The 121,896-nt window shown below is 36.9% G+C and overlaps 18 protein-coding genes and 1 long non-coding RNA gene across 27 annotated transcripts; 12 read left to right on the forward strand and 7 right to left on the reverse strand.

Annotated features, from left to right (window-relative positions):
- Positions 1 to 10,251: 10,251 nt before the first annotated feature.
- Positions 10,252 to 13,970, reverse strand: LOC116306395 (PHD finger protein 13). 4 transcript variants are annotated; one of them, XM_031716445.2, is made up of 7 exons: positions 13,717 to 13,968; positions 13,206 to 13,310; positions 12,639 to 12,673; positions 12,383 to 12,469; positions 11,975 to 12,131; positions 11,749 to 11,799; positions 10,252 to 10,926 (listed from the first exon to the last, which is right to left on the reverse strand). In XM_031716445.2, exons 3-7 carry the CDS (start codon positions 12,642 to 12,644, stop codon positions 10,745 to 10,747), a joined length of 483 nt encoding a protein of 160 aa, XP_031572305.1. In that variant the 5' UTR covers positions 12,645 to 12,673; positions 13,206 to 13,310; positions 13,717 to 13,968; the 3' UTR covers positions 10,252 to 10,744. The 4 variants fall into 4 exon arrangements, with proteins under 4 accessions (XP_031572305.1, XP_031572303.1, XP_031572306.1 ...); XM_031716443.2 differs by lacking the exon at positions 13,206 to 13,310 and having other exon boundaries at positions 13,717 to 13,970; XM_031716446.2 differs by lacking the exon at positions 13,717 to 13,968 and having other exon boundaries at positions 13,206 to 13,366.
- Positions 13,971 to 14,928: 958 nt separating this feature from the next.
- Positions 14,929 to 20,447, reverse strand: LOC116306390 (nucleoporin NUP35). The gene is made up of 10 exons (XM_031716439.2): positions 20,292 to 20,447; positions 20,136 to 20,215; positions 19,281 to 19,429; positions 18,677 to 18,800; positions 18,412 to 18,554; positions 18,227 to 18,280; positions 17,621 to 17,690; positions 16,218 to 16,277; positions 15,920 to 16,138; positions 14,929 to 15,662 (listed from the first exon to the last, which is right to left on the reverse strand). Exons 1-10 carry the CDS (start codon positions 20,299 to 20,301, stop codon positions 15,582 to 15,584), a joined length of 990 nt encoding a protein of 329 aa, XP_031572299.2. The 5' UTR covers positions 20,302 to 20,447; the 3' UTR covers positions 14,929 to 15,581.
- Positions 20,448 to 20,482: 35 nt separating this feature from the next.
- On the forward strand, positions 20,483 to 21,177 carry LOC116306393 (large ribosomal subunit protein uL13m). The gene has a single exon (XM_031716442.2). The coding sequence runs from the start codon at positions 20,598 to 20,600 to the stop codon at positions 21,105 to 21,107; it is 510 nt and encodes a 169-aa protein (XP_031572302.1). The 5' UTR covers positions 20,483 to 20,597; the 3' UTR covers positions 21,108 to 21,177.
- Positions 21,178 to 21,410: 233 nt separating this feature from the next.
- Positions 21,411 to 22,798, reverse strand: LOC116306392 (glucose-induced degradation protein 8 homolog). The gene has a single exon (XM_031716441.1). The coding sequence runs from the start codon at positions 22,693 to 22,695 to the stop codon at positions 22,009 to 22,011; it is 687 nt and encodes a 228-aa protein (XP_031572301.1). The 5' UTR covers positions 22,696 to 22,798; the 3' UTR covers positions 21,411 to 22,008.
- A 37-nt stretch (positions 22,799 to 22,835) lies between these two features.
- LOC116306391 (large ribosomal subunit protein eL15) lies at positions 22,836 to 27,566 on the forward strand. The gene is made up of 3 exons (XM_031716440.2): positions 22,836 to 22,914; positions 23,574 to 23,884; positions 27,234 to 27,566. The coding sequence occupies exons 2-3, from the start codon at positions 23,576 to 23,578 to the stop codon at positions 27,537 to 27,539; spliced, it is 615 nt and encodes a 204-aa protein (XP_031572300.2). The 5' UTR covers positions 22,836 to 22,914; positions 23,574 to 23,575; the 3' UTR covers positions 27,540 to 27,566.
- Positions 27,567 to 27,876: 310 nt separating this feature from the next.
- On the reverse strand, positions 27,877 to 34,839 carry LOC116306388 (uncharacterized). 3 transcript variants are annotated; one of them, XM_031716434.2, is made up of 7 exons: positions 34,678 to 34,839; positions 34,329 to 34,525; positions 31,165 to 32,691; positions 30,431 to 30,580; positions 30,156 to 30,284; positions 29,789 to 30,064; positions 27,877 to 29,511 (listed from the first exon to the last, which is right to left on the reverse strand). In XM_031716434.2, the coding sequence occupies exons 1-7, from the start codon at positions 34,703 to 34,705 to the stop codon at positions 29,332 to 29,334; spliced, it is 2,487 nt and encodes an 828-aa protein (XP_031572294.1). In that variant the 5' UTR covers positions 34,706 to 34,839; the 3' UTR covers positions 27,877 to 29,331. The 3 variants fall into 3 exon arrangements, with proteins under 3 accessions (XP_031572294.1, XP_031572295.1, XP_031572297.1); XM_031716435.2 differs by lacking the exon at positions 30,431 to 30,580; XM_031716437.2 differs by lacking the exons at positions 34,329 to 34,525; positions 34,678 to 34,839 and adding an exon at positions 32,916 to 33,034.
- Positions 30,835 to 40,345, forward strand: LOC116306394 (uncharacterized). The gene is made up of 3 exons (XR_004198259.2): positions 30,835 to 30,895; positions 38,450 to 38,558; positions 39,558 to 40,345. It is a non-coding gene; the product is annotated as an uncharacterized LOC116306394 (long non-coding RNA).
- On the reverse strand, positions 36,557 to 41,610 carry LOC116306389 (2-amino-3-ketobutyrate coenzyme A ligase, mitochondrial). The gene is made up of 11 exons (XM_031716438.2): positions 41,493 to 41,610; positions 40,646 to 40,848; positions 39,848 to 39,937; positions 39,514 to 39,733; positions 38,854 to 38,950; positions 38,360 to 38,529; positions 38,169 to 38,278; positions 37,558 to 37,659; positions 37,319 to 37,400; positions 37,204 to 37,251; positions 36,557 to 37,050 (listed from the first exon to the last, which is right to left on the reverse strand). The coding sequence occupies exons 1-11, from the start codon at positions 41,533 to 41,535 to the stop codon at positions 36,941 to 36,943; spliced, it is 1,275 nt and encodes a 424-aa protein (XP_031572298.1). The 5' UTR covers positions 41,536 to 41,610; the 3' UTR covers positions 36,557 to 36,940.
- Positions 41,611 to 41,670: 60 nt separating this feature from the next.
- Positions 41,671 to 44,558, forward strand: LOC116306404 (BET1 homolog). The gene is made up of 4 exons (XM_031716454.1): positions 41,671 to 41,794; positions 41,882 to 41,991; positions 42,888 to 42,944; positions 44,171 to 44,558. The coding sequence occupies exons 1-4, from the start codon at positions 41,779 to 41,781 to the stop codon at positions 44,324 to 44,326; spliced, it is 339 nt and encodes a 112-aa protein (XP_031572314.1). The 5' UTR covers positions 41,671 to 41,778; the 3' UTR covers positions 44,327 to 44,558.
- Positions 44,559 to 44,715: 157 nt separating this feature from the next.
- LOC116306401 (uncharacterized) lies at positions 44,716 to 49,567 on the forward strand. Of its 2 annotated transcripts, XM_031716451.2 has the most exons (14): positions 44,716 to 45,130; positions 45,241 to 45,329; positions 45,416 to 45,481; positions 45,559 to 45,610; positions 45,679 to 45,707; positions 45,827 to 45,950; positions 46,398 to 46,428; positions 46,540 to 46,569; positions 46,726 to 46,795; positions 46,877 to 46,946; positions 47,416 to 47,464; positions 47,560 to 47,633; positions 47,970 to 48,160; positions 48,255 to 49,567. In XM_031716451.2, exons 2-14 carry the CDS (start codon positions 45,261 to 45,263, stop codon positions 48,714 to 48,716), a joined length of 1,317 nt encoding a protein of 438 aa, XP_031572311.1. In that variant the 5' UTR covers positions 44,716 to 45,130; positions 45,241 to 45,260; the 3' UTR covers positions 48,717 to 49,567. The 2 variants fall into 2 exon arrangements, with proteins under 2 accessions (XP_031572311.1, XP_031572312.1); XM_031716452.2 differs by lacking the exons at positions 44,716 to 45,130; positions 45,559 to 45,610 and having other exon boundaries at positions 45,316 to 45,329.
- On the reverse strand, positions 48,774 to 52,095 carry LOC116306402 (beta-1,4-glucuronyltransferase 1). The gene is made up of 7 exons (XM_031716453.2): positions 51,838 to 52,095; positions 51,510 to 51,720; positions 51,029 to 51,279; positions 50,758 to 50,914; positions 50,162 to 50,327; positions 49,839 to 49,956; positions 48,774 to 49,107 (listed from the first exon to the last, which is right to left on the reverse strand). Exons 1-7 carry the CDS (start codon positions 51,973 to 51,975, stop codon positions 48,898 to 48,900), a joined length of 1,251 nt encoding a protein of 416 aa, XP_031572313.2. The 5' UTR covers positions 51,976 to 52,095; the 3' UTR covers positions 48,774 to 48,897.
- A 237-nt stretch (positions 52,096 to 52,332) lies between these two features.
- Positions 52,333 to 65,219, forward strand: LOC116306399 (epidermal growth factor receptor kinase substrate 8). The gene is made up of 29 exons (XM_031716449.2): positions 52,333 to 52,708; positions 53,869 to 53,908; positions 54,263 to 54,304; positions 54,407 to 54,440; positions 54,981 to 55,042; positions 55,156 to 55,230; positions 55,304 to 55,393; positions 55,702 to 55,851; positions 56,089 to 56,136; positions 56,231 to 56,317; positions 56,619 to 56,804; positions 56,913 to 57,021; positions 57,089 to 57,177; positions 57,262 to 57,356; positions 57,572 to 57,700; positions 57,931 to 58,099; positions 58,241 to 58,435; positions 58,744 to 58,879; positions 59,738 to 59,808; positions 59,879 to 60,089; positions 60,261 to 60,377; positions 60,455 to 60,538; positions 60,732 to 60,816; positions 60,975 to 61,110; positions 61,340 to 61,366; positions 61,449 to 61,802; positions 61,889 to 61,960; positions 62,720 to 62,836; positions 63,984 to 65,219. Exons 3-29 carry the CDS (start codon positions 54,287 to 54,289, stop codon positions 64,299 to 64,301), a joined length of 3,264 nt encoding a protein of 1,087 aa, XP_031572309.2. The 5' UTR covers positions 52,333 to 52,708; positions 53,869 to 53,908; positions 54,263 to 54,286; the 3' UTR covers positions 64,302 to 65,219.
- Positions 65,220 to 65,360: 141 nt separating this feature from the next.
- Positions 65,361 to 71,380, forward strand: LOC116306400 (uncharacterized). Its single transcript, XM_031716450.2, has one exon. It carries the CDS (start codon positions 65,756 to 65,758, stop codon positions 68,132 to 68,134), a length of 2,379 nt encoding a protein of 792 aa, XP_031572310.1. The 5' UTR covers positions 65,361 to 65,755; the 3' UTR covers positions 68,135 to 71,380.
- Positions 71,272 to 78,761, forward strand: LOC116306387 (plastin-2). Its single transcript, XM_031716433.2, has 13 exons — positions 71,272 to 71,449; positions 71,711 to 71,854; positions 73,242 to 73,513; positions 74,720 to 74,927; positions 75,379 to 75,564; positions 75,657 to 75,737; positions 76,338 to 76,418; positions 76,510 to 76,660; positions 76,805 to 76,893; positions 77,001 to 77,196; positions 77,586 to 77,698; positions 77,790 to 77,933; positions 78,051 to 78,761. Exons 1-13 carry the CDS (start codon positions 71,273 to 71,275, stop codon positions 78,252 to 78,254), a joined length of 2,046 nt encoding a protein of 681 aa, XP_031572293.2. The 5' UTR covers position 71,272; the 3' UTR covers positions 78,255 to 78,761.
- Positions 78,762 to 81,367: 2,606 nt separating this feature from the next.
- On the forward strand, positions 81,368 to 83,662 carry LOC148914055 (uncharacterized). Its single transcript, XM_089039844.1, has one exon. It carries the CDS (start codon positions 81,368 to 81,370, stop codon positions 82,949 to 82,951), a length of 1,584 nt encoding a protein of 527 aa, XP_088895970.1. The 3' UTR covers positions 82,952 to 83,662.
- Positions 83,663 to 86,936: 3,274 nt separating this feature from the next.
- LOC116308673 (galanin receptor 2a-like) lies at positions 86,937 to 91,210 on the forward strand. Its single transcript, XM_031719147.2, has 2 exons — positions 86,937 to 87,219; positions 88,748 to 91,210. Exon 2 carries the CDS (start codon positions 88,758 to 88,760, stop codon positions 89,751 to 89,753), a length of 996 nt encoding a protein of 331 aa, XP_031575007.1. The 5' UTR covers positions 86,937 to 87,219; positions 88,748 to 88,757; the 3' UTR covers positions 89,754 to 91,210.
- LOC116308674 (uncharacterized) lies at positions 90,591 to 92,869 on the reverse strand. Its single transcript, XM_031719148.2, has 7 exons — positions 92,520 to 92,869; positions 92,099 to 92,220; positions 91,702 to 91,873; positions 91,307 to 91,479; positions 91,041 to 91,174; positions 90,814 to 90,922; positions 90,591 to 90,729 (listed from the first exon to the last, which is right to left on the reverse strand). The coding sequence occupies exons 1-7, from the start codon at positions 92,799 to 92,801 to the stop codon at positions 90,591 to 90,593; spliced, it is 1,131 nt and encodes a 376-aa protein (XP_031575008.1). The 5' UTR covers positions 92,802 to 92,869.
- A 2,299-nt stretch (positions 92,870 to 95,168) lies between these two features.
- Positions 95,169 to 110,499, forward strand: LOC116308675 (inactive phospholipase C-like protein 2). Of its 2 annotated transcripts, none has more exons than XM_031719150.2 (32): positions 95,169 to 95,767; positions 95,885 to 96,034; positions 99,580 to 99,783; positions 100,152 to 100,191; positions 101,708 to 101,837; positions 102,233 to 102,345; positions 102,477 to 102,543; positions 102,621 to 102,714; positions 103,065 to 103,182; positions 103,253 to 103,338; positions 103,517 to 103,637; positions 103,719 to 103,804; positions 103,881 to 103,963; positions 104,120 to 104,278; positions 104,665 to 104,779; positions 104,857 to 105,036; positions 105,302 to 105,409; positions 105,484 to 105,554; positions 105,648 to 105,701; positions 105,832 to 105,916; positions 106,038 to 106,184; positions 106,453 to 106,550; positions 106,785 to 106,832; positions 106,905 to 106,955; positions 107,073 to 107,144; positions 107,253 to 107,366; positions 108,028 to 108,096; positions 108,195 to 108,248; positions 108,328 to 108,363; positions 108,711 to 108,767; positions 108,847 to 108,942; positions 109,034 to 110,499. In XM_031719150.2, exons 1-32 carry the CDS (start codon positions 95,554 to 95,556, stop codon positions 109,088 to 109,090), a joined length of 3,177 nt encoding a protein of 1,058 aa, XP_031575010.1. In that variant the 5' UTR covers positions 95,169 to 95,553; the 3' UTR covers positions 109,091 to 110,499. The 2 variants fall into 2 exon arrangements, with proteins under 2 accessions (XP_031575010.1, XP_031575009.1); XM_031719149.2 differs by having other exon boundaries at positions 95,171 to 95,767; positions 108,025 to 108,096.
- A 1,536-nt stretch (positions 110,500 to 112,035) lies between these two features.
- LOC116308677 (APOBEC1 complementation factor) lies at positions 112,036 to 120,978 on the forward strand. Of its 2 annotated transcripts, none has more exons than XM_031719151.2 (9): positions 112,036 to 112,941; positions 113,340 to 113,508; positions 116,512 to 116,704; positions 116,993 to 117,194; positions 117,660 to 117,749; positions 117,921 to 118,019; positions 118,360 to 118,477; positions 118,646 to 118,720; positions 119,075 to 120,978. In XM_031719151.2, the coding sequence occupies exons 1-9, from the start codon at positions 112,189 to 112,191 to the stop codon at positions 119,299 to 119,301; spliced, it is 1,926 nt and encodes a 641-aa protein (XP_031575011.2). In that variant the 5' UTR covers positions 112,036 to 112,188; the 3' UTR covers positions 119,302 to 120,978. The 2 variants fall into 2 exon arrangements, with proteins under 2 accessions (XP_031575011.2, XP_031575012.2); XM_031719152.2 differs by having other exon boundaries at positions 112,046 to 112,941; positions 118,360 to 118,487; positions 119,075 to 119,238.
- Positions 120,979 to 121,896: the final 918 nt, after the last annotated feature.

Raw genomic sequence — 121,896 nt, forward strand, 5'->3', positions numbered from 1 at the left:
TTTACTTCAAAGCGAAGGAGGTGGCGGCGGCGTTGGGTTACGTAAATTCCAGAAAAGCGGCGTCTGATCACGTATCAGAGGAAAACAGGGTAACTTTGAAGTCTTTAAAGGGTGTAACTCAGCGTGACACCCTTAACGCACAACCCAATGCCGTGTATTTGACGGAGGAAGGTCTTTACGAATTGATATTCGGATCTGAAAAGGCTGAAGCAAAAAAGTTCAGGAAATGGGTGTTGGGTGACGTTCTACCCACGCTAAGGAAGACAGGTAAATACGATATGGAGAAGCGATTCAATGGTTCAAATCCAATGGCATTTAAGATAGAAACGGAGGCAGACATACACGATAGAACCGTACACAGGGTGCGTAGGTTCTACTCGCACGTAATCATAGTTCCAGGTCTTGGAGAACTGCAGGACACCGCAAGTAAGCGCATTAAAAGCTGGCGGAAAGGCTACCAGGCAGGTCAACCTGATCTGCTGATCCTTAACAACCATAATAAATACAATGGATTATGCATAGAATTGAAGACACCCAAAGGCACCGGCGTATTGTCCGAGAAACAAAAGGTAATGTTGGAACGATATGAAGAAAATGGATATTTAACCATCGTAAGCAATGATTATGATCTACTTTGCAGGGAAATAGACGAATATGTTGCCGGTATTCGCATTCCTTGCCCTTGGTGCATTAAGGCATTCAAAGGTCAAGACACTTTAAGCACGCACCTTAAAATATTTCATAGGTATAATGATTCTTGAACAAACACACTGGCGAGATCTGTCGCAAGGCGTTTCATATCGAATAAAAAACTACGTCGCATTCGAAGACATCGACCGTTTGAGGTTGGTCTTAGAACGCGACGGTCAGGAATACAGCCTTTGGGCGCCTGACTGTGTGAGATACATACTGCAGGGTGAAGAATATACACACCTACGCAGTCATGGTAAGGTAAACGGCCGATGGAAGTTTGACATCGAACGTCGAGCGGAGGATAATCCGTTGTGCGACTAATCCTCTTCATGGGCGGATAAGTAGTCATCTGCTGTGTCTGCCCTCATTTTTTCCGCCATTTCATACGCTGATAAGGTAATAGTCACACCTCCTAGGAACGCTGCGATGTAAGGTAACATTATACCTTAAGTAGATTCCACTCTTTTCTTACCAACAGATAATGATCTAAGGGCTTAGGGCCATCGTAAAGGCAGCACCAAATATGTTGGCCGCTGCGTTGACAGCCACATCGGTCGCAGATGCCATCCCAGTGTTCTCGGTTCTCCCATTTTACTCCTTCGTAGTCGTCAAAGCATACGAAGTCTTCGTCGATCTCCTTCTTACGTCGCGTGAGCACCCGGCCGGTTTCAAGGGGGCAACATCGCTCTGCTAAATCGCCGTGGGTCTCGCAGACCACATCTGTGAGGTCATAGCGACGGCAGCGGTACTTATGCCAGTTTTCTTCGAAGAGGGGTTCATCGCATCGGCGGCAATGACCTTTAAGGCAGACTCTATGCTCGCGGTGATATCGTAGGGCCTGTACTGTGGACAGTTCCTTACCGCAGCCACCGCAAACAGTGCTGATGGTCTTCTGACAGACTTTCTTGGAAAGATGGTATTGCAGTCGCTGCTTGCTACTAAAAGCTCTATCACATTGCACGCACTTCATTATATATACCTTATTTTTTATTGTTAAATTGTTAAACCCTGTAAGGGGGTTTTAGGATAGGATCTACCTTTTATTGTTATTTTGTTAAGCCCCCATTAAAAGATGAGGTATCATTCTTTCTCATCGTTGAAACCAGCAAAAAGATAATCATGTTAACCATTCTTCGATTACGATGATTTAACAAAATAACAATAAAAAATAGGTCCTTACTTGAGACCTCTTTGCAGCATTTAACAAAATAACGATAAAAAATAGGTCCTTGCTTGAGACCTCTTTGCAGCATTTAACAAAATAACAATAAAAAAGAAAGACCTATGCTAATTCCCCTTGCCGGGGGCTTAGTAAGATCTTCTTTGCGACCTCTTACTCTTCTCGAACGTCGTCTAAAGTCCTTTGTGCTTTAGTATCCGCGGGACACCAATGTCCAACGAAGTCTTCTTCAGAGAATACCTTATTACAGTGACGGCAGGTGTATTTTTTACACGGTTTGGGTATCGGTGTTTTGGGAGGGATTATGCAGTCAGCAGGTAGTTCGCACGTAATGCAGTCCATATATCTATGGGGGATATCGAATGAAGTCCTTAATGGACTCCTTAGCCCAGCCCGCCATTGTCAAAAGCGCGCCAAACCGTTCTGCACGCTTCAGACCACACATTTCATCGTACAATTCCTGTACGCGCTCTTTTAACCGGTCTATCTCTTCCCTTTGCATTTCTATGGTGTCTCTTTTATCTTTTGCGTCGGCGGTAATCCTTCTTACTGCGTCCACTGGGTCCATTGTATATATAATGGATCCGAATCATATTCCCTGCAATGCTCTGATAGTAGGACCCACCGGCTGCGGAAAGACCCAGTTCATCGTGGAGCAGCTATTAGGACCCTTTAGATACCGCTTTGACTACATAGTGCTGCTTTGTCCCACCTACGTGAACAACCGCACCTGGACGGGTATAGGAGTGAAAGATGACGACTTCTTCGTAGATATTTTAGACCCTAACGAGTTATCCAGCCATTTGAAGTTCTGGCACAAGCAATTCCCTAAAGATACACAGACGCTCCTCATATTGGATGACATTGCCTGTGGGGACGACGTAAAAAGGCGCACCTCCGAATTAGTGAAGCTCGCCTTTAGCGGCAGACATGACAACATTAGCGTTTGGTTGCTTTCCCAGCAGCTTACCAGCGTCTCTAAGCCCTTTAGGGAAAACATAGGCTCTCTCGTAGTATTTTATACTCCGAGCAAGTCTGACCTGGAAACCATCTTAAGCGACTACGGCGGTGAGATAAGCAAGGAACAGTTGCATGAATACATGCGGCATTTAAAAACGCATCAACATTCCAAGATGATCTTCTCTTTGAGGTTTCCGTATGACGTTAACATATATGGACATTGAGCAGCTCATAGATGAAGTCCCCACACAGTTAGATGAAAGTAACCTCAAGGAACAACTTAACATTCTTGTGTCTTCTGGGAAGTGCAAGGAAATGATAGGTAAGGAACTCACCCATGAGCAGGTTAATAAGCTGTCAGAAGAGGAGGTTAAGAAGTTCCATAAGAGGTACGAGGTTGCCCTCGCAAGTAAGACCACGGACGCCGTAGCAGACTCCGCTATCCGACTTGCCACTAAATTGCTTGGACTTGCACTGCCCATAGACGACGTGGAGCAACTACAGAAGGACATAAGAGATGACTATGTCATCGCCCAAGAACTTAAGATAACCTGTGGGTGGTTGTCTTTGAAGTGCGGTAAGTTAATGGCAGTCGCCTCTGCGGCTTTGCACGTAGCTCAGCACGTCGACTTGAAGGAGGTACTAGGTTCCTTCGGAACATCTTGGAAGGACTTCAAAAAGGACAGAGAAGTTGAAAAGGTATTCAAGGTGGCACTTGCTGAGGTACCTGATCAAGTCGCCTCAAGTACTTAGTCAAGTCGTCCTTAAGTACTTAGTCAAGTCGTCCTCAAGTACTTAGTCAAGTCGTCCTTAAGTACTTGCTCAGGTCCTATTAAGTTACTTATCAAGTCCTTCAAGTCCTTAGATATAAATGGAACCAGAGTCGAAGGTAGAGCAGCCCCAAGAGGAGCAAAAGATTACCAAGGCTAAATCTCCAGGCAGAGTTGCCGCGGGGAAGAAGCTCGCGGAGATGAATAGGAAGAACAAAGCCAAAAAAGAAGAAAAGGTGGAGGAAAGAGAAGAGGAATCCTTCATTAATCCTGGGTACGTCATTGGCGCGTTAGGAGTCGCTATAGCAGCAGGCAGCCTTTACTTACAATGGCGGGCTACGAAGCCAAAAGTAGAACCACCAACATATCACGCGCCCGTGCACGCACCTGTGGAGGTTAGAAAAAGTAAGATCCCTGAAATGGAGTAGATTTATCACCACGTACCGTGGCGACCTAGATTTTCCTTCTTGCTTTGTAATATAATGTCGACCGCGTTGTTGAAAACTGTTGAAGAGGCAGCTATCATTACTTCCATCGTTGCGGGTATTGGTTGGGTAGGTAAGAAAGTGCTCAAAGAAGACTTTACTGAAGACCCAAGCAAGAGCTTCGCTAACTTTGCTAAGATGACCGCTGCCGTAGGCGGGGCTATCATGGTAAAGGATTACCTACGGAAGGAAAAGTACCTACCTAATGTATAATGGTTAGCTTAGTCGCAGGTGGAGTCATTGCAGCTTTAGCATTTACAGGGGCTAATTATGGTGGTCAATATTTGGATAGATTAGTTAGAGGCGACAAAAGTGGTGCCGCCGAAAGAAAGAGACACGACTTAGCGCTGGAGAAATATCAAAGGGACGTTGCAGCTTGGAATGAAAAAAGACAAGCTTACAGGGATTGGTTGGACAAGAACTACCAAGACAAAATGCAGGCAGACAAGAACTTCGAAAACACAGACTACGCCTTCAAACTTTATGCGCAAGCACACCCCGACTTTAGAATGAAAAAGCCTCAGTTCAAGAATTACTACCAGCCTTCTAAGAAACGAAAAGACAATGAGTTGGTCTTCGTAGGAGTTGCAGGGCTGGCCGGAGGCGTGGCTTTGGCGTATCTAATATAATGATCGTCTTTTTGGAAAGCGACAAGAATAACTTTACCACTTATTTGAATCCTCCCATCCGCGCGGAAAGGGTTAGGCTGGTTAGTTGCTCTTTGTACAATTCTTGGTATAATTTGATTGGCGGCTTTGTCGTTGTGAATTCCCAAAAGCCAAAAATACCAGATTCCCATTACACCCCCATAACACTGGCTAAGGAGCTAGCAAAGCATGGATATACTCTTACCACAGGATTACCCCATGAAATGACATTTAAGAAAAATAATGGGAGCGCTAATTTAAAGGACAGTTCATTGGTAGAACTCCTGGGCCTTACTAGTACCACAATAAATAGCGGCAATACATATGATGTGAAATGGAAAGTCGCATCCTCTTATGAAGTCTATTGCGACTTGGTCCATAGTTACAACAATGGAGAAAAGTCTTCTCTTATGTCCAAGTTTCTACCCAAAGGTAATCCATTTGACCCAGTAGAATACACTCCCATTTCTTTGAGCTATGACTTATCTAATTTGGTAGAAAGCATAAACATCACCATTAAAGTGGACGGAAAGACGGTGGATTTTAACGGACGTAAGATCAATCTTGTTTTGGAATTCATATAATGGGCCGCGTAGAGGACAAACTTAAAAGGATTTACTATGGGCCGGAAGGCTATTGGAGAGGAGCGTCAGCTATCAAGAAACTCGCGACCGCGGCCAGGGTATCAGACGAAACGGCTAAGAACTGGTTGAAAAAACAAACCCTCTGGCAGGTTTATCTTCCCGTGCCTAAGTACATTCCCAGGCCCAGCTTCACCGTAAATACCCCCAATGAAGTTCATCAGGCGGATTTGCTTTTCTTGCCGCACGATAGGGTGAGAAAGAAGACCTATAGGTACGCTTTGACCGTAGTCGATATCGCAAGCAGATACAAGGACGCCGAACCTATAACCAGCAAGGATTCTGGGGAAGTCGCAGAAGCCCTAGGTAGGGTTTATAAGCGCGTCTTGAAATGGCCTAAGCTGCTGCAAGTGGATGCGGGGACGGAGTTCATGGGCGTGGTTACTAAGACCCTGAAAGACCACGACACTAAGATTAGGAGAGCTGAAGCTGAGTACCACAGGGGTCAGAGCATCGTCGAAAGATTCAACAAGACCCTGGCCGAGCGCCTCTTTGGATACCAATATTGGAAAGAGCTGGAAGATCCCTCCAAACGCAACAGGGAATGGACTCAGAGGCTCCCCCAGGTCGTCGCGGCTTTGAACAACGAGGCGGCCATGGCTACGGGAATGAAACCCAAGGATGTCATAAAAAAGAAACACGTGGAACACAAGTCCTACGTCAGAAGTTCAAGGGCGGTCTTCCCCCAGGAAAAGAGATTAGGCGATGTCACGGTTCGATATCTCTATGAGCCGGGCGAATTAGAAGGAGGATCCAAAAGAGCTACGGATCCTAATTGGTCTTTGGAAACTTACCAGATCCGAAGCGTAATAGCTAAGAAGGGTCAGCCCATCTTGTATTATCTTCACGATGGCCCCACGCGTGGGTTCGTCATGGAAGAACTGCTTATCGTGTGATGTCCGAATGCTATCGTATGCACTCCGTCATCACACATCCATCGCTTACCGTCAAATGCAGACAGTGACACCTTCTCCTGCGTGACGTTATGTATCTGATGACCATAGCTGCGCAGGCTGTTCATCTTATGCCGCTGTTCCTTGCGTGTTCGTAATACGTTGAGGTAGGACTCGTGCGTAATGTCCTTCTTAACCACATACTTTTTTACGCCTTTAGCTTTCTTTTCTACGCCGTCTAACTTTAGCACGCTGTACATCTTTGGTTTCAGACCCACGTACTCTACTATGGGTTTTCCTAACATTTCGTCTTTCATCTTCCCAATTACCTTCTTATTCTTCGCAGAGTAAAGGAAGTGCTCCTTCGGGTAACCGCTGGTGTCGTACTCGTCTATGTCGGGGAGGCAGTCTTTGTAAACGTCTTCCGTTTGCACTTCTAGAATTAGGGAGTCGGTGTCTGTGTACAGGAGGCGACAGCGGTCTCCGTACTTTGGCTTAAGCTTATCGTAGTAGAACTCGTACATAAGCAGCTTCGATAGATCCAGCACCGTAAAGCCTGTGTAAACGGGCTTGTTTAGTAAGAGGTTTGCCCTTTTCATGTGAATCACGTAGAAGTTCAGCATTTCTACGTATCTAACGAAGCCTGGCTGTGACACGTATGCTTCTGCTTCCTCTTTGGTGCTGACTATTTTTACGCTTACGCGCTTGCGGATGTTCTCCATTGTCTTTCCGAACACGCTGTTGTTCATCAGTTTGAACAGGTTTTTCTCGAAGTCATTTTTCGCTGCGGTACGCTTTTGCGTGTTAAAGTCAATGTAGGGGCGCATCCAGGGTTCCTGCGTGAATTTTAGGACTCTGTGGATCTTCTCTACGCGCATTCCGTGTCGCACGTAGAACTGCAGGTTGCGGTAATGTACCACATACTTCTTCTTATCCATCAGGTTCATAGTTAGTTTCCTGTACGGTTTGTAACCAGGGCACATTTGCTTTTGCAGCGGACTTAGCTGCTTAAATGGTATCTCTATCGCTTCTGGTGCTAAGGGGAACTCATTGTGTTCGTCGTGCAGACGCTCTGGGTACTCCAGATCCACTTCTAAGACGTAACCCTTGTCTTCCTCCTTTCCTACCTGCATGTAGAAGTCTATCGGCTTCACTGGATCCCATTCGAAGTCTCTTACAGGTAGGTACTGTGACATTGCCCAACCATAAAGGTTATTCGCATCCAGGTAGTAAATGTATGTGGTTGGTTTCTCTGGGTCGTGCTCTACTAAGGGGTTGTTTGCGCGGGCGTAACGTCGGCTGGGCCCGCATACGCCGCCACGAATACCGTCTTCCATAAAGCGGTACATGTCGTATTCCGTTAGGAGATCCAGTTGCGCGTTTGTCTTCTTTAGAAGCGCACTCCAACTAAGCCCAGGAGCTGTGTAGAAGTTCGCTGGATCCAACCCGTAGTATTCCATTGCCATCTTTCGAAAGCTTTGGAAAACATCTGCGAGCAGCACTACGTCTGAACGTAGGTAGATGTCGTGGTATTCTCCCATATTCTCACAGGAGTACTTTTCCCACACATCTAACGCATGCTGGTACTCCTCATCCTTTATACCGGACTCGTTTAGGGTGCTGTAGAATCTCTCTTTGGGTGGTAGGGACTCTTTGAATCGATCCCAGGAATCCATGTATTCGTATGGGTAGACTCCTTTCCTTTCCGCGCCATATTGACTGGAAATGGGAAAGTTGGTGTTATACTTTACGAGGTTTGCTAAGGAGTCCGCCATAAACTGCTGCGAATCTAAGAACTTTAGCTTACCCACAGTTACGGACATGTAGCGCTCTTTGTTGTTGGGTATGCATTTGACGTCGTAGCCGTCTGTTCCTTGTAGTAGCAAATGGGAGTCGTAACCGCGGAGGTTGTGAAAGAACACCGGAATCTCCATGTCTGGATTTACTTTGAAGTTTATATTGCATTTCCAATGAGCCGCACCTCTGTATTTACCTGTGATGTGGCAGTGATCCCTAACCTTATCCACATAGAAATCCTCAACAAATGCTTTGTGGCAGTGAATGCAGTGCGTGGAGGGCTTTCCCGGCTTCTCACCTTTCTTAGCATACTTCCCGCATTTAAAATGAGCTTCTCCTAGATACTTTCCATCTTCATCCCACGCTTTCTTGGCTCGTCTTCCAAACTGAAGAAGCGTATGTTGACAAATGTGGCATTTTTTTGCCTTGTTAAAAGCCTCCTGGTTCTCTTTGGTAAATTCCATCTTCTTTGGACGTCTTAATTGTTCTCTAATCTCCCCCTCCTCTTCTCGCAATGCTTCTAGAAACTCATTAGCTGCGTTCTTACCTCGGTAAATCACAGGAGGGTTTGCTTTACCGTCTGATCTGACTACTATGTAACCAAAGGAGCAGATCTCGTGTAATCCTACCTTATTCGTGGCACCACGTTTCTGCTCTTCCTTAGTTATCAACGCTTCGAAGTCTGCATATATCACGTAAGGCACTTGCATCTGCTTTTGATGGTCTGCGTATGAAAGCTCTTTGTTGGTGGGTATCTGGATCCGTTGCGCCACTTCTTCGACTCCGCGGCAGATCTCATCGTGTTTCTTTAGGGCATTTAAGGATGTAAATGACAGCAAGCAGCAGTCGCAGAAGTACTTTTTGCCTTTGTGCTTAGTATGTCTGTAGAATAGTCTGCTAATGTGTTTAACCCATGAGTAGTGTCCGCTGTGGTAGAATAAATGTACGCGCTCTCCTTTACTTTTTGACAGAACTAACGGTACTATCGTCTGCTCTCTGACTCCGTAAACGTTAATTGCTAGATCGTTTATTTCCTCAAATATGGGGATGTCTATCAACTGCATTGGGAACTCTACGCCATCCCACTCCAAATCATCTGTTGGGTACTTGCTTGGTCTACAGGGATCCTTATCTACTGGATACAGTGCGGATCGTATTGCCCACATAAAGCAGCGGTTGTCGTCATTCTTTACGTTCACTATGGCTTTCTTCCTTTCTACCCACGTTGGTAGGGGCACGTAACTTCCTCCTCGTATCGGCACGTACCTTGCCATGCTAACCTCCATACCTTCTACCTCCTCCACTGTCCAACCTGATCCTTCTTTCGTGTAGTTAGACAGCGACTCCATTATTGCTTCTAAGGCTTCGCTGAGTGACCTATCCAGATTCGTGGACTCTAATATGACCAGTGACTTTGATCGCAGCATTGCTGTCGTCGTTGCCTTATCTTTTGACAAACTTACTTCTACCATTATACTCGCTTTCAGGGCTCCTAATTCTTCTATACCTTTTTGAAGCGTTCTCTTGACCTTCCTTTCTGACTGACGCCAAAACTGTCTAACATCAATCTCACCGTTACCGGGTATTGACACCGTGCTGAAGTTGCTTTGGGATTCCATCTATATAATAGGAAATATTTTATACCTAATACCAAGCACTTTTTAAGTCGTCGTAGTCGTACTCACAGTCCTGACAATGCCAAAACAATTTAACCTTAGTCTCAAACTTCTTACCACATCCACAATCATAACTGCTCATACACTTCGTCTTCATTTTCAAATGCTTTTTCAAATCCGCTTCTTTCTTAAAAGTTCTCTTACATTCTTCGCACTCCATATATAGACTAACATATTTGCGCTGTTGCCCCCAACCACACTTGGAGTGGGGATTGTCCGTAGGTGGATTTTTGACACGGGTCTTGCCCGTGTCGAGATTGCGCTGGAACCCCCATTCCCTATACTACTCATGTAGATGATGTCAGGATACCAGATCACCAACTTAAACAGCTAATGATAATGGACAATTTTTAGGATATATATAACTGTGATACTCGGGGTTGATCTATATAAAGTAAAATATATACCTTCCCATGCGGTATTTCGATCTTAGATTATAATTATGTTCTTGAGCCCAAAAACTACTTTGCAATTGGGTGTCTATTAATAAAAACTGATAATTTCACTAGTTCAGTAAAAACATTTTATTTCTTACGGTTTTGATGTTTTTGAATTTTGATACAAACATGAACAGTATTTGTCCTACTCTATAGGACTAAACATTAGCACATACTTCATATCAGAAGTGTTAGTGTTTCAAGTAATGTACAGTTCTTTTTTAATAAAATATATATTTCGATTAATATCTCTTATTTACAATGTGCAACATTTCAACTTGCACAGAAATTTGACAACTTGACTAACCTGAACATTATCAAAAATGAATTAACGTATGATAATTTAGTTAGCATAGTTATTGATAGATTGAGGTGAACAAACAACACACTATGAAATGTTTTATGAACAAACTTATCAACTACTGATGATTGTCTATTCATACGAAAATTTACAAGGAATATTCATCCACCCTATAAAAGGGCTCCACACTTCTGTTGTCTCTTTGCTCCCTTGATCTCTCTGTTATGTATTTATTTACATCTTGTCAATCAATGAACATACTAGCTATAGTTCAGTGGCAGCACGAGTTTTCGAATGTGTTCGAACTCTGTTTGACCTTCGAATTGTATGTTTAGCATCTTTACACTTCTGACAGACAAATGTATCAGGGACATTGGATCGACGAATTTTTGCACAAGATAGATGAATCCATGTTAAGCATTCTGAACATTCAATCATGGGACGACCTAAAAGAAAAACAATTCAAATCAGAGCAGGACTTTTTATACTGTTTACTCCTGGCAAGGTAACTACATTTCTAAATATCAATAATACAGTCTTCCTTCGTCTAAAGCATGCCCAAAAATCCACGATAAAGTGTAGAACAAGGTAATGAATAACCTATAAAGCAACATTTAAACACGGTGTACCGATATTAATATCAAAATAATAATGTTGAAGATGAAAACATCGAATAAAACACGACTACGTTGAGAAGCAACTGTAAATTATCTTAGCTGTGTCTATCAATATTCCACATTTATATTTCATTGCATTGTTCAAAAATAACATTCAAAGAAACATCCAATTTTCTGTTTAACACGAAAACAATATACAGTTTTTATGAACGGTTCACGTCAAGCGAAAGCCTTCAATTATTAAGAATCGCGGTACTAGAGTAATTCTTCCCTACCATCCGAACATCCAGTAATATATCAACCAGTTTTGTTCTATTACTCAATAAAACGAGGTGTAGATCAATTACACAGTCTGTGTTACTACAAAATTGTTTTCATATGACGAATAGCTAGACAGCTTTAACTTTTTAGTCGCATCTTAAAAGGTAAAGATTCGTGACGACGAAATGCAATACCGACGAATTCGAATGTCATTTTACGAGATGTCACAATGAATTTATTCAGTTCATACACCAACTTTTCAAGAAAACATGATACTTAATTCCTCAAAAATATATATTCAAAAGTTGAAAAACACAAGCATAACTTTACTTGGTTCAAATATAAGATCAACAAATCTTCTGTTGTTTAGAAAAAAGACTAAAGACTTACCAGCAAAAGGTTTACTGCAGTAGCATGTGGTTACATCCCAAGCTTCATCATCTGAAATCAACCAGTTTTATAAAGAAACTTTTGATGAGCAAAACTTTTCTCGATGAACAAGGGAATCAAGGTTGTTTAATGTAGAATGATCATTTAGGTTCAGAGCAATAAAGATTACAAGTGAAGCGGTGCTTCGTACGAAGCCAATGCAGGATTCAGCTAATTTAACTTTTACCAGAATCGTATTCTTCGTCAACATCGTCTAGTAGCCTTTCCTCTCTGGGATCTCCATGACTGCTGGATGGGGATGAAGTTATTTCGCTATAAGCTGAATCAGTGCTCGATGACACACTGTCCTCTGAATTCGAGCTCTTGTTTTTACGTTTGAGTTCCTACAACAAGATGAATACAAACGAGTAAACTTGTTGATGTAAACTGTGTACTTCTTCATTGAGATCAGTTAGAATCAGGTCAGAATATCACTACAAGATTAGACACCAATACTTTTAAGTAGAAAATGATGAAGAAGCAAGAAAAATAACTAGCCTAGAATAGACTTCTGCTGATAAGCTTAATCACGAACCAGAGTGTGTTGGTACGTTTTACAGTATTGTACCATAACGCCTTTTAAGAGCTTACTTACTTCTTGTCTAGCTTCGTACGCCAGTACTAAGCTACAAAACGTATTAAAATCTTCTAGTGTCCGCTTCTTCTTAGGCTCAGGATAGTACTAGAAGAAAAGAAAAGACTGATAAATGACATCTTATATATTTGTTCGGGCTTTACATCATAGCAAAAAATGAAGCCACACTAGTCAACAAAGACAAGGTCCTCGCCGTTCGAGTAATCGAACAGATCGACTCGACATCATGACAAACTATGAATGAAAATTAACTAACCTCCATGCTTCCTCGTGAAGAATGCTTTACTGATTCTATTGAAACAGAAATAAAACATTTTAGCTCTATAAATAGGAAGAAAACATTGATTCTAGAATACTGTTAGGCCATGAACGACTCGAACACAGTAAGGAATCAAAGCCCATGTAAAAATACACTGCATACGACTTCGTTTTTAGATGTAAGTTACAAAATTTTACCTTTAGTAGCCACAGTAGTCATAAGTAACCTCGGGAACTCAAAACAATTTCAAAAGATTAAAAAGCAGCTGAGTATGCAGTGAAAGAATGAGTCCAGATTTGGAAGCAAAACCCTCCACCAAAAGTTCAATCACAAATTCTACGAGCTTTCACACAAATCATTCCCAGCAAACAACGCGACCCCTGCCACTTGACGTCATACCTGGGATTTATTTTCTTACACGCTGATTGGTTATTGCCGCATCAATATGTCACATGATACAGGCAAATATAAACGTGTCAGTCACGAACCCTGATATATCAGTACTGATGATATTAATACAGACCAATATATCGATAAATTATATAAAACTACTATAAAACATACGCTTGAAAACCCAGACACAATTTTAATGACACGGGTCTGCGATCCGTCTTTCATGGACGTTCCTCTGTGCGGACGTCCAGCACCTTCTGACCAGCTAATATTATCCTAAAATGTACAAATAAATTTATGCGTCCATTCAGAAACCAAAATTTAAAAAGTTTTTTCAAACGTCAAAATTTAAAATCAACTTTTAGAATTGCCATTTGGGTAAATATAATTGCATTGAATCATGAACGATGCGTAAACAGATCGCGTATAAGGGATCAAGCATCAATATGTGTATTATATACGCATAAAAGATCAATTTGGTAACTGAGGATTTCACAAAAATATGACCACCGCATACATTAGAACCATCAATCACTTATAATCATTAACACCCACACTTTTGTTGTGCAAACCTTTTTGAAGCAGTTTAAGACATATATGCCGTAAATGATTTTCCCGTCTAAACTGTAACTCGAAAATAAAACTTAAACTGTTAGTAAGTAGCAATACAATATTAGCTTACTTATCTTCCTCAACCATTTTCCCTGGCGCAGCATCCTTTATGACTGACGTTACGAATGGGCAGTACCAACGTCAAGCAAGAAGACATCCTCAAAATGAAGTGCTTCAATCCGAATTTGTTCTGTACAAATCTATTTTCTCGGAACTTGATTCAGAAGAATGCATACCCAATAGCTCGACCAATTTTCAGTATGATGCTCATGAAATATAAACCACAAAAAAAATGCTGGCTTTGCGGTCTGACAGCTGCTTTTTAAAGGGTTTCAACTAAAATGTGTTTCGTTCATATTATAATAATATCATCAACCAATCAGAAGTTATGCTAGAACCCAGGCTCTCAAAGATCATAGTGTAGCCATTTACAGGAAGCCCAAGCAATGTTCTTCTGTTGCAATATTCTGTAGACGGGCCGTTCGTTTTCTTATGGGCATGGTGAGACTGGTCACCGGTATCCCAAGCTCAATTTTAGTGTCGACCGAATTAAAGTAAATTTATGGAGTTTGTAAGAAATAAATTGATGAGCTAAAACTTATTTCCAGCATTTGACGTAAGCGGGCCGGAAAAACCCGTCCGGCCCTGCTCGAATCCGCGCGCTTTCTTTTTCTTAATTATTTTTCTTTTCGTGAGGCTCATATGATAAAATGCTTATTGACTGAGTTAGGTCGGGCCGTACGGGAAAATATTTGGCTCGAGGTCATGTCGTACGGACCGAGCGCAGCGTCAACCCGTCCGGCCCCCATCACGTGACTTTTTCCAATGGTTTTATTAGAGCGCGCGAGCAGGGCCGTACGGGTCATATGATAAAACCCCATCAGCCCCCCCCCCCCCCCCCCCCCCAAAATTGTTATTAGTAAATCTTGACAAAACTTTGAAGTGGCTGTATAAAGTTTGAAATCAACCAAAGGCTTAATTGCTGAGATTTTTTCAAATATGCTCTTTATCTTATAATTTAAAAAAGTTTCATGTGGGAGAAAGTGAAATTTTGGGAAATGGGAAACGTTTTCAACACAAAACAATGCCAATATGAAATGTGTTTTTGTCACTCGGTAATGAGCTCTATGTTAAGTGTATGCTACATCGAGTGTATAAGCAGATTAAAAAATCTGCCTCAGTTGGGTTCTCACGAATATGTTTCCCTGCATTCCCTTCTGCCTTTTTTATTTTTACCCTTTTCTAATGGTTTTTTTCTGCATGATTTAAATCCATTTCAACATATATAAATTTTCAGATATTATACTTATTCTCAAGCAATGACATCATTCTCCAAAAATTACAATGAGAGGACATTGTTTCCAAAATACAAAATAATTATGGCATCACTTCCCCAAGAAAGTATCTACTCAAATGCTCTTGTAATTTATGAAGGGGGTACAACGTCTAAGAAAGGTAATTTCCTCAATTACTCTATTACAGTGTCAATAGGAAGAAATACAATTTTATTTAAATTATGAAACTCCAGCTTTATTCAAAACTATGTGGCAAATCTGAAACACTTGAGAGACAAAAGTCAGGATGAAAACTGAGTTGTCTGTAGTACGAACCAATGAAAGGTTAAGCACCTCTGTTTAACATTGAGAGCTGACAAGTACCAAAGTCTTAAGGTTGAGCTCCATTTTAGGTATCAAAGAAGAAGTAGTGGCACTATTAAGCACTAACAAAACAATATAAAAGCAAAAGATATGCATTGCACTATTTTGTACTATGTAGTGCAAAATATATTTAGTACTGTTTCCTGGTTTTACTATTCATTGATGAAATTATATATGTTTTGCATTTGGTTCTTTGCATTTTGTTTTAGTTCTTTATAGCTTGCTCTCATACAATAATAATGATAATTTATCTAAAAAGATATTCTCATATTATAATCTACCAGCCAAACATATATTCCATGGCTTTCGAAATGATTGTGTCACTCTTCTGTGGAGTTTTGCCATCTAGAGGCTCAACCTGTGAAATAATAATAATGAGTGTTTGAACCATATATGCTAGGAGGGATGAAGGGAGGAAAACCAAAGAACCAGTAGAAAAACCCTCAAAACAAAGACATCACAAGCTCTATTCACATGTGAGCCAAGTGTGGGAATCAAACCAGAGAGGGAGGGGAGTGCACTACTTACTGATGTGTATGCTACCCTTAATTTTATCAGACCAGTTTGATATTGTTAAAAACTGTAATTATAGTACTCAGTCTAAGAGAACTGTACCTGATGTGTGCTACTTGCTGCATTATATGCAGCCGTCAATGGTCTTATAGGTGTCTTGCATGGGATGGTACTTGATTTCATTGATATGTCATTGATAGCATCATTACTTGCAGCCATTACATTTTCTTTTCCGATGCATGCCATTATGCTCTTTTCAATACAAGGGATGACTGCAATCATAAGATTGCCACTAAAAACCTTTCCATGCTTGCTGAGGGCCTGAAATGTAAAGTAGAGAAATTAATTGCACTGATGGAATTTCCTGCTGCATTCTATTAAACTAAATTTTGTTAGGTACCTTTTTGGCTTGTAACTTTGACTGATACTGGATGTGCATCCAATTTCTATTTGCCATAACCTAAGGGGAAGAAAATTAGATTAAGTCCTTCAGTACATTTAAATAATGCACATTATGATGGGCCTTGTACAGGCTGCTCCAAAGATAAATTTTTTGACAAGATTCAAACCCATCACCCTTAGCGCCAAATGATTATTGCAAAATGTCTATCCCAACACTATCTATAACCCCAAACCTAGCTTCTCAGCCACTAAGTGAATTTGCTTGGTTGGTCTTCTTTTTTGTCATATTTAAATTGATTCTTCATTATTGTATGCACAAAAATATTTATTAAAGTAAGTTATAATAATACATGCTATTGTAAGGTATGACTACTAGTCTAATGAATTTGTATATTGAAATGTGATTTTGAATAGAATTCCCCTTAACAATTCCTGCACATGAAGATTAAAACCGTACACAACAATATTATGTTATCCTTACTGTATTTTACTAGGTATTGCATATTGCAAGTAAAGTGCTGTGAGTAGACATGAAGTAATATCTGGGTATTATGGTTGCTACATCTTAGAGATGGATTTAAAAAAACACCCAAATAAAGTCAATTTTTTTTGGACAAGGATACAATAATTGTATTGATAAATTATTTATCATTGCCACTGTCCACAACAGTGTAGAAATTAAGCTAATAAAATAGCTTAATTAGCTATATTGTTTTCCCCATAAAATGTCCATAAATCGTTTGGAAGATAAATAATAAAATCAATCAATTAATCAATAAATTAATAAATACAACTTTGATATGACATAGATTACATTAATTGTTTGCTTGAAAGGATGAGAAATATAGAGTGGTTGATCAAACGTAGGTGATCCCTGCTGAACACAAGTACTACATGCTCATAAAATCATCGTACATCAAGGGCAGATCCAGGGGGGACAAAGGGGGGCTGAAGCCCCCACCCCCCAGCAGAAAAAACACAAAACGAAACTGAAGAATTAGATGCTTTTTTTTATTGTTTTCTGTTGTGTTGACAGAAGAAACTCAATAGACCAGTTTCAGTGTTCCTTGATTACAGACTCATTTGCACAGGATTAGCCTCGAATCAGTGTCTAAATATTCACAAATACCAACAGGTTAAGTAAAGAATGCACAACTTCAACAATACAAACACTTTGAAACTCGACGGACCTTGACTGGAACACGTGAATATTCTGCACAAACTCGAGGGTAACCCTGTGCAAATGAGTCTGTAATCAAGAAACACAGCGGTAATTTGAAATTTGAAACAGGTCTATTATCCCCCCCTAAACTCAATTAGCCCCCCCTAAAATTTTGGTTGGATCCGCCCTTGTACGTGTTACTCTATGTTAAGCTGCTTGCCTGGCAAGTAGCAACATACCTCTTTTTGGATAATATTTCCATATTGTGAGAACTGCTGAAGAATGAAAGAGGAGGCAGCAGGTGGAAAGCTAAGGTGATGAAAATAAAGATAAATTAACAAGAGAATATCCACACAAACTTCTAAAGATCTACTTGCTTTAGGAGGGTCTTACCTTTTTACTAGCATATACATAAAACCAATGGGTTTTACTCTATGTTAAGCAATTTATTGGGAAAACGTTTAAATTTAACTTTTTTCAACATGATTTATGGTAGACTGGACTATTCAGTCTTAAAAAAAAAAATGCTTAACTTTGTCTAAATTCATCTAAGCTATGATTTAGCTCATTTTTGTGGTCAACTGAGCAAATGCACATGCTCTTGTTTTTATTTTTTAGACGAAATATGACACCTTAAATTATGTAGGAGTGATAAAGTCATTATACATATCAGAAAATGTTCAATTTCACAAATTGGTTTTATGTATGAGTTCGATTAAACATAAGAAAAAAAATATTACAGATTTTATAATTTATTAATCCTTTTCATAGTGAAAAAAAATAGGGAAGACCCCCTTAATCAAATTTTACCAATGTTATACTGAAATAACAATATTTTAACTCACCCAAAAACAGTAACCCAACATTCATTCAAAATATCGCCACTAGTCAAACCTTCCCTGAAAGAAAACAAAACTAATATGTGGAATATCTGATACAAGTAAGATTTCTTGTTAGCTTTCATTCCTAAAAAATTCCTAAAAAATAGGAAATGCAAAAAAGCAATGCCTGATAGCTGATGTCTACATACCCTTGAGTGTAAAATGGGTCGACTTGTGCTGGAGAAGGAGGGGTAACAGCAATCGTTGTACGTCCAAAGGTGACCTCTTTACCAATGTTTGGAGTGTGTTGTAAACTTTTACTCACTGGTGAATACGTGTTAATAGAATCCATCTGGTAAAAGATTGAATGACAAAAATTCACTTTCAAATAATAAACTGGTGTGAAAATGTTATTGTATACCAGTTAAACAATGAACTGTTAATAACAAGAGTAGTTATAGAGTAAGGTCCTACCTGTGTTCTATCCAAGGTTCTTTCTGTGAATGGTGAAGATACAGCATACTTTGTATTGTAAAGACTTTCTACTGGTGGAGCACCTATAGACTCTTTTGGTGTCCGACTGATTGTTGGGGTACCCCTATGATAAAAGGTATTACTTAAATTAGTGGTTTATTTCAAAAATGGTTTGCATCTACATGTATATGTTATATTTGACTGACTAGTTGGATTTGACTAATTCAGCCAAATGGGCTATTAACTATTAACTATTGACTAATGTGCTCACACATGAAATCACGTAAAGGGGCTTACAATTTAATATATTCCTATTCCATATTCTTAAATCTTACTCAGAAGAAATGTGAAGATGACGTTTTTTAGTTCTAGAGCAGCGTTCATGTATGAGTGGAAAATATATATGATACTGACACAACACGTACCCAGTAGGATATGCTGTAACATTGAAATGGTCTATTTTCTTTCAATAATAATTTATACAATCACAAAGCATGTTATGACTATGGTAGGTTACTGTACAGCTACTACCTTATCATATTGTTTTTCACAAAATACTCTAACCACTCTATCATCATGCATTAATCATCTTTCTTTCATGTACCTGATGGAATTGTACTGTTTTTCTTTTACAGATAACTGATGAGGACTTGTGAAACTGGAAGTTACACCTCTTGGTGGTGATTTGGAGTTCTTGTAATATGGACTTCTTTGAGATGAACCTAATGGTGATGACCAATTTTTGGACATCGGCTGTGAGAATAAACATTTTACATATTTTGCTTATTTATCACTGCTTTCATTGATAGTACTGTTGTATAGAATGGTCTGAACCCAGTTGAATGAAAGTTTATCGAAGTAACAAATTTGTATTATGATCATCGGGGTGGATTTAGTCCTGAGAAAGACTGTTTGATGAGACTGATGTTTCAACAACCTGAGAGGATGTCATCTTCGAATTCAGAGTCATCAAGTGACTTGTCTCGACTCTGAAGATGACTTCAGCTTAGGTTGTCGAAACGTCAGTCCCATCAAACAGTCCTTCTCAGGACTACATCCACCTGGATGATCATAATACAAATAATGTTACTTCGATAAACTTTCATTGATAGTTGTTGACTGAAACAACAGCTAGTTGTGATATGGAATTTGAGCAATAAACTGATCAATCAAATAAATCGTTCCCATGTTCATCAATATTTTCAACTGACGGTAGTCTACTGCTCGATTTCCATGATGCGAATGTTGTTGTTTCAAACAGCGTGTATTTAAAGAAATCAAAACAATGGTAATTAGTTGGAAACTAGTTTAACGTTTTATACACCGTCTCACTGTCAGCAAATAATTTTCGAAGAATATTCGAAGAACGAAATTTTGGCACTCGCAAATTTATTGTCAGAAAAATGTTGTTAAAAACTACAAAACGTCCTTCAATAGATTTGTTTGGAAAAATACCAACCAAAGATGACTGAGTATTACCACCCAACAGATATCCAGGAAGATAGCTTGCAGTAGGGCTGGTGGTGGAATCTCCAAAATCTATCAAGCAACGAAAAGATCAAACGTTACATCAGTGAGATTTGGGCGAATGTAAAGCCGATTTAAACAAGCATACTTAAGTCCATGTTCTCGCAACGAAATAAAATGTGAAGTAAACCAAATATATACTAGTAAACGTGAACGATAAATAAACGTGAAACGACAAAAAAGAACTGCAAAGCGATCGAGGAAAAAGTTAAAATGTGACTTCCACTCCAAATAAGGAAATATTGCTTCAAGTCAGCGCGTCAGCGGTAGTACTATTTCGTGAGAGTAACATGACAAAGGTCTTCGTAGTAGCCATTTTGAGTATACCTCGTTCGTATCGTGTTATATCACTTGTAAGAAGAAGGGCTTTTGAACTAGATAGTTAAAGCATGAAATGGCTTTTACAAACCGTGCATCACAAAGCTTCCTAACACACGCTCGACTTTGGTATTTGGTAGATGCAAGGGATCAAGTATGCGGTCGTTTGGCTGGCTATATTGGTCAAATCCTCCAAGGCAAAACAAAGCCCATATATCATCATGCTATTGACGTAGGAGACTATATTGTTGTCGTAAACACTAAAGATATTGTTCTCTCTGGTTCAAAGTGGAATAATAAACTTTATCGACATCATACGGGGTTTCCAGGAGGTCTGAAAGAAATCAGAGCAAGAGACTTGCATAAAAGAGATTCAACACGTGTTTTGTGGAGAGCTGTGTATGGGATGCTGCCTAAAAACAATCTAAGACCAATATGGATGAAGAGGCTGTTTTTGTTTGACGATGAAAATCACCCTTATGCTCAAAACATATTTTCCAAGTTAGAAACTCCTGCATTAATACCTAAGAGGCTTCACGAATATAGTTCAGAAGAAGTAGCTAATTTTCCTAAAATTTTGTACTAAATTCTTAATACTTCGCAGTGTTTGTCAGTTCATTTACTTGACTACAATAAAACTATTCCTTAGAGGGAAAGAGGTCCATTTTTTTTACGATAAAAGAACATCTCTTTTCTATCAATATCTGTCTCTCCTCTTATTGATGATAAAAATCAGCCAATCAGGGCACAAGAAATTTGTAAGTTATTGTAAAATAGCGATTGAGCTCCTAATCTTATTTGTAATTAAAAGAAAGTGACGTCATACACGCAACATTTAAAAATTTACAGCTTCTTTCACTGAGTAATCACAACCAAATTCATTCAAAAGACATCTTGGAAGAATATATTATTGGTATCAACAACGTACTACATTACAGGAAGAGATAACTAGCTAAGATCTAGTGTGAGCTGCATCGGTGTTTCTAATCGAACAGTAATGATAAGAGGGTAAACTATAAACCATGAAAAGATGAAAAAACTTAAGAGCTCTTTTACTCCGATGAAGGTCTAGTGTCCAAAACGTCACTTTTTTCATCTTTTCACTGTGTATAATTTACCCTTTCACCACATTACAGATTCTATTGTAGAGTCAGTCTAGGTAAAAAGGATGCCAGTTGAACATATGATGTTGCACATAAATTAAAGTGCAACAGCAGCAAAGCAATGGCAGATGAGCTTTTGACAATTTTTGGAAGTAGAATTCCTGACAGGAAAAGTTAATTTTTATTATTATTCAGTTTCCATTTATTGTTTATTGGTAAACTATAATCTCATTTTCATTTTCGTAAAACTAACACTTTAATGCTTCTTGAATATTCTGCTCTTCAATGTCACAAAGTGGTTATAAATATCCTGCTATGCTTTCAAAAAGAGGTAATATTTGTTTTTTACTGTCATTTTTATGCAGGTTATTATATTTTGATTCATTATTTTGGATCTTCAAATGTACCAGTTGCCATATCTGTCATCTTGGGAAACTTTGCCTTCTTCTTGTCAAGCTCCTCTTGAGTCCACAATAAAAGCTTAAGAATATTAGCAAGTTTAGGCTGCGTTTTTCTGTACTCAGCTTCAAGTATTGCTGCGTTCAGTTCACTCGCCACCTTCTGCCTTTGAGCTGGGTGAAGTAGTTCACCAAATGGCGAGTCTTCTGGGTTCTCAAAAGCAAGTAGTGCCATAGTTTGTTCAAGCTCTTCAAGAAAATTATTTGATTCCTGGCCCTGCTCGGCAAGCTGATTTTGGGCAAATTCCACAGCCGATACGATATCTTTTTCTCGAATTAGTTCAATCAGTCGTTGCTGTTGTAAATGGAAATATAGAAGCTGGTTTGTATCAAGGATTTCTGGATTTAGCTTGTTAGTAAGAGATACTGCTTCTTCTAAATCACCCCGTTGAATGGCTTCTCTGATCTTGATTCTGTTATCCAAGCTGTCTAGTGGAATAGATGGTTGTGTTCCTGACTCAATTCTGAACTTTTCTGCTGCTTCTTTATAACCTTCAGTAACCAAATAGTCCATAATTAAACGATTCATCTCAGCTCTTGGGAACCTTATTTTCCCAAGTCTTTCCATCCATTCTTCTCGATTTACCTCCTCAGCTTTATCTGGAAAGCTCATTCTCACGATAAATGAAGAAAAAAGGGATGCCAGCTTATAATATGAGCTTAAAAAGACTTAAATAATGAGTGGTTATTTCTATAACAAAAACGATTCAAAATGGACGATTACTTCATGTGGTGCGCATGCTCTTTGTCTATCACCGCTTTCTACGTGGCATCAAAGCGAGGCAGTCTGGATTCTTCGTTCTTTCTTTCTCTCCATCTTTTTTCTTGGTTGGTAAGTGTGTTTAAGATCTGTTAAATTTCTTGACGATTTTAGACCATCCTTGCTCATTATAGCCTTATGTTAGTTGCTGAAATCATTTTCATACTTTATATATGCTCAAGTTTGGGCTTTGACGCTCTTGTAGGCTGAGAATGCATCGCTTTTCGACCTCATTATCTCCATACGTTTTTCTTTATGAAATATTTGCTAAAACAATTTTTCATCGTGATAACGCATCTTTACGTAGGTACATTTTATCCCTTGGGCTCAAAAAATTATTTTTTTAAAGCTAGCTATTGTAATGGTAGCTCCAAAATTCATAAAAGGTTCGGTAGGTTTCTATTTGAAAAATCCAATAGTTTTGGAAATCAAGTTTCACGGTGGGGAAAAAATCTTCAATTTTTGGTCAATCCCTAACTGCTACTGTAATAGTTAAATACATTTTTCATGGATTTAATTCCATACTTCAGCCCAATGCGAAATAAAAAGGCCAAAAACTTCGTATCTATGGAAGCCATTTTGATTGAAATATGAGAGAAATTAATACGACTTGACCTTTCTGGGTATGGAGTGTTGACAAACACAACTAGCGTTTCGGAGATCACGCGACACTATACGCACTTACACTTTAAAGTCCAATAGAAGAGTAATTTATATTTCTGCATGTGCAGGTATGGGAGCCTACAAGTACCTTGAAGAGTTGTACAAGAAAAAGCAGTCTGATCTGCTTAGGTTTTTGTTAAGAATCAGATGTTGGCAGTATCGTCAGTTGAGTGCAATCCATAGGGCATCAAGACCAACTCGCCCAGATAAGGCTCGTCGACTTGGTTACAAGGCTAAGCAAGGCTATGTAATCTACCGAGTGCGTGTACGCCGTGGTGGACGCAAGAGGCCAGTTCCCAAGGGAGCTACCTATGGAAAACCAAACAACCAAGGAGTAAACCAGCTTAAATTCCAAAGGAGTTTGAGATCTGTTGCCGAGGTAACTAGTCCATCTTAATTTTACTGTCATCCTTCACAGGGTATTTAGAGGTACTCTGTGTAAAAAATTTTTTGAGTGTAATTGCAGTAAATGTTACTGTCGTTACACTTGAATAAGTGTCCAAACAGATAACACTAAACCAGACAGAGATTGAACTGATGACAGAGTTGGCCAATCAGATTATCACATTCTCACACTCTTATGATATTTTAATGTTATTTATCATTGGCTGGTTTAAAATATTGAACTAAATGTTCAATGTGATTGGTTAATAATACTAGTTTGTCTTATGTTCCCTGTTGTAGTATCTGCACAGTAAATCTACATATTATATCACCCAACTTTTGGTTATAATTTTATTTTCACTTTAATATTTTGTAATTTCTTCTTGACAATAATAGGATGTACTTTTGTCACTTACTTTTTTCCCTTGAATAATTAGTTTTTCACAGGTTATTATACAAATCACTCAAAGCTTTCACTTTGCATGTTTTCGTGTTCACGGGCAACAACCTATTCTGCCGGACAGTGTGTTATTCAATATCTTTCCTGCCTTGACACCTTGTGTCAACAATGTGTTTGCATTTTCTTGAGGATATTCCTTTGTTGCTTGATCATTGACCTCCCTCTGACTCAAGGAGGTACACCTTCTAAATGGGTCTTCAAAATTGTCCCTACTTGGTCTTTCTCAGTGGCTTTTTGAGGAAGCAGCAGATTCTCTTCCACCTTGATGTGAACTCCTTTCACTAACAAACTTCCATTTGATTCCTTTGTTGGTCATCTCCCTTTGGAGTTGTGAGTTATCAATCTTTTTCCTAGCCTCCTTTGCAGCCGTTCTTAGGGTCGTCACGCAACATTTCCCTCCCCACAAACGTCTGCTTACTTGAGCCGAACATTCCTTTCCCAAAATTGACCAATCAGCACGAACCTACTAAAAACGAGAAGGTTCATGCTGATTGGTCGATATTTCGCGGAAAGCCACAGAACAAATATGGCATCCTTGGAAGAAGTGTTTCAGCGTGTTTGTAGTGTTCATTAGAAAAAATTGCCTATTCATTTGGAGTATTTGCTCTTTTCAGTCTCTTTCCAAAGCAAAAGGTTGTTTTTAAAAGTAAAGTTATATAGCACAAGTAAACTGTATGACACAACGTCCTAAATGGCCGCAGTTAGCGTGTTTTCGAGGCTACGAATCCTGAGAAACCATAAGATGCGAATGTATAGCCAAAAGATAGTATGAGCTTATAAAATCAGCAAAAATACAATTCTAAATTTTAACAAATTCCTATGAATTATATACCAAAATGTTCTGGAAAGCGCGGGGTTTTCAAATCAACTTCTGTTTTTTTTGACAGGTTCTGTTTTATTTTAAGGAGAGACGATTTTCTAGCTTGACCCCGGTTATGTCACGCATTTTCTCTTGTAAAATACATCCAATAGCATACATTCAACTAAAAAAAATCTACCAACTGGTTATGGTAAATCGCTTATTTATCAAGCCCTGCCACTGCACTATGTTTTGACGTTCTGAACATCAGAGAATTGGAAAACAACATCGTCGTAGTAATATCGCAACTCATCAATATTAACACTTCTTCGATTTATCTTCTTTGTCACTAGTTGTCGCCTTTCAAAATAATTCCAAAGCAAATTTTGACAGCACGTGGCATTCCTTTCAAGTTGTCGCAAAATTTCTAACGTAGGATTTGATTGGCTCTTGATAAGACAATAGGCCAATTTTGATTGGCACATGATGTCGCATCGATAACAATTGGAAAGGAATGTTCGGCTCAAGTAAGCAGACGTTTGTGGGGAGGGAAACATTGCGTGACGACCCTAAGAACGGCTGCGAAGGAGGCTATCTTTTTCCACACTTGATATTCTTTGTTTAGATGTTTTATACAACTTGAATGTTGTATGGTTACCAGACCATATGGTTTGGCATAACCCTTTTTGATTGTACATACATCTGAAGGCTTGTAAGAATTTGCCTGGAGACGTGTGTTGATAATTTTGTCCCCTTATTGGAACAAGTTTACCTTGTTCTGTGAGCCAAGATACTGAGTGCTTTCAATGGTTCTGAGTTAATGTCCAGGTCAGTCTTGGTTGCCTGTTCTAGCAAGTCTGGCTGTATAAGTTTTGAGAATTTTGGCCACTTAGCCCACTTTACAAACTCAAAACCTTCCAACTGCAACATCTAGTAAAGATCCTTGTGTAACTGTAGCCACAATTTCTTCAAATATCATTTCATTCCTTATACCTAAGAGCTTTAGTTTCCAATAAAGCTTTACCAATTCTGTAGTTCCATTACCCAAATTTTCAGAAATCTGACTTCTAGTTTTGCATGACTTTATATTGCAGTGCAATAGTCAGTAACAAAAGTGATGCTCTGGCTCTTGACAAAGCATTAGAAGACAGGCTTTGCAGTGTCTTATACTTTTATAACCACTTTAGCTCCACTTTAGTTTCATCAGTCGGGAAGATGATTACTGTCAAATCAGGTCAAGCGCACCCCTAGAATCTTTAAAGTTTTTAAAAATTTACAATATAAAGTGTATCAATTATTTCATAACAGCTACTTAGTCAATGAACAATATTTTTGTTTTATTTCTGTAAATTATTGAAAGTTTGCAATAAGCCTGAAGCAAGATGACGTTTTACCCCCGACTCTATACCATAATAGTTTTTAAAATTCTTTCACATTAAAATTTGTGATTCCTTAGAGAATACAGGAACAATAGTCATAATTAAAGAAGAAAAGCAGTGTGAAAAGGATTATGGTCTAGAGACAGGGGTAAAATGTCATCTCGCTTCAGGCTTATTTGTACAACAATCTAGCAGTTCATTAGTTCACTTGTAGTTCACACAGAGTGAGCTAAAAATAAAACATCTAAAGATTTTCTGCCATTTGTTGTGATTGGATGGCACCTTTGTTTCTACAGAGAGCTGTTTGGTTTGTTTTGATTAAAGACGTTTTTATGATATTTTGCTTATCAAAATATTGAAAAGACGTCATCATGATGAGCGAGCTCTCACTAATTTCATGTGTAGAAAGGATGTGCACAAACAATGTCCATGAACATCCTTAAGAGAAGCACAAGGTGTAGCGGAGTACTTCTTAACACTTCTCGAGTGTTCGCCAATCATCAAATGCTTTATAACTCCACATGGCACAGCAAGCAAGTTTTTTCTCTTTTAAAAACAAACTACAAAAATGACCTAAGTAAAAGTGTTTGTGTGCACTGTGTGCTTTCATAAAGCATCCATTCCCAACCAATCAGAAACCAAAATTTAGAGCAGTTCTTTTATAATGTCTGTTGTTTTACATAAATAACATTTATTTTCATATTAGGAACGTGCTGGTCGTTACTGTGGTGGACTCCGGGTGCTGAACTCCTATTGGGTTGGCCACGATTCTGTATACAAGTACTTTGAGGTAATAATGGTAGATCCTTTCCATAAAGCTGTACGCCGTGATGCTCGCATCAACTGGATCTGTAAACCAGTTCACAAACATAGGGAGCTGCGTGGATTGACTGCAGCTGGCCGTAAAAACAGAGGAATGCGTAAGGGTCATGGTTATAACAAGGTTATTGGTAGTTCAAGACGTGCTAACTGGAAGAAACACAACAGTCTCTCATTGAGACGTTATCGTTAATGATAATAAATCATTTTGTTTACTCCATCCATGTGTCAGAGGTTTTTTACTTAGGAATAATTATAGTAATACAGCCCACAGGATTTGACAAATGCCATAAGCAAGTGCATCTCACATTTTGCATGTTGTTTTCCAAGCAGAAAATTTATTTTTTAGTGACTAAACCACTGCTTGCGGCCTGGATATTTGCTGATATTGTCAAAGGATGAAACATGCTTCTCAATAAGCCCTTAGTAAGCAGTTAATGCTCATGCTTCTGTACTGGAGAACTAAATTTTTGTTTATTTTGAATTGGTGATTCTTTTTAGTTACTGGTAAAGAACTGAATGAAACGATGTGTAACTTGGATTTTTATTGGGCAGATTTTTCCTTGAAAATTTAAGTGAAACACAAAGGAACTAACCTACACATTTTGTTAACCAATATACAATATTCATGAAAGACTTATGGTTAACTTTCTAGCTAGGGTTGGTAAGAAGTTGGGATTCAATTGGAGCTAGGGTTAGTGCACACAGTTAAGGTTAACATGACCTATGTTTTAGCAGACTTAAGGTTTACATTTTAGCTCGGACTTGCTTTGATTGTTACGAAGACAGTGGAAACTACTACTACTGCTGCTCTTGTTATGATTGAATTGTTTGGGACGAACTGATCGCAGGTCCCCACTACCAGAAATAATATGCTCGAGGTGCCCACATTTGGGGTAATTACAGGGGTCAACCCAATCGAGGTGCAATGAGAGGGACTCTCCCTGAGAGGCCTGCTTTCATGATCACAGTTAACCTCGAGCTGAAGCCAGTGGCTAGAGTGATTTTGTTTAACCTGTGACAAAAACGTACGCGTAATAGCTAGTAGACTCTAAAAACATTGTTTTCTTTCGTTTTTTTATCAACTAGTACTAACTAAATCGTCGTTTTTCTTTCACTGGCTAATTATAATCTCTCTAGCCTTTTTTATGTACTTCATGGCTTAATATTAAAAATTTTTGGAGCATGAAAGGGGGCTTCAAAAAATTTGTCATGCATGCAAGAGGGGCCTTTAAGCAAAGTAAATGTGTGTGTTTTAAGTGCAAATATACTAGAGCGAATACCACATATCCATGAAAAAGTTAACTAACCAAATTGTACGAAATAGAACAAAAGTTAAAGGGATGGGTGGGAAACCTATTCTAGGGGGTTTTTTTTCAATTTCATCCAGATAGCTGTGCAAAGAGAAAAGAAAGTTTGTCCTCACAATATTAGGGAAACATTCCCATGGTTTTTGGTCATTGAATGAAAGTTTTCACTTTCAAAATGTTCATACTCAAGAAAATATAAAGGAAATTAGTATGTTTAGCCATACTTTGGTTCATTGTGCGTGCACAGTCAGTATCACGTAATGGTATGGTGGTGGTGGCTTGCTGCACGTAGATATATTTAACCTTTAAATATTTGAATTTATTATAAATACCTTAATTTAGAACACTTATTTTTTTCTTGCTCTTGGAGAACATTCGTGTATAATTTTTAAAACCAGTTTAAACTTTTCTCGTTTCTAGCTAAAATTCATGCATTGCTTGAACAGTGCAGTGCTAGAGGAGCAAGGGGCATAATGCAATTCAGCTTACTTTATTTAGCACGGTGTAAAAAATATTTAAAAAATTCTTTTATGATAGGGGCATGTGTTTCCTCTGAGTTTCACAATCAAACTAGTTCTAATACTCCATTTTACAATTCAGTGGCCAATAATAATAGTTCCAAGCCGAGGTTAAAGTTGCTGCACATGATAAAAAGTGTAGTTTTGGTATTATAATTTAATCTACTAGGATGTTGTAATGTCGGTCATCCTCGGCAACAAGTGACACAGTGGGTGTAAGTGGTGGGACGTCTTCCAGGTATGGGTAATAAGCAATAAAATCTTGTTTATTAACTTGTGATGGGCGAAAGACCTGTATAACCACGCCCAATGTGTATCCTAGGAGGCACATCTCAACCTAACAAAAGAACAAAGCAGAGCGAAAGTTAATAGCATAGCCAACTAACTATGCTTTGCTTGTCATGCTCAAAAGTTTCAGTGCGAGGCTTGTGCATAGTGCTCATTGATTCGTGAAAGGAAAAAAGAATAAATTTAATTTCGCACTTTGCCTCATACTAAACCCTTATGTGTGACATGCAAAACATATCTGCAGGCATTATATTTTAACATTTGCGCAGACGATCTTAAATCATAAATTTCAGTGTCCCCCCCCCCAATATTCAGTTGTGCTCTACCTGTTCTAGTCCTCCACTATCCCCAACATGATTGAGATGGTTTTGCAACAAACTCTGTGGGTCTGAAGAAGAATCACGTGCAAACAAAAGACACGCATGGATGGGAACACCCTTTCCTTTGTTCATGTCTTCGTACATCTGTACTGCGTAGTACAACATGACAACTTTGACAGCTTCAAGAAGCCTGAAGTCACTGTTCCCTGTTTCTTCATTAAATAAGGAAAGCAAGTAATCGGTCTTGGCCTCCTTGGTATTGAACTCTTCACATTTACTGATCTATAAAAGATTGTATGTAAATAAATTACTATTCATATCTCTCATATGACAGCTTGGAATCTTGAAGAAACAAAGCAGTAAGAATACAAACCTTTTCTACAAAGAAACGAAGGATTTCTTCTAGGGTTGACATGACGTTATGCTTTTCAACCTCTAATCTCCCAGCGAAACTCCAATCTTGCAGAGCTCCTTGTGTAGAAGCAACTAGCTTCCTTAACAACTATAGACAGAAAAAGTGCAACATTAACATGAATCTATACAACTGGCATAATACTATGTCACATGGCACCACCCGTGAGATACAAAAATAGGACAGGAGATATTGGGATAATGAGTCCAATACGGAAAATAAAATGAATTTCGAACCTGGCATGTGTCATCTGTTAGGAATTTGTACGAAATAGAGATCCCATTGACGAGAGCTTGGAATAAAGTAGCTCTGATAGCACAATAATTGTCGCCACGAATCTGGCGCAATTGCTGGCAGCTAATATGATGTGAAATGGCAGCATACCCCTACGTAAATAAATAATATTAATTCAACTGTAAGTCTCATGCAAGTGTAAAATTAGCAAAAGTATGCCCAAAACCTGTTGAATTAATATTCGGGTCCCTGTGGAAACTGCAGGGCAGGTTCCCAACACATGCTCCCCGTCCGCAGGCTATACTCCATATATATTCTATATTCTCTGTTGGGATCCCTGTATTAAATGGCAGAGAAGAACTAGGAACGAGAGAGAAGAGGAGGCTCGCCACAGGAAGCCCAAGGAGCAAAAAGAGCCAAGAACCTTGTTCTGATCTGGTTAATCTTCGATCTTGTACACGAGCTAGGTTAGTAATTATATGAAGAATTTTAAATGACATAATTCGACATGGATGATAAGAAGAGAAGTTTGATGGATACGTTATATATGAACAGTTTGTTTCTGCAAATTATATATTATATTCAACTGATATATAGAATTTAGTTGCGTTCACCGAACACTTTTCAGCAATGCTTGAAAGGCCTTAACCACTTGTTCATAATGGATTGTCATAGGACCTATTTTTCTTTTTTTCCACTATTTAAAGTGTCTAACTAGACCTAGATAAAGACATACCTCTCTAATGACATTTGCTTTTGGAGTCTGACTTTTCCATTCTCTTGCTGCATATTCTTCGATGGCAAATGGTTCACTAATAGATGGAAGAGGTTTGTATACCATATCATCACTAGCTACAAGCCTACAGTGGAAGATTTCGTCATCACTTTCATAATCACCATCATAACTTCCATTCTCTGCATTACTGTGATGTTCACATGAACTGGACGTGTCTTTGGAATGTTCACTATTGGAGTTACTTTCCTCTTCTGTGCTGGTATATCCAGTATCATTGTAGCTAACAGCATCGAGTGCAGACAAATTAAGCTTTGTAACACTACCATCTGACTGCATGTGATCATTAAAATTTGTTCCACATGTTTTGCAGTCCTCATCTTCATCACAAAGTGAGCCAAGACTGTACCAGCTTTTGGCTGGGATAAATGATGTCCTATCAGAGATTGAAGGTCCATTTTCCAGGAGTTCACTGTCTTCTGCATATTCATTTGCAAGATTAGTTACTACTGAATACTTTTTCAAGTTATTTTGTGGCTTTCTTAGGTTGGCATTGACATGATCAGACCTGCAGCAACATTTTGCTGAAGACTCAATTTCTTTTAAAGTACTGTCTGAGCTGCACAGAGGGGAGATATCATGCCGCTTGAGGCTGTATATATTTTGAATCTCTCCAGTAAACTTTGTTTGTACACAAACATCAGCTGCACATTTTTTTGTATGGGATCGATTTTCAGAATATCTCCCTATATTGCCTTTCCCTACTGAGCAGGATTTACTAGCACGTTGTTGGTAATCCTGCTCATGTTGCTCTGCATCAAGGTCTGTTTGAGGATCACCAGTACTGCTACTACTGCTGTCATAGCTCCATGGAAACCCATAAGATGTTGTGTGTTTAGCGTAGCTTTGACATGGAAAATTACATTTGTGAGACCACAACCTCAATGAAAATTCATCTTTTCTTAGATTTTGTGACATATATTGGCTTTTCTTGTGTTCTCTCCAAGCCTGGGTTTCTTTGTCTTTGCTTGTTATTGATTTATTATTATAAATCATGTTGTTATCTTGTGCAGTAATATCTGTATTAATTGCTTTATCCACTTTCATTGTTGAAGTGGCAGGCTGTAATTCAACCATGTCAGGTTTACTCTTTTCCATGATACAATCTGTGCTACTATCAGAAGACAGCAGCAAGCTAGGTAAAGTTGAATCTTGCTCATCTGTGGTACTTTGGTCCAAAATAAAAGGGTTTTTATAATCATCAATAGGTCTGAGGCCTTGAGCTGCAGAATTTCTCTTCGGTGAATTCAAACTAGTATTTGGACTTGTAGGGTTTGATTTATTGATACATGAGATGATCTGACCAAGAAATCTAGGACTGACATGTTTTTCTGGCTTCTTTTGGTAGTTTTTAGGGGAAGAACGTTTTTGAAAAGTGTTATCAAAATTTGTAGGGCTTGAAGGAATCATCAGTATGCTTTTCTTGAGTGAAGAAGATGATTGAACTTGGGACCAGTGATTAAAGGGACCCTGAGGAATATCAAAATTAGGAAACTAAAATTAGTGCAATGTTTATCATCTCGTTCTTTCAGTTTTGCTTGTCGGTCTACCATATAATGGTATTCTTAACAAGACCATAGGCTATAAAGGGGTCTCCACTATTATCACTTTGACAAGACCCATGGCAGGACAATGCAGAATATAATATTTGAATATTGAAATTACTTATCGAATACCCTTAGGCGTGTTATTACCATATGAAGCCACAAGTCCTGAACCTTCTAGAAGAACATGTTTCTTTACTGCATATAGCCTAATCCAGTAAAACTCCTTTTTTCACATCACACACAATATTTGTAAACATCAAGAGATTTGTGGACAATACTTAGTTAAAGAACAGGACAGAGGAAAATATTCACTGAACAGACAATTCATTTAAAAACAAACAGCATTAAAATAATTAGATGCATCACCTGAGAAACGAGATCGAAAAAGAAAGCATGCGTAGGATATTAAAATACTAATATTTCTCTTAAGGTAACTAATAATAAATCAATCAACTACAAAAAAACTTTATGCGGTATGTACATCCAAATTGAACACGTTTTTCAAAAAGAGAAAAAAACGTTTCTTTTCAGCTCTAACGATTTTTGACTGATTAGTTCAACAATAATCATATTTAAAAGTAATCACGCGAGAGAAAATAGCATTCTTTGAATAGTCTGGCTCAATATAAAAATATCTCTTTGACATGGAAGTCAACAACAGAAGAGTTAAATGCACGCTTGTCATGAAAAGCATAATAGCAAAGATGGACCTGACAAGCTGTTGACGTGCTGTTAACGATTATTGATAATATAAAAACTATTAACGACATATAGTTTGGATACGCACGAATCCAACCGTCCGTCATTGAATTCCTAATTTAAGAGCCGAAATCATTATACCACGATAATTTGACTGCGTTTCTTTGTTTTGTAAAAGCCACACGCTAGTCATTGTTTAAATTGTGTAATTAAAAGAATCTTGGCAGGCGCTTGAACAGAAACAGGTCGTTGTATGAATAGTATATTATTTTCATGTGATTCATTGAATGAATAATCGCGTTGCCTTCATTCTGATGCATATATATATATATATATATATATATATATACTTTTGATAGCAATGTAATCTTCTTATAATCCATGAGAGAGATAAACAACTCCTCGCGGGGTGCAATCCATCTCGAAATGTTTACCAAGAACGTCTTCAACAGGTGGAGTGAATGAGCTCCTGAGAACACTAGAATCTTGTAGCGTGTGATAAATTAACCCAACCGTTGTAATAACATTAGCTAAACGCAATACGATTCCCTTTACGTTTGAAATACATTCTAGAACATATCATCTATCGCCTATCTTATAATACATTAAGAGTATAAGGTATACATGCCGGGTGTATATATTTTTTGACACGTCAATAATCTCTTCAGTCAAACCATAATCTCGAGTTAAGCGTTGTAAATAAGAAATGCTTCCCGATATTGATAGACAACACGCTGAGGAAGTCATATTCTGATGATAGGTCCTCGTTCGATTCAATTCTTCATGTCTCAATGACTATCCTGTATATATCCTTGGTTTCAAACGTTTCCTCAATGACCGAGAATGTAATATACTACTTACAAATATAATTGTGGGCGAATCATCTTTAGGAGTAAGTGAAATTCTCTTAGTGACAAATGGACGCTGAAGTTGTTTCCGCTTCCCTTGAGCTGCCGTCTTTCGCCATCCGTTGTATCTCAAAGCCAACAGCCATAAAACAATTACACACAAAAAAACACAACCAAGTGATGTGGCGATTAGTTTAAATACGTCTGAATCTAAAAGTCCAATCAGAAACACACAGTGAATACATGTGTATTGATAGCGCTTTGTGAAAGTAATTGGCACAAGATAGGAAATATAGCGACGATATGAGTCTACCCGAAAATCGACGCAGAATTTCCTCTTCTCAAGATGTTAAGACGCTTACCTGATTTTAAATGTTCCACTATTGTCATTTCGGCTTATTGTTTGTTCCACAAAACCCACCAAATTAATCCAAAATTGCCTCGATCGACGAGAAATGAGCCATAGGTGATGTTGGACTTGGTTCGTGACACGCGCTCACGATTGAATGGAAAGGATAACTTTTAGCACTGGTGATACAGGTCATGTCACCCGAATGTGACAATAACCAACCATAGACACACGTGGGTCAATTGAGCATGTGCATTAAAGGTCTACGTGTATGTCACGTAAACCATAGTCACCATCGTGACGAGCGGGTATATACTTGTGCGCAATGTGAATGTACATCAGAATCGATAACTTTAAAAGATGTTCTTAGAAAGCACCACTAGAAATTTAATAGTTTAAAAGTAATTCACTGAACTGAAAGCATACGCAAACTATATATATTATTAAGTCAAGCAGTAAACGACAAGCAATCACCTGCTGCTCGTCAATCAGCCTAATAAACTAAACTGTAGCCTAACTCTGCACCATAGAATGTCGGCACCACTATGGGCACATGATGATTTGACAGCTGTATATCTCTGTGTGCAAACAAAAAGTTCTTAAAATCAAGTGACTTTATATCTTGGAATGCGGACAGAACATTTCAAACGATGTTTGCGCTTTTTTTTTTTTTTCTATCAATATTCAATCAGCCCAGTTAGCACGCGTCTCATACGAACCACCGGCTGAGCCAAGCATCATCTACGGTATGGCTACAGACAAGTACCAGCGCCGCGTCTAGTTGCTCAAGAAAACATGATTTCATGGACTCGGAATGATAGCTAAAACGCGGAACCATAAGTGGTATGGAATTTCCTAGTTCTCATTATGAAGGCGGGGCGAAAAATGCGAACTGATTTATTTTCACGCCGCAACGCTGACTTATAGCTAACTCACTGAATAAGTCGCGTAAACGATTGTTTTGACGGGGGGGGGGGGGGGGGGGGGTACTCTTGCCCGTTTAGGGTATGGATGCCAGTGCCGCTGAGCCCTCTGAACCCTGACCCTGTTCCAGAGTAAAATTCGCTGAAATTCAACCCTGTTCCAGAGCAAGATCGCTGAAAACCCTGTTCCAGAGAGGAGAGAGCGTGATTTCATATACCCTGTTCCAGAGCGAGCGCGATTTTATATGCCCTGTTCTAGAGTAGAATCGCTGAAAACCATACCGTTTGGCGGCACGTAACCGTATAGCAAATATAGTCCTTCTCAGGACTACATCCACCCGGATCATCATAATACTTCGATTAACAAATATAGGGGAGTATATATATTGTGCTATTAAGATATATATTTCTCCTTATTCAAGTGCAAATACGCAAACAAGTTAAGAGTTACAACAAAAACAAAACTCCATACTATTGCGCAAGTCGTTTATCGGACAATTGGCATACGTCTGGTAATAAAGTATTAATCAAAAGTATGTTATTAAATATATGTATTTTCATTTTCACGAGGATTCTTTCTCAACCATTGCAACGTCTAAGCATTATCATTCTTAAAAACTCTGCATAACTGACACGATTTGTGGTTTCGACTTCCCTTAGTTACCATTGCCATGTCCCACAAGCTCAACTCATGTAGCTAAAATATCGATTCTCAGAATGTAAAACATTGATCATGGAAAATTAATAATAAAATGTTTCAATTTCTTACTGTCCTTTCATAATAAAAGAAAATTGTCTCATAATCCTTGTAGTACTCTTTAACAGAACGGTGATTGGTTCGCTATTGTCTGAGTCAGAGCTATGGATTTTCTGGCATGATGGCATAAGGTGTTGCAAGACGGTGTTCTCTCCATTACGCATTACGATAGCCTGCCACGTTCCATGTCAGAAAATCATGATTGCAATATATATAAGTATTTTTACTTTATTAGTTCGACAATGACTAACTGTAATATATTGCTAAACATTTAATTAACAAGCTGTTTAACAGTGTGCATCAGATAATGTTTGTTGCAAAATGACAAATAAACATTTAAATACTTATTTACAAGTAAAGATGTTCAAATAATTTAGAGTTACTAATTTGAAAAAAAAATATTTTTTCTTATACTAAAAGCTTGGCTCTAACTTGGATTGGATTTTGATTATCAGTGCTTGGATAGAATGTTGACTATTCGTTCTTTCTTCCAAACTCAGTCATGGTGGGTTTCTCCCAAACATGGTTGAGCGGGGAGTGAAAAACACCGACTCTGAGTTAGGAGTGAAAAAGGACTGTTAACAGCCTAAAAATTATTAATTAATGATTCCTTTTGCTTTCCCCACACTAACAAATGCATGTATACACCTTTCAATCTCTTCTTTGCTATGTCCAGCAGATATCTGTACTCTTATACGTGCAGTACCTATACAAAGACAATTTTAGCCATTATGCAAATACCATGATATATAATACTCATTGAAGTGGACGGATTTTGGGAAGGAATTAAGGGAATCAATGACAGTGTAGTGGTACTTGTAACAAACAAGTACAATGATATACAAACTGTGAGCCTTACCTTTTGGTACCACAGGAAAAGTAAAGCCAATGACATAAATGCCACGCTCTGTGAAGAAGGAAAATTATAAATTATTATTTTATGCAAATGATTTTGAAGAAAATTGAAAACATACCAAGCATTTCATCTGCAAACTCCACTGCAAGTCTTTCATCTCCAAGCATTATGGGTACAATAGGGTGACCATCTTCGCCTCCCTATTGTCAAATAAACAGCTGTTGGTCATATCAATTCATAAAGTCGTTTCAAAACAAAACTTTTCCAAGAGTGGAAATGGAATGCCATGGAGTTTTTGAACATGTGACATATATATTTTCTTAAGGACAATGAGCAGTTATGTCAAGCAATACTCACTTTGACATCAAACCCAGCTTTAACCATTTTTGATCGAAAGAATTTGGTGTTATCAGCAATCTTCTTTGTCAGGGATGAACTGGCCATGAGTAAATCAAATACCTGTAGATAAAAAAACAACAAGTGTAGGTCTAAATGGGTGCTATCAGTTATGGGTTGGCTAAGTTGGTTGAGCATTAGACTTTTGTGTGGAGGGTCATGGTTTGAAACCCAAGCAGAAGAATACTCAGGGTATTAAAAATGACTGAGGAGAAAATGCTGCCTTCATAATTACATCTGCAAATGGTTAGACTTTCAAGTGTCTTGGATGATCACTTTAAATGGCGTTCCTGTCTTTCCACACTCATCATTACTAATAAAATAATGATGATGTTAATTATTAACATTGGAGGGACATAAAAGAACCACTGAGGACTAAAGAAACCCTGGCAGTGACCACCCTCAGTACCTACAATTCATACTAACCATCTCTCATGCTTGTAAATTGCATAAAAGCCATCTGTCATTCAGAACTCAATAAAAAGCACCATTGATTATATTCATATAGAAATAGAAATATAGAAAGAGAGCTATATATAAAATTCATAAATCACTATCATTATTATCAATACCTTGATTGCTCCTCCAACCATGGCAGGAGGTAATGTATTAGAGAAGAGGTATGGACGAGACTTCTGGCGAAGTATTTGAATTAACTCTGATGGGCCAGTAGTATATCCACCTGTTCAGATTTTATAGATGCATTAAAAGGAATTTACAATAAGATGTTTGCATGTGATTGCCAGACATTAATTTACTGTACCTGCTGCTCCACCAAGTGCTTTTCCAAGAGTTGAATTAATAATATCAATTCTGCCTCTAACATTCCTGTACTCATCTGTTCCTCTTCCAGTTTCTCCAAGGAATCCAGTAGCATGGCATTCATCAATCATTACTAAAGCACCATACTTATCTGCCAAGTCACATACTTCACTGAAGGAAACATGAAACAGTCTAGTTAGGTAACAGTCTCAACTCATAGCTACTCATAGTCAGAAAGATTACAAACCAATTCATTTGTCATGCCACACCATTCATTATACAAAGTATACATACATGTAGTATTTAGAGTTCCACTGCATAATACATAATATAAAAATTATAATATATATAATAGATGAGGCTGTGAGCTGTGTGGGATGGGCTCGGAAATCGTATAATTACAACAGTATAACATGCGTAATAGGTAAATTAGGAGCCTTATATGAAACGACTGAATATATATATTTACACAACAATAATTGAAAATAATCTTACTTCAAGGGAGATATAGTACCATCCATACTGAACACACCATCTGTTGCTATCAGCTTCACTCGGGCCCCTTCAGCTTCTTGGAGTTTAGCTTCCAAATCTAGCATCAATATTATATTGTATTAAATTGATTCCTTACACTTAGGGTCTTAAAATAAAGAAAGAAAGTGCTGCCTTTGCAATTACATTGGTTAGAATTTCAAGTGGCTCGGATAACCACTTTATTTAAATGGTAGTCCCGTCTCTCCACACTGTCTTCATCATTACCAACCAACATTGGAGGAACATAAAAGAACCACTGAGGATGTAAAAAAAAAAACCTGGCAGTGACTACCCTCAGTGATGCCTACACCCCATACTAACCACCTCTTGTTCACAACTCATTGTAAAATGCCTTTGAACTTATCCATATATGGGAAAGAGCACTATATCAATGTCATAATCAATCAATAATCAATCTGGTTTAAACTGATTTACATAAGAAAGAATTCAGTTTCTCAGGGGAGAAAGACTCTATTGTTGTGCCTCCTCTCCAGGTTGCCATCACCGAATGGTGCAAAGCCTTTACAGACAATCCAGAATAGCCTTTCAAATTGGTTGCAATATTTCAATTCCTTGTATAAAAAGGACTTTGATGTAATTAATTGTCTATGTTATACTTACCTTTCATATCAACATGCTCATATCTGAATTTCTTTGCTTTACAGAGTCTTATTCCATCAATCATGGAAGCATGGTTTAATGCATCACTAAACACAGCATCTTCAGGACTTAGAATAGTCTCAAATAAACCAGTGTTTGCATCAAAACAACATGCATATAGAATGGCATCTTCTGTTTTGTGAAATCTGGAAATCTTGTCCTCTAGTTCTTTGTGGATATCCTATAATGATAACACACCATAAAATAAATATCTTATTTAGACTTTAGAAAGCTTATTTTTGCTTCAAACCACAAATCAATCTTAACTTACCAAAAACAATGAACTGATACACACCTGTGTTCCACATATGAACCTCACGGAACTCAAGCCATTACCATACTGGTCTAATGCATCCTTAGCTGCTTGGATGATCTCTGGATTTGACTATGATATATAACAACACAGTCACATAGATGAAGGGTTTACCTCATAGCAGATATAAAGTCAGTGTATCTTGAATCCTGTACTCTGATTGGCTGAGCTAATAATGGTCTGTTAGTGATAGACCACTAATAGTGAAAAGTGCTGCTTTTGAAAACCAAAATATTGCAATGAATAAATTATTTTAACCTTATTTCAAAAATTGTTTGTATCCATATTTGGACCAATTATATTATTAGGTTTATACTAAAACAATAGACCCTTTGCAGCTAAGCAATCACCTGCTGATTAATTCACTGAGAGCAAATGAATGAACATTTTGATTCCCAAGGGTAAAATTTACTGGACTGCAAACAAACTTCCTACAACCTGTTTCGAGAGATCGTAATAAAACTACATTTCGTAACACACTGGATACACATGTTTTCATTCAGTTCTTTACAAGTAGCTAAAAAGAATCACCAATTTAATATAAAAACAAAAATTTTACCCACCAGTACAGACACATGACCGTTAACTGCAAAGGGCCTATTAGACCTCTAATCCCCTTGGTGCATGAGTCAATAGCCCCTTCAGCCTAATGGGCTATTGATAATATACTGTACATCATTTGGGATGTGGGGTAGCAGCAATAATCACTAGACATGATGATTTATATTATATTATATTATAATTATCATTATTATTATTAAATCGTCTTACTATACTTACTGATAATCCCAAATAGTTATTAGCACAGAAATTAAGGATTTTATCTCTTCTTCCCTTAACGCCAATCTCTGATGCCTGTTCAGTAGTAATAATTCTCTCACTTTTCCAGGTTCCTGCTTCCTTAATTCCAGTGAGTTGATTATCTAACAACTTTCTGAAAGCTGTTGAAGCTGTACTTGTATGACGGCTTAAAACTCTTACTCCTCAAAAAAATAATACCATGAAGTATGTCAGTAATCCTGGTAAGGAATTACCATTGAACAAAACCCTAACAAAATTGTCTGTCTGTAATGTATTTAAACCCAACTGTCTAAAAGTTTGTATGTGTGTTTAGGGGAGGGGGTCGTTACAATCCAAGATGTGGTGTGTGTGACGTGTGATGGGGGAGGGGGTAAGGGGGTAGAGCTGTAGCCAGCAGAAGTGCATGTGTCTTGCCATAAAAAAATGTCCAGTGCATTTGTTTGTCATGATATGATCTTCACTATTCTTATCTGATGATTGAAACAGCTGAGATTATAAACAAGTAAAGATCGAGTTCTTTTTAAGTGATATTTAATTAGTCATATACCATTAATTATTACCTTTCAATGGTTTCATTACATGCTACGAGAGTAAATTGCATGTTACCTAAATTTGTATCTGATATTAACATCTTAATTTCTTCACATCACGTATATCTATACGTGTGATAATAAGCTAATGTGAATATAGTTTAATATATATGCGAGGGATCTTTTGTTAATAAGGTCGCGATCACTTAGTGTAGAAGCATTCAAGTGGTTTCTGTAGGCTGATTATATTCGTGGAAGTCATTCTATACATGGAAGTCATAGCTATCATAACTTACCTTGAAGTCTAATCAACACGTGTGAAAGACTTCTTGGTAACATTTCTTGCTTCAATATACTTAGTATCAGCAAATATCTCAGTGGAAAACAAGTGGTTCGAAAAGAGATATTCCGATTCTTGCCCGACACATTCCGAGTGCTTTCCGAAAGAAGGGTGAGCCCACATATTGCCGTCCAGCGGACTGTCTAACAAGCTTGTAATATAAAATAACACGTTTACAAAGACAACTCGGAAGTTTGTCAGAATCTGGCTGTTTTATTTTTAACATTTTCCTATGTAAAGAAATGAGACGTGCACAAAGTAAGTAGGGCCTTCATAATAATTTTTTTTACTTGATTGTACTTTGGAAGTAAAGTGTTAAAAATAATCGTGTTGTGGCCGCTTCAGATTTTGGGAACAACATGTCTTCTTATCCACAACGAAGTGATCAGATGTTAGAAGAAGAAAACGAAAGACTAGAATACAACTTGTCTAATAAAGTACAGACCTTGAAATCGGTAAGATTGTTATAATAGCTAATGAATTCAGTACAATGCTTTTTCAAGGTATGATTCATAATCATTTTTTATTGGAAAGGAAAACTTCGAGATATACTTATTTCATTTTCGTACAACTTAGAAATTCTATAGTTGTACCAAATGGCATAAGTACGACAACCAAAACATCCTCAGTGTAACCGGTGGCTAGCACAATGCATACCCCCTTCCTTGTAAAGTGATTTGTTCTATTGATTTGTATTAAGAAAGGGTGAGAAACAGAGAATCCATTTTTGACTTTTTTTATTTCCCCCCAGAGTATTCTATAGTTACTCCATCATTTTCACTGAAGCATGAGATTTTTGATGTCTATAAAAACAGAGTTCTCATATTAAAATTCGCAAAATGCTGCAGTTTGGATTGATAGAAAAATTCTTGGCATGACAATCATGAGACATGGGTTTAATTTTGTTGCATGATGGTACCATTTGCCTTGACAATTGATGGTTTTCAACCATTCGCAAGAGAATTAAATAACAAAAGACATGGCGGCCATGTTGGAGGATATAACAAAAATTGATAATTCTTTTGTTAAGTTCCTCCAACATGGCCACCATGAAAACCATCAATAGATAAATAGCCCTTATCACAAATGACATTAATGGAGTATTTTTTCTATTGAAATTTGATGCAAGCTCAACCTAATAGCCTTACTTCGAGTTCACTCATTTAGGATTACCACTGGGCCCCAGGATCAACTTTGATAAGGGCTGTTTACAGTCATATGATATCCACTTCAACCATGCATCATTTACATACCATTGTGATTGGAGAAAAAGTAAGATTGTTTATATTTTATTATCTGCATTGTCATTTGAGTTACCAATGCACTATTTATTTATCTTCTCTTTATGTAGCTCTCAATAGATATTGGACATGAAGTAAGGACCCAAAATAAGTTATTGACTGAAATGGTAAGAGCACGGAAACAAGATTGATTATAAACATTGCAAACTTCTAAACTTAAATCCATAGTATCTATAAGAACAAGGGCAGATCAAGGGGAGGAGGAGGGTGGGGTGGTCCTAGACCCCTTGTCATATCTAAGGTTCAATAGGCCTTTTGCAATAGATTGACACATGATTGTTACTGGATGGCAAAAAAATTTGGACTTCGTTTATTTAAAGATTTTTTGCTGGATTACTAATGTCCTATCCAAAACCTTTTCAAAAATACTTTTTTCCCCTTTTGAAATACTTTCAACTTCAAGATACGAAGCATTTTAAAGTTTGTTTGCCATCCAGCAGAGCCTTCCCAAAGGGACCTTGAGCTGAATTGATTCATTATCGAAGTCATATATCAGCACGTGACTGTTTGTTGCAAAAGGGCTATTGATTATATTATCATAGAATTTAGTTTTGTCACAGATTTGAAGTAAATTTTTTATGAAGTATATTTTTTAACCCCTTTTAACACCCCTTTGCACACCACTTAATAATAATAATAATATTAATAATAACTTTATTTCTATAGCGCTTTTACCTATGTTCAAAGCGCTTTACAAACAATATAACAAATATAAATAATTACTGAAATATCAAATAATCAAAAATCCAACTACTAAACTATCTTAATGACTACATTCTATAAAAATATAATAATCTAGTAATTATAAATATATATAAAATGAATAACTAATCTTAAAAACTAACCATAAGCCTCTTTATATGAAAATGTTTTTAGCTTTTTCTTAAAGCTATCCAAACTTGAACATAATCTAATATCTTGGGGAAGAGTATTCCATAACACAGGCCCACAAATGGAGAATGCCCTAGCGCCATAGGTCTTAAGCTTAAACTTGGGTACCCTGAGCAATCCCTTGGCAGATGAACGCAATGTGCGAGATGGAACGTAAGGACACACTAAATCACTAAGATAAGTTGGCACAATACCATTCACTGCCTTAAAGACAAAAAGAAGGATCTTATACTTAATACGCTGTTAAATACTTCTGAACGATTGGACACTCCCTCTCAGTGTTTGGACACCCCTTTCGAGGTTTCCTGGATCACTCTTAAAGTATTGTACAATGAATGATTCTGTGGATTCAGTATCCACTTCAAATTATGTGAAATAAAATAACCATTATTAATATATATTTTGATCGAAATGCAAGCTAAATAACTGTTTTGCATTACAGGATAGTGATTTTGATTCCAGTGGCTCATTACTTTCAGCAACAATGGCAAGATTACAAGCTCTAACTAAAAAAGGACACCATAAAATCATGTGTTATATGATGGTCTTCTGCCTTTTTGTATTTTTTGTTGCTTGGTTAATCGTTAGGAGGAGATAGAAGACCATAGAAATAACCATGAATAATAATATAAAAAATTAATATGAAATGCTGATGGACAATGGATAGCATACTGCCTTCTTTTCCTTCTATGAACTAAATGTTCAATAATTGAATTGATAATAGTTCTTCTTCGCTTATCAAAGTATCTACTACTCTCTTTATGCTAATAATCCATCTCCTTTCACACTTGTAAATATGCTGATCGAATTAAATTTTTAATTGATATTGATGTGAATGAGAATCATAAATAAAGGTGATCACAAATTATCATAATTTTGTCAGTGGCCCCATCCTTAGTCTCCTTTGCCTCTGGTGTTAGTGCTGAGTGGCATGACAACCCTTAACCCGGATGGAAGAGGCTACCCCATCTTGTGTTTAAAAGTTTTAATATTTGCCAAAAACACTGCATTGCAATGGAGAGCTGATGCAGTGGAGTTGTGAAGAAGGAAAGGATGAATTAAATGAACATAGCACAACACACAACATAGCTAGCACTTTGCAGAATCTAAATTTTCCCTCTGGGTTCCCTGTGGCCTGATGTTCTGATGGTGGATTTCGCGCCAAAACCTCGACGCCGGAGACGCGCGTGCACGAGGTGCGTTCGTCCTTCCCTCAGTCTTGGCGGCCATGACAGTCGGCTTTGTTTTGCCTTTCCAACATATTTAAGGGTTTTACCTTGAATAATGCATGAACGACCAAAAGCTTTGTGGTTAAATAGTATCGATGTGTCGAAAAGACTGAGTTGGATTTACCTGAGCGTCTTTGAGGTTCCTCAAAATAAGTTAAGATTACTTGTTACAGGTAAGCCGTTTTCCTTTCGCAAAATAAAGACCTAATTCGTAACGGTGGGAAAAACGAAATTTCAATTCTTTTTGGATAACATTTTTTAACTAGAGAGGTTACTTTTTTAGTCAAATGAAACTGTTGAGGCATGGACAAAACCGCATCGAGCAACAAGACAGAAAAGCTAAAGAAAACCAGAAAACGGAGATATCACGAGGTACAAACGTCCTTGTAAAGTAGAGTAGAGTAGAGACTTAAAAATTATGAAATATACCGAGTACCTCCCTCGAACTATCTTTTCAGGCAAGGAAAGAAATCCTAACACCAAAAGAACAGACTGATTCTATCATCACCAAACACAGAATAACTGTAAGTTGTTTAGGAAACGGTGGCGGCCGTGTTTATCCTATTATCAAATTAAGGTTATTATGTAACTATCTTATTAGAGAAACGTAGGAATTTACAATAAAGCCAAAAAGTCGGATACCATTTTGAGAGGTAAGACACAATGTATCATTCAATCAGAGTTGCAAAGTAATAACGAACCCCTTTCATTTCTTTTACAGAACTCAATGAAAGGAAAGTCATAAAAAAGGTCAGTGAATAATCACAAGCTACCTTCTCAAAATGCCTTTCCTCTAAGTTTCGTTTTCTGCAAATTCACATAATTGGAATAACATTTCGATTACAATATAGTTGTTTTTGGTTCTTTAGAACTATCAAGACATTGACCAGCAGATGAAGAAAGACCTTTCAAAAGTTTTAGATGTGTCCTCTTTCAGGATTAACAATCTTGGAACATCAGCAGAGTCTCAAAATTACAAAAACTTGCCATCAAGTAAAATGATAATGTCAACAGATCTAAATATCTCGTAGTATAATAGTAGGAAATACAGGGATTATAGAGACGTATTGACTGGGATGGGGCAGGAAAGAATAACTGATATGCTTAAGTGTTTAAGCCCTGCAATGGTACTTCTATAGACATTTGCCATTTGATGAAATTATGAAAATGTGAATATGTTTAAACAGTACACTCATCTCTCGTTACAGCTTACACCCTTGGGACTGACACTTGGTGTTCCTAAAAGCAAAGGAGTTTAACAGTTATTTGTTTGTTAGTATTTTTCACTGGAGACTTGGCTTCTGTCTTCGATAGCAAGGTGTCTGCAAGGGGACAGTTGACTGTACTAAACTAATTTTGCACTAATTAGTACAACGTCTATTGTTTCCTAGTCATAAGGTGCTGTTGATAGATACATACATATATTTTTTTGATTTTCAGATGTACTTGATACCTGCTTGCCAACAGAAAGGTAAGCAGTTATATTTTCAATGTATTATTTTATAAGTAAAAATATTGTTAACACTCTTTCCTCAAGTTTCCCCAAGTATATTTCTTAAAATTATTATCTGTTACTTTTCAGAAATTCTCCACATGAGTGTGTTACACCAAGGTGATTAGCTAGCATTCAATGTATTGTGAGCTATCATTAACACAACTGGCATAGGTCATGGACCCAGTTATGGGATGCACTGGAAACTAGGAAATGCATTTTTACTTACATTTTTTCCTTTTTTGCTTTGACATAATCCTGGTGTTTTATTGTTAGTTTATGTGGCTCAGCAGGAGATCTTTATCAAAGTTGCTCAGGAAGAAGAAGTAAAGGACTGGCATTCAAGGTATTTATAAATCTATATATAACATGATACATAATGATAATGATTTTGCAGACTCTTTAAAAACTTGTTTTACTTCTTTAGACGCCTTTGCAAGAAATTTCAGAAAATTTAATTGACAGCCTACATCCTGCCAATACTTTTAATGGTAGAAGTAAGTAGATACCCTTGGAAAAATGAAAACTGCAGGAAGCTATTACTGATACTAGGAAAATTCTTTACAGATGCAAGCATGTTTGTTAAGACAACATTTTCTCACTTTTTCACACTTTATGAAGTTAGAGTGATTCATGCTACTCGGGTGGTAGCATAATCATAGTTTTAATCATGATATTAATGATAATGATTTATGAATTTATATAGCGCCTTTTCTATATGATATAATCAAAGGCCTTTTTACATTGAGAAGTGAATGACAGATTGCTTTTTGTGCAATTTACAAGCATGAGAGATGGTTAGTTTCAAGTGGAGGAACTGAGGGTGGTCACTGCCAGGGTTTCTTTATATTAATATGAAACGAATGAAAAAGACGATTAATCTATAAGTTCAAATTATTATGAATCCTGACTGCAGCTTTTGCATTTTTAATTATTCAAATTTCATCCCTTTTTTGGTATTTGCAGATTATTTTTCAGAGGTTAAAGAACAAATTGTAAAAGTTTTCAAACAATGGTAAGTATTTTTCATTTGTCATTTTTAGAGTCCAACATAGTAGTGAGTATGAATTATGAAAACATATGACTTTTTTTGTGTCACCTATTTTACAGCTCAGCCAATCAAATGATTGAAAAACAAGGAATTCATTCAGCATTACACAAAAGACTTCACAAAAGAAAAACTGGTATGTAATTTAAACTGATTGATTGCAGCCGTTGGGATGGTTTCATTGTCAAAGATATTTGCTTTTACATTGGCTACTCTGAAATTGAGTATAACTAAAGTTTATATAATAAAATATAATGTATGTTGATTTAATCAGTTCACATGTAAATCATATACTTCAATTTGATTGTTACTCAATGAATGCTAAGAGCATGTGCATTTAATGCATGTAAAGCAGAAATAATTCTGTTCTTAAGAAAAGTTGGTAAAAAATTGGATGTTCCATAATAATCTGAGTAAATAAGTCTTACTGACAATAATAATTTGAAAAATGTTGTTTTTATAAACTATACAGGAGAACCAGCAATGAAACCTGATTCTACAAAACGTCTTTCACCTCATTTTCCAAACAACACATCATTGACTGAGGAGCCCAAGATGAATGAAAACGTTAATCCAAGGGACATGAAACAGGATGAAGACTACAAACAGTACAAACCAAAGAAGCCCTTGGAGAACCCATCATGTAATGTTGAATTGTTCAAGGTAATGAGAACACTAAAAATAGTTACTACAGGCTGCTCCTGAATTAGCACAGACCTCTTTGACCATTTGACAATTTTAGTCTTTTCTGTTTCAGCAAATAAATGTCACTACCAACCAGATGATAAATCAAACATGTGATAGAAGAGAAAATCTTTCATGCAAAAATGTAGAACCGTTTGATTCTAGCAGAGGAGAAAAACAAAGTCAAGACAGAACTTATAGCAAGTTAGCCTCAACTTTTGATATTCTAGACTTTCTGGATCATACAATACAGAAAACTACAAATCAGAACACTAAATATTTTACTGAACAAAATGATAAAGAATTGGAGTGCTTGGTACCACCCCTGAATACATCACTGATGAAAAACACTACTTCAAGTTCAATGTTTTATAACACCATAAAGAAACAAACTGAAAATTCAACATTTTTTCCTCATCAAAAAGATGAAGACAGAGAACTATTTGAAAAATATTTTCCTGAAGTGTCACCCCTCAAAAAGCCATCATTAAAAACACCAACACCTCCAAGATTTTATAGGAGGAAAATGTTTTAGTTCAAAGCTATTTAAGAAAAATAAAATGAATATATCCAACACAGTGCTATTGCTGTTAAAAGTTTTATTTCCTGGACTGAAATTAATGCTTGAAATTAAATTCTTTTTATTGAAACATAGGAATGTCATAGGTACTATCAAATAGACTGTATATTTTATAAACCTTATCAAAAAATAATCATTAGCATCGTCTTTTTGAATCTGGATACTTTTTTTTTAGTTCTTGTTTAAATTTTCTAAATAATTTTCTGTTTATGTCATTTTCTTCATCCTTTTTTTTATGAAACTTGTTTTTAAAACCATGGTGTACCAGAAAGGCATTATCCAGTACTGCAAAGTCATATCCTGCAATGTGAGTCTCACATACTTGGCTTATTCTATTAAATCCATACTGTTGAACAGATAGACAAAAAGGATTTAAGTAGGTAAACTCTTCTAAAGAACATAATGGTATTTTAACACTATTTTGTGATGGGTTTGTTCCTTGACTGTGTATTGCACCAGAAGAGTTGAAAACCTGACTTGGCTTATCCTAATGCAAATGTAGTTTGGTTAGCCCACATTTTTTCAATGCCAACTGAATGTATAATTGTTCCCTGGGGGCCCAGGGGGGGGGGGGTACTCCCCTATATTTGCTATACGGGTATGTGCCCCCCTATAGGGTATGGTTTTTCGGCTTTTGGGTCTGGGGTAGGGTATCATTTTTTGACATTTTGTCTGGGATAGGGTATCATTTTAGTCTGCGATAGGGTTAACGATTTGGTCGTTTTTGTCTGGCGAATAGGCTACGCTTTCTGCCAACCAAAAACAATAAAAATGTTAATAAATATTGATTGCAATCGATTGTAAAACTGTATTTTACGTCTTTTAGTCTGGGATAGGGTGTACAATTCTTAGTTTCAGTCTGGGGTAGGGTATGTAAAATCAAAATATTAGGTCTGGGATAGGGTCAGGGTTTTGAGGTCCTGGCGGCACACCCCTACCCAAGTTGGGGTGGTAGTACCCCTCCCCCCCCCCCCCCCCCCGGGCCTGGGGGCCTAGCAAAAGTAACTATCCCACTTGTAAGTCTTGATTACAGCTGTAATGCAGGTGTGTCTTACTCTTGTGTTTGAGTAATTTTACCTTTTTGAATCTGTCATCATACATTGGTACATGGTATGGGCCAATATAAAAAGGCTCCCATGGATCTTCCCATTCAACCTTGTGAGATATATCCAGACCTGTTGATTTACTTTTGTGCCTGATATGGAAATAAAGATGCTATTAGACATCCCTTATTATGAAACAATTACAAGGTAATAAAATTGGTCCTTCCAATCCATCAAAGTGTTTGGGTTATTATAACATCAAATTTCTATGGGTCTTAGAATTAAGTAACTGCAGTATTGTAACCAGTATATAAAGACACGTTTTTCTAATCACTGTATACTTTTCTGAATATATACCTTTTCCAATCTTCATAGTTAGTTGGACGCTGACATTTCCAGCAAGCCTTAAAGTAGAATGGCTGAATTTTTCCTGAATCCCACAGTTGTATTAATCCATTCTTAGTTAAGTCAACTGAAACACTTTCTTGACTTTCAAATGCTGGTACAACAAATACTCTCATATCTAGAAAAGAAGCTTTTTATTAAAGCAACAACAATCACTCCCCATGAGGGATCCTCCAGTGTTCACTCCTACATAGACTTCCACTGAGAGCAATATTTACAATACACAACACTCAGCTCACTTGCCGATTTTCATGGAGGAAAACTGGTCAGTCTACCCAGGAAAATGTGGCAAAAGACAAAACATCAAAAAGGCTCAGCTTGTAATGTGGAATTAAGTTGAGCATTGAACCATTGCAACCATTGTCTCTATGTTTGGATTATGCGAAAGCAGTGAGAGATGTGCTCCACACTGAGTTGTTCATATCAAATATACAATCTGTCAAATACATAGATTTCATTAAAAAATCATGCAAAAAATCACTCTCTTTCCCTTGCACAGAATGATATATAAATAGAGGTAATTAAAGTAAGGTGATCTGCATCCATACCTTGACTATTCCCAAATAAATTATTATCTTCTGCAAATTTCAGGAAATCATGATAAAGATTTCCATTGCACATCATATCAATATCAACCATAAATATGTAGTCTTTATCAGCATTACTCCTTGCAATATTCCTCAGTAGGTTGTTAGGGTAGGGGATCTGCAATTACAGTAACATATCATGCAAGATCAATATACCATTGAGATGAATTCAGAATATGTTTTCCTGCCACAGCAGCAGCACAAATTAGTAGTTTTCTGTTTTCACATTTACCTGAATATTTGCATAATTCTTGTTTTGAATAACCCCAGTGGTCTGCATACCAACCAAGAACTCTTCACAAGAGCGAGGTGTCACTTTCCTTGCTTGTTTAGCATAATACATCAAATCATTCATTAACGCAGGGTGTGATAAAGGGTATACAACATGAAAAGATACCCTTTCCCTAATCTTACTGCTGCAAATATGAAGGCCAATGATAGACTTGTAAGCAACAATGATATCTAACCCTGGCACAATCACAGCTGAAAAAGTCAATTGAATATATCAGTGGTGAATATATAGTAGACTAATATATACATGTATAAACCTACGGTATTACCATAATGGTCCGTCACAAATTCTGGACTCTCTATGCATTCTCTCATTTTGCTAAACCCTGCATTCTTCATAACTGCATATGGCATGCATGCACATTTTTACTTCCTCAATAAAATCTACTCTAAACAATAGTATCACTTCAAGCTACACATACCAATAGATATTGACCCTTTCCAATGATGAACTAAGTTCAGCAGGTAATGAAGATTATTGATAGTACAATGAGTAACCATGGAAACATCATGACGTTTTCTCGTTGAACCAGTGGCTTTCATAAAATTTGGCTGAACCCTGTATTCACCCAAAGGGTCGATGTCTAATTTACTGAAGTCCATGTTTTTGTTTGAAAAAAGTGATAGAATTCTCTGGAAAAGAAAGGGAACATTATTTCAGTCCTTGCAGATGAGTGCCCCATATGAGAAATAAATTGCATTTTACAAAATACCTTTAGACAGGCAAATAAAATTTACTATGAAGCTTACCCCTGAGGTATTTCTTTCCAAAGCACTCTGTTGTTGTCTATTGAAACGTGATACTAAAAAGAAATTAACAAATCCCACTCCGATGCCTAAAACAGCAAGTAATACAACGAGCTTGCCTGTGCTGAAGTTCATGTTCATTGTATCAAAAACCTTAATAGGTGAATGAAGCCATTATAAATGATATTTTAAGGAGCCATCAAATGACAACCATGTCTGTAATATAACTAGTACCTATACCTACTTCGCTCCATGACCACAGGGCTCCCATCCTAATATATTGAGTATACATTATGTTTATCAGTAAAGGGCATGTCATACAGAATAATTTACTTTACTCTTTATCTCGTATCCAAAGAAGAATTAGAATTTTTCATTTTAAAATTTATAAATAAGCGTCGTTATTAATATTTTTAAAGGGGTGGGGAGAGGAGGAAAAGTGTTGGTGTTAACATGCTAATAGTCACGTGACGGACCAGTTGTATTGATATTTAATACCTGCCGCTTATCGCTTTACGACATTGTTGCCAGCTATCTTTTCTTCCTCTGAAATGAACGTATTATATAGATTATCCATTATTCCGTTCAAAACAGACTTGCCTTCGTAATAACTGGCATTTTTCATAACACTTGCAGTTGAGTATTCCGTATTCAAAGTTTTGAAAGTGTCCTGCAGAACTGTGCAAATTTGTGTTGTGCTATCGTTGTGGTACCTGTGAAAGCTCTTCATTCTTAGGATTTTATATTCTCCGGAAATAAATACAACAGTAACACGAGAACTTTCTCCAGTTTCCTGGAATTCGAAAGCATTTAGCTAGCATAGATTTCTGGGAATTGAGCGTGGAAGAAATAGCTGAGCGCGAAAACAAGAAAGGTGAGTAAAACGTCGAGTAAAGCAGCACGTAAAATTGTTCAAAGATTACTAAACACGAAATATAAGAGCAAATTATAATTAAAATACAAGGAGACATGAGCTACTGTTCTTATGTCATTCAATTTTATACGTATTGATAATGCTTTACATCTTTTGGGTGATTTTATAGACTTTCAAACGCCATTTTATTCTTAACGACGGTCCTTCGTATCGATGTGCGAAACGGAACCAAGAGTTTTATGCTGTTCGCCATCTTGTGCTCTAAATATAAAGTACAGATTATTATTGTCATCTCAACTTAGTGTTAGTTAGATACCTAACCATTAGAATTACTAATATAGGGGAACGATATTGATTATGAATAATATTCCAGTAGTTAGTAGGTGTATATACTATCGTGTAATCTCATGTTCCGTATGATTTCAAGGAATTTAGAACGACGGGAATTAGATTAGAGGCTTATTCTTCCCTCAGAGTTGGTGTTTTATTTTACCTTATGCTATGAAATTAAGCTTACTGTTAAAATTTAAGTGGCAGTTACGAACCATTCGTTGTTATTTTTATTTAGTCGATTCTACAGGTTAAATATCGAGTAGCATTGAATCATTCATATCAGTAAATTTTGTTTGTAAAATACTGCAAACAGTTTACAGCGCTTCTCAAGCGGGAAGGTGATTTAAAATAATTGTTATGTTCTCGAAATAATTACAATGCATGATAGAGTGAACGTCATCACAAGTGGGGAGCATTTTTCAGATTTTCATTATTATTTTTTTATATTGAATTTAAGGTTACTATGAACAGTGCACTCAAATGTTCCCTCGTGTATACGTAATTAAATACCATAACCATTGTTGTATTGTCAATATTGTCAATCATTTTATTGTTCACTTGACCTACGTCATTTACAGATGGCTAAAGAATGAACTAGAATGTCTCTCTGCTTCCAAACAACTATCGATAACAAGTTTGAATAATATAGTCATTCCATTTATGACTTCTTGTAAGTGAGTTGCTCATATATAATGTACAATATATATTTTTTAATGCCCATTAATCACCTCAAGTCTTCACATACAACTGTATATTCACATTTTTTAATCTATAGTTTGCCACAGTTTCTTGAATAACTGATCTGATGCTCTTGGAATATTTTTCAGGTTGGAAATTGTTTTTTGCATTATGATCCAGCCCTTATAGGTAGGCAATTAGAAAGTAGAGTACAAACACTAAATGTGTGCAACATAAATATCACTAAAATATAGTCTTATCTTATGCTAATTCTATTGTTTTCTTTTGTTTAATTAGTACTATTTACTACTAAATGGTGATAACTATTGCACACATTTAGTATTTGTACTTTACCATCCCTTTTTCTTTTCTATAGAACTTTAAGTTTTTTCATGATATTTTTAATACTATAAAAATAGTTTATTAATCTAGCTGTCCAGCATTCTTCTATTTCTATATTTATGTTTCTATATTAATTGAACGTCATAATATACGTATATCACCTAATAGATGAATAACATGCTAATTGGTTTGTTCTTAAAGCTTGCTTCATCTCATAATTTGACAATGAAGAGCAATAGCAGGGTATGTACATTTGTAATTAAAAGTAATAATTTGATTTTAAAATACATGTAACAAACAACACTATTTCTGTAGTGTGTATTAAAACCTTTTTGTTTTTTTAAGATTATAAATGGTTCTTCTCAGATTTCCAAGAAAGGTGAGTGAGAGTTCCTTGTATTTACAAGTATATTTTCCAGTCTATAAATGTCCATCCTACATAATAAGGACTACACAATCAATCAGACTAATATTGTCCCAAGATGTTCCATTGCCTACATAATAAGGACTACACAATCAATCAGACTAATATTGTCCCAAGATGTTCCATTGCCTACATAATAAGGACTACACAATCAATCAGACTAATATTGTCCCAAGATGTTCCATTGCCTACATAATAAGGACTACACAATCAATCAGACTAATATTGTCCCAAGATGTTCCATTGCCTACATAATAAGGACTACACAATCAATCAGACTAATATTGTCCCAAGATGTTCCATTGCCTACATAATAAGGACTACACAATCAATCAGACTAATATTGTCCCAAGATGTTCCATTGCCTACATAATAAGGACTGCACAATCAATCAGACTAATATTGTCCCAAGATGTTCCATTTACTATACAGGCATTACATTTAGCCACCTTCAAATATTATTCTCCTTCCTTTGTTTGCTCTTTACTTTCACAGGTGCGTCAAACATGGCTAAATCAGCAAGCCAATATAAAGCAAGGACTAATTTTCTGCTTGAGGTGTGACAACAATTTATTAGTATAACCTTATTTTTCATAATATAGATTATCAAATTTACTCAAATGAGCATTTTATTTAATAATATAATTAATACCTATCTCAAAATTTCCAGCACTTAGCCTCTTCCACCATCAGAACAAGCCAAGATGCTCAGAAATCAGCCAAAGAACGACTTTCTGAGACTAAGGTAAAGTAGATGATGAATTTCATGAACAAATGGTTTTAAAGAAATTCTAATAGAAATTATATTATCGTTATAGGAATTGTTAGCCAAAGGAAACTTGTGGACTAAAGAGATGGAGATGAGACTGACAGACAATGATGTTGTGTTGTTAGATGGAGAAACGCAGGTAATGATGATGGAGGTGGTGGTGGTGGTGGTGGTGGTGATAGTGGTGGTGATAATGGTGAATTTAAGTGGTCTTGGTTAGTGTGTCCAAACAGTAAATATAATTATAAAACCACTGTTTTTTCCTAAAAAAAGAATAAAGCAAACTGTTTAATTATAATCCCTGGTTTATCTGCAAATGCTAGATCTACCATTCCCTAGAGAATGGGTCAATTACCATTGTCTATTAAGCTATAATCATTGTTAATTGATATCTTTGATATGTGTTAGCTTAATAACAGTCATGATATTTTGTTTTTCATTGCATAGGATGTAATAGAGGTTTATCCACTCTCAAGTATAAACGTCGTTGAACATCTTAGTGATGATTTAGATTTAAACAGTGTATTGCTGTTTACAACACAACAGACAGAAAACAAGTATGCTGCTACACATCTCTTCCAGTCTGACAGAGTGCCTGTATGTACCGATATATGATTGTATTCATAACTTTCTCAGTTGATGTCCCCATACAAGATAATATAGTGTAAATCACAAATAGAAAAAAGAAAAATCCAATTCCTTATTATTATCTTCTGTTAATTTTTCCCCACACTACCTTAATCAACATCATGATATCTTGCTATGCATGTAATGCCGAATGGTTCTGATATTCTATAATTAAATGTCATGATTGCTTCTTTCTATTCTCTGTAGGCTGCAGTTGTTGCAACAGAAATCATGAAAGCAGCAAGCAGCAAACAAGTGAGTCGTGATTCTAGTGTTTTATTTACTTGCCTTGGATTTTGACAGTAAGAAATTCAGTTTTTACTAAAGTTAACTTATTATTTTCATGTAGGCTATGCCTAGCAGACTCCAGGCCAATAAAAATGGTCCATCACTACCACCTCCACCATCATATGCCGCACCTCAACCACCTTCTCTGGTAAAAAAATCATTCAAATAAGAAGTTTTTAAATTTTGCAATTATTGTAGTGATAGGTAATAATCAAATTGACTAGTAGACCTTTTGTCACACTTTAGGAGGTGTCTCATCATCAGGGCAATAATGACTTGTGCATGTACAATTTAGCTATCTTGCACAATGTTTTTGTACTTCCCAGCTCTGATGATGGATGACATGTCAAAAAGCTTGGTAAAATAAAATGCTTTTAAGATGTTGTAGATTATTATTGTAGTAATAATTATCTCAGATAAGACTGTAGAATATTTGTTTTTATTCATAGGATAAAGAGCGCATGGATCTATATGAGAGGTCACTTGTTGCACAGACTATTGCTGCATTCTCAGCACAATCCAATGAAAATCTAAGCAGACCAGGAAAAACACCCAAATTCAGCCAGGGAGAGGGTGATGGCGTTGAAGAATCTGTGCCATTAGATGTGCTTGAAGCAAGGACCAACAGGGACGTGGTCAGTATCACTCAGTTCTGACTTTATTATACTCAACAATAATACTATCAATTCCTTGCTAAGGTCTTTATTCAAATATATAATTTAGTTTACAATATGTGGTTTTAGCAAATCCTCAATCACTGCATTGATGACATTGAAAATCTAGTGTGGAGGACAAAGAAATCTGCTGAAGCCTGGAAAAAGCTACAGAAAAAGAAAGGCAAGATAAAACCAGGTGGGTATTTTTGTCTTATTTAGCTTATAGCAGTACCTGGAAACCTAAACCTTGTTTTGAATGCTAGATAATCTTCTTGCCATGGAAGCCAGACCTCCCCCTGAGAGTGACTTTATAGATGCATTTCAGAAATTCAAGTATGCATTCAACCTCCTGGTAAGAGATTCTACTTATAAAATTAAAGTTTGTTTGTTTTACAAGAAAATAAAAACTGAATGTATTATGACTTGTGTATTTTAGGGAAGACTTCGACCTCATATTCACAATCCCAATGCAGCAGAATTGATTCATTATTTGTTTGTTCCTTTGTCTCTTCTTGTCAGATGTACCAATGGGTAAGTAAACCATAACATCTGACGCTAACCAGTAATAGCTGTTAAGTGACTAGCCAGCATGGTGCCTTTGTATGTTAGTTAAAGTCTTACTTGTATCACAGCATGGGGTAATCACAACATGATTACTAGGTCTGAAGATCATGTCCACCAACACCTTGCTATATTTTTGAGAACTAGAGATATTTACCAAGATATATTTATTTCCTTTCTTCTAGTCCTGAAAAAGCCAGATCTGTTGTATCCCCCTTACTGTCTACACAAGCTGTTGAACTACTACAAAACTGTTTATCATCTAAAGAAATGGAGTTATGGTCTGCTCTTGGCCCAAACTGGACAGAGACTAAGTAAATATAAACTATTTAAGTAACACTAACCACTCTGACAATTTATTTGATTGAAAGTATCGTCTATTGCCAGATTTTCCCTTCTCAACTATTGGCCTCGATCAGCATGTAGCAATGAAGACAGTGACTGTAGTAATTTAGTTATAGCTGTTTATTGTATTTTTTCACTGGCTTACAGTCAAACTAAGAAAGCTGTGAACATCTTAAATATTTTGTTGTTATGATTATAGGCACTCAAAGCACTTCAAAGATCAGTTTATCCCTCCTTATGCACCAGTGTTTAAGGATGGCTGGGTGCCTCCTGAATATGTTGGTAGTAAAGATATACCAGCTAATATCTCTGCCGCTGTAGCTGCTAATGCTGCTGCTGTTGCTCAGATGAATGACCAACAGAAGAGGGTATGGAAACAATTTCATTTCTTTGTTTTGTCAGAAATAACTTTATTAATTAATCAAGATTTCATTACTCATGTTTGTTTGTTTTATTTATTCATTTACTTATTGCACAACAGTGATTTTATTAATGATTTCTTTCTACAGACAGATGATTCAGAACCAACAAGTCCAACAGTGTTGACAGCTGCTGCCAAATTTAGACGACTTGCAAGTAAACAAGACAGCAATCATTACAGTGCAGCTCCAAGCAAAGCTATCTTTAGGAGAAGTTACATCCAGTATGATTTCACTGCTAGGAACTCTAAAGAGCTGTCAGTCAAACAGGGAGATGAAGTAGCTGTGCGTATCAAAGTGTATACACTTTAAAAATCTTATTCAACTCATTAATGATTTATGCAGGAAACAATAGAAAACCTTAGCAATATCAGTTTCATATATCTTGGATTTTCTCTGCAAAACCCAACTGAATCTTTTAAATTTTAATACAAAATTTAATGATGTACCCAAACATTGAATTGTTATATGATTTACAGTCGCTAACCTCTGGCTCTGATATAACACGGTGCTCATATTGTACATATAACTTTTTGGAAGCTTTCTGGATTTTTGCTATTTTTTATTAAATTATTGTTTTTAAATTATTGTAGATACTGGATGACAGTCGGAAATGGTGGTGTGTGAGGAATTCAGATGGGGAGATTGGTTTCATTCCTAATACAATAATAGAATCAAAAGGGGTTGAAAACCAGGGAAACACTGCCACTTCTTCAGTGACTACTCAAGGTAAGTCAGTCATATCTATCAGGGGTACAATATCCTCATATCATGCATAACACAGGCACTTTATAGGTTTTAGTGAAGCCTGAGCACCTACATACATGTACTTAAGGCACTCTAGGTAATAGTAAAGAATCTGTCTGCCAAATTAGTACAGGACACAGCTAAACTACAGATATCCTGCCAACATCCTAGCAACAAACAACATCCTACAGTATGTACAGTTTCAAAGGGGGACTAGCATGAAAATCATCTGAATTTAAATTCAGATGAATCTTTATTGGAATAACCCTTACAGGTCTAATAATCACTGGTTAGATTTTTTTCTGATATTAGGATGGGAAGTATTATATTTTTGCAAATTTTTATTGGAGTCTGTGACATTATACCAGGGGCGGCAGAAGCGGGGGGGCCGGGGGGGCACTGGCCCCCCCACTAGATTTTTTTGGGGGGCCTGGCCCCCCCAGAATATAATGCCTCACACACAAAAAAAAACGCATGAGATTTGGTTATGATTACCATTATTTATTATTTTGATATTGCATAATTTTCTGTATCTAAAAAATATACGATATATCTAGTGACGACTTGCATCATTTTTGTGTCTCTCAGCAGAATTGCAAGTGGTTTAATGCGCGCAAAATGTTACTGATTGAAATATCACACATACACGTTTGTAATCAAGCAAAACAGGGAGGGGGGGTCATTTCAAGGTACCGTGAAATATTGGAGTGCCCCCCCCAAATTTTTCAGCTTCCGCCGCCCCTGTATACACTCAAAACTAAACTTTGCTCCATACATTTACAAATTAAAACTTTGTATCTTAAGCAATGTATGACGGTGACTGTTTATTTATTGTTGTAGCATCGTATCTGCCAAGTCCTCCTTCTACTGCCCCTCCACCAATACCAAGCATGTCTGTTACAGACATACAGGTAAGTACAAACAAGTTAATAGTAGTAGCAGAATCTACTGATAATTAACACATTTATATTATTATTATAGATTAAGAAAGCTGAGACAACAGAGACTAGTTCAGTCAACCTAGAGAACAGAAAAGTACCATTTGTGGAACTCAGACATGTCAGCGTCAACAAGAACGAAGAGGATATTGGACCAAAACCTCCCCCACCCCCTCCTATGAGCCCTCCTCCACCAACCCCTCCCCCCTCAACTGCTACTGTGACAGCAACCAAAGTGACTGTCAACAGAACAGGTAAAATTATTTGTAAACACTGGGACTCCCTTCAGGATTTTGATTTGATTTAGTTTGAAATAATGAAGAACTAGATTAGAATATAATATGTTATTATTAACTGAGGCCATAAATTATCTTATGATATTTTTACTAATATATTATACTCAATATCAATACTTCTGCCATCAGAAAATAGTGAGCAGCCACCTAGCGATTTCCAAAAAGCCATCCTCAATGGAGGTAATCTGAAAAAGGTAAACAAAGAAGCTATACAAAAGAAGAAGGAAGAAGAAAAAGAGAAAAGAAGTAAGATTTGATAATATTCATCATGTTTTGTGTTATCAGTGACTACTGCGCTTCATTGTCTTGTCTTTTTTATCTAGTGAGTTCAGCAGACATGTTAACGGATGAGTTAAAGCGCAGGATGACTCATGGTGCTCTTACACCCCATGTAGTTCATAAAACAGGTAAAGTTCCATAACCTTTCTTTCACAGTTTATCATTTTAGACAATTAAAATGTGATTGACAATGTTTTATTAAAGCATGCCGTACTATTATTATCATTGAGAAGTAAAATTTTTTTTATAAACTTGTTTCACTGTCTGTGACAGCAATAATTGGTAATGTTGGTAAAATAGTCTTGGTTTTTTTTTTTCCAGAACAAATAGAGCCTGTTGTGCTTAATCCTGATTCTGGGACACATGAAGTACGAGATTGGCTGAAGAGCAAAAACTTTAGTCAAGCGTAAGTAATACATCGATCTACTGTTTCTGAGAACACTGTTTCCAAGGCAATACTATCTTACTAGTATGTGTTACTCAGGGTGGAACTAGTGCAAATTGGATTTTGTTTTTATGTAAATCTAACTCATTTCATGTGTGTACATGTTTGTGTTTCTTCAGTTGTGTCCAGGCATTAGCTTGGAAGTCCGCTAAGGATCTGGAAAAGATGAGTAAAGATGAGTTAAAGAGAACATGTGGAGGAGCAGAAGGTGCTCGTGTCTATAGTCAGTTTGCTGTCCTGTGCTCACAGTGGAAGGTGAGTCTGATGCAATCTTTACACTTTTAGAAGTTCAAAAGGTTTTTATTTCCACATCGAAAAGTCTTTTTTGTAGAGTGCAGGAATACAACCCAATGGGTTGATGAAGAAGGATTCTGCACCTTAGTAGTAGGGATGTAGGAGGCTAGGGGGCTATACACTTCTCACTTTTTGAGGAATGACTTTTTAAATTTACCATTTGTTATTTTGCTTTTTTTTTTTTTTTTAGACAACGTCAAAAGGAAACGAACTTCAGGTGAGGTAGCGACCCTGTATTCCTTATTGTCAGACATTGTTGTAAACCTAACTATAACAATAAGCTTTTTGCGTTTGTTTAGTTCATTATGCAACGTCGTAAAGAAATGGTAGATGTAACCACACCAAAAGACCCCACAGAGGAAGGTAAACTCAGAAACATTGTAGCAGAAGCACGAGCTGCGGAATTAGAAGGTGTCAATATAGAAACCGAAGGGGTAAAACGAAATTCATATTCTGGCAAGAAACCTGTGATGGTAGCCATTCCACAAGAAAGACCCCATCCACAAAATATGGTCATAGAAGCAAAAGTAAAGCCAGAAAGACCTCGTTCTGACAGTAACAAAATTCCCCCACCCACTAGGAGAAAGTCTAGAGGTTTATCATTTGGCAGTGAACAGTTTATTCCTCCACCACCTGCAGACTACAATGACAAGGTAAAAACAAGTAATTTACTAGCATGTTATGTAGTAATGGCTTATTTATTGCTAAATATATTTATTTTTGTTTTAATATTGCACAGGATATAGCAATGACTCCTGAACAAATTGATGCAATCTTGAAAGAACAGAAAAAACAACAAGAACTACTCATGGTAATTTATCCTTGTCACAGTGCATCATGTCATCATCTTCATCATCATTCATCACAGTGCATCATTCATCATCAGCATTATCATTCATCACCTTAGGGCATCATGTCATCATTATCACCATCATTCATCACCACAGTGCATCATGATATCATCATCACTAAAAGACATGTCATCATCACATTCCTTATCACCATAGGGCATCATGTTGTCATCATCACTACAGAACATGTCATCATCCATCATCACAGTGCATCATGTCATCTTTATCATTACGAGGCATCATGTTATCTTCATCACCATTATTCGTCACCACCCCAGGGCATCATGTTATCATCATCGTCATAATCATCACCATCATTCATCACCACAGTGCATCATGATATCATTATCACCATCATTCATCACCACAGTGTATCATGATATCATCATCACTACAGGACATCATGTCATCATCACATTCCTTATCACCATAGGACATCATGTTATCATCACATTCCTTATCACCATAGGACATCATGTTATCGCCATCACCATTATTCATCACCACCCCTGGGCATCATGTCATCATTATCATTCACCATCACCACCCAGGCATCATGTCATCAACATCATCATCATCATCACAGGGCATCATGTCATCATCACCATCATTCATCAGCACCACAGAGCTCTGTGTCATCAACATTATCATCCTCATATTCTTCAAAATTATTTTTTTATTGTGAGTTTGATTATTAATAAATTATGTTGATGTTTCAGGAGCATGAGAAGCAGTTTGCTCTCTTGGAACGACTTAACATCCAAAAAAAAGAGCTTGAAGAACATAAAAGAGAGTATGAAGAACATCAAATGAGACAACGTCAGGCAGAATTAGAGGTAAGAAATTAATGCAAAACTTTTCATTACTTCTTTGTTACACAGACACTTCAGTTCAATTCAGTAAAACAATTACGAAAAACCATGAAGTACTGAGCAGTACATTTTGAAGAAAGGTTACTTTATGACACAAATGAGCAAGGCTATTAGGAGGCTGGTAGGATACTGCCTCCTAGTGGATATGATAGACAAGCACGAGGCTGGTAGAATACTGCCTCCTAGTGGATATGATAGACAAGCACGAGGCTGGTAGAATACTGCCTCCTAGTGGATATGATAGACAAGCAAGGGGCTGGTAGAATACTGCCTCCTAGTGGATATGATAGACAAGCACGAGGCTGGTAGGATACTGCCTCCTAGTGGATATGATAGACAAGCAAGAGGCTGGTAGAATACTGCCTCCTAGTGGATATGATAGACAAGCAAGGGGCTGGTAGAATACTGCCTCCTAGTGGATATGGTAGACAAGCAAGAGGCTGGTAGGATACTGCCTCCTAGTGGATATGGTAGACAAGCAAGAGGCTGGTAGAATACTGCCTCCTAGTGGATATGATAGACAAGCAAGGGGCTGGTAGGATACTGCCTCCTAGTGGATATGATAGACAAGCAAGAGGCTGGTAGGATACTGACTCCTAGTGGATATGATAGACAAGCAAGGGGCTGGTAGGATACTGCCTCCTAGTGGATATGATAGACAAGCAAGAGGCTGGTAGGATACTGCCTCCTAGTGGATATGATAGACAAGCAAGAGGCTGGTAGAATACTGCCTCTTAGTGGATATGATAGACAAGCAAGAGGCTGGTAGGATACTGCCTCCTAGTGGATATGATAGACAAGCAAGAGGCTGGTAGGATACTGACTCCTAGTGGATATGATAGACAAGCAAGAGGCTGGTAGGATACTGCCTCCTAGTGGATATGATAGACAAGCAAGAGGCTGGTAGGATACTGCCTCCTAGTGGATATGATAGACAAGCAAGAGGCTGGTAGGATACTGCCTCTTAGTGGATATGATAGATAAGCAAGAGGCTGGTAGGATACTACCTCCTAGTGGATATGATAGACAAGCAAAGCAAGAGGCAAAACATTACAGGATTAGTTAGCACCCGTTTTTTTGACATTCTTTTCTTTACTTGATGCTGGCATAGGAAAGGCAGAAAGAACTTGAGAAGCAAATCAAGGCTCAACAAGCGGAAATGCAAGCCAATCAGTCACGCATTCTGCAGCAGAATAGCTATATGACTGGTATGACTGGTATGAGCAATATGATGATGCCCCAGCGGCAAATCCCTATGATGACGCCACAGGTTCAGATGATACCTGTCAGTGGAATGCCTTCTCAACCTGCTTACATGTCAGTAGCACCCATGGCACAAGGAATGCAACCCATGATGGGTTATACGCACGGACTACCTCAAGGCACCATACCTCAAATGGTACCCTTCAATCCCATAATACACCAGTAACCAACCACCCATATTCGTAACAAAGGGTGGTAGACAAATGAACTTTGTTGAAATAATTTTCATATTTTTCTAGTTTGGAAAAACTTTAGGGACACGACTTCATCGTAATGAAGCACGGCAAAGCAGTAGTTTATAGTAAAGCATATGATTTGTGCTAATAGCTATTTGTATCGTCTTGATTATAACACAAACTGAACATTATATACTACATGGCATACTACATGGTATACTACATGGTATACTACATGGCATACTACATGGCATACTACATGGTATACTACATGGTATACTACATGGCATACTACATGGCATACTACATGGTATACTACATGGTATACTACATGGTATACTACATGGTATACTACATGGCATACTACATGGCATACTACATGGCATACTACATGGTATACTACATGGCATACTACATGGCATACTACATGGCATACTACATGGTATACTACATGGTATACTATATATAAGTTAGTGTTCTTTGATCGATTTCACTTATCGCAATATTACGATTTTGCAATAAGTGTTGCTTACAAATATTGGGTCGTCATTAGTAGATTCATGGTTATATACTGTACGACTTGATGATAATATAGTACAAATAATGGCATTCAATCCATAAAATTATTAAGCCAACAATTAGTTGTTGCTGAGAGATAAATGGCCTTATTATTGGCATAGATTCAATTGTAGATAAAATGTATGAAATTATAAGTTAATAGAATGATAGAGCATAATTAAATGTAAACTTGTTTGTAATGGTCGATCGTGTTGCTGTTCAAAAGGGATCGTGTTGCTGTTCAAAGGCCAGAGGGGATTGTTGGTAGAGCTCGAGGAAGAAAAGTATATATAATCAACAATATAATTTAATACCAAATTTACGAATAAAAACGATCAGTTCTGTTCATAGCATTTTATTATCAATATTTCAGTCCTGTTTGTTGCTAGGCGACATACACCTGTAGAGTGGTATGTTGTTACCTGCTGCTAAAACAACTCTGATTGGTTGCGCTATCTCATTATTATTCTCATCGCTACCATCGCGTCGAGACTTTACCAGAAGCGTCTTGCAAAATCTTTACTGCACCCAAAAATGGTTTACGAAAAAGGTAGTCTGCGCAGTAATATCAGAGTAATGAAGACACGATACTTTTAGTCGCGTTCTAAACGACCTCTTGTTTAAACTGCTTGTTCATTGCATGTGAATTTTAGCGAGAACTGAGCAGTCGAGAGAAAAGCAATTAACTGAACTTGGCGTCTAATATGCTGTTGCGATAAATTAATTCGCTATCCTGCTTGGAGATAAACTGTTCCATCAAACGTTGATACAATGAATTCGAACCCGTTGAATAGATGATGATCTAACCCTAACCTAGCAGCGACTCGTGTCTTCAGTTCTCGCGATGTTGAACACCAATTGATAGCTATTTATCGTGCCGTATACAATGGGTTCTTGCTGTAGTGCAAAACAGGCGGGCAGTTTCGAACCTGATGGTGAAGATAGAATGCAAGACGTTGATGTTGACTGGCCAGCAGTGGATGTGAGAGATACTGTGAACACACCTTATCTTCTTCCTGACGTACGAACAAATAATGGTAAAGTAACTCTCGATTTGACCTCATGCAAGTTACGAGATTTTCCTTTAGAAATCCTGGAAATCCCACAACTACAAACCTTAATTCTCAACTCAAACAATATCACTAACTTTCCGTACAAGATCTTTACCTTACGGAACTTAACAGAGCTGTATTTAAGGAATAATGACCTTGATTTCTTGCCTGCACAAATCTGCACGCTAGTCCAACTGAAAGTTTTGGATGTGAGCTGCAACAAAATTCGATCTTTGCCTTATAGCTCGAGTCATTTGTACAACCTACGTTCACTTAGCCTAAAATACAACAGCTTAAATAATCTGCCCAACAGTTTGTACTACCTTATTAAATTAGAATATCTTAATCTGGAGGGTAATAATCTACATGCTATACCAGAAGTCATCATGAAGCTCAAGAACATAGAAATATTGATTCTAAGTGATAATTCTATTGATAGCCTACCAGTTGGCTTGAACCAGTTGAATACTCTTAAAAAACTATACTTGGATGACAACCAGTTGAAAGAAATACCCAAATCTCTGCAACCCTACCTACTGGACTTAGAAACCTTGGATCTGAGTAATAACTCAGCTGAGATATCGCTAGAAAACAAGATTACTACATATAGAGAAAAAGAAAAAAAGACCAAAGTACAGCCTAGTAAAGGCGAGAAAATCAACGGGAATCCATCCAATATCATTGCAATAGATAAAACTGCAGTCTTTTCAGATATAAATCTGGATGAAAGCGACAGAGAAGACAATAGAGAAATGTTCAAAGGAGAGAGGAGTTACGAGTATTTGAAATCATTTGATGCTGAACCAGATGCAATAGAACGCATGCGTAGAGGAGCCAGCACTGCAAAGTTGAGGACACAAGAGGCTCTAAGACCTTCTCCAAAGTGGGGAATACTTGTGCGAGAGCTACGAAAGGCGGGCTTCTTACCAAAAGTGAACGTAAAAGTTCCAAAACTGCGCAAAGAAAAGAAAAAGACCAAATCGAGAAAAAATCCATCACAAATAACTTGGCGAGGATGGAGAGTAGACGTACCTAGAAGACCCGTAATAACAAATGTTGATGAGAATAAAGATGATAAGGCAGGAGAACTGGATAGATACGGTCATCCCACAGCAATCACCAGGCTCTTTCCTCCAGTAGAGGTGCTAGAAGGTGTTATAACACTGGATATGACTTTACACAAACTACAACATTTCCCAGTCAAACTATGCCAGCTAAGAAACCTGGATATCCTCATGTTGGACTATAACAAGATTCACGACGTACCACAGGCAATACGAAACCTAAGTAGGTTAAAGGCTTTACATCTTACTAGTAATGAACTGGAAACTCTGCCTGAGAACCTGAGATACCTGAATGAACACCTCAAGATCTTGTACCTGAAAGACAACAAACTCAAAGTGCTGCCTGACTGGATCATTAGTTTTCTCTCACTTCGATTTCTATCGTTAGAGAACAATAAGTTGATTTGTTTTCCAGGTGAATTATGTTCTTTGCTTTCCCTGGAATCTCTCGTCCTCACTGGAAATCGACTTGTTGAACTTCCACAAGAAATAAGAAGACTTCGAAAGCTTAAAGAACTGTATCTGGGAAGAAACAGATTAACGCACCTTCCTTACAGCATCACGGAGCTAAAATCTCTTAAGGTAATGAGTCTAGAAGAAAATGGATTGGAGTCGATACCATATTCAGTATTCGGTGTCCAGAGTCTATCTACATTACATTTGCAAGGGAACAGCATTCATTCCATTCCTACAGATATCAGTGCATTAAAAAACCTACTGGAATTGAACATCAGTAAGAACGACATTACAGAATTACCCTATGGATTTCGTCAGCTGGAAAATCTGCAAGTTCTGTCTTTACGAGCCAACAAGATCGAGAACTTCCCAGAAGATCTTTGCAAGCTACCAAACCTACGGACGCTAGATATCAGTCTCAATAGAATATCATTCCTTCCTGATTACGTTCGTTACAGTGTCAGTGAAATGGAAGAAATACTGGAGCTGGACCTTTCCTTCAACCGTCTAACCTCACTCCCCAAATCTATAGGAAAACTGTTCAAGCTACAGACTTTCCATATTGAAGGAAATCCCTTAGCTGGACTTCCAGACACGTTAGTACAACTTGTCAACCTTCAAAAACTATACTTAGACAAAGTTATAAAGATACCAATTGGAATTTACAAATTAAAACATCTGGAAATTCATTAGTATAGCGGTCTTGTTCCTGTGAATGAAGAATGTTACAGTGCCCGGCGTTACCTTGGCAACCAAGGTCTGCAGCATAAATAACTAAACTAAAACTTCTAGACAGAATCTAGTATGGGGAATTAAAACCCGCTGGATTAGATTTGTTGACTAACTTCATTACTTGGTTTCTATGATCGTCCAGTTTAATTATAGATGAGGACCATTCTGGCACTTTCCTATCATTAGTAACCGCCAGCCTTATCAAGTAGCTAGATAAGTGAGAACGCTATGAATAACACCCTTCACATACTGAGGGTTCAACTTTGCTTCAGTCGAAATTAGGGCCAGGATTCGTTAATCCATTGTAATGATTGACTTTTACTGACTATGAAATATGTGTTTCGTTTTGATGATATTCAGGGCCTTCAATATGTTTCTAGCAAGGTCTTAAGCTTTTAACACTTGTTTTTGTTAGGAGATAACCATAAATGGAAAATTATCGATGCCTCGTGTAAAATATTAATAAGCCATTTTTAGTAAAGAAACTTCAGAAAATATATGTATATATTGTTTATTTTTTTCTTCAAAGATAGCGCAAGAAATGAATCATCGTTATTTTTGTTTCATTTTTTCATGGCTGATCGGCCAAGCAGGCGTTGTGTTGCGTAGTGTCTGTGTGGTTGAGCGATAGAGAGTGTCCTATGATGTCAAAACGGATGATAACAGTATGAATAAACATATCGATTTAATCAGCATCCATATATTTCCATCCATACTAGTGTGGAAAACATCGCACCCACCATACCACTGAGTGTTATGACGTCATATCACCTATAATAATAATAATAATTATTATTATAATGATAATGATAATGATAATGATAATGATAATGATAATAACAACAATAACAATAATAATAATAATGATAACAATAATAATACATAGATGCTTGTATGGTGCATTTTTAGCCTCAATGAGCCTTACATGAGTGACAGTCTAAATATATATACATACATTGCATAACTTATTCTACTGAAATATTTCTTAAATAAAAATGTCTTAAGTTTGGTTTTGAATCCTGCTACAGTTTCTTCTCTTTAGAATAGAGCGAGTTCCATAATTGGGGTTCTGAGTAGGAAAAAGCACGACCACCATATGTCTTGGATTTGATGGCTGGGATGCATAAGAGCGAGCGAGCTGACGATCGTAGTGGTATTCCTGTATGATAGACCTACGTACCGTATCCCGTTCGTCCCCTTGGATACAAAACCGTTTTCACTTCATAAAGAACATAACTATGATGATGACACTATTGATGATCATCATTTGAAAGAAACAACATTAAAATCATACATTTCTAGGTGACGTGAATTGGAAATGAACTGGGACAACCAACTGAAAAAATTTGACTTAACCTGAGGGATCAAGGATGTTGGTTTTTAAAACCTCGAATATTTGTCCCTATGGTATTTAGTTAAAGCAAAAGTAATTCACCACGTACCAAACTAGTCGCGTGAAAGTGGGAGTAACGTAACTAATCTCAACTGTCACGCTAGAGAGATTAAGAGTAATCCTAAGCGAAAGTAGTTATTTTTTCCTTTTATGCAAAAAATTAATGCTGTGGTTGATCAACGTGACAGACAATGGTCGTACTTGTTAATTGGGCACGCAATGTTGTAGGGTTGCTTGTTTTAATTCTATTTTGTCCCTTATGATTTCTCAGTTGCCGAAGTTCCTTCCATCCATTTCAGAGAGATATTATAGGCGGTACATCACACAAAATGATACAAGTGTCATTGATGTGGTAATATTTGCGCTGATGCCGCAAGCGGAAATGACAAAAGGCAACGGATGGGTTGATCTTGCTGAACATAGACACCAAAAGGAAACACAAAAACCGAGTTTTTACGAGCTGAACAAAAATGGTTTGAGAATAAACCAATTTTCCTCTTCCTCTGCGGCCTATGCGAGTTCCGCTAGAGTTCAAAACGTCTAACTGTTAATAGAATAGAATAGAATAGAATACCTTTATTTAAACACGATAAAATTTAAAGCTAAAAGCTTGTGGGGTCGTGCATAATAATAATAATAATAATAATAATATTTATTTATAAAGCGCAAATACAAATCTGTTCTAAGCGCTAGTAAACAAACGACAAAGACAACGACAAAATAAAATAATTTACAAAGAATATGCTAATTTGAAGAGATAAGTTTTAAGTTCAGTTTTGAATGAGGCAAGACTTGATGCATTTCGGAGAGATATAAAATAAATTAAATAAATAAAATATAATATAAGTATGAATCTGTAAAAATAGCTAATTAATGGTTGTTACTACATAGTAAGAATAAGAAGACATTGTTGATATGTTCTTAAAGCAGGCTTGTCTTGCTCCATTAGGCTCTTTTCAAACAAATATTTGATGCATAAAGTCTGTCTTATTAAAATAGTTTAAATTGTTTTACTATTGTCATATTTAATAGTGGTTTATCAAGATATTTATATTCAAGTACACAAATACTTGAGGTCCTAAAACACCTACATGTTCTATTATTCAATACTGTATATTGTAGAACTCTTTTCATATATAGATTTTTCCAAAGAGTTAATGAACAAACCAAGTTATAAAGGTTGTGTTCTGTGCTGAAAACAGTTGTATTCGTGTCCAAGTTTAAACCACAGCATTAGCGAAAGGTTGAAGTCGTGATATTTCCTTACAAATAAGTGTCAACCAGAAAATCTACTTTGATTCCTCTTTCATTTTCATGACAATAAGATACTAACTACCAAGGAATTCCAAGTCATTACTTCGAACTAAATTGAGTTCTGATTATTAACCGTACAGCACAAATTGAAATAGTACAATAGTTAAAATTTTCTTATCATGAAATACACATAGATAAAACCGATGAATTTAACTCTTCACAAATAAGGAAAATGAAAGAGGACGAGCAAGTTTACCAATCATCATTTTGGCTGGGGTTGATGTATGAATAAATAAACGGAAACTGGATGTATTTTTAGGACGTAGTCCTTGCTCATTATGCAAATAAGGACCCTTAAGTGTTCTAGATCAAGACCTGACCATATAAGGTTAGCATTTTGTAATCTGGACCAATCACAGGAGACTACTCACAGTTTAGAGCATAAAATACTCATGACCTATTCGGCACTGCCCACTGTTCGCTGTAGGACCAAGGAAAAAAGATCAAGAGTTATCAATCCTGACTTCTTCACTTTAGTTCCAATAGTTGGTAAAATGTGTGAGATCGAAGGAAGAGCAGGGAAAATCAGTGATGAGTTACGAGCAGAGTATCGAGAGGCCTTCGACTCGGTAAGTATTATTAAACAGCCGAGATAGTATTGTGTACAATATGTTTTGTATAAAATCTTTGTTGACCAGAAAGCGTTCTCCCGTACGTAAGAAAACATGTCTTTTTTTAAAATACGAACTATATTCCTACCCCAGTGAAACTCATTCCAAATACTCGCTTTTACGCCAGTTCCAAGCATCGAAAGTCTTAAGTGCGCTGTTAGTGTACTTGATTCAGTTTTGGCTTTGAAGTTATTAACTTTGGTGTATTTGGTTTTAAAGATTGATGTGAATAGAAATGGTGTTATCGATAAGGACGAAATAGGACAACTGCTGGAGGCTATACAGGTTAAGATACCTGGCTACAAGTTACGGTCTTTGAAAGACGAATACGGCGATACTGTAGACTTTGAGGAGTTTATAGAGGTAATTTATTAACCAATTCATTCATCCCTTTAATCACTTTATAGAAAATTATTTCATTCCGTTTGATACCTTCCCATAGCTTAATATTCTTGGATGAACTTCATATTACACTAGACATAAGAAATAGCGTGTGAAAAATGTTTCTAAGGACAAGTGACATGTTTATCCATGTACGAACGAAAGCAAGGATGTTTCAGTTCTTACAATAATTACGATACTGCTTGACATCATTTCATTTTTTCTCTCGCACAAGTCCATCACGCTAAGCATGACATGAGTAGATCCATTTCACTAGTGGAACTCCCTTGTCAGTTTTAACAGTGTACAGTAGGGGTCATACTTCAAACCATAAACTGTAAACAATTCCTTAGTTAATGCCGGTATTTACGTATCGAGAGGAAAGTATTTTCTCGCCATGTAAACCCAAATGAGTGATTTTACATAGGTTAAAAGTGTAAAGAGGGGTAATGACTCACTAATAGCCATGTGTTGAGGTTCCCCTCCTCGTCGTCAAATGTTAGGTATTGACATGGTAAATCCACAAGATACAACACATCCAGTCATGCTTATTATTGTATTCCAGTTGATGATGAATGCCAATTGTTCAAATCTAAAATTGCTTATGTCTGGGCATAGTACCAATGTCGTTACCGGTAATTGTTTCCACTAACATCAAATGCATCTGTTTTCTTAATTTCATTGTCACTATTTTGTAGTTTAGTTATTCATGTTCACTTTATTTGAAATTTTGAAAATGTGTTTGAATTATATAGACAAGAAATGAACTTTATTTCATGACCATGTCTATCATAATTATTTTTGATTATTATTCTATATTGATGTTTGAATCATGTTGGTTAATTGCCCTATTTCACTATGACGTCACTGCTGTTCATGTGGGGGATAGAATCGCCAAATCCAATAGAAAATTCAACACAATTTGCTCCTAGCGAAACAGTTTAATCTATAATGGCCTGGTTTTCAGATATGATATGATTGTGTTAATATGTACTAAAAAATGTTCTGAGCGTTTGCTGGCTATTCTACTTCTCTTCATAGATTCATACGGGTTTTTAGAACAATTTTCGGTGCATTTGCGTTAATTTGACCCCCACCAACGACCATGATCCTTTGTGTTTAAACAATAGATTGTTTTGATGTGACGTCATAGTGAAATAGGGCAATTGATCTGAAATAATATAAAAAATCATATTCTAATCTTATTGACTGTTTCAAGCAACTAACACATTTATCTATTTCATTTAATGTCTTTATTGTGTTAAATTGTATTGTGACTTAATTAAAACTCATGGCTGATAGAATGTTCAATTGTCAACCTCAATATATAAAATGTTCAATTTACAATTGCAATATGTCTTTCCTGTAGATTGTGTTAACACACTCGGACACCCATACTGGATCTCAGTTCCTTGATATGCTTACAAAGAAGAATGTAGAACACATTGGTGGTATATCTGAAGGGTCTGCAGAAGGAACAACCCATTCATTCTCTGAAGCTGAAACAGCTGCATTTGCTGACTGGATTAACAGTCAGTTGGCTGAGGATGCAGAACTGAAGGATGGTGGCTACATTCCCATTGATTCATCAAATAATTACAAGGAATTATTTCAAAAAGTCAGAGATGGAGTTCTGTTGTGGTGAGTTGTTGCATCACCACAAAGACTTTTGCAGCTTGTAGGAAAGTTATTTGTGCAATTTCAAAGCATTGTTAATAGGCACATTTTTTTGAAAGCGGTATGATTTAAAAAGAAATGTATGATCATATGGCAAGACTTGCTACACGACCATACATTTCTTTGTAATTTATAGTGCTCACAAAAAAATTTTACTCCCAAATTATTGAACATATTACTCTCAAATTTTCAGTAGTTACTAAATAAGACATTCTCTTTTGATTTCTGGAGTTGGTTTGCTTGTAGCTTGAAATTTTTTTATGCTAATGAGGAGAGAACGTAAACAAAGATCGGCCTATAAGGTTAAAATAGGATTAAATGTTAAAGCTTTATGATTTAACAGATCAAAAACAGTTTTTGATTTGTTTTATAAAATAACAAACGCGCGAAAAGATCGAAAAAAAGCAAAGTCTAAGTAAATTCTCCCTACGTGCCGTCTTATTCAAACTGACCAATGAGCGCGCTCGATAGATTAAAAATGATGATAGCGTGTTTTGATACTCTCATCAAACATGGTTTTCGACCAATCATAGCGCGCGTAGTATCCCAATTATTTTATAATATTGACTCAGTGAAGCTGATACTATGAATGCCATTGTCTGGAATAACAGCGCATGCATGGCTTTATTTATTTATTTATTTGTTTATATTATGAACATCTCAGTAATCCATTGTGAGTATGTATGTTTCATACATTTGCTGTGGGTGTACACGGCTCTCATTTAGCTACTTGTATTTGTTATATGGTGGCTGTGTGGGAGTAATGTGCATTCGTGGTGGATGTGTGTGGTATTTATGTTCTACGTATCGATTTCACACCTTTACATTTTCACTATGAATAAATTATTTATTTACATAATATTTATATGCCTTAGGTATCTAACTATATCAATAGTAGCATAATAATAATTTTGTATTCATATATTTTTATATTAGATTTTATATCAGCTCGAATGTATTTATAACGAGTCTTTGGCTCACTGTACATATCAATGTTAAATTATCTATCTAATATCCAACTAATATTCAGTAAGTGGTATTTGTGGTTTAACCTTGATGCACCATTGATAACTGTTGTGTCTAATAGGTTGGCATCATCTGCTGAATAAAGTTAACAATAAATTGAGTAAATGATTTTAACTGTTGGAATATTTGACTTGAATCCTGCAGCAAGATGATAAATGCAACTGTTGCAAACACTATTGATGAGCGTGCTGTGAACAAGAAGAACCTGAAAGTGTTTACAATCCATGAGAATCAGACACTGGTCATTAACTCAGCAGCATCTATTGGATGTCATATTACAAACATTGGACCTGAAGACTTAGCTAATGGCAAGGTGCATTTGGTGCTTGGGCTCTTATGGCAGGTCATTAGGGTAAGCAAAAACTCTCTCTAGGAGTAGCTATAATATAATTAAGGATGTTCACATGCAAATAAGTGGAAGTCAAATTTGTTTTAAAATTGGCATTTAAACATTCCCAACATATTCTCCATAAAATAAAGAAATTAAAAAATAGTTTTTTGTTAAACACTAGGCAAGTATGGTATTCATCAAAGAAAAATGAGAAATGCATCAAATATGACTCTTGACAATTATTCTGTGTAGAATTCAAATCGTTTTTCTCTCTCATGAATAATTTGGTGTCGATCATCTCAATCACAATTCTTTAAAAATCAAATATGTTATAGATATTGGATTAAGTATTGAATGTGCCAAATATGAACAACATCCATTGAACATACACATTGAATATATCACTGGAAATTTTTAAATATTTTTCTATCAATATGGGTTTAATGTTTGAATGATATAATCTACTTTTTAGATTGGTCTCTTCTCAAAAATCACTTTACCAAATGTTCCTGGTTTGCAAAGACTTCTTCTTGAAGGAGAAGATATCAGTGATTTACATAAACTGAGCCCAGAAGAACTGTTGTTGCGCTGGGTTAACTACCAACTGGAGGCTGCTGGATGTGAAAGACGCATTACCAATTTTAGCGAGGATATCTCTGTAAGTTATTATTTCATTATTTATAAATTCAACTTTCAAAAAATAACAAAAAGAAACTAAAGATTAAAAGTGTACATTGATTGCTTTTTCAGGACTCTGTTGTGTACAGCTATCTTCTCAGCCAAATTGCACCACCCGGATCAGGAGTGGATAAGCCTAACACATACAACTCTGTAAGTAATAATGATGATCAAGGGCCAGGGGGGATAGGTCTAACACATACAACTCTGTAAGTAATAATGATAATCAAGGGCCAGGGGGGATAGGCCTAACACATACAACTCTGTAAGTAATAATGATGATCAAGGGCCAGGGGAAAAAATAGGCCTAACACATACAACTCTGTGAGTAATAATGATGATCAAGGGCCAGGGGGGGATAGGTCTAACACATACAACTCTGTAAGTAATAATGATGATCAAGGGCCAGGGGGGGATAGGTCTAACACATACAACTCTGTGAGTAATAATGATGATCAAGGGCCAGGGGGGATAGGCCTAACACATACAACTCTGTGAGTAATAATGATGATCAAGGGTCAGGGGGGGATAGGTCTAACACATACAACTCTGTGAGTAATAATGATGATCAAGGGCCAGGGGGGGATAGGTCTAACACATACAACTCTGTGAGTAATAATGATGATCAAGGGCCAGGGGGGATAGGCCTAACACATACAACTCTGTGAGTAATAATGATGATCAAGGGCCAGGGGGGATAGGCCTAACACATACAACTCTGTAAGTTATAATGTCCACACTTATGTAATCCAGATTAGAGATCCACTAAAGAAAGCTGGCAAAGTGTTAGATAATGCTAACCGCCTTGGATGCAGGAAGTTTGTTAGAGACAGGGTAAGTATGGATCAAAACTTTCACCAATGAGTATAAGTACAGGGTTTATAACTGGGATTTTACACTAAATGTATATTGTTTTTATTTGAAGGACATTGTTGAAGGCAACCAGAAACTAAACATGGCATTTGTGGCCAATCTTTTCAACACCTATCCTTGTCTACCTCCAATGGATGTTGAAGAAAGTAAAACACAAGTTGAAGATGAGAACCTCTACAGAGAAGAAACTCGCGAAGAACAAAGTAAGTAGTGACTACATACCTTTGTAATGAAGCTAAAACATGGGTTCCCTTTGTCAGCCATACCACAGCATGCCAAAGACTTTAATAAATCACTAATGAATACATAGTAAGCAAGATATTAATCCATATGCATTATGTCATCAGCATATCGTAACTGGATGAACAGTCTTGGAGTTGATCCATTTGTAACTTGGTTGTACACAGATCTCTACGATGGTCAAGTTTTATTTCAGGTAATAGTTATTGACTTCAGATCCTTACTTTTTGCCTTGATATCACTACGTACTAGAATCTTCTTTAGATTTCGTTTCATAACTAATTTAGAATATTATAACTTCAGCTGTATGATTCCATTAAAACTGGCATGGTTGACTGGGATCGTGTATGTACAAGAGAAGATTGCAAGAAATTAGGTGGAAATATGAAAAAGATTCAAAACTGTAACTATTGTCTGGAACTTGGAAAGAGTTTGAACTTCACGCTTGTTGGAATTGGTGGTCAAGACATTAATGCTGGAAATGAAGTCTTGACTCTTGGTAGGTTATAATGTGAATACCATATGCCTAATTCAAAAATCCTTGTCAGGTTTTAAAAGGTTGAATTATTGAAGCTGATATTCTGGTCACTTGAAGAATATTTGCATACATACACATGCATGAAGAGTGATGATGCTTTTTATTCAATAGCTGTAAAACTTCTCCAAGATAATATGGAACTTAACATGTCACAACAAACATGCCATTCACAAGTTCGCAATCTTAAAATTTTCACAATCACACATCACGTTCTCACTCAAATCCTATTTACCACCCCAGTGATTGAATGGAGATGTTTTATTTTAGGGGGGGGGAACAGTAAAACAGAGTCCCCAGTCCCTTGACCTCTTCATATATATTGGTGTTGATGATATAACTGTTTCACACAGGACTTGTGTGGCAAATGATGAGAGCTTACACTTACTCCATCCTGACAAAGCTTGCTCCTGAAGGCAGCCCACGACTCAAAGATAACGACATCATAGAGTGGGTTCAGGAACAGGTACAATCATCTTGCTTTTCCATTTATTATGTTTAAAGATAACTTTCCTTTCATTTGTTTGTAATTACTATAATTATCATTCGTTTATTAGCTTGCAAAGGGCAAGAAATCAAGCACAATCAAAAGCTTCAAGGACCCAAGTATTTGCACCAGCCTTGCTGTGATTGACCTTATTGATTGTATTAGCAGCAAAGTTGTCAATTATAATCTCGTGACTCCAGGAGAAACCGATGAGGTATGCAATGACAAACCCAGAATTACAGAATAACAATACCGTGCAGAATGCAATGCATGGCTTGACATCAAAAAGACATAGGTGATCTATTAATATTGGTGGGTTTTTTTTTTTCAGGAAAAGTTATTAAATGCCAGGTATGCCTTAAGTCTGGCAAGAAAGATTGGTGCACAGATCTATGCCCTTCCTGAAGATCTCGTGGAAGTGAAACCTAAGATGGTTCTGACAGTATTTGCTTGCCTTATGGCCTGTGCATACAAAAACACAAAACAAAAGGAATCAAAAAAAGAAACAAGTCAAAAAGTAAAACATTTTGTCTAATAGGGTTGACTAGAGCATGGTTTATAAGTAGGTATTTCTTACATTAATAATTGAATTTGGATCCTGTCATACTTTACGAGGTCAATCCTGATTTGATAAGCATTTTTCTGTGTTGTGTGATATAAAGCAAAATTTTTGCAATTAGTATGAATATGCCATACCCAAGCTTTTGTTTCAGTTTATGCATTTACAAATTGTTTATACTAAGAAAATAAGTAACTAAAATAAGATGAAAGTCGTTCGTGAACAGATATGGATATATTCACATTTCAAGACACTGTATTAGTCATTGTAACTGTATAACCCTAGAATAATGCCATACGATCTGGTCAATCAATCACTTATTGGGTGTAGTAATTAGGTTTATATATGACAAGCAATACTTTATGAACTGTTAGATACAAGCAGATATTTTCAAGGTTTTCTGTAATTAACAAGAATGTTATTGATAAACACAAATATAATTTGATAAATAGGAATCAAAGTAAATAAAGCTTTAGGAATAAACATTTGTCTTTAATTCCACTGCATTTCACATGATTTCAGGCGGCGCACATTGAAGTAATATATACAGTATGAGTGGCCGTGTGGTATCCAATATACAAACTCGAGGTGTACCCGAGAGTTTGTATATCGAATACAACACAGACACGAATATTTCACTTCACAAAGTCAGCGACGGTTTTGTTCACACGGGGTGCCCCAAGGCTCCATCCTGGGACCCGGTTTATTCAATATATACATCAATGACTTGCCAAACGTTCCCGATCATTGTTCACTTGATTCCTATGTAGATGATTAAAAACTTTCTATCTCATTTCCAATAAGACACTGGAAGTGCCCTTCAACCAATCACGCAAGACTTGGAGAAGGTAACCTCATGGTGCAGTCATAATAGTCTACTCGTCAACCCAGACAAAACCAAGGTACTGTTAATCTCCACACATCATATGCTACGGCAAAGCTCAAACGAAGACGTAAGCATAACTTTACTGGGTAAAATCCTGAGACCTGCTGCTGCTGCCAAGGATCTAGGCGTCCACATAGACCCGCGCTCGAGTCTTGACGAGCATATTACAGTTACCACTTCGTCCTGCCTGTCCAGCTTGTGCCAAATCAACAGAATTAAACATCTACTTGACAAACAAACTCTGATCACACTAATCAATGCTACAAGGTGTCCAAATTTTACACCAAGAATTGTGACTAGTAAAAAATAAATTCGATCATGTTACACCAGTCTTGAAAGAACTGACATGCCTTCCCGTTAAATGTGTAAATCAACAAGCACCAACTTACCTCACAAGTAAATTTAAGAAAAAATTAGTCTAATATACATAAAAGAAACGCCAGAAATAAGGACATGTTGGACATTCCATACTAAAAAACAGCAACAGGACGACAGGGAAAATTCCATTATCGCGCGGAAACTCTCTGGAATTCATTACCAAAAGAATTGACTGATATAAAACACTTTTCAAAGACCCGTGAAATACACTTTAGCGTATTACACTTTAATACACTTTATTGTTCGCATTTTCTTTTGATTTTCTTTTGTGTTTTCGTTGTATTACAATTTATTATACCTTAGTTATTACACTTTGTTTCGCGGGTTTTTGAAAACCACTCTAAACAGCATTTATTAACAAATTAGTACTATTTTTATATATTGTATCATATAGCATATTTTATTGTATATTTTGTATTACTGATGTATACTGCAACCTACTTTGAAAAGCCATTTTATTGGAAAGTATTAAAATTATTATTATTATTATTATTATTATTATTATTAATTCATGAGGTCGGTGACCAATGGCGACTTTGCTTTGTAGTCGAGTGCGCGCAGCTTGATACTTGATCAAAAACTGATCAAAACACTGTTCACTTTTTTAGTCTCGGGAGATTCGAGAACAAATGGAATGGTTATCAGAGCATGCGCATTTTATGATGGTGATAGACTTCTAGTGGTGCGCAGTGCTTGATGGGAATGGTTATCAGAGCATGCGCATTGTGTTTAATCAGTGGTGAGAAAGAAAAAAAGAGCCGTAAATCCATTGATCACTCACTTCCAAAACGTCGGTAAGTTTTTTCATCTTTTCACGGTGTACAATTTACCCTTTTATCATTACTGTTTCATTAGAAACACCGACGCAGCTCACACTAGTTTTTAGCTAGTTATCTCGTCTGTCTGGAGAACAGGGTAATGGTTGATACATAGTACTGAAAATCCAAATTAACAAATAACTAGTTTTTTGTCACGTAATGGATGTGGATTGCTGGGGTACCTACTGACGTTAGTACGACAGGTGAAGCATATACTAGTCTAAATGCAAAGTTTTTTAAATTATCAATGTTTTCTAATAAAGGTGCTAATAAAAAAGAATTTAATTTAAAATGTTGCATCAACGCAAGAAGTAAAGCTGTTAATTTGGCCAACCAGCCAGCAGGCCATCAATACCAAAAAACATGCCGCTTTGTCATTCGTTAATTCGGACACTATATTGAGTATGACTTATTTCATTCCCTATATACAGATATCATTTCTATGTTCACCGCATACCTTTAATGGCCGTTGTGACCTTATAGTATGCTCTCTGACCTGTTTTGGTAAACGTTCCCATGGTTATCATCTAAGTACAACAAGCATGAGCAAGTACATCAATAACAATCATAGAATCAAGTTCAAGCCATTTTTAACAAGTCATTTATTATGTCATTCACCACTGACTGGCCTGACACAGATTGAGTCATATTTGTCGATACAACTACACAACAAGGTAACGGTAACAAGGTAAAGAATACGTCTATTAGTTGAATCTACTGAATACTAACCATATTAAGAACAATGATAGCTACATTTTGAGTACAAAAACTACAAAAATTACTTTTATTTCTTTCTGGAAGTAAAAAGACATTGTTTAAATATCAATGGAAAATTCACAAAATCCCTATATACATCAGCAGGAAAATCTATCCTCGGTTTTCACCCACGTGACTTGGTGCATGACAACGGTTGCTAACCGCCATATTGGTGCACAACATAGTGTAAACAAAAGAGATTCATCACAATCGAGCGACTAAAAGTCAATATTTTCAGCACATTTTCTATAATGGTTCTTTGTTTAATGGTAAATTGTCATACCAGGAGTGTTCGTGATAAGGGAATTTCCCTCTTTCGTGTTCCATCGGTTAGAAAAAGTCAAGGAGAGGAGGCAGAAGAGCTGTCGATTGAACGACGTAGAAAGTGGTTGGCCGCCATTAGTAGGGTTGGGTTATCCGAAGAAATCATCAACAGTGGGAGAATTTGCAGCCGTCACTTCGTTTCTGGAAAACCTGCTGCCAATTGGGATAAGTTTAACGTCGATTGGGTGCCTACATTAAATTTGGGACACAACAAAACAGTAGTAAGTGAGAAAAACTCTGATCTTCAAGCCGCGCGAAGTGAACGTGCAAAAGTGAGAAGGAAGAGACAACAGGAAAGAGCATTGTTCGAGTCAGCTGCAAAGGTAGCGAAACTGGATGAAGAAGGCGCTACAATCGACAATATTTCTTTTGACTCTCCTTCTTTAACTGAGGAAATCAGCCAGATCGCAAATGACCTTCAATCAGCGAGGGATAAATCAAAGTTGCACTGCCAAGATGGCGATTTATTGGACGGGATTACTTCGAAGCTGGAGGAACTTTGTAAGATCACTGACTCTAGCACACAAACAAACGAAGTTAATCCAGAAATGACCGAGTCAAGCACACAAACTGAGGAGTTAGATTATATGTTTTCTCAGCCAAAGAAAGCCCCTTTCGATCGCGAAGATATGCTGGAAGATGGGAAGGTACTATTTTACACTGGATTGCCTTCAGCTACTATTTTACAAGCTGTATATGAACATGTAGCCCCTCATGTGGCAAGAAAGTCGTTGAGCTTAACGAAGTTCCAGGAACTTGTCATGGTCTTGATGAAACTCCGACTTAATGTGCCATACTTGGATCTTGCATACCGTTTTGAAGTGTCTGCACCAACTGTCTCCAGGATATTTTTTACCTGGATAACAATCATGGACATACGACTCTCTCAACTAATATATTGGCCTGAGCGGGATGAACTATGGAGAACAATGCCTCAATGCTTCGAGTTTTCGTTTGGAAAGAAGACAACAGTGATTATTGATTGTTTTGAGGTCTTCATAGAAAGGCCTACCAACCTGCTGGCAAGAGCCCAGACCTTCAGCTCCTACAAACACCACAACACTGTAAAGGTATTAATTGGAATCACTCCACAAGGCACCATTTCCTTTGTATCAAAGGCCTGGGGTGGCAGAACATCTGATAAGCTCCTCACTGAAAACTGTGGTATTTTAAATAAACTTGTGCCTGGTGATCTAGTAATGGCCGACAGGGGATTTACAGTTCATGAAAGTGTGGCATTCAAGAGAGCAGAGCTTGTTATACCAGCGTTTACTAAGGGGAAGAGCCAGCTGGACCCCATCGATGTTGAGAACACCCGAGGAATTGCAAATGTCAGAATTCATGTGGAGAGGGTAATCGGTTTGCTGAGGTGCAAGTACACAATTCTGAAAGGGACACTGAGCACTGACTTTCTCATGAGCAATAAGGAACAGGTACCAGTCATTGATATCATTTTAAGGGTGTGTTCTGGTCTTGTTAACCTTTGTCCACCAATCATTCCATTTGACTAGATTATAAACATACTAATTATTACCAAAATTTAAGAATTTGAATTTATTTATAAAGATAAAAATGAAATACCAGGATATTCTTGTATTCAAAATGTCATAATGTATTGGTGACACAAGAAATATTTTTCTGCTTTGTTCCTGTCAGAGTAGCTATTTTATTTTTGGACATTGCTGATGAAAACTAGTGTATCTTAATTGTTTATTATTAATTCTCAAATTTACTACTATTTTGTTGCATTTAAAGCACAATAGAATATAGTGGTCTTTTGTATCACCTATTTCAAAAAAACAGTTGTCACTGCCAAAGGCAATAGTCGATTCGAAGGTGTAATATATGAAAATAAACGCAAATAATCAAAGCCTTTAAAGTTCTTTCAGGCTACAAACAACACTGGATATCTCAAAACTCATTAAAAAAAAACAAAAAAAAAACAAGTGATTGTTGGAACTATGAATAACCTATCACCTTTCTCCTTTAGCGATGACAACCTTTCTTAAATGAAATAGGTGTATAGATATGTTTTTGTGTAATGAATATTCTAGTGGATCGAAACCAACTGTTATTTGCTAAATAGCTACTATGATTATTAACAACTTTGTATTTCTTTCATGGTATTAATGCATTTGCTCTTCTAAAACAACATTACTGTTTCAAATAAAGAGTAGATGATGGCTAGTGAACACTAGCGTGTTCTAAACACATATTCTAAACTGATGGAAACATTGTAATTTTACCAATTTCCAAACACTGAGCCAGATGTGGGCGCATTTTGGGTATGTCAAATGTAAAGTCTCGTGGGCTGAAACCATAAACCAGACACGTAGCAAATGCTATGGCAAAGATTCCACAGTCACTCCCATTCAGTTGTTGCTGGACTGTTACATTTTCTATGCCTACATAGCTGTCTGCCATTAAACTCTCTACCTGTTCTTCAACCTCTTTGGCAATGATATCGTGGTAGAGACTATCATAAAGGTTGACCATGCCTGGTCTACATCCAATAGAGCTTATACAGACCCAGTGCATATGTCCTGTATGTAATATTTGAACAAATTCTGAAGTGACAACATCAAAGTTCCTAATGGGGCCAAGGGTTGTTTTTTGAAAGCTCTCTATCAGAGGATTGACTTTCTGTAGATGTACTTGTGCTTTCTGAATTATTGTACAGTCCAGCCATCCAGTAGGTGAATTAATGATGTCAAAATGACTGTCATTGAGGCTACCAAGGGAAGCCCTCTTGTCTAAAACCCCTTTAGTCACTTGTGTTATTTTGACATCCGATTCATCATCACTGGAATCAATAATTGATGAATAACTAGTAGATACAGCACTAGCATTATTACCAATGATTGTACTTTCCTTTTTGTCCAATTTAGCTGCTTGCATTTGTGGAATACTGTTTTCACATTTTAATTGGCTTGTTGATGCAGCACTAACAGTGTTGGCTTTTGAAGAAGAAGAACAAGTGGTAGGACCAATAGAACTAGATGCAGTTACTTTGGCTGCTTGAGACACCTTGCAATTGCTGCACACCCACGTAGTTTGACTATTGTTAGGCATTCTTTTATAGTCCAGACACTGGAGATGGAAAAACTTTCCATTTTGGCAATTTTCACTGTGACATTTGAGAAGCCTTTCATTCATCATTGGTGATGAGCCACATACACAAATACTGTCCAGTTTCAAAGCTTGATCATTATGTGTGCACTTAGTAGAACTTGGCTTTGATGCTTTTCTTGGCTTTTTGCATTGAAATTCTGCTAGCAAGCGGCAGTTAGGACAGTACCAAACATCAGGGACTGAATCTGATAAATGCAAACATGTCTGGTGAAATTCCTTTATTAGGCACTTTGGGTTACTGCAGTGAATAGTTCTTCCTTGAGAAGGCATTCCACAGTAACAAATACCAGAGGACTTGTTTGCTGGTTTTATTTCAGGTAAGTGCTGTTTTCTTGTATACCATCGAGCAAGAATCTCAGGTAGTATGCATGTCTGCCATACTTTTGTAACTTTGGGAACGATAGCTTCCCAGTGACTTGTTTCTGGGAGAATTCTTTCAATGAAGACTTGAGGTTTGTTTTCGCTGAATGCACACACGACAAAGTCACAAAATTGGCGACCAGTTATAGACAATTGTTGCTGCACTTGGTAATAATACTGGTGCTTTCTCTTTAGTCGAAATATTCCATTCACTTTCTCTAGGCAAGAACTTTTCTTAAGCACATAACTTTCAAAGTCCCAGTTTTCAATAATGTAAGGGCACTTTACTTCTCCACACCCATCACCACAACAGGAGCAGGAACAGAGGAAATCAGGTGTTGCATGCATCCAGGGATGTTGCTTATCAATGAAAACTCCACACTTTATCAGTACAAAATCTTTGTGGTTTGCAGACATGAGATGGTTGTAAGTCTCTATGGCTTTGCCTTCATTTTTGATTCCATGATTGATTGCTTTAGATTGCACACTAAACAACTGTGGATAGCAAATGTTTTTAATAAGTGAGATAGATGGTTGGTCAGGATTTGTATTGGCAACAGAATAACTCATTGAAGCCCCAACACGACCAGCTCTATGTTTAAAAAACGCAGTTCCTTTTGATTGATCCCTTGTTTCCTGTTCTATTAATTCTATCTCGGAATCAGAAAGAGATAGTTCGACTTTGCAGCACTTTTGTAACAGCTCTGGGTAGTTCAGCTTCAGATTCTCATGATTGTAAAGGGATGGTATCGTTAAAACACGCCGACTTTTTAGTACAAATTGATCAGCATAAGGAGCCACTAGAGAAAGAATGACAGGCTTTTTTTGGCTCTCATTTAGTTTTGCAAAGAAGGTTTTCATATCCGTTTCTGTAGGGGTGACATTTGGGACGGACTTCGTTTTCCCTACCGGAGTGCTAGTCGAAGGTTGTACACCATCAATTTTAACGTCTAATTCATCTTTCAACTTTCGAGCTGATTTAAAATTGATGTCTTCAACTTGAGCGTACGGTACTTCGTTTACGTAAGTTGGGAGTAGCCACGTACATTTCACTTCTGTGCAGGCCAACTTTCCATGTATACGATTCCACGCCTCAATATAGAACAGTACGCTCCCTACATGAGAGCAGCACTCTGCTAGACCTGCTTTGCAACCAAGGCAGTGGGCAGATATTATCGTTCCTTCTCCATTAGCGATAATCCAAATTGGTATTGGCGGTTCATTCATTCGCTGCGAATGACGAACTTTTCCTAACACCACGAACTTATTTCCAATGGCTTTTCCTTGAACGCTCGTTATGAAGCCCGATACCATTTGATTGTAACTCTCTAGACTCTTGAAAGCCTTGAACTGCCTTAAAGTATAGAAGCTGGTTTCCAGCACAAGATAAGAGAGAAGATCGGTGGCTTCGATCGGTGGCAGACATTCTGCATCTAACTTCTCGCCTTGTAAACACGCAGGGGTCGACTCCAATACCTTCGATTTTTTTTAAATATCTCGTTCGAATGTGATTTTCAAGCTTTTTGGCGTATTCAGATAAGACAATTGAAGAGGTATCTTCAATTCTTTTCTGTTCTTGGGTTTCGTTTTTTGAAATATCGACGAGTAAATCCTCGGACATCGCATAATTCGAATCAAAACATAAGCGCACGTGTGTGATTTGACATATGCTAATGAGCTTCCTGTGCACCAATATGGCGGACACTAAGTTTTAATCCGCTCGTGACGTCACGTGAAAACCGAGAATAGAGAACGGACTTGGTACGTTGATCGAATTCACATTTACTGAGTAAAGAATTTCTCGACTAACCGGGCGCGCAAAGGACCTCGATAGTGAGGTATTCCGATTGGACAACAAAAATTATTTACAAACACTGCCTTTTTTATCATTCATCTAATTTTTTTTTTAAACAAAATTTTAAAATATTCTTGAAACTGTTGTTAACACAAAAGACCTCGGTATTTATCCAATTTTAATATCAATATCGTGTTTCTCAGCTTTTCCTTAGTCGAATTACAGCTACAAAGAGAATTCGATTTAGTACTAGCTAATTGTTGTTGATTCTTGTTTCACCTTTGATATAGAAAAATGATGAATTTATCGTCAAAACTTTAGATTTTACATTTAAAGAATCCTACAGAGCAGTTCTTTGCATACTACGAATCGAGACAAAAACACTTGGCTAGCTCAAGCGATGATGGCTACTTCTATGTACTGAATGAAGTTTTCGTATAAACGGTTGATAAACTGACATAACGGCGTCTCTTGCCCGCCACTGAGCATCAGGTATGAATATACATTTGTTTCTTTTATTATAAATAATTGCTTCCCTTTACTTTTTGACGAGCGATAAAAAGAAATCTGGTTTTGGACATAACGTCGAAGGTCTCACAATAACGACTGCCTTCATGAGTCTTAATAGTTGACCAACTATTTACCAGTGGCACTATTATATATCGATGTTAATGTCGAATGGGTCTCTTTAAATACCATACCGCACTCTTTGTTGACTTGGTTTTCGTCTTGCCGGGGGTAAATGTTAGTAGTTTTAGTTGTGATATATATATCACTTTTATCCGCCTCGTGCTGGTTAAACCCCCGCGCTAGTCGACCGATAAAAAAATGATTATAAATCATCACTATATTTTGAGTAAAACATGTACTTTGATAGATTTGTGTCTTTACCATGCATTTTCCAGTAGATGAGGGAAAATGTCACAAAAGTACTAAAGTTAGTACTGATAATTAGTTTCCTTGCTGGCAAATGTCCAGAAAACTGATCAATTTTCCTGGAATAAAATAGAAATGAAAAAAAGAAGAACCTTTCTCAATTCTTTGAGACGGTCCATGTTTATTGATTTGCCGTTACTAGTAGAATATTGAACGAAAAAGGATCAAGAAGAGGCGTGAGACGGGACCAGTGAGCCGAACTAACTCAGTAGAAGTAATCATTGAAGTACGCTATTATTTGCATGTGTATGTTGGTATTCATTGACAGGTGTTATGTAGGTTCTTTTTAATTTTGTAAGAAATAATAAAACGAACGAGTTAACTGACTGATCTTGATATTTATAATACTGAGTGAATCGTATTCTATCAGCCCCCTGACGATGGTTTTCGATCATGGTATGGACGAGGAAAATACATTCCGTTTTTTAGCCAACTTTTTAACAAGAATTTTTCTCAATCAATTTTGTCGATGTTTCTCGACTCGTCATTGTTTCATCAACTAGTAATATGTGTTGATCAAAACAAACTTTAAGAGGTTTTGTTTGCATATAGATGAGGCGCTCTTTCCTAATCTCTCGTGGTGATCGCAAGTACGGCTAGAGAACAAAAGTGTTCAAAAGAAATCAACTTATCAAGAATCCAACTCTGTCTCGTGATGATGATAAAACATGGAGAAACATTGTTTTTTGTTCAAATAGCTCTGAGTTCTCGGTGCATGTGGAGTTGAAACTATCCAACAGTGAATGAGCAATAATACGACACAAGAAGACATTTCCTTTTTTTCTTGTGGGGAGTCCGCATATAAACAAAACAAACAAGGAAATTAGTTCTGTCGTGTCTGTAAAAATAACCGTAATCATATTCACTGACAATTTTGCATGAAATATATGGCATGGTTGTAAAGACTAAGCGGTGTGCACTAGTGTCCTATCGTCAGTATATTTAGTACCTGCCTCTTGCTTGCCAGGCACCGAGGACTACGTAAGAACCATTACGGTATCATCGCATCAAGCCTCACTTCATAAAACACATTCTATTTCCATTGCTTTTTTTTAAGTGAAATTTTGATACTTTTTGTTTTCAGACTGTTCAACATGGCTGCTTCAGATATTGTTCTAACTGTTCTATTCAGTATCCTGATCAGTATTGGTGTGATAGGAAACTTCCTGGTGTGTCTTATTATTGCCTATTACCGTGACATGAGATCTACTATGAACTATCTCTTACTGAACCTCGCATTTGCCGATATGCTGACAGTACTGTTCGTCAGTCCACAGTACATATTCATCCATTCTTTCACACACCCACAGGGCACTACTGGAGACTATTTGTGCAAGTTTATTACTGGAGGAAACCTGTCTTGGATTGGTGGAGTTGCTAGCGTATTTGCCCTGGTTTCGATCGCTTTTGAAAGATACTATGCCGTGACTGCCCCATATCGACAGGGATTCATAACCACAAAAACTCTTCGCATCATTATCACCTCATGTTGGATTTTCTCGATTTTGTTCAATTGTCCCTTGTTTTACGCCATTCGTTATGATGCTCGAGCTGACTATTGCATGGAAGTATGGCCAAACACTGTATACCCTAAGATCAATTCTCTCTGTTGGTTCCTAGTAGTGGGTGTGATTCCAGTGTTAATCATGGGTGTCCTATATTCAAGGGTTGTTTACTCGCTGTGGATTAAGAAAGATGAAAGAGGAGAAAGAACAACTCAACAGGGCGTCAAAAGAGTACGAAAAAAGGTCACCAAGATGGTGATCATCGTCAGTATGATTTATGCCGTATGTTGGTTCCCACAACTGACAATCTATCTACTGAGCTACTTTAGCCCAACCACCTCTTTTGGTGGTCTTCCATACATCATATCAGTTGCTATGGTAACTATCAATTCTGCCGTCAACCCTGTTATCTACAGTCTACAAAATGAACGATTTCGCAAGCATCTGAAGACGTGTGTTTGTCATGTTAAGAGGCGTGTACAACCGCAAACAGATGGAGAACAACATGCAAAGCCAAGCGTCATACATGCTGATCTGACACAACCACAACAATCAATCAGAATGACACCAAGTCTTCCTAGTTAATGGACCTAACTTCACATGATGCAATATCCGCATTACTGCATGCCGGCACAGTTGAATGTCACTACTGTTGTATATGTATACAGCTAATAGTTCAAAAAAGAATGGTGATGCATGTCGCATGTTCTATACCAAGTTTGAATTGCAAAATGGGTGAAGTCAATGCGATTAGCAAAAGGTTAAGAATTTGGAGTTTTACCAAACTTTGACTGCGTCTTTCAGCGCACCGGTATAATCTCTTATGTGCTGACACTATTTACATATGAATACAATACATTTCAAGCTTATTAAGCAACAAGCAACATGCAACAAGCAACATGCAACAAGCAACATGCAACAAGCAACATGCAACAAGCAACAAGTAACATGCAACAAGCAACATGCAACAAGCAACAAGCAACAAGCAACAAGCAACAAGCAACAAGCAACAAGCAACAAGCAACAAGCAACAATACCTACATCAACCTTTTTTGAAATAGCTCAGTGCCAGCACGACACTGACATGTAACTGTGCCGGTATGCCGCAATGTGGATAGACCTGACTACATTGCTGTACATATCCGCAAATAATCCCCAAGACATGCACCTGTCACAGTAGTTAGCCGGGAGGCCACAGACTGACTTGTTGTCTACAAATCATGGTACATCAAGTACGATGAACTGATCTTCAAAAGTATCAAATATTTAATGACAAACCTAAACTGATAGGCAAGGGCACTCATTATCATAACATAACAGAATAGAAAAATAGAAACCCGCATTGCACTAGTTAGCAAAAGTCTCGAACGTGAGAATCTCGAAGCTATTAAAAGGCTCAATCTCTTAAAGTCTAATCACCAATCAATTGTAAAACTTGCTTGATAGATTAACCAGTATTTGAGCAGCATCTTGATTGGTGGATTCGTGACCACGTGATTCTAATGTCATACGAGGACTTCCAACAGATGACGTAATGGTATGCGTTGAGCCAGAAAAATGCCTAAAATTATTGCAAAAAGTTAAAACAATCCTGGAGGGAAATTACAATCTGAATATTTCGTAGGCTGTATAATATAATACTTACGGTAATGCGGGGTAATGGTTCAGTTCTTCATACATCGAATCTATGTTTCTCGGCAAGTCCTCGTCTTTCATTCGAAAATCTTCGGCACAGTCAAAGGGTTTCGTCAAACCTACAATCGTTCAATCCATTGCACCGCTAAATGACCTCATCCATTGAACGGATAGTACTTAACTCTTGGATTGAGACGAAAAGAGACGACTCAAAGCCAATGCTTTTCATATACTTACATTTGTTGACTTTATGAAATAATATTGACAGCCCATTGTCGTGTGCATTAAACCCACAATCACAACGCCAGTATGAATTGCTATATTGGTTACTAGGCGACCATTTCATAGCCGTAGTTGAGCTAGTCGTAGGTCTGAAGATGAAGAAATAAAAAACATATTAACATGCAGCCCTAGTCGGTCAGTCGGTCAGTCGGTCAGTGGTCAGTCGGTCAGTCGGTCAGTCGGTCAGTCGGTCAGTCGGTCAGTCAATACTAATTACTTACACTTGCATGGTTTCAATATTTTCTTGATCAGGATGGCTCAGCGATGAATGGACGACAACAGTAGCCTTATTCCTGGTTTGCCTGGGTTTTGTTTTAGCTCTGGTAGAACCTCGTGATTTATCTTTCATTTTACCGTGAAGTCTGCGTCGAGAATTAGCAAACCAAGTGCTCACCTGTAAGCCACAATACATACAGTGTCAGTACTGATCAGTCACATCAGCAGACCCATATGTACTGATTGTTACTACTACTATGTAATATAGTCAACCGTTACATCCCCTCACCAACATTAATATAAAATAAATCAATTCCTCAATAAATTAGGTATTATTACTGGATGCCTCATGCTTTCATTAAGTTCATCATTCTATGCGTATGGCTGACATTGTCTTTACCTGGAACTTAGTAAGCGCAGTTTGTTCTGCCAACATGATTTTCGTGTCTCGGTTTGGGTAGGGATGTTCTTTGTTTGCATTGAACCACACTCGCAGTTTATCTGTGGATTCTTTAGGCAAAGACGCTTTTTTCCGTCTCCCTGACGGTAAAATAGTTACGGGGGGCATAAACCTGGAATAGAAATAACCAGTGCTTTAAAATAATTTCTTTTTCAAGTGTTCAGTATTTACTGTTTAGTGAGTGTTTAGAAATCTTCATTTAAACTTAGTTTTATACATATATGTTTCAAAGTAGAGTAGTTTTTAAAAGCTAACAAAAAAAAAAAAAAACGGGTTTCTAGTCTAGCGAATGTTACAAAGTCAGTTAATCCGCCAGCAGTTCTCTAATCATTCTAACCTTTGCCTGATTCGAAACCTTATGAGTGGAGTGAGCGGTTTCTGTCTCCTGTTTTCTTCTTCTCTATAATGACATAAATCCCACAACTCTACCAAGTCTTCTGTACTGGAAAAGTAGTTATTCTGAAACAAAAAGGAAGGAGAGTTTCAATTATTAACTGTTATTAACAGGACTGATTGACTGACAAAAAGCATATTGGCTCAGCGAAGCACCTTACAATCCGGCACACGAGGCAGCTTTATTTTTAACTTGACTGAAACAACTAGTATAGAGGTTGTTTAAGTCCCTACCTGCTGCTACTTAAATAGCTTTCCATCCCAAGATTTTTCTCCCTTTACGCTACGAAGACTGAACTTGACCAAAATACCTAAATTCCTGTTTCGTAACGTTTAAAGTTTTGAGAAAGTATAGTTTGTCTAACCTGCAGTATACTGTATACAGACTCGAAGTCCCCTCTCGAAAATGCGACTTTTACTCTCGCTCTATTAAGAGTCTCGTTCACCAAGTACTCTTCTTCAAGAGGCAAGTTCCTTAGGAAAATATCCAACTCGTAAAGCAGCTCGTTTTCTTTCAGCAAAGAACAAATCTCGCACGACAACGACAAGTCAGGTCCATTCACGTTCCAAATGTGCCACAATCGTTCTACATCAACAGGTTCTCTCGCTTGCTGTGATGTTGTATTTTTCCTCCTATTCGAACCCATGGTCGATTTATAATTGTCTCAAATATAATGAGTTGTAAAAGGCACCAATATCATTCAACTATTGTAGCTTGTTGTGTTTCTGCCCAGCTTGTAATTTTCATTCAGGTAAACGTACACTTAGTGACGTGTGCACAAATCAACCAGACACGTGCATATTTTTGCCATGAAATTTTTTCCTCTTCGTTCATTAACCAAAACAAATAAACAAATTAAATATACTCTAAAAACAGGCGATAAGCATGGTTCTCGATGTAGAACATTAATTAGGGAACAATTTACAGCCGAACTGACAAATTAAAATTAAATGTTCTTTTGCATAAATATTTCAGCATATCGACATGCATGCCGGCATCAATTATCATTGTCAACACTACTAACGATTTTTCTATTCATGTATAATTTAATATGATAGCAAAAACAACATTAGAAAACCGAAGTCAATTGATTACGTTTTCCATTTAATCAGCTAAAGTAACTGACAAAATTATTTAGGTGCGTAACCCTGAGGGGGTAAGGGGAAGGGGAGACGTCCCCAAAGCTTTTTTACTTAAAGCTGTCATGGCGGGAAATCTTAAAGATGAGACGCGTACGCGTGTGCTTTGGCGGGAAAATAATAAAAATGTCTAAAGTTAATGTAAAAACATCAAATCTGTCTGTCTACCTTTCTGACTATCTGGTATAATTTTAAATTTAAAATGTGTAAACTACCGACTTGCCGGGCGTACAAAGTATGGTTCGTGTGTCCAGCAGTCGACATTCATTAAGTAATGCATGATGGGATTGAAGTAACATTGCCGGTATAACAATATATTCATTACAATGGAAAATGAGTGAGTGCAATATTTATCATGATATAAACCATTGGCTTTATCAATGGAACAATGTACGTGTCAGTAAGAACGTTTCCTAATTTTTGCTAATTCGGAATATTGGAAAAAAGATGACCAAAAATATGTAATTGAATGGTATATTCAGTTTTGTCGGCTTTTTTTAAATTTTCCCAATTTGTAGTCTCAAATACCTTTTATAGTTTACAAGTCAAGCCCACGACGCTAAGTCCATGTTTTTACTTTTGAAAGGCTTTTCGCGCTTATTACTCATCCAAAACGATTAAATTATTTATTTGCTGTGGTACTTTAAACCAAAACTTCACCCCATCGGCGAAATGTAAAGAACTATTTCGGCGTTAAATTTTTAAATCCAAAAATAATAATAACACGCATTTTGTATGCCAGTCAGCACTGATGTTTATTTATTGTGATGTGCTGTTCATTTTCGTATTAGAACAATATCTTTTTAATTTGTTGGATGTCGATTTAGTTCAATCGGGTAATATATGAAGCACCCGTTTGTTGTTTATGGGAACTATGAGTGTGGATGCCAAACAATTGTGGTTGTCTAGTTAAAACGGAGAAAATCAATCAATGCAAGTGAAATTCGGTACCTGCCGTTGCCAACCAAATCATACCAGACATATACATTGGTTTCACTGTAAAAACTGACGGAGAATTTAAATTTTTACAAAACAAAACTCGCGAATGTCCCATGCTGCTTTGCAAGTATGGTGTGCTTTTAAAAAAATGAATATAATAATATCTTTAAACGGTTCGGTAAATCACTTTCGATTACTTATTCATATAAGTTCCGGAACCGAACCAGTCGAAAGACGTTTTTGTTTAACTTTTAAGTCAGAAAAAATATGCAAATCATAGAGAAGACTGAACTACTTTTCCACGTACAGTTTCGTAGAAGAGAAAAAATAGGGCGTTCTTTGGCTAGGCCTAGTCCCAAAATCAAATATTAACACTTCATCTTGAAAGGTTCTAATCGTCTTCTCAAACAACATCTGCAGATTAAATTTTGAAGAAATACTTCAGCAGGACTATTGAAGACGAAAACATGTCAATAGCCTCTTGAGCTTGTTAGGATCATCTAATGATCGAACAAGCTGTCAGTCATGATATTTTATCAAGAAAAAATATTTTTTTAAAAAGAGGGTAGATAAAAATATAACTCAACATGGCTAGCGGCAGTGTCAGTCACATTCTCGATGTATAGCGGTTGTGCATCAGTATTCTAGAGTAGTAAAGGGTATCCGCATACTATACTATACTGGAAGTACTACACCTTGAACGACTGAAATAAACGACCAATGCTTTTATCTTTTCATTAACCCTCGAGTGCCGTTCTTTTTAAATTATTCATTTCAGCATAGTTAATATTTAATTGACTATGATTTCAGGCAAATCATTTCTAATATTTCATTTTGGCTCTGTTCAGTTCTCTTTATTAATCGTTTCAGAGCTTTTCGTTCTCTCTAGTCCTATTTTTAGAAATCCTTCGTTTCATTCTACCATTCATTCCCATCATTCCTCTTGCTCAAGGCTAACGGAGTCAGGGTCATCCACGGTGATTTCAGTATCAAACAGAGCTATCTCGGTATGATCGAGAGCATATAATAATTCAGTGTTAACAAAACGCTTGCTGTCATACATATTGTCATGCATATTAATGATCATGCATATCCCACATCAGTATCCATATGAAATTCTTATACTTATCCATCATTCAACTGGATATTAACTAAGAATAACTTTGAATAGACAATCAAATTGAAAACTTTCCATTCACTACTACGAGACTCGGTAGTATCGGAGAGACCCTCCCCCTGACAGTCTAAACAAATAGTCACGTGACCAAACAAGCCTCTTTAAGCGAGAATGACTTCAGAGTGTTGTTGGAGTCCCTAGAAATGGCCGATAATTCATCGGAAATTTCCACCGGATTCGATTCTCAGACCTCAAATGGCGACAACGAAGAGTTAGAGGACAGAGATGAGGTGTTTGATCACATCCCAATGCCAAGAAAAGCGAGTGTTTTGAAGAAGGAAGGTCGCGGTCCCAAGCGATCTTTGTCCAAGTCAGTTTCATTTAGTTCACGACCAGAAGACAAGAAGATCATAAATGGTTTGTTTTATTCTTTTTATTTAAAGTAATTTTTGTTTTTAAGTAGCAAAAGAGACTTTGAGGGGTTTCATGCTTAGGTTTTTTGATGGGCTTTGTCGTTTTTTCTTTCAACATCAGCTGCAGATTGCTTGACCTTCATCCAGAATGGATGTGAGTTAATGAAAATTCGCTCAAATTCTCGACAATATCAACGATTTTTTTCCTTGGATGAAGACTTTACGACACTGCGATGGAAACCGTCATCAAAAAAGCCAGAAAAAGCTAAAAGTAAGTAATGTTGTTATCTAGTCGTGTTTGACAAATGAGCTCTCTCGCTTCGCGGTTTCTTTGCTCGTGTCAGACAGTCAACCAGAGATCTAAACATTGGAACATTTTGCATTTTTACCCGTTTATCTAAGCTTTGTTCGTGCCTACAATTCTTGTTTTGCTAATATTATTTTAACCAAATGAATAAGGAATAGAATAGAAGCCGTCAAAGATATGATCATAAGTTTTTCTTTTTAATTGAGAACAATTTTTGGTCTCCCATAAATCGGCTGCTCGCATGATCATATATTCGTATGGTCCAGGGGTTCAGAGAAGTTATTTATATTTTGTCTCTCCAATACCCACATATCGAAGGAGAATACTTACCAACTGTAGCTATCTAATAGGACTCTCGGATTGCTGGTTTCCTGCAAATCATGCCGTTGGCGAACAACAACATGCGAATGTTCAATAGAACATTCGATCAACAAGATCGTTTGATTCAAGTAAACTATTCGAGATTTCTTAAATACTTCCCCATAGTTTACTCAGATACAATGCTCCAATCTAGTGATTTTAGACGACCTAGATACTTGATGCATGGCCGCGGTAGGGATTGCCTTGGAGGAAATGCCAAAACAACGAGTTTTTTCGAAGATCCTCTCTAATTATTCCCGAGGTAGTTATACTTGTTCAATGTCTACACATACATGTACATTCTTGAAATACGAGGTTTATTTTCTGTCGTTCCTTCACAATAGAAAATCCGTGAACTAGCAGCGCTTTAGTACGTGCCTTCTTTAGATCGAAGAACAATAAAAATGCTTTTGGAATATTTTTCTTTTTGTTCATAAATATATATTAAACCTGTTAGGTTTTTGTGGCCTTTTTATGAAATTTCTACATTTGGATGAATTTAAGTTAAATTTTAATCAGTATGAAGGTTTCTCCGGTTTTCCTATAACCGTCATTCATTCATTCATTCTTTCATTTATGTGTGATGGGATTTCACCATTGATGTCATGAAACAAAACTCTCTACTCTAAACCTTTATTGCAGTAATGCCAATTATAAAACATTAAACAACATCAGCTGGTTTTGATTCAAATTGTCTACAACATATGGACGTTTTTGTTTTTAATTCATTATTTGAATTTCAGCCTTTTTTGCTTTAAAAATCTGTCAAAAAGCCTTTCAGCCTTATAAATATCAAGGCTCGGATTTCTCTTAACCACCATATTTTTAAATCTCTCGAGTATTTCACTGTAGTTAAATTTTCTGATAAAAATAGAAATAGATATTAAAACAATTATGTCTGGAGAATGGCATTAGCACAAGGGTTGTGAGACAGTGAAAACAATTCCCTTAAAAGAAATCCATGTAAAGTCAGTATATTTTGAGAGCTTGTTGTATAAATGGAGGCATTATATATTAGCTTGATATCAGCTGATTCAAATGTAAACCCATTCCTTGATTTCACAAATAGTATTATCATGATCTAATAAAGATACTCTAGGTTTTTTGATGCAATAAATAATGAACATATGAAAAGCTTGAAATCTAAACCCTTTACATACTGATGCAAAGATCAAGCTTTGATTCACTATGGATTCACAACCTCTCTGTCATATATCATATGAAGCATTTATTCACATTTTTTGATAAATTTATTATAGCATGAGTTTTAGTGTTATTTATAGACTGTATAATTATATGATATTTAAATGTTCCATATATATATGTCGATCTGTGGTATATGTACATTCACATTGCCTTTACAATACTGTATAACTTTTCATTATAATGTAAGGGCAGTTTATTCAAAGCTAAAACACAAATCATCAAGTACTATACTTCGGCAATCCATTGTTACCAAGGAAGAACTGATTATTAATTTCCTTTGGTTTTGACCATTTCCACTTGACCCAGACAAATTGACAGATAAAATAATGTGAATATGTTTTTTCTCAGTATTTTTATGATCATAAACTTAATATCCATCCACGCTTTTTGCTTTTGATGATTATTTTTATCGTTTGAATCAACAAACCTTAATCATTCCTGAACACAAGGGATTTTGACTTTAGATTGTAAACTTGATTTTTTTTTGTCCTTTTGATTTATTTTGAGTGAAAGAAGATAATGTAATCTGCTATAAATAAAGGATGTTAGCCACATGTCAATGAAGATATCATAAATAGGAAACATGGGTCATATGAAACAAAATAGAAGAGAAGAACAAGATGATTTATTGAAATTTTGCAATACTTCAGTATTGACAAATATTAGTCAGCTTTACATGTGCAAAATAATATATTTATCAGCATTCTTGATATAAGCTTCACAGTCTTTCAGCATTATAAGTATGATCAGATATATCTTGCCACCTTGGATAATAAGAAGATTGAAACCAATTTCATGCCATTGATATAGCGCCAGCAGGGCAGTACTACACACACTTGTAAATAATTCATGAGACCATCAGTAAACTTAGTGAGATCTTTTCACATCTTGTAGAGTAGTGCTTTGCATACATATTCAGACTAATGCACAGTGGATGTAACAAAACTTACATTATATGGACTAGATTGCATAGTAACGAAACTAAATGAAAATTTTAACAATTTTTGGCATTAATTATATACCTGTATATATCATGAATCATTATTTTATAAATATGGCTTGTAACTTTTGTGATTGGCTGTTTATACTACTAAAGTTAAAAGACCTTTGCCACTATTAAGTTAAGCAATAGTATTGGTTTGAGTGCTTTATTAATTGAGTGTTTTTGCATTCTGTTATATTAGCTAGATAAGTGCTAGCTGACATATATCACTTTACAAAATAACATCACAAACATACATTAATATTAAATAACAACTTTATGTTGGGCTTCTTTTATTGCCACATCTTTTAACAGCCTCTACCAGCAGCATGAGGATGTAGAAATATTATTGCATAATGCTTTCAAGAACTGAAGTCACAATTATTATTTGACATGTTTAATTACATCAAGTTGTACATATATGTATTAACATTTTATCATGAAATATTCAGGGAATAATAGAAATAATAAATGTCATGTACTGAGTACCTACTTGAGATATGCATAATAGCTCTATTCACAGCTCATGCATGCATTATGCATGCGTCATGCATGTACAAGCTAATTAAGCTGGCTAGTACATTTATAGACTGACATATATACCATGAATAGCATCACATGCAGGACCAACATCTCCTTGCTGCTTACTTACCTTAATAAAGTCTATCTATATTATTTTATTAATATTCAAAGTCTATCATATGATCTACATAATTATGATCTATCAAAGGCAGGACAGATAATGATTAACAGATGCTTCTTGTGTTCAGCCAAGAAGAAAATAGAAATTTGTTGAATAATTATATATCATTTTCTATATCATGAGATATAAAGGGAAGGACATTATTTGGATAATATTTGTTAGTCTATGGTTTGAAGCCGTGCATATCAGCTCATATTTATTTCCCATTACATGATATTATCAATCCTAATGAGGTTAATATTTTTATCTTTTTATTAGTTAATATACACTCTATAAGAGAAATTCGTACGGGAAAGAATACTGAGGTATTCAGGGAAGTGGATCGCGATGACATCCAAGAGGACTGTGCATTTTCTGTAATCTACGGTGACACATTTGAGACTCTCAACCTGGTTGCTTATTCTCCTGATGAAGCAAATATTTGGGTGACCGGGTTAAGATGCCTTATTGATTCAGATAAAGGTATGAAGACTTTCAGTGATATGTTATTGTATGACAAAAGACTAATTAAAAGGTGCAATGTGTTCTCATCTTAGGCATATGTGTCATTTTTAATTATTGTGAGAGTAAGATTTTAATATATTAATTTATCTTTTCAATATATCTGTTAAACAAAATGATAATACAAAAGGGAAAGACGTGGTCTGATTGAAATGGATCGAAAAACATTACACTAAAGCTGAATAAAGCAATTTGTACAATATTATGATTGTCATATCCAATTTTGAACATAAAATCACACGAAACATTCACATGATTACAGTGTATATATACATGTATAGTGATCAGTTAACTAGTATGTTCAAGTGACCTCATAATTTTTTCAACAGCACAAAGTCCAGTAGAACATCGACAGCAAATGAGGGATAGATATCCTTTGATGCTTATAGTAATGCCCATGCTAATGAGCATAGCCATAATTGCCATTATTATAATATATAGTATTTTGTATTTCATTGTAACATTATAATTATTTATTATTCCATTTTGTTGGCCTTAAATTAAGTAATGCTATTAATTTACAGCTACCTAGAGATATTGCTAATATAGCATCATATCTGTGGTTTGGGATTGATGTCCTGTCAATTCAATAATACTATTTCCAGATTTTAAAAGTTAGAGCTAAGAATATTAGGGTTTGTAGTGTTCTAGAATAGCTAATCCACTTTTTTGCTTAAGAGAAACATAGAAACACATTTGGATGACTGAGATTAGGAAAGATGGACAAGAGGAGGATATAACTACAATTAGCAAAATCATTAAAAATAAATTTTTAACCATGAAGTCAAGAAAATTAGATATTCAAAAACAATATTTGAAATTCAAAACAATAAATGTATTTAATATTATGTTCTTATCCTCTTGAGAATTAATCCTAGATTCTAGAGAATCTATGAAGCAAAACATTTTGCTGTTGCAAGATGATCAATGAACTCATAACATTTTGTCTTTAAATTAAGTATCCAACTTTATTCAAGTAGACTGCATTTAGCAGTAGTTAGTTATGTCCTGATTTTATCTTTAAAGCATGGATTATGTTGTGCGATATATCACAAAAATATTGACTCTATAGACTCTATATTCTAAATCTCTTATTCTCTTAGTGGGATTTTATGAACAATTAATCAGGATTGTGATTGTTCAGTGACAGTGTCTGTCTGAAACATAGGCTCCTGTTGAATACATGAATATAACACTAGCCCAAATGTCTGATAGAAAACCAGCTCTTTTCATGTACTAGTTCTCACAACTATAGCTTTTTGCTGGCATTGTACTTCTGAGAAGGTACCTTGCAACTCATGTAATTTTTTTTGCTACTGGTATGAAAAAAGGCAAAGGTTTTATTCATGTATACATATTTTTTATTTATAGTTTTCTCATATAAGTATATTGAAAAGCTTTTAAAGTAATTTACAATGAAAGCTCACTTCAGTTGTCATGTTGGGATTGAAGCAGATTTTTATCAGTCTCGTCAAAAAATCTTTGCTTAGAAATTATCTCTTAAGTGTCATGTGCAAAACATTCTAATTATAAAACGTATTTTTGACTGGCATTAAAACCAAGCTATATATTTCCTAATGTAGGAGAATATAACAAATCATTTTGTCATTGATATATACTGTATATTTTGCTTCTGTTATATTATTGTGTATGTGTTCATGTGTTTTTGTACATTTCCACCAATAGAAATCAATCAACTTCATTCCTTGCCGTGCATGTTTTTCATTGTCTCCCTCTGACAATCTGTAATAATAGAGCAGGAAGCATTTTCAATAAAATATTCAAAGCAAAGAGAATAATCAAAAAACTTTATTTTATGCTTGTAGATTTTTCTTAGGTTTATTCCTGTTTTAGCTGTTGTTATAATTTCTTTAACATTCTTCACGTGGTTAAAAGAACAGTTTATCCTAGCAGATACTGGAGCCAAGGGCCGTCTTAATGAAAAGGAAGTTCTTAATGTGTTACAACAGCTCAAAGTCAGAATACCAGAAACTATAGTTAAGCAAAAGTTTAAGGTTAGTAGTGACCATGCATGTAACCACAGTAACCTGTTCTGTCATCAAGAGACAATATATATGTGAAAGCCTGATCACATCTTTCATTTGTCAATAATGTTTTTACTGTGAAAATTATAGAAAAACAAACAAGTAAAATATACAACAATCCTATGTACATAAAGAATTATTTGAATAAAATCAGGTTATCCTTACGATTCATTGATACCCATTTGTCATACACCCGGGTGAAGTGAGGCCACATGAAAGTAAAGCATATTGCCCCAGGGCACAGCGTAACTGCCTGGGCCAGGATTCAAACCCAGGTCTGTTGACCAAGAGTCCAACCCACAATATCTGAATATTTTAGCATTAATCAAGGGAAGATGGGTGACACTTGTTTTTGTTATCAACAGGAAGCCACAACTATCAGTTCTGCACCACATAAAAATAGTTTATCTTTGGATGAATTTTTATCTTTCTATAAAGAATTAACTACAAGACCAGAAGTTTATTTTCTATTAGCAAGGTAAGGATTGTCTTCAACATTCCAGATGCTTCTTGCAACAGCCACTAACTAGTGAAGAGGTGAGGTGGGCTATAAGGACGTGCCCTTCTCTGGTTCTACACTCGTTAAGGCATATTTTTGTTTTTCTTTAGATATGCAAGTAATAATGACTCCTTGACAACAGATGATCTTCTCTTGTTTTTAGAAGCTGAACAAGGGGTAAGTTGACACAGGAATCCCATACCATGTTAAGAAATGTTTTCTGACAAGAGATATTTTCTTTCTCTTTATTCCAGTTGACTAGAGTAGGTAAGGATGACTGTTTGGAGATAATAAGTAGATGTGAACCAACAGAAGAGGGACGGAAAAAGAAGTGCTTAGGAATTGATGGTATGTACAAACTTTCATGCAATGAATAAAAGTGTGAATGAAATGAATGAACAAAAGAAAGAATGAAGGAAAAAATGAATGAATGCATAAAAAAATGAAGGAAGAAATAAACAAATGAATGACACAATTTAATTAATAAATGCAATGAATGAACAAACAAATGGATAAACGAATGAATACATATTGAATAAATGAATGAGGCAGTTGAATTTATGAATGAACAAATGAACATTAGAATGAATAACTGTATTTATTCAAATTCCACTACTGAGCCACTAGTGTTGTACCAACCGGTATTGTTTCTTTCTCTACTTATGTACATTACCTAATGCAAATGTGTATATTTTCAGGGTTTACTCAGTACCTGATGGAGCCAGACTGTGATATATTTGATCCTGAACATTCCAAGATATGGCAAGACATGGACCAGCCTTTATCACATTACTTTATCGCGTCATCTCACAACACGTGAGTATAGATTATATGACAAACGTATTCTCATGGTTTGTTATTTGATTTCATTTTATTCTATGTTCAGGTATCTTCTTGATAACCAGCTCAGTGGTCGTTCCAAGGTAGAGGGTTACATCATTGCACTACAACAAGGCTGCCGCTGTGTCGAGTGTAAGTTACCAATATATAACATTGATAATTTGCTAAGCTTTCCACCATATTGAAACGAATGGCATCCTCAAAGACAGCCTCATAGTGCAGCATGTGTCTTACTTATTACCAGTTTCCCGTGCAACCTTAGAAATGCCAATAAAGTCTTAACACTGTTTGTATTGGTTTTGTTTTTCAGTGGATTGTTGGGATGGTGCAAATGATGAACCAGTTATTTATCACGGACATACGTTAACTTCGAAAATCTTATTCAAGGACGTTATTGAGGCAATCGAGGAACACGCATTTGAAGTGAGCCTGTAAGTAAACTACTTGCTAACAGCAGCTGATTGAGACATAACATGGGCTATCTTGTGACTTTTTCTCCTTTTGTTTTTCAGGTATCCAGTAATATTATCTATTGAAAACCATTGCAGTGTAAAGCAACAGCAAGTTATGGCAAAATATTTGAAAGAAATTTTACAAGGTGACAAATGATACTTTGTCCGGTAATGTCTATGAAAACTTAATCCAAAAGTACTAAGTAGTTACTTTTGTTTTAGATAAACTATATACATCATCTCCCGGAGAAAACGAGTCTTGTCTACCTGCTCCGGAAGCTTTGAAAGAAAAAATTCTAATCAAGGTAAATTACATGAAATATCATATTGTCCCTGTCGGGCAGAGCGATGACATTCACTATGTTATACTGCATACCCGCCAGGGGAGCATGACATGCCAGGCAGAAGAAGGTGCCCACAGTAATGAGTGATGTTAAATTAAATGTACCTTTTCCTTTTAGAACAAGAAATTACCATGCTTTACAGACGACACATCAGAAGCAGGTGAAGTCAGTGAGGATGAAGAGGACCAAGAAGATAATGGGGTCATCAATGGTGATTACACTAAACTTGACCGGCAGAGCACTCGACAGGGAAGCTTCAAGCGACAAACTCTCAAGGTAATGGAAAATAATAATAATGCAACTAAGGCAGGGAAACTGCGACAGCTGATCCTCATCCTGATACTGATCCGCGTTGCATGGTACGAAATTAACGTCTTCCTTTGAACCAATCACAGCACAGGATATCACTGCTTATCAAATATAAATGCCCTGGCAATTCACCGTCACATTCATGTACCGGAATGCCGTGACGCATTGCGCTTTCAACCAATCAAAAAGCACATACTTGCACACCATTCTTATTCTCTTAATAGAGCCCGCATTTCTATTGGTCTTCGCAAAGAAACGAACGAGCATGCGCAATACTCTATATTTCCTACTCGTACAGAAATAAAAGTTTGCCAACCTGATAACTGATCGATTTGAGGTTTTTTGTATTACAGCACGATGTCAACAAAAACCCAAAGAAGACGATAAAACTGGCTCGCGAGTTATCGAACCTCGTTACTTACTGCAAGTCTGTGGCATTCAAGGACTTTCAATACACATCTGAAAACCGTGAGTCAACCAGCCAATCAGAATCCACCCGCTCCAATATATCGTTTCTAATAGTAGCTTTCTTATTGGTTATTCAGAACAATTCTGGGAAATGTGTTCGTTTAGTGAAACAGTTGCTCGTCGCCTGCTAACAACATCTTCTGAAGAGTTCGTGAACTACAATAAGACGTGGCTAAGTCGAGTTTATCCTGGAGGAAAGAGAGTTGGATCTAGTAATTTTAATCCGCAAGAAATTTGGAATTGTGGCTGCCAAATGGGTCAGTAAAACAATTATGGCACATTTTTTTTATGGCACTAGAGTATCCCTAATCGCGTTTGTATGGTAGCATATTTTCGTACAATAGCCTTTATGTACCCAGCTTTGATAGATAGGTTTAACAAATGGCACATAGATTATCATTGTCTGTCCTCTTATTGATCATACATGACGACTTAAAATGTTCAAAACTCAGATAGATGCTGTTCTGAAGGCAATGCAAAGACATTGTTAGTAATGTCTCAATAATTGCAATCTTGTTTCAGTTGCATTAAATTATCAAACGCCTGGCGTAATGATGGACCTTAACAATGGAAAATTTCTGGAAAATGGTGAATGTGGCTACGTGTTGAAGCCATCCGTCATGCGAGATGGTAAGATTATCATCATCTTTACCACACATATTATTATTCACCAAATAAGGTTACTATTGTATTTTCTCTTTTAGAAATCTCATATTTTAATCCTTTTACGAAAGACACTATTCCAGGAATCTCACCTCAGATATTACAAATTAAGGTACGTTGTAAGTTGTCTTGAACCATGTTAGCTCGTTAATCCAACCACAGGGTTCCCAGGCTTGATACTCACAAGTCTATCTGTTCTTCTCAGATAATCAGCGGTCAACAGTTTCCCAAACCCAAAGGATCAACGGCCAAAGGAGACGTGAGTAGACCATGTAGATTGCAGATTGTGTCTTGATAAAAGTGTATCATAAGAGGACTGATAGGTTATTGACCCGTATGTCACGATAGAGTGCACGGTATTCTTACGTGACATATCTCTCTCCGGATAGGTCATTGACCCGTATGTCACGATAGAAGTGCACGGTATTCCTTCTGATGTAGCGCAAGAGCGAACACGAACAGTTCCACATAACGGTACGTAGTGCAGTACTTTCACAAGGGAAATCGAGCTGAAAATAAAGGGGAAAAAAGTGAAATGTGAGGAGGAAAAATATGGTTATAATAACATTATTTTTCTTTCATGATTTCTTGACAGGTTTTAATCCATTGTTTGACGAGACCTTTGAGTTTCATATCAATCTACCTGAACTAGCACTGGTGCGATTCATCGTACAAGATGATGACTTCATAGGTGATGCTTTTATTGGTCAATATACTCTACCAATGGAGTGCTTGTTACCAGGTATTTAACACGTGACCTGTAGACATACTGCGCATGCTCATCATGTGCTTTTCATTATTACTACGCAAGCTTTTCTCGTGTCGTTGAGCATGCGCACTAATGAATGGCAGGGCGTGGGGGTCGAAAGAGGTCAACTTCCTCGTAAGTTCATAAACCATGATTTTTCCAAGTCAGTTGCATATCTAGAATCATTAGTCATTTTGCCCTTGTCATCATATTGGCACAAGCGCATTATAATCGTAATGACTGTTTGTCCATTTGTTGGCAGGTTATCGTCATATACGACTGTTATCGTTCACTGGTGAACCTCTAGACTCTGCCACCCTTTTTGTTCATGTCACTATTACAAGTTTTAACGAAGCAGGGGTGAGTGTCTCCGATTATCTAGATGATCAGGTAGTCGTAAAAGAGTCAACAATATCTCGGACAGGTCCGAAAACCATTTTATAAAAAACTTGCATAAATCTCGCGTTCTGATTGGTTGGTAGCGTGTGCTGATTATGAGAGCACATGTAGGGGAGTACTACCTGACCAAGTAGGGTAGTGTTCTTATTTCTCAGCAAACAATGAACTTAAACTGAACTGATTGTCTTTTTTCAGCAAAAACAAAGAAAACTTTCTTTGAGGAAATCTAAAAAAGGAAGAGAGGTAGGACTAGATGGTTTCGTGTTTATAATCATGGGCTAGATGTTATTATAAATAAATATTGTTGGTTTGCAGTACACAAGTATGAAAACTGTTGGAGTTAAATCTGTTGATGAGACATTTAAAGTAAGTCATATGACGTATATTATGACCATATTTAGAACTCTAAACATCAATGCGCATGCTCTGAGTGTTTCATATTGTCGTTGTATTGTACTTAAGGCATTTCTTGTTGTTTAACAGTCAGCTATTCAACCTTTACGAGATGGTGCTGACCTCAGGGACAATCTTTTGACCGCCTTGTCGAATTTTAAGGTAAGATAAACATCGAAATTTATAAGAAGGTCCGATAAATAAACAGTGACTTATTATGCTTGATTGATTGATTGTTTGCTGGTTGATTGATACTTTTATATTCATCAGGAAATCTGTGGTGTTGCACCGCGAGCCAATTTAAAGCAGTGTATAAGACTGTTAGCGTCTAGATTAGAAACTGTGACGGAGACTGTACATCTGGAACTGTTGATGAAGGATGAGGTAATAATGTACCACCACACGGTTAGCTCAGTTGCTAAGAGCGTCGGTCTGTTGTGTGGGAGGTCGTGGTCTTAAAATAACTGAGGAGAAGGTGCTGCCTTTGTAATTACATCTGCAAATGGTTAGACCTTCAAGTCTTCACTCTATAACCCTGTATAAGGCGGACGTAAAAGATCTACTGAAGACGTTTGTGACGACCATCTTCAGTGCCCGTGCTAACACTACAGGGCACACAGTTTGCGAGAGCTCAAATTAATGACGTAGTGGTTAATATAAAGCGTTTCACTTGACGTCACAGCAGCTATGTTGGTGTACCAAAGCAGTACATTTTCTATCCTCCAGGAATTGAACTCTATTTTTATGCAATTATTGTCCAGAAAGTTTTGCACCAATATGGCTGCCTATTCACGTGATGAAAAACGCTCTATACCTTGCGAGACAGGACAAGAAGAAAGGGAGGAAGGAAGAAAGGGAGGGAGCCGGGAGGGAGGGAGGAAGGAAGGAATGAATGATTGAATGAAGCAGGATAACTGATGAAGTTGTAAAAAGTCAAACGTCGAACTTTAGATTAGCCTTACGCATTAACAGCAATAAATAATAAAGCGGTGTTCCGACGTTTGACCTTAGTCTAACTTCTTATATTAATTTCATTTTTCAGCAGTATCCTTTCTTTGAGGCCAGCGGTAACATACCAGACATGCTCAGAAGAGCGCTGTCGGCTATTGATCAGGTAACACAGCTCATTTGATGACATGGAGATAAGATGATAGAAAGACGTAATAATTACTGTATGTATTAGATGGGACTAAAAGTGACGTCTTTCCATAGATTGTACAGGAATCCAAGAATTTAATTGAAAACGGAGACACGATATATGAAAGGGTAAGAACAGCCCCTTGGCATTGAGGCGGGTGGTGATAACCTTTGTCATCTTTCTTATCAACATTATTACTGTTTGCAGATAATGCACTGTCAAAGATCAGGTCTGGAGTGGCATGTAAGTAGATGATACTAGTAAACAACAGTAAATACTAGTGCAACAATAAACTTCATTAGTTTCTCGATCTTCTAGCTTGGTATAAGTGCTTTAATAATCGGGGAGACCTAAACAGTCTGAACGAACGAATAAATGGGAAAGTGAATAAATCAGTCCCTAAAGAGTTAACTGACAATAGAGATGGCAGCCATATTTGGTGTACCTCACAAAAGAAACTTATGACAAAGTTAATATCAAAGGTACACCAATATGGCGGCTGTGACGTCATGTAAAAACGCTTTATAATTTCGTAGTTGTAAATAGGAATAACGCTTGGTGTTCAAGTTTGTAAATATTATTTTCGACAGGAAGACCTCTATGATACCTGTACTAAAGAGGGACTAAAGGGCAAACGACTTTCGAAGGTACTTTTTAAAATGCTGATTTTACTAATTTTGTATGGCAGACGTACATTAAAAGTAATAATTTATGTGCTCTCCCCAGGCCCTCGAAAGCTTTGCATGGAACATCCGGGTCCTAAAGGGCCAAGCTGAACTATTAATAGCGGCAAAACAAGAGTGTCAAGAATATTTAAGACAGGTTGGCTACCGTGTTTACAGAATGTTTTAGAGTATTATTTATGATTTTGCTCTCATACTATTTGGTTAACGTCTTTCTTTTCTATCGATAGATACAAGAGGCTTCTATAGCATCTGGGTTGGTCAGGTCTGTCGGCTCAAATTTATGATAGTTTCTTTATCTCCATGGTAACCATGAAATTATCAGTGCAAACTAGGAACCAGGCCACCGGTAAAATGATCGAGGAGAATCGACTATGATATGGGGGACTGGGTCAAAGTTATACATTATACCATGTGTAAATATTTGATGATTAATTAACTATAATACATTTTAGTAAATAAGGCGCTATGAATTTTGAAAATATTTTTTTGTACATAAGAATCTTTAAAAGCTAATAATTAGAGAATGATTTATGATATATAATCGAGGTATGTCCTAGCGATATCACCTCTGCCTGGTGCGTATTATATTAATAGTATATTGATAATTATTAATAACTTTATTACTTTGTCTTTATAACCGTCCACTTGGACAATGATCGGCCGGTAGAATTTTTTCAATGTGTAATTTTGGGTCCATCAGTAGAGGAAAATCATGATTATGCCATTATTGGACATGGGCTACCTGTGGTAGGCATTTTATCATGGCCGATATACAGAGATAGTGATATTTTTCTTTACTATTTATAATCGCTTTTGCGCTCCAGTAAACTGCAGCTGACGGATGGAAAATAATCAAAGCATGTTGAGTCGATTCCAACCTCACGATTCTCTACTTTTACTTTCGCATACCATGACACTTTACGGCTTTGGGGTAACCAAAGTAAAAAAAACAACATAGACTTACGCTGGAGGCTGATCGTAGAATGATGAAAATATTTCTTTTGATATCCAAATATTATAAAATGAAGACTGTTAGAAAGAGATGTAATGAGGGGGGGAATCTTTAGATGTAAACTTAAATCACTTTTTCGTACGCTAATTATACATTTTCTGTAACACCAAACGTCTTCCTGTTCAGAACGCCCAAAATTAACTCAGAATAAACTTATAATCAGTATTCTACAGATAAAAGCAAGTAAATTGTACATTGAATTGAAGAACGTTTCATTTTCTCGCAAGTTTTTTACCTGCTCTCCCCTAAAAAAAACAAAGCATTATAGGCTAATGGGAATGTAGAGGGGACTTTTCATCACTGCGCATGCGCTTATGCTATATGTCCATATCTATGATCTTTATTTGAACGAAATAAAGGATTGTGATTGGTCATTTTTTATAGGCTTTGGATATTCTGATTTGCTTATAAATAATTTGCGGGGAATTAGTTTTTTAGGAAATGTTTTTTTAATAGAGTTGAAAATATATACGGACGTTAAATTCAAGACAAAATGTACAAAGTAATAACGAGTACAGCTTTGTATTGTTTCATAGTATTTATTTGATGTAAATAGATTTGATGTAAGATGTATAAATGATTGATAGGAATGAAAGAGAACTTTGTATGTACTGAACTGACAGATGCTGGAAACAAGAAAAAGAATATAAAGAAAATAAACGAATAAATCTAGTGACACTTCATGATTCTCTGTCGTTTTTCTTTCGCCCATTGTTTTTTCCCTTGGGCTGGTTTTTCATTTGTTTTTCATAACAACGGTCTATCGTCATCACAGTCTGTGATGTCAATTGTTTTGTTGCAAAAACATGACGTCATTGGAAGTTATTCAGCGGCTTTTGTGCAAGCGCATCGTGGGCTCCAATTGCCAGTTTGCTGGCATACAGTATCATATTAACATTAATTTTATAGTTTTCTCGTTTCCTTTCTACAACTACACTCCAGCCACCGGGATATTATTACTTAAACATTTTATGAAGTTATAAGGGTTGTATTCCCGCTCGTCAGTTGCCATGGATCCAACTACCATGGATACCACATCCAGTTCCAGGGGGCAGCGCCAAATAGCCCAGTTGCAGGAAACTGAGAAGACATCCCAGCGGCATCCCAAAAGGTTTCCCGGTGTGCTGTGTGAGAAGGTTTATAGTCTTGAGACTTCCGGTTGAACCAAAACTAGCACTAACTTCAAAACACTAAAACATCATAGGAAAGAGATGATGAATAAGAAATTCCCTACAGGAGCGACGATCTGCTGATTCTGCAACTTAACCCTCCCTCATTGATGATGTGTAACGCGATGTGATGAGTAATGCTATCTCTCGTGTTTCACGATGATTAAAAGATGAAAACCAAGGTTTGATTCTCTCTGGGAAAGTCTGCATCTCAGCGGTGAAATCCGTCCGGTAAACTGGTTTTCAAACAATTGTCGGCAATGCTTTGGTTTGGTGAAACTTGGAATTTACTTTATGCGCTGAGAAGGAAACCTGATGCTGTTCGCACGTGCATGTCAATCAACTACTTCCTCTTTTAGGTCAAAGACCAACTCGACTTGCCCAGAATGGCAATACTTCGCCCAGAGATCCTTGCGTAATGCCTTTGCAACAATATTTTGTCTATAAGCTGAGCAACTTGAGACTGTGGAAAGTTGTTTGTATTTGAGTGAGTATTTGAAGTAATTTCACTGAATATTACTCGAAATCGTTGTGACGTGGTTATTTATCTGGTATACTTTATTTTTTAACGGGTCGGTCATCTCGCCTGCATTCAGAACACGGTGGCCGTACCATTTCCGATCCGTATCAATTACTGAATGAGAAATAGAGCTTCAACAAAACGTGTCCTGACTTGAATTGGACTCTCGAGATGCCTTATTCAAACGAAAAAAAATGACTTAAATAAAACATGTATTTGAAAAATCTCGTATCTATAAAAACATGTGATTATTACTAGAAAAAATAATGCCTTCTTTTTTGATATTCAATTGGCGAGTCGTATAGGTACCTATGTACTATCTATACATCTATCATTTAGTAGACCATCTTATCATCATCATCTTGCCAGACATACGTATCACCTCTTTAATTCCTGTCAGGTCGCGTTCGTCACAATTTTAAATGATTTTCATTTGAAAAAGTTTATGCACGGTCCAGAATAGGCCTTCGCTTGCTCCTTGGCAAACATCAAAAGATAAACAAACAAAGTCTTGTCTGTTTAATAACGAAATTACTTTGAATTTGGTAGAAAAGTGAAGAATTTGATTGGTTGATGATTTGACGGCCGCGTAGGATGACAGCTGTGTTCACGTGACAGGTCAATGTCGATGTATTTAAAGCCAACGCTTGCGCCGTCGAGCCATTCAGTAGTACACGTGAAATGACGGTTAATAAAGTATTAGTCGGTAACGAGCAAATGGCTGAAGAAATTGCAACCAAACTAGAAGATTCAGCCACTGACAGGGTTACCGATGGCGTTGCTGGTACACCGAAAGAGGCCGCACTTAGAGCTTTAATGGAACGAACCAAATACCCAATAAGACAGTGTAATGGTCAACGACGATACGGACCACCTCCTGGCTGGGGAGATAGACCCTCACCTCCACGAGGATGTGAGGTCTTTGTAGGGAAAGTTCCTCGCGATCTTTATGAAGATGAAATTGTACCAGTCTTTGAGAAACTGGGTAAGATTTATGAAGTAAGATTAATGATGGATTTTAACGGCCAAAACCGTGGCTATGCATTCGTTGTTTACACAAACAAGGAGGACGCGAAGAGATGTGTAAAGACTTTGAACAATTATGAAATACGTAAAGGCAAGTGCATCGGGGTTTGTTCTTCTGTCGATAACTGTAGATTATTCGTCGGTGGAATCCCCAAGAAAGTTAAAAAGGATGAGATCTTCGCAGAGGTTTCTAAAGTCACCGAATGTGTTGTGGATGTTATTGTGTATCCCTCGGCGCAAGACAAGACGAAGAATAGAGGGTTCGCCTTTGTGGAGTATACTAGTCACAGGGACGCAGCTATGGCCAGAAGAAAACTTATGAGCGGTAAAATACAACTTTGGGGACACCAGATCGCTGTGGATTGGGCCGAACCTGAACAAGAAGTCGACCAAGATATTATGGATCAGGTTTGTGCTAGGTTTTCATACACTTGTGCCATCTATTAAAGCCCCTCCCCCATTATTACCAACACTTCCAACTAGGGTGCCGAGTCTTGTTCAACATCATGGCTTCCTTACTTCACCTTGAGAACAAATGATTTTTATTTTTTCAAGAAGTGAGAGAGTTTAGAAAATATGGTCGGTGTTCTTGTGTTCGTTTTGTTTGAAGGTTTTATTTGTTGATGTCGTGTTGGCTGTCCGCTGCCCTTGTTGCTCTTCTTTGAGTTAATTAGCCTGTGAATGGCACGAGGGAATAAATAAAGCCAGATTACAACAAAAGCTTTACTAAATGCGATGTTTTGCTACACTTTAAAGAGACGGTTCTCGCTTTAATAAGCTCATAGTCTAATGTCTTTGTTTTGTAGGTGAAAGTTCTATATGCAAGGAATCTTTTATTAAGCACGACCGAGGAAACAATAGAAGAATGCTTCAGTAAATTTGGCGAAGTGGAACGAGTAAAAAAGATCAAAGACTACTGTTTTATACATTTTAGAACAAGAGAACAAGCAAGAGAAGCCATGGAAGAGATGAACGGTAATAAATATTTTACTTGTATATTTTTATACTTAAAAGTTAATAATAACAGGTATAAAGGCTGGTTTTAGCTTTGCCAGGTCAGGCCTGAATGTGTTCCCTGCCATAGCTTTGACCTCTACCCGTCGTTTTTTGGTCATTCCGCTTGATTGTTCACTAAATAGCTTTGTTTAAATCTTAATGCAGGATTTCACACTCAATTTCTTTCTTTTGTCTTGATGCTACAACAAAAACGTCCCAGGGGAAATTTCTTTCTCGCCGCCATAGAATAGAATCTTAGCACTTTAAACACTAAAAGTAACACAACAAATTAGTTGGTGTTGATGCCGAAAAATGTTGGAAATAAAGCGCCAGATTATTCTCTAAACTAGAATAATAGCTGACCTTAGATGAGATTAATCGAACACTAGTGAGAGAACACTTTGATAAGAATTGTTTTGCTTTGACTTGATCTTGTTGTTTAGGATGTATCGACATCTTCTTTCTTGTAACATTACAGTATCACAGTCGAATGGCTTTCCTAATTCATCTTTCTTAGTGCAAATAACTTATCAATGTTAATCCCTTACAACATGGACAGGCAGTAAATTAGCATCGTATATAAGAACAAAAGCTGTTTTTTTAGAGCATATCTTGGATATTTTCGTTCTTTACTCGACTTGTTATGGTTAGTCACGTGTAGTTCGTAACATGAGCTGTTTTCTTTCCAATTCTATTCTATCGACGATCATGGGTTTTTTCCGTAGAGTTTTACTCAAATAACTTAACTAGATTTGCTAAGCGTACAGCTTTAAACTGATCGCTGATTTTAAACTCAATGACAAACTTTTCATCGTGAGTCTTTTCATTTGACAAGGGTTGGAATTGTGGTAGGTCGATCACAAGACTATCACTTGAGAGAAGTGACCAGAAGCTAAAAATAGTTTTTTTTTGTCTTGGTTTCTTGAAGTATAATAACTCGTTTAAAGACAACAACAGTAACGCGATCTCTTTTAGTCTTGACCTTAAATCCTTTACCTTCAAGAACATTATATTATTTTTTTACTTAAACACATCATTTCGACTCGATGTAATGTTGCTAGCAAGATAACCATTCATAAGCGAAACGATCCATGTCACTTCTTACGATGCTGTTTATTATATTTCTAAGCAAAATTTAAATGTTTGCTATTTATAAATAGCGTTTTAGAAAAAAGAAATAACGTTACTAGTTTTTCAGTTTTTTTAAAGTCATATGCCAGGAATTCCATTCGTTCGAGTTCCTGTATCATCCTCTAAGGATTCTCTACGTATTGTTGTAGGGTTTAAAGGCGATACCTGTCCGGACAAATCTTAATCTGTTTCATAACACGGTGTTCGGTTTAACCTTGGACGCTCCAAGTATCTTGTCTTTCGTTATGTCGATGACAGCACGGACAAGATTACGATTCTTTGGTGATAGATTAGATATTTAAATTCCTCTCTTTGCTCTTTAAATTCTATTCGTTAAGTTCAGTACAAATTGATCGTGGAAGGATACTGTGTTTGCAGTGGAATCAAGAACTAATAAATCAGTAATTGCTAGGGTATCATGTTTTGTGATCTTGGCATTCTTTTCTATAGAAGTCATGGCTGTTCTTCCTGCCTTTAGCTAGGTCTTTATTTATGCAATTATTGTTGTTCTAGTTGTTACATGCGAGTGATCTTATTGTTAAAATATCAATAGAAAGTCTGCAAGTTTTTTATTTAAATTCAGATTAAATTCTTTTTTTATTTGTTTCCTAGTGGTTTTCATGACACATTAACCTGCTTCAGTGCTTCATCATACCTTTGTATCTGGTACCTGTAGTATGAAGCAAAAGAAACATACTATATACTGATCTTCTTTTGAAGACAAACATATCAAGACATAAACAGAGGTTGCATGCGTGTCTATCATGTACTGTAATTTCCTGGGCTGTGTTTTAGGTGGTTTTCTTAGATATTTAATCTTATTTTTGAGGTTGTTTTTGCATCACTATAGTCCTGGCGCACATAAGACCCCAAAAATTGTTAGTGAAATATCATGTCATTGAGTTTGACCATGTCTGCCATGTATTAGTATAGTTAATTCATGTTTACTATGTAAAAACGAATTTCTAAGGCTGCTTTTGCTGGCAAGTCTATAAAAACAGCTTAGTGTTCATCCCGGGGGGGGGGGGGGGGGTACTCCGCCAGAATTTGGGTAGGGGTGTTCCGCTGGGATTCTGAAAGGGGTACCCTGTTTATGACAAAACAAAATTGTATTTGTAGACCCTGTTTATGACAAAAGATATAATTAATTGCACTGAGTTCCTGTTTCAATTATCATGTCATCTCACGTATCATTTTTTTACGACCATGGTAACCAGTTTCAGTCAATACGAAAGTAGAAATCCTGAATATGACAAGAAACTCAGGAAGAATTTGGACCTTGAGTGAAATTGCATACCCTGTTTATGACAAGAAGCTCGAAAAACCATACCCTGTTCAGCGGATCATCCCCGTATAGTTCATATATGGGAGTACCCCCCCCCCCCCCCCCCCCCGGGGTGTTCATCAGCCGATTGGTTAATGAAGAGTGGCATAGCATATCAGATATCAGCTCATCATGAGGGGAGTGCGTACCCCTACAATCCCATGCAGGGAAGCATAGGTGGCATGCACTGCTAATGCCCTGTCTCTCACTAATGCAGCCTGGGTTCGGGTCCTGCCAGGCTTGGTGTCGTATGTAAGTTGAGTTAGATCATTAGGCTAGTTAACAATGTACTTGTCTACTTGCAGACACATCACAACAAATTTGGTATCTTGATGGGAAAAAGTAATGCTAAATTTAGGATGATATGACCCTACATTCCAGTACCGTACCCTACCAGTCAGAAAAATAACCCTACATTCAAGTCAGAAAATGACCATACTCTTCTACTCACAATCTATTGATATGTACATTACACTGCTGCACTTATAGTACCTCCTTCACTAACTTCTGCTGCTCATTCTTTTCAGGAAGTAAGATTGATGGTAATGAAATAGAAGTGACCCTGGCCAAACCTGTGGATAAAGACCATCGCCAGGCAAAATTAGCTGCCAAAGCAGTGATGTCAGCATATAACTTCATGCCATATGATTATCCACCAGCATTCGTGTTCCCTTATAACAGTCCATACATGACAATGCCTCCTCCTCCTCCTATGACAAAGTAAGTCTAAAATAATAAATACATGTTGAATAAATGATGTTGCAAACGAGAAAAGTGTAAAATATGCCTCAATCAAGAGGTTTCAAAAGAACAATAACATAAAACTGATAACCTCAATCGTTTGAGCAATGGTCTTTATTGCAAAAAGGTTTAAAAAAAGAATCAAGGAGAAGGTGCTGCAAAGCCTTCTTCATGGCTCTGATGGCCACACACATCCACAAGTTGACCCCTGCATGCTTAGTTATTGGTACATCTGTATATTAAATGTGTTCTGCTTTTCCTTTCAAGTGGTGTTGGTAGAGCTGCTGCTTCTGCTGTTGGTGGTACAGGTCGCTCAAGGGGGCGTGGCCGTACTGCTGCTGGCAGCCGGTCGGCAGGAAACAAATACTACTTCCCAGGAAGCCCTTTAATGTTTAAAGGTTACTATGGCAACCCTCCGGGTAGACCTGGTTACTATGGTGATGGAGCAAGAAAGGGACAAGGACAAGAGGTAAATAAAACACATCTTTTCTTAAGAATCAATCATAAAAGTGACCTAATGAGCCTCAAACATGTAAATTCATTCTAGTACAGCCAAAACCCATTGTATAGCCACACTTATGCTTTAGGAAACTTTTTTTAAGAGCAAATGTAAGAGCAAGCAGAAAGTCATGTGATTTCATGAAGCGTTACATTAACTGGCCAAATATCAAAAACGAAATGATAAGTTTGATTGCTTGCTGATGAATGACTTGACAGATCAGTTTCTAGCTGTCTTACAATATCTCGCAGCCCTTTTTGAAGTGTTTCAATGTGCATTGAGTCAAAACCATTACCAGTCTGCTCCTACTTTTTGTATGTAGACATCTTAATCGTAAATCCACTGACATCTGACCAATGGATGCAGTGTTGACAATAACCACATATTTGAAGCTTGCAGTTGCTTGAATGTAAACCTTGTGTTGATGTTTTAAAGGAACCCATGTATGACCTGTTGCCAGGAATGGAGCTCACACCAACAAACCCTTTGACTCTCAAACCCAATGCTCTGAAATCACCAGCACAGGTTAGTGATCTTCTAGTCGTAATATAAGTAGATGATGATATGAAGCTGGGTTACAGTCAACCAGACAACACATGTTTCGCACATTTTCAAAGAAAATCCTTATTTGTCAGGGCAGGGGTTAATGGGACCTTATGAACTTGTTGACAGGCTGAAGTGTGATTTTGTATTTAGATTCTAGAAGATGTTTGCCAAAAGAACCAATGGGGAGCACCAGTTTACACACTGCACAGTACAGTAGGACAACAAGATTTGCAGCTCTTCATGTACAAGGTACGATACTTCAAGCTATAGTATACCAGTATTATCAGGTGATGGACTTTTTCAGGCAGTGCACCTTTCTCTTGAGTATTATTACTTTGTTATTTTAACGTTTGAATAATAACGAAATGAAATAACCAGTGTTGAGTGTTTAAAGAAGAAACTCAGGAAAAAATCCTAGTTTCAAATGGAATTCAAACCCATGAAAAAATAGCCTAGTGAAATCTTGAGGCAAAGCACCTTCGTCTGTATAAAACACGCAGGACACTAGGCTTGTAGTTATTGGTATTTCTTTGTATATTGACTTCAATGTTAACTAACGCAGTTATCTTTGAATCGTGCTATCTTTCAGATATCCATTCCAAACCTTAATTCAACGTATCAACCACCAAAGCTTTGCCGTAGCGTTGACGATGCCAAGAACTATGCAGCAGATTATGCACTGCAACAATTGGGAGTGCCGTTAGATGGTATGTCTAGGTAATGAAATACACACTAATAGTCAGATACGTATCATACATTCTGCTTGCACCCACGCAAAACCCACTAGTTTTCATGCTAGTTTTCTACTTGATAGTGATTGGCTAATGCTCTACAAACTTGACCAATAATGTCTTTCACTTGGTTTTGCTCTGCAGCCCAGGACATACCAGTTACTACTGTAACCCAGGTGGCTTCTACGGTAGCATACCAAGCCCGCCCTATGGCGCCAGGTACGACTTTTGATTTAATAGAGTAGGAAACGTACGATAAAATTTACTGTATTTAACCATTGTTATCTCAGTATGTCCATGGAGAACCCTTTAGCCCTCCCTGATACGTTAAGGGTATCGAAAGCTCGAGCTACCAGGGATAGAGAAAACTCGTCGTCCTCCACACTTTATATATTTATTTTTTGCGTACTTTATTGCTCTTTTTACATTAGTCGGTTTTAACGGTCCTTAAAGGTAAAGCTACATAGACTAAAGGGAACTGGGTAGATGAGCTGTTTTAGTTTTCTCGCACAGCCGCGCTCGTGTACACGTATGGTCATTTTGACTAATTAATGGTTTAATGTCCTTTTTTAGGCCCGGTCTACAGTATCCACAATAATATTCGTACAATGAATGCCAATGACACTAATTCCTATACATCAGGGTTCGTACCAATGAGCCAAGCACCAAGTAGTCCGGGGGGAGCAGTGGTGGCAAAAATGTGGCCAGGGGGGGTACCCCCGACTCAAGATGGTGTTTATGGTAACTACGATGGATACGCAGAACAGGGGGGTTACCCTCAAAATATATATCAATATTAACAATTATTAGATGTTATTAGAATTATACATATATCCGTTGGTGGATGTTTTTATTTGTAGATTTCAGTCGCGTAAATTGTCTTAGTTCTTAGTCTATTTCATTTTTAAATAGCTTACGCTAATACTACGTTCGTGTTCTTAACCTGTTTTATTTTTCGAATTCAAATGGCTTTGAGCCAGGACAAAAATCTGCCTTCTGAAATTCATGCGAGTCTTGTAAGTAAATACCTTTCAAAGTTATTCAAGTATGTGCTAAAACATGACACAGTAGTCTAAGTAGATGTGTGTATGAAAGGAGTCACATTTGTCACGATAATCACTTGTATTACGTGATGGTTGACGTTAAGCGTGAACGTGAGGTTATTACATGTGCAAGAGGATGGTAGCTATTGCACATATAAGAAAATGTTGACACCTTCGAGATGTTTTTCAGCAAATACTGTAGATATTACATTCGTTCATTTTTTCAAAATGCCCTCAGAATCAATTCCTTGAGTCGACCATGTGTTAGATGGACTAAATTGTGATTGGGATGTGTGCGTAATTGAACTCATGCGAAAGAGAGAATAAGGCAGTTTTTCGAGGAGAGCAATGGTATTTGTTATTTATAAGACCGAATTGGAACTTCTACATTCATGCGTTTGTTAATAACGTCACAAGAAATATATTTTATTCTACAGTTGTCAAGTCAACAATTTTACGTTTTATGTCAAGGTAAAATACAAAAAAATAGTTTGTACAATGTACTGTTATTAGATCATTGGATATTTATAGAAGTGCTTATCTGCCACGCAAAGAAAGAATAAGAATTTGAATTCCCAAGAGAATGTGTCAATATGGTTACTATGGTTATTAGTGAAGATATTTCCAGGCTTCTGTTTGCGTCCAATGGCATCATGGCGATGTGGCTTATTTTCACTTGCTCTCTTACAACTGGACATCATTTGTAAATACAATTTGAATCAGAAAAACAACTTGGCTGCTATGCTAAGCTACTATGGCAGTTGTACATGAAATAGAGTGTGGTTGTCATGGAGACAAGTCTTTCACATCAATACAAACAAATTCTAAAATTTAGTTTCAAAAAACGTTCAATAACTTGAATTACTAAATTTTCAATGTTCAAAACAAAGAAAAAAAGTTTTACTGAAAGCAACAAAACACTTCAAGAATGAATCGGTGCCAAAACATCTTCTGATTAACTTGAATTAAAGTGGAATGACCACGTGACCAGGGCTGTGTGACTGGTAATCAGTGGCCACGTAAAAAGCGTCCTGTTTCCTATAGGATAATTCACATACGTTATCGCCGCCACGTTGATTCAATCCATTTCATTTGAGCTTGCAAATAAGAGCATAGAAATGATTATTCGTTTCCTTACCCAGAAAACGTGGCGGTGATGACGTCATGTGATAAAATAGAATGTTAGTGACTATTATGGTCTAGTGTAGTGCATGAATTATTGTAGTTTATTGATTGTTATTAGTAATTATCGTTTATGTTCCTAAAAATATAGAGAATAAGGTTTTTTAAAGATAGCTAAACTACCTTGTTCCAACGAAAAGTAGGTATAGCTCAAAACAATCTATGTTAAGCATTGATTAGAAAAGTAATCTTATCTTATCTATCATTATTGTCCACGGTACGAATAATACAATAAACAAATATTTTGGTACCGACAAAGAGTCCCTTATTCTAAATCACAACCAGGAATTATTCATATTTTTCCAAGAGGTGTAAAAAAGGGCTTAAATTCATCAAAACCATTGGCTATAGTCCATGTTTTTTTTGCCAAAAATGGCCAAATGTGACTGAATTGCATTGTTCATAAATAATTCATATTTTTCCAAGAGGTGTCAAAATGGGCAGATTAATAGGTTTTTTAAAGCTCTATAATGAAAAATCTCTCGCTGCGCCTCGACACATCTAACGAAATATTCATCATAACTCAGTTACGAAAAAACTAATTTTAACAACAGAAAACCCATCAAAAATAAGGAAACCAGATTATTCAATCCCAAATGAAGCCAATCAAACACTTTTTGATTTTATCAAGAGAATATGAAGTAAGAGAGCACATCCCTGTGCCCCATGAAAGTTTCTTGAAGATCTATTTTTAGCTTCGCGCGCAAACCTGAGCTATTTTAGCATGCGATTCCTGATTGGTCAGATTGTAGTGATGTCATGGCTACACAAGAGATCGGTAGTGACAAAGCTAGCAAGGTTCATGCATTTGACAAACCAAACTTTATTTAACTTGACGAGAAAATGTGTTTAGAGGAATTCCTTGAGAAATTCTGAAAGGTTTTTGAAGGAATCCATAAACAGCATATGTAAAAAATACTCAGCTGAGACAACATCATTCAATCTTGTTTTTAAATCAAAACAATGGTCGCTCGATTGAGACTCATTCATTTTGGAGACCAGTTGATTGCAGTTATAGATGAGACTGTAAGTTATTCCACAATTCTCCACCTAAACTGAAATACAGTCAATATTGCTGTATCGATCCCAAGGACACGTACTTCTGACTTGAACTTAAGTGTTTTCAAAATGACAAGTTATCTAATGGACATCTAAAATGAAGGTAGATTG

The sequence above is a fragment of the Actinia tenebrosa genome, unplaced genomic scaffold, assembly GCF_029948245.1.
Source record: "Actinia tenebrosa isolate PJP-AT-01 unplaced genomic scaffold, QUT_ActTen_1.0 PGA_scaffold0__85_contigs__length_37466705, whole genome shotgun sequence".
NCBI classification, from domain to species: domain Eukaryota; kingdom Metazoa; phylum Cnidaria; class Anthozoa; order Actiniaria; family Actiniidae; genus Actinia; species Actinia tenebrosa.

What these genes read in the sequence shown, in the direction of transcription:
- LOC116306395 (XM_031716443.2), bottom strand. Translation starts at nt 13,750, where the DNA reads ATGCTGCGCCAGGGAAAATGGTTGAGGAAGATAA. An exon ending in AAAATGGTTGAGGAAGATAA is followed by an intron (nt 12,674 to 13,716) that starts GTAAGCTAATAT and finishes CTGTTTCAATAG; the next exon opens with AATCAGTAAAGCATTCTTCA. An exon ending in CTTCACGAGGAAGCATGGAG is followed by an intron (nt 12,470 to 12,638) that starts GTTAGTTAATTT and finishes CTTTTCTTCTAG; the next exon opens with TACTATCCTGAGCCTAAGAA.
- LOC116306392 (XM_031716441.1), bottom strand. Translation starts at nt 22,695, where the DNA reads ATGAGCTTTCCAGATAAAGCTGAGGAGGTAAATCGAGAAGAATGGATG.
- LOC116306389 (XM_031716438.2), bottom strand. Translation starts at nt 41,535, where the DNA reads ATGTTACCAAGAAGTCTTTCACACGTGTTGATTAGACTTCAAG. An exon ending in ATAACTATTTGGGATTATCA is followed by an intron (nt 39,938 to 40,645) that starts GTAAGTATAGTA and finishes TATATATCATAG; the next exon opens with TCAAATCCAGAGATCATCCA. An exon ending in GGTACTATATCTCCCTTGAA is followed by an intron (nt 38,530 to 38,853) that starts GTAAGATTATTT and finishes TGTTTCCTTCAG; the next exon opens with TGAAGTATGTGACTTGGCAG.
- LOC116306402 (XM_031716453.2), bottom strand. Translation starts at nt 51,975, where the DNA reads ATGAACATGAACTTCAGCACAGGCAAGCTCGTTGTATTACTTGCTGTT. An exon ending in TGGAAAGAAATACCTCAGGG is followed by an intron (nt 51,721 to 51,837) that starts GTAAGCTTCATA and finishes TTTCTTTTCCAG; the next exon opens with AGAATTCTATCACTTTTTTC. An exon ending in AGAATTATGCAAATATTCAG is followed by an intron (nt 50,915 to 51,028) that starts GTAAATGTGAAA and finishes CTGTAATTGCAG; the next exon opens with ATCCCCTACCCTAACAACCT.
- LOC116308675 (XM_031719149.2), top strand. Translation starts at nt 95,554, where the DNA reads ATGGCCGATAATTCATCGGAAATTTCCACCGGATTCGATTCTCAGACC. An exon ending in TTTTAGAAGCTGAACAAGGG is followed by an intron (nt 102,544 to 102,620) that starts GTAAGTTGACAC and finishes TCTTTATTCCAG; the next exon opens with TTGACTAGAGTAGGTAAGGA. An exon ending in ACGAACAGTTCCACATAACG is followed by an intron (nt 105,917 to 106,037) that starts GTACGTAGTGCA and finishes ATTTCTTGACAG; the next exon opens with GTTTTAATCCATTGTTTGAC.
- LOC148914055 (XM_089039844.1), top strand. Translation starts at nt 81,368, where the DNA reads ATGGTTCTTTGTTTAATGGTAAATTGTCATACCAGGAGTGTTCGTGAT.
- LOC116306401 (XM_031716451.2), top strand. Translation starts at nt 45,261, where the DNA reads ATGGACAAAACCGCATCGAGCAACAAGACAGAAAAGCTAAAGAAAACC. An exon ending in GTCGGATACCATTTTGAGAG is followed by an intron (nt 45,611 to 45,678) that starts GTAAGACACAAT and finishes TTTCTTTTACAG; the next exon opens with AACTCAATGAAAGGAAAGTC. An exon ending in GTAAAAGTTTTCAAACAATG is followed by an intron (nt 47,465 to 47,559) that starts GTAAGTATTTTT and finishes CCTATTTTACAG; the next exon opens with CTCAGCCAATCAAATGATTG.
- LOC116306391 (XM_031716440.2), top strand. Translation starts at nt 23,576, where the DNA reads ATGGGAGCCTACAAGTACCTTGAAGAGTTGTACAAGAAAAAGCAGTCT. An exon ending in GTTTGAGATCTGTTGCCGAG is followed by an intron (nt 23,885 to 27,233) that starts GTAACTAGTCCA and finishes TTTTCATATTAG; the next exon opens with GAACGTGCTGGTCGTTACTG.
- LOC116306393 (XM_031716442.2), top strand. Translation starts at nt 20,598, where the DNA reads ATGGCTTTTACAAACCGTGCATCACAAAGCTTCCTAACACACGCTCGA.
- LOC116306399 (XM_031716449.2), top strand. An exon ending in GAAAGGCAAGATAAAACCAG is followed by an intron (nt 57,022 to 57,088) that starts GTGGGTATTTTT and finishes TTTGAATGCTAG; the next exon opens with ATAATCTTCTTGCCATGGAA. An exon ending in CTGCAGACTACAATGACAAG is followed by an intron (nt 61,803 to 61,888) that starts GTAAAAACAAGT and finishes AATATTGCACAG; the next exon opens with GATATAGCAATGACTCCTGA.
- LOC116306390 (XM_031716439.2), bottom strand. An exon ending in TGTTGGGTTACTGTTTTTGG is followed by an intron (nt 17,691 to 18,226) that starts GTGAGTTAAAAT and finishes TCATCACCTTAG; the next exon opens with CTTTCCACCTGCTGCCTCCT. An exon ending in CAGCAAGTAGCACACATCAG is followed by an intron (nt 15,663 to 15,919) that starts GTACAGTTCTCT and finishes ATTATTTCACAG; the next exon opens with GTTGAGCCTCTAGATGGCAA.
- LOC116308674 (XM_031719148.2), bottom strand. Translation starts at nt 92,801, where the DNA reads ATGGGTTCGAATAGGAGGAAAAATACAACATCACAGCAAGCGAGAGAA. An exon ending in ATTTCATAAAGTCAACAAAT is followed by an intron (nt 90,923 to 91,040) that starts GTAAGTATATGA and finishes GAACGATTGTAG; the next exon opens with GTTTGACGAAACCCTTTGAC. An exon ending in AACCATTACCCCGCATTACC is followed by an intron (nt 90,730 to 90,813) that starts GTAAGTATTATA and finishes CAATAATTTTAG; the next exon opens with GCATTTTTCTGGCTCAACGC.
- LOC116306387 (XM_031716433.2), top strand. Translation starts at nt 71,273, where the DNA reads ATGACCTATTCGGCACTGCCCACTGTTCGCTGTAGGACCAAGGAAAAA. An exon ending in GGAAGTTTGTTAGAGACAGG is followed by an intron (nt 76,419 to 76,509) that starts GTAAGTATGGAT and finishes TTTTATTTGAAG; the next exon opens with GACATTGTTGAAGGCAACCA. An exon ending in ATGGTCAAGTTTTATTTCAG is followed by an intron (nt 76,894 to 77,000) that starts GTAATAGTTATT and finishes TTATAACTTCAG; the next exon opens with CTGTATGATTCCATTAAAAC.
- LOC116306404 (XM_031716454.1), top strand. An exon ending in AAGTACAGACCTTGAAATCG is followed by an intron (nt 41,992 to 42,887) that starts GTAAGATTGTTA and finishes CTCTTTATGTAG; the next exon opens with CTCTCAATAGATATTGGACA. An exon ending in ATAAGTTATTGACTGAAATG is followed by an intron (nt 42,945 to 44,170) that starts GTAAGAGCACGG and finishes TTTGCATTACAG; the next exon opens with GATAGTGATTTTGATTCCAG.
- LOC116308677 (XM_031719151.2), top strand. Translation starts at nt 112,189, where the DNA reads ATGACGGTTAATAAAGTATTAGTCGGTAACGAGCAAATGGCTGAAGAA. An exon ending in ACCAAGATATTATGGATCAG is followed by an intron (nt 112,942 to 113,339) that starts GTTTGTGCTAGG and finishes TTTGTTTTGTAG; the next exon opens with GTGAAAGTTCTATATGCAAG. An exon ending in ATTGGGAGTGCCGTTAGATG is followed by an intron (nt 118,478 to 118,645) that starts GTATGTCTAGGT and finishes TTTGCTCTGCAG; the next exon opens with CCCAGGACATACCAGTTACT.
- LOC116306400 (XM_031716450.2), top strand. Translation starts at nt 65,756, where the DNA reads ATGGGTTCTTGCTGTAGTGCAAAACAGGCGGGCAGTTTCGAACCTGAT.
- LOC116308673 (XM_031719147.2), top strand. Translation starts at nt 88,758, where the DNA reads ATGGCTGCTTCAGATATTGTTCTAACTGTTCTATTCAGTATCCTGATC.
- LOC116306388 (XM_031716434.2), bottom strand. Translation starts at nt 34,705, where the DNA reads ATGACAATAGTGGAACATTTAAAATCAG. An exon ending in ATTCGCCCACAATTATATTT is followed by an intron (nt 32,692 to 34,328) that starts GTAAGTAGTATA and finishes GATATTCCTCAG; the next exon opens with GGTCCCTTTAATCACTGGTC. An exon ending in TAACAGATGACACATGCCAG is followed by an intron (nt 30,285 to 30,430) that starts GTTCGAAATTCA and finishes TTCTGTCTATAG; the next exon opens with TTGTTAAGGAAGCTAGTTGC.